The 144,179-nt window shown below is 35.3% G+C and overlaps 5 protein-coding genes across 8 annotated transcripts in view; 1 reads left to right on the forward strand and 4 right to left on the reverse strand.

Annotated features, from left to right (window-relative positions):
* The window catches only part of LOC110453299, a 7,359-nt gene extending 2,322 nt beyond the window's left edge, over positions 1–5,037 (reverse strand). Inside the window, exons 1-2 of the mRNA XM_021502186.1 lie at positions 4,949–5,037; positions 3,400–3,556 (exon numbers count right to left, since the gene is read on the reverse strand). Coding sequence (XP_021357861.1) covers positions 3,400–3,556; positions 4,949–4,981 — 190 coding nt within the window. The 5' untranslated portion in view covers positions 4,982–5,037. The remainder of the gene's footprint in view (positions 1–3,399; positions 3,557–4,948) is intronic.
* Positions 5,038–13,781: 8,744 nt separating this feature from the next.
* On the reverse strand, positions 13,782–38,070 carry LOC110453301. The gene is made up of 5 exons (XM_021502187.1): positions 37,935–38,070; positions 37,122–37,312; positions 18,730–18,889; positions 14,854–14,958; positions 13,782–14,202 (listed from the first exon to the last, which is right to left on the reverse strand). The coding sequence occupies exons 1-5, from the start codon at positions 38,068–38,070 to the stop codon at positions 13,934–13,936; spliced, it is 861 nt and encodes a 286-aa protein (XP_021357862.1). The 3' UTR covers positions 13,782–13,933.
* Positions 38,071–45,944: 7,874 nt separating this feature from the next.
* On the forward strand, positions 45,945–53,015 carry LOC110453284 (organic cation transporter protein-like). Its single transcript, XM_021502171.1, has 8 exons — positions 45,945–46,104; positions 46,423–46,645; positions 46,884–46,987; positions 47,365–47,519; positions 48,250–48,418; positions 48,985–49,203; positions 49,714–49,940; positions 52,798–53,015. The coding sequence occupies exons 1-8, from the start codon at positions 45,962–45,964 to the stop codon at positions 53,013–53,015; spliced, it is 1,458 nt and encodes a 485-aa protein (XP_021357846.1). The 5' UTR covers positions 45,945–45,961.
* Positions 53,016–58,093: 5,078 nt separating this feature from the next.
* Positions 58,094–91,765, reverse strand: LOC110453302. 4 transcript variants are annotated; one of them, XM_021502192.1, is made up of 4 exons: positions 91,620–91,765; positions 62,103–63,182; positions 60,302–60,411; positions 58,094–60,010 (listed from the first exon to the last, which is right to left on the reverse strand). In XM_021502192.1, exons 2-4 carry the CDS (start codon positions 63,180–63,182, stop codon positions 58,411–58,413), a joined length of 2,790 nt encoding a protein of 929 aa, XP_021357867.1. In that variant the 5' UTR covers positions 91,620–91,765; the 3' UTR covers positions 58,094–58,410. The 4 variants fall into 4 exon arrangements, with proteins under 4 accessions (XP_021357867.1, XP_021357866.1, XP_021357863.1 ...); XM_021502191.1 differs by lacking the exon at positions 91,620–91,765 and adding an exon at positions 65,159–65,327; XM_021502188.1 differs by lacking the exon at positions 91,620–91,765 and adding an exon at positions 65,146–65,327.
* A 9,585-nt stretch (positions 91,766–101,350) lies between these two features.
* LOC110453286 (cystatin-B-like) lies at positions 101,351–110,645 on the reverse strand. Its single transcript, XM_021502173.1, has 3 exons — positions 110,425–110,645; positions 109,118–109,219; positions 101,351–102,705 (listed from the first exon to the last, which is right to left on the reverse strand). The coding sequence occupies exons 1-3, from the start codon at positions 110,560–110,562 to the stop codon at positions 102,577–102,579; spliced, it is 369 nt and encodes a 122-aa protein (XP_021357848.1). The 5' UTR covers positions 110,563–110,645; the 3' UTR covers positions 101,351–102,576.
* Positions 110,646–144,179: the final 33,534 nt, after the last annotated feature.

The following is a 144,179-nucleotide window of genomic DNA, read 5'->3' on the forward strand; positions in this document are numbered from 1 at the left end:
ACATTAAACAGGAACATTGTCAACAACTTAAGGCCATTAATCATCCCAGGATACAAACAGGAAGCATACAAGAACTCCTTCTTCATCAAAACACCGTTGGAGTGGAACCAACTGGATGATACAGTAGTGTGCGCAGAAAGCGTAGAGGGATTAAGATCAGCCCTTTCAAAAAACACCCAAGTTAAGTAACATATTCTCTCTCTCCCGTCGTGTCATGCCATTATTGGTAACTACGACGTATACAATGTAAATGTAAAATGCAAATTTCGTTAGAAAATTGTGTTACACTTCAAACGCAGCCTTGTTTTAAAACTGATTGCGAAAAAGACTTGAAAGATGTATGAATAAACATTGGCTCCCAGAATAATGAAACTTCGCTCTTCAACTTCACTGTACAAATCTAGAATATACGAAGAATAGAAAAATGATAGTCGGATACATAGCTAAAAGACTATTCATTTTACGCCTCCATTTCACCATTTCCTTCAAAATTCAAATATTCTTCACTATTGCATACAGCGCCACCAGCATAACATACATAGTGACCTTTTGGTGTGATGTGCACTTTTAGATTACCAATGTCAAACTCAGATTTGGCCTACTTCACTTTCAAAGTAACTTCCTTTTAAACATATTTTGTAATACTGAGTGTAGACTAGTTAAAAGCATATAAAACGCACCACCCTATACACGCTCTGGACAAAACACCCTATGATTTGCAGTATATTATTTTAATTAAAAAAAGACTATGACACACTAGGACGTGGTGATATCTGATCTGTCACAACATATTTAATGATAATAAATGTAGGATTTGCTAGAAAAAACATTGAAAATAAATCAAGCTTTTCTGTAGGACTACAGGAGTGTAACATGTAGATGTGAATAAATTTTCCTATATAATAACAGAAGTGTAACATTTAGATGTTAATAAATTGTTTCTGTAGGATTTCAAGAGTAGAAAATTTAAAATTTGAGTTAACTTTAACGTAGGATTAAATGAGTGTTACATTACGATGCTAGGAAAAAAATATTCGCATGATCATAGGACCTAATAATTTGAAATTTAACGTTTGGATATATCTTTTGCAACATCAAATGAGCCATTTCATTAATTCATCCTGTAGGTCACTTCAGCACAAGGATATTTGTTTAATTCATTCATATCTCTTACTATGATAAAACAATCGCAAAGAAATGTCAGTACATTACATTAATGTTTGTATTTGCTGCTTGCCTTTACAACAGTTATAGAAATTAATCAATCAATATGAATGAAAACATGTGACTTGTTAACAGGTGATCAGAATTTACAACAGACGTTGCATGAAACGTTAATTAAAACTTCAAATCAAGCCTCACATATCCTGACAAAGAACAGAAGTCTTTCAAAACGTTGACACGGACCAATGCATGCAATATAATTGCAGTGTAGGAAGATCTGAGTTAGTCCTTCATCATACAATATATCCATATCAATAAGTATGAAGAGGTAGATGTTGTTGCTATGCTAACTACATGCTAAAGAGGTACACATGTTCAGGATGATTCACCTCAATCACTGTCATTGAAACCCGAGTTACAGGTACATATAAATGATATAATATACAACATTTGATATAGCGCCCTATCTAACCTAAGCCACTCTAAAACGCTCTACAGTGCATAGATATACAATGTATACAATCAATACATTTAGCATATACATAAGTCAATACAATACATATGGTATTGACACAGGCAGAGTTGCAACAGGTAAACCAGCACAACTAAGACCTGCTACAACCTCTTGTAACATACCAATTTCACATCAAATCAGGTGAAATGTCAACAGTTTCGTGCATTCGGTTGAAATATTTAAATATGTATAATACCATCATAATACAGTCTAGGTTACCTTCACCTAGCTACATGTCACATACCTGGTAATCCAATACTGTACAATGTTTACTGCCATGCACAAGTTATTAAAAGAATAAAGGCTCATGCGGGTTTAATCAGTCACCTGAGTCATACTATAGGTGTGTATGTTGATGCGATGTGATGTGGGATTGAATATATATACAAAGCATGATAGTATACATATTTTATAAATAATGCAAATTTGAATTAACAAGAAAATTATATTGCAGAGTGACTAGCATGCACAATACCATATAATAGTAGCTTGTACATTTCAAAAAGTAAATAAAAGTACAGACAATGTAGGTCTTCACATTATACCAGTTATAAAAAAAATCTATTATTATGGCATTAAATTATAGCCCTAATAGATAAGTTTTAATTCTTTTAATGGAGACTTGGTATTCAAACAAGAATTATTGAATTATTTTCTCTAAAAATCTAAACAAATTCTATCCAACAAAGCTACTTTGCTATACTACATCTTCTTATATGAAAATAAAAAGTAAAACGAAGTTGCAATTCCTGAACAACGGTCTCAATAACGTTTGTTTTTTTAACTATCATTTTTATCACCCCTAAGTGTGATCTGTACGTCATTAGGTATCCTCTTGAAAATGAAAAGTAAACTGTGACATACTTCGGGAATCATTCCATACCGCTATTAATTTATGAACCTGGTGTAATGAAAGCTGTTTATTAGTAAATTGCAATAGATCAGACATCAGCTGAAGTAGAAAACAAGGAAGTCAACAAGTCAATGGTTACATCAGACGGGTTAACGTGTTAGTAAACCTGTCGATAATGTCAGTCACCGTACATTACTGATGTCTGGTAAACGTGTTAATAAACCTGTCAATATTGTCAGCCGCCGTTCATTACTGATGTCTGGTAAACTTGTTAGTAAACCTGTCAATAATGTCAGTCACCATTCATTATTGATGTCTGGTAAACTTGTTAGTATACCTGTCAATAAGTCAGTCACCGTTCATTAGTGATTTCTGGTAAACTTGTTAGTATACCTGTCAATAATGTCAGCCGCCGTTCATTACTGATGTTTGGTAAACTTGTTAGTAAACCTGTCAATAATGTAAGCCGCCGTTCATTACTGATGTCGGGTAAACTTGTTAGTAAACCTGTCAATAAGTCAGTCACCGTTCATTAGTGATTTCTGGTAAACTTATTATTAAACCTTTCAATAATGTCAGCCGCCGTTCATTACTGATGTGTGGTAAACTTGTTAGTAAACCTTTCAATAATGTCAGTCGCCGTTCATTACTGATCTTTGTACTTTGTTTTAATTAATCACGGTCTTTAACATCTCCATCATTAAGCTCAGGTTGTGTTGACTTTCTATTTTCCAGATTGAACACTTAATACATTGTATATTTTAATTTCCTAAGTGTTCTCTTCTAACAAACATAAAATGTACGTTAAGTTGATGTTTAAATTTAACGAGATATTTATCATAAATCTTTTTTTTAACAACACACGTACTTGTCACACAGCTTGATCCACTTTGGTAATGAGTCGTGGTGTCACAGACACATGCTCCACCACTACATGTCTCCCCTGTAACTGTACACTCGTTGCCAACAGGACAGGCATCTCCCACTGCTGCCTGGCATCCTCCAATGTACAGGGACAGAACTGTCTGTTGACAATAATTTAAACAATTATAAGTAGTTGCACCCTTTAGCCAATTTAAAAAGAAACAATATCAAAGTCTAAACGCACAATAACATAACCTGACATTGCGGACAAACAACAAGAGAATACGTAATCGTCAACAAAACCATCATTCGAGCTTAACATCGATAACAATACGACAAAAATATTATCAAAGGAAAGATTTACAATGAATTCATTTGTAAGAGTACAAGGATAATAATGCCATGGTCTCCAGGAAGGAGACCCGCCATGTAAATCTAGGTCAAATCGAGGTAATATCACGTCCTTACATTGATAACTGGGATAGAGACAGTGCAAGGCATACTTATGAGTATACTAAAATAACCGACCGTCAGATCACGAGGGAAGCAGTATATAAGATGGCGACATTAAAACTTTGTTTCATCACCCTGCACCTTTGAAAACCCTGTGTTGTTTGTTTGTCTGTCAGCAGTAAGTCACGATCGGAAGTCGAAATATTCTCGCCTTATTGCACAGCTCAGTAATAAGCCGTCCATGTGTTTTATTGTAGGTAAAGATCAAGGAATGCGGCCGATATAGAAGAGTCTTTATTGTCTTAAAATCATTCATTACGAACAGATATCAACTGCAGCTGAAACTTGAAAAAAATGAAAGCTATCTTATCATATATCTGTTATATTACTAATGTAGTTTTGAACAGTTTTATTCAGACACTTTATAATACTCATCAATAATACAACGATAAAAACTAATAGTTCGTGTATAGATTCATGCTACATGTAACACGACCTGATTAGTAGATATTACTTATAATTCAGTTCCACGTTCTAATCTAAACAAACTGTAAATGCACAGATATCGAAATCGATCATAACATTAGTCTGTGTTGTAAACTAAAGATATTCTTTACAGATGTAATATATATGTAACCTAACGGGAACAATTGAATATCCTTGTCATATACCATATCGTCAATATAGAAGTATTCAAAGTATGATGTCGATTTTGCTCTCACGAATTATGCTTTACAAGATTTAAACTAATCGATCGATTCGTTTATTTCATACCGCTATGGAATAAAAATGATAAGCCACGCCCATCGAACGAACATGACATGATTAAGGTTATAATACACGATAAGTTAGCGTTGCACCTTTACAGATATTGACCCGTGTATCAACGTTAAATTCCAACCTACATATGCATGTGTATACATAAGTGGGAAAATGTTCAACACATTACGGTCTTAAAAGATAGCAGTAACCCTATTACCGTAACTGACACTTTGATTATTATCTTATCAGCAAACACAGCAAATATACAAGGAACACAATCCCTTACTATACGTATACATTCCATACAATTCAAATATACTGAGAACAAAATTCCTTACCATACATGTGCACATTGTCCATGACAAAGACATTTCGAAGACGATGATAATATTCCTCTGCTAAACTTCCTAAATCCAGCCGCGTATAATGAAACAAGGAAGTGAGGAGTGGTATGTTAGGTAGATCCACCTTTATGCATAGGACGCAAAGCCAAAAATAGATATTGTTAATGGTGTTTTAAGGTTCATTGTACACCTTTTTAATTAAATTCAAGTCACTACAATTTATATTGTTCACAACTGGAATGTTTTATCCAAGCAGGAACACTTTGTATTTAACGATAAGAAATGTATACCTTAGCCGCTGTGACAAGGAAGATGTGTATAGGGATGACATAACAAACCTATTGTACGTTTGATATCATCGTATATTTTAACTGCTTTAAATCAAATGATACACTCATAGCAGAGTGGTAATGCATACGCTTTATGACAGAAACTGTCTCGGTCAAGTACTCTTTCCCGGGTCTATATTACCAGAGGTTCCGAAATGAAATTGGCTATTTTTTTATATTTTATATGAAGCTGCGCAGGTTTAATATAATTAAAATCGGTAGAATATACGAAATCGTCAAGGGCAATTTTCTTGAATAATGCGTTGAGGCGTATCTGAATAACCTTGAAATCAATCGTTTACATAAAAGAAACCATTGTAATCTTCCACCTTCAAGTCAATGTCATTGCCAACCATCAAAATAAATAGTTTGTAGTTTCACTGTTGTCTGCCATCGGAGTAAATCATCCATCCAAACCGCCATCAGAATAAATTATGTCTGTTTGTCGTCTGTTTCTATTTCAATATCTGATATTTGCCGGAGGATGTTAAACAACAGCAAACAGCTTATTCCACTGCCATTCCAGCTGATGAGGGTTGCTTGTACTGCAGACTCGTACAGACGCCAGTTAATGTGAAACAGGAATTTGAGGTGCCCATTTCTATGGGGAACTACATGTATGTGAACTATACTCTCCATTCGGTCTGGGGGTTAATTGTCTCACTATGACACAACAAAATGCTTATTATTCTTGTATATTGTCAGTAGTTTTCAAATTAATCTTTCCTTTGTTCTGGCTTTGCTAGCATTTCATTTATGTATTGATAGAGAAATTAATACTTACATACTTTCAAAGTTAGCACCTATTATTAAAAAGGTCTCCATTCGTGGATCTGATGGATACAAGATCAACTATTGGAGGACCGAGTACCTATTAATTAAATGTGTTTGTTATAAACCATGTCACACAATAGATTGGTGTAGCCAATAAGGTTACGTCAAACCTCTGGGACTAGTTGGAATTATAAACTGTAAGACATACAGTAAACTTATGATTACAAAAGTCCCCTTACTATGGAAAATATTGTGCAAGGGGCTTTGAGCCAATGAATTGCAACACCTCCAATACTGTGTATGGTTTATTGAGTCTCTTTATAATAATATATATCATTGAGTGTTTAATGCTATAACTTACGAGTGTGTTAGATTATTAATATGCTAAGATATTTGGATTTTCGGCCACAAGATTCATCTTCCTTCTTACCAAGAATTTCATTGGTGTTCGTTATATAAAAATGATGTGCATTTTGGAATACGTTAGATATCCTCTGATTTATCTTCCTTTTGAGTTTTTACTGCGTCTTGGCCAAACACTAAAGACTAGTTACAACATACAAAAGTTTATGAACCCATATAATTGTGTGTTTTGATGAGAAAACACAAGAGAACTATAAAATAAATAATATAAACACAAAATAAAGAAAATGAATCAAGAAGACACGGATATAAGGATTGCTCTCCTGATCAAAGAGTCAAAGCCAATTTTCCATCACAGGTTGGTGGACGAAATTGTCTGAGTAAATTTCTGGTATTTATTAAGCCGAACCCTAATACTAATTAATATCTATAACAATTTTACTAGCATTTCTTATTCACAATTTTTCGTATATGATTTATTTTTACTACCTGGTCGAGTGGTAGTGACTCCGTCCACCATTTTGACGTGCAGTATTTACACCTTGCTTGCACGTAGATCATACAGCAACATTTATAGATTTATTTGCTTCTTGCAATTTCTTTCCACACCTATTAATTCACCTAAATCCGCAACCTTACGATTCTGACACAAGATGAATACTTTACTATAAGAAGCCTTCGGCAATCGGCCAGCCGTAGGTAAATGCGTTATCATCAGTACATTATTAAATCTGACAGTGCAAGTTAAAAAGCTTTTAATTGAGATTAAAAAACAAGTTTTGTTTTTTTCAAAATATTTTTTTTTCTGGTTTTGAGATCTTTTTAAACTCAATTGAAAGCTTTTTAACTTGCACTGTTAGCTTTACAGTAATACTCAGTTTTCTATTATGCATTTTGTGATGTAATATTGTTTCATGGTGACACTCTGTTATATGTTGTTTGTATTATGTAATTGGTCATCTTTCTGTCTTGATAAAGAGTGAATTGCCTCGAAAAGTTTGAAAATCCCTTTGTCTTCACTGTCGGTATTTCTTCTTTGCTTATATATCCGATATTCCTGAATAAAAGACAGCTTCCTGGACAAACATATCTGTATATAACCATTTCCACATTATGTTTAGAATGCATTAGTTTTTTCAGTTTGTTACGATAAAAAATTGAAATGTTTTTGTTTAACAATTCAACATTATGTATGTGTTTCTAAACAAATTTTCGGGTTGGTAAGTATGGATTATCAATATATCAACACCACAGCACAATGCCCTTCCTAGACACTATACTGGTAAAGAAAGAAGACGGAACCGTGAAGGTATTGGTATATACAAACAGACCCATACAGATCAATACCTAAACTTCAAATCTCAACATCCTTTACACCAGAAGTTAGGCGTCATACGCACATTGCTCTACAGATGTGATACAAAAGTCACAGAACAACAGGACAAAACACAAGAGCAAAATCACATCGCTACGACAATGAGAACATGTGCATATCCGGAATTGGCCCTTAAACGGGTAAAAAAAACAGTGTTAAAGTAAGGAGAAGAACAAGAAAAGACCAATCAATGATAAAAACAAAACTAAAGGTCAAGTGGTCATCCCGTATATAAAGGGTATATCCGAAACCATCCAGAGGATATATCGCGGTCATGGCATAGCAACAGCCACAGGACGCTTTACAATATCATAGTACACCCTAAGGATAAAACAAAGTTTTGCCCAGAAAGAGCAATCTGTTCAAGCGGCAGATGAAGGAAGCCATCTGGATACGCCGCAGCGGGCCAGTTCTAAATCGAGACGAGAGGGCTTAAAGACTCTCGCACATCTATGACCAAGTGTTAACAAATCGTAGCTGAATTGAGTCATTTCGGTACATATATAACAACTATTGTACTTATGTTTCCAGCGTAGCCGAAATCAACATAGATTTTATGGACAACTCGTACACATTTTACACCTTTGTGTGCATACACTTCACTGGTCATTTGTCTGATGAAGGTGACAGTGTACATATCGTACTAGTCATTGAAACGTCACATAGAAAATGTTATTGGTTGTGTAAAAAACATTTCATAATTATCTATGTGTGACTTACTATTGCTTTTGAATGACGCCATTTTATACGACATTCGAAGTCGCTGTTATACACGTGTTCTATGGTAGCTTTCATTCGTGTAAAGCGGAAATATGATTTAACTTTCCATTATTACAGTCAATTAACAACTATACTGCTCACTTAGAATGCATACATAGATGTGTACATATCTAATAAAAACATTATAAGTTAATATAAAATAAGAAAACAAGTATTTCGATTTTTTAAGACAGGTTACAATTGAAGTCACCGACAACATGTAGCATGATAAAACAGGTGAAACATTATATGATTTGGCAGGTCTGATATACAAAGTGGTATATCATTGCTTTCATGTTTCTCTAGAGTGACAACACTAACACAAAAAATGCCATTTGCCGTCCAGCTCGTCGTCGGTCTGACAGAGCGTGGTCGGTGTTTAATGACATTTTGTAAATACTAAACATAAAACAATTGTAGTAACTGCTGGCATTAAGAGAACAGAATGCTGTGCGTGAATTTAGTTCAAACAGATACCCTCATCATCGAGTTAGCCTGCGCGCTCAGGAAAAACCGGAGATAGTCCATGGAAACCTGCGTCCAAACGGCGGAAATAACATTTATCTCCCTGCAGGTCATCTCTCAGAGATAATACTGGACCAATGTCAAATTTAAAGCTATGGCAAAATGTCTACATATTACAGTTTTGCTGAATCTGGCAAAATACTATTAAGACAAAATATGCCTCTCGTAGCTTTATAACACACAATGGAACAGTAAATGTGACCACACGTCCCTAATGCATGACCAGAAATGATTAAAATGTGCAAAAAATACGAACAGTACATAGTTCATATGTATCTGACCAGCATGCACTGATGGACACGACGAATAATATTATCGCAATGGGGATTAGTCATCCATTCAGTGCTGAGATCAGTATGAAGCGATGTAGAATGCCTGTTGTGGTCGGTGTTGACATCCATTGTACAATAAACGACATAGTTCGAAGAATGAACAAATATGTGATCTTCGTTCAATTTTTTCTGCATCACTGATCACTCGAATATTAATTACAATTTCCACGGATTATGAGTTACTCATAATTTCTAGCTTTTTATAGCATTTGAGTCCAGGTTTACCACCGAGTTGAACAGCATCAAACCAAAACAATCTGAAAAAGCCGAATATGTGCAAATTTATAACAATGAAACCTATTATGTTAAAGTTGTTTCGATCCATATGGGAAATGAATCTGCATTTTCTGGTGTTCATGCAAGCATGAACCGGGAAAAAATTACTCACACACCATATGAGCGACCAAATGTAAATACTTGCATGAACACTGGAAAAATATAGATTCAATAATTCCAAATCACTATCAAAGGGAAGGAAAACGAAAAACATAATTTAAATTACGAACATTTTTCATTCATTCATAAATCTAGTGTCTAATATGACGTAACATCGCAACGTCATTTCGGGGATCTGGAAACCTATTCACGTGACAGATTTCCAACGGCCGCTTTATCAGGCTTGAGCGACCTTAATGAGAAAAACATTGAAGGAACAGTGGTTTAATTTGCAAATGAGCTATAATTTAACTTACGCTATATTACATAGAGAAAGTTGACAACAGTGTACATTAAAGTGGAGGAATGATGATTCTGGAGAACGGAAAAGCCGGGGTTGACACCCGATTTAAGGAAAGCGGTGTTTATTATGACGGGAATTGCATTAGCTAGACTCGTCACAGTTTTTGTTTCATTGATCATTCACGGATACAAAATATGAAAGAACTTTAATTTGCATGTCATTGGAGAAACATTATTATTCGTAATTCCAACCCCGCGTTCCTCGGGGTTCGGTTGTTTGTAGTCTCGGCCTCACTTTGTGGGGCGTATGTTGGCCTAAATGTTTACATGCCGTGTTCGTCATGTTCCTGGCAATTCATGGATAATACAGTATATGTGTAAGTAAATTCACCTCATTTGATACTTTCTTATATTGGAAACATACCGATTAATTTCTTATATTGTCACTATTTTGATCACTATGCAGACCCATTTGTGGCATCGAAATATTGTCAGTTTGACCTTTATCAGACTGACATCGTCGGTTCGTCAAACTATAGAACGTGCCACTGTTGTGCAAATCATGGTAAACTGTAGTTTTGTAGTTTACAAATATTCATTTTTAAAACTTCTAACACTTAAGAGAAACAATGAGACAAAGATACAATAATAATAATAAAAAAGAATAAACAGTAGATGTTGCATTTTTTTCACGGTAAGGTTTGTTTAGGCAATGGGAGAAAACTCGAACGACAATTAATTGTTTATGGAATAAAACAGCCGTTCATACTAATATTTACAGCTGTTTTTGGGTCACATGTACTACTTTTTACCAATCACAGAACCTGTAACCAAGCGCAAAATCAAATTTGGAATTATATTGATGTATACCAAACTACAAGTGAAATTCTCAAATTGTGATACAAATGTACGTATTAAAGCATATTTTGGAGAATATGTTTATTTCTATTCCTTTGATATTTAAAAAAAAGTCCTACATACTTTCTTCCAGGGTTTAATGAGTAGAAGATAAACAAACAACCTACCGTAACATATCCTCTCTTCAAGTGGTGCATTCTGAATCTCTAAAGAGGTGTAGAATATTTTCATTGACCTGTATAATTTCAATAAAGTAAAAAATACTATACATATAGAGAGAATAAATTACGGAACATGATTCAATACTCTTATATTCACCTAACATATGTAAAGAATGCTTTGTGAATTAAAAGAAAAAGCACAATTTAAGTATAGATATGGTTTAGTTCACACAAAAAATGTCTGCATTATTAGCCGATAGATGTCCACTTCACTTTCAAAAAAAGGAAAACATTAAAAGTCCAACCAAATAACCGTGTATCTACATTTTTCATGAATGTACTTAGAGATATATAAACATCTGTTAACAACATGAAACTTTAACTTCCGTGATATTTGTTAGATATACTTACCCTCTTTGCGTCCGCGGCTATGAGAGATAAACTCTAATAATTGATTTACCTTAGCAGTTGATTAACAAAACAACACACAATCCTATGAAGAAAGATGTTGAAACTGGATTAAAAGTTATCATATATGATAAAAAAACAATACATTGAAATATACACAAATATATGTACAGAATACTTAAACAGTATATATATTTAATGTACTCACCTTACATGTATATTCATTTGTTTGTACGTTACGACAAAATAAATGATATAAACGTGTTTGTAATGCCAATGTTCACTCATTCAGTGCTAGCGTACACATAACATTATACTTATAGCACTTGCACAGCATAGACGGTTGACGATACATCACATCACAGTATAAAAACCGTTAAGACGAAACATTGCAAAGTGCACCACATCACAGTATAAACATGAAAAGACGAAACATCGCAAAATATATCACATCAGAGTATAAAAATGACAAGACGAAACATTGCAAAATACATCACATCAGAGTTTAACATGACAAGACGAAACATTGCAAAATGCAGCACATCAGAGTATAAACATGACAAGACGAAACATTGCAAAATGCACATCAGAGTATAAAAATGAGAAGACGAAACATTGCAAAATGCAGCAAATTACAGTATAAAAATGACATGACGAAACATTGCAAAATGCACATCAGAGTATAAACATGACAAGACGAAACATAACAATTAAAGCATCACAAATACATGTTACTTAAACATTTATATTGATAAACATAACAATTACGCAGCATGACATATTTCATCGCATAACTTGAGGTTTTTGAAGTAAAACCAATGTTCATGATGTAATACTTACCTTAACTTTAGTATGATTGATTTATTATCTATAAATCCATGAAATTTTAAAAATCACAATTACTCGGTTTATTTGTAGGATACATTATATACATTATGTTGCTGATGCTAAGTAGAAGTTAAAGAAGTGCATAGTTAATTTTTTTTCGAAATAAGCTTATAGAACGAAGTAGCAACCCAAAAATTACATGATTATTTGCAGTTGGCCGGACTATTAATGATAATAAATAACGAATGTTGTCTGAGTGGTGCACACCTGCTTAGCAAAGACCTCCTAGGATCAATATTTTTCAAGACATGGTATAATAAAGGGGCCATATTTTCATGACACAATTCTACAAAAAGTCAGAAGAAAGTTTTACCATTTGCGAATCAGTGGTACAAAAGGGAAGTAATAGTTTAATCGGCCAGGTTGAATTTGCGCGGATTAAAAATGTCTCCCCACCAACTCTATCAATAGGTTAGAATAGCCTTATTTAATTTCAATACAGCTAACAGAGTAGGGTCATTAGTTATTTCCCAATCGTCGTATAACTTGTATTATATTAGTAAATCAAATAGCAATATATACCGGTACGTACGAGTCAAGTGTTTTTGAGATAATACAAACGAAATATCATAGGGATATTAAATTAATCAATATTTAAAAGAAACACGTCTGGAATAGCTAGATTTTAATGAATAACCATAATTAAAACCTTTTTAAACGAATTATCATTTCTATCTGATTTAGCTTAAAACGTGCCTTTGGTGTGTTGATGCAGATAATTATGAGTCTACGAATAAGTCAATAATCAACACAAGAAATTTGGTCAAGACTAAAAGAAACTGTTTGAAACGAAGTTTGGTGAAAATGCCTTTGGCCATTGTGCTTGCAAACATGTCATACCAAGGTACAGTGTATACGATCCTGCTGCCAGTCACTGTTACTGATCTGAAATTATGACAGCAAGGAACATTAAGCTAGATCTGCACATATGTTAGAATTATAGCTGAATATTCAAAGATACTTTGCATTACCTTCCTGGTCTGTCATGGCATACTGTATGTAGGGGTGACCGTCTCCTGCAGCATTAACAGCTACCACACTGGCTGTGTAGTTGATATATGGTAGAAGGGTCTTGACAGTGTAGGTGTAACTATCTAGATCTGTAGGTAGAATCGTCTTTGTTTGTTTGACTCCTTTTTGGCATATGAAGGAGATATGCATCCACTGGAAAATAAAACATTTTTTTTCATTTTCATCTTATTTATCTATGGTATGTTGATAGTGTTTTTGTCAGATGATGTTAAATCCCTAAAGGTTTCTGGTTATTTTGACAGTCTAGCTAGTTAACATCATGAAAAAAGTAAACCAATTCATTACACCATATAATACTGAAATCAGCATAAAGATATAAAGTATTTATGTTCACTTAAAGGAGTGGATACTGAAAATATTCAACAAGATTGTCCCATGTATTATCTTAAATGCAAAATGGCATAAAAGAATAAAAAGTATTGTAAAATATGTCTCAATTTTAATGTGTGCCCCGTATTTATGATTTTTTTTATACATGTACCTATATTATATATAATTTAGACGTAATAGACAAAGACATTAATATTGTTGTTGAACATTATTATTTGATCAATATTTTTTTTTATCGCACTACAAGAATGAAGCTTCATTACCCCTGTACATGAGGTACAGGTAAAAATGACCTCCTGGATCCACGTGCTCCAGTCCAACAATATGAGTATGTATCCCCACAGATCACCATTTGTAACGGTAGGCTTGGCCCAGTTCGGGGTAAACTGTCGACTCTGTTCCTGTGATACAACTAAGATGCTCGGCCCCAATGACACTGTAAAAGGAACATGTGGAGCAATTACAGATATCACAACATATGTTATTAAACATAAGTAATTGCTGTACTGAAATCACTTCCTGCCTCCTTGACTATTAGAATAATCACCTGATTCAAATAATATATTTATGCTGAATTTCACTATTTATTAACCAGATATCTTGACACTGAAGAGTATTTCTAATATTTGAACACATCTAGAACTTATCAGGAGTAAATAGCTTATTACAAATAAAGTTGATACCTGATAAATGCATACACAAACAACACTTTTAAAAATCTATCGCATGTATTTATATATCTGAGACCTTGAAATTGCACCTTGATAATCTCAATATGTCAAGGATAAATATGGAATACCTTTGGTCATGTACATATATGTATCAACCAGAATAAGTAAAGCCTTGACAGTAAGCATTGTTTTAAAAATTTCCCTATTACAAGTCACTGTCATAGAATCTAATCAATGTAGACTTAAAAAGTTGGAGGCGATGTTATTGGTCCAGTTAATATTTTGCTGAACCTTTTCAATAAGCTTCAAAGTAGAGACAAACCCTTTTTTGATACCTTGAAAAAAATAGTAAATTGTTATGCCTATGAAATATCATACTAGAATTTTGTCAAACTAGCTATAGATATCCTACTCACTGGCAGCTTTTGTTTGACATCCCACCTGTAAACTGTATTGACTTTGGTTGGAATGTGGCATCACTGCATCATTTCCTGTAGCTACACTGAATGTATAACTGGTTTCTAGAATGGAAACAGTAGATACTTTATGTTAACAATACATAATGATATATGTTGTTTTATGTTTTGTCCATTAACATTTACCATGACAAAACACAGTCTGGTCAACCAGAGTTAAGTACTTTTATCCATGGAAACTTTTCACCTGAATCAAGATAGCTTGGAAAGATCCAAAACAGGAGCTGCATTTGAAGCTCCTATACACTAAATTATATGATGTTGACGCTAGTATAATTCAAATGATATTTCACTTTCACTTATATGCGCTTTGTAATTGTAATAAAAATCTTCGTTCTTCAATAGTTGATCTATTGTGTTATCATAAGTATTTGTGTTAGATGCAGAAACAATATTCTCTGGCAATTTATTTTCAGGTACATGTAGGTTTGGACAGAGGACATAAGGTTATATAATTTCTCGTCAAGAATGTTAATGATCAACATAGAACTATTTTCTTCCATTTTCATTTTGTATAGTTTCATATAAACACAGGCCTTTCTATAGCAAATTCTGTGCAATGTCTTAAATATCTAAATCCACCCCAGTTGAATTCTTCTGTATGATATAGCTACTCAGGCTATTTCCTTTACCTTTCTGGATATTCTAGATATTTCATCCCCAGTAGCTGTTTAGAAGTGTGATGCCGTACACTTTCTATCTTCAGCTTGTAAGGTCCGTGACCAGAAGATTGCTCAAGCATTTTTCCAAATGTAAACATAAATGGACATGAATATTGTATGTTCTAAACATTGACAGGTTCTCCTTACGATGGCATGCACTGAGTTGGCTTTTGTTTTAACCTTTTCACTTAGGTGGTCCACAAAGTTGAATATGAATAAATAACTTCAATGTCTTTTTCCTTGACTGATTTTTTGAGAGGTATTTCCTTGAAATTTGTATGAGTAAGAGATATATTTTGGTATCTTTGTTCTGCTAATTTACATATTATTAACATATACATGTACCAACTAATACCACAGTGCATCTTGATTAGTCATTGTTTGCTTTACTTCTCCTTTACCTTCGAATCTTGTTGCAGCATGTGTGTCCAATAAAATTGTTTGACGTTTTTGACATATTAGACACCTGTGACCTTGAAAGTAGATAGGACGAGGTAATTTTTTTCTGCAATTTTTTTCCGGCTCAATAAATCCAAAGCAGCACATACCATGACTTTAAACTTTTCGTTCATCAGAAGAAGTTTTTGACATACGTATATAAATACTGTGACCTTGAAAGTAGGTCATAGACGTTTTTGGCAACCTTTGTTGGGATCCTTCTCAGGAAACTTACAGCCAAATAACATGATGACGCTTTTTTTTTTTTTTTTTGTGTGTGTGTGTGAAGTTTTGACATATTTTATCCCTGTGTAAAAGTGGAGATAATTCGGATACTTAACATTCGATATTTACAATTGACAGTTCACCACGTTTCGTCGTCCATCTTGTTGTTTTCACACTCGGAAACTAGTTACGTAACCGGAAGTGTTCCGAGTAGCTTTTGCGGGACTATTGCACGTGCAAAGTGCCGTGATTCTGTCTATATAAAGCGGTGGTTTTGCATAGTTCGTCAGTCAGAAGTAAAGTCTTTGTAAGACTGCCTGACTCTCTCTTTCTCTTCCTTTCTGGGACTCGTTAGGTAATAATGTAGGGCCAGCTGTATATTGTTTAGCGTTAGGGTTAGGAAGTAGTCTGTACACATGTCTCCTTAGAATGCCAATGTAGAGTCCGTCGTCTATGCTTATAGCAAGAAGTGTATGAGTATGCCTCGTAGCCAGTAGTTTTAATGAACGGTGTTGTATAGAGTGCGTGAGTGGGTGAGATATATGTTATCGTGTACTGTACTGCTATTACTTTACACTTGTGTTGAATAAAATATATTGAAGTTTAAATCCTTGAGTCTATGTTCATTTGCCATACTTCATGTTCATCAATTTATAAGACTCCAATGGGCCCAAGATCAACGAACCTGGGTTAGGTTTCTTAGATAGAAACCGCTCCTTTTACACCTGTAAAGAAAGTAGATAAAGGCCTTTTTACAAACTTTGTTCTGATCCTTTCTAGGAAGCCACCAGCCAAATATCATGACTCTAATTTGTTCTTCAAAATAAGTCGTTATAGATATATTTGACCTCTCTGACCTTGAAAATAAGTCAAGGTCATCTGGTTTTTGCACAATATATCAGGCTCCATCCGGCAAAGCTACTAGCTAAATATATAGCCCTTTCAGTTCTACAGAAGATGTTTTCTAAAGGATAAAGTGATGAATGACAGATGGACTAAAAATCAATAAATTTATTTGACTTTAACTAGTATATGATTCTAGATTTTTTTATGAAGTTTCTCTTGTCCTGACTTCAGGTAATAGTGTGGTGTTTTGGTTCTTTCCAGCAAGTATCCATATTTTTAATTAAAGTAATTTCCAATGAGGTTTCTAACAATTGTTTCCATGACCTTACAAATGACAGACTTACAGGCCCGTATTACCCCGGTACTTTTGTTGTTCTCTATTATTGTGTATGACACAGATACAATACGGACACTTGCTTTTTTCAACTGTCTGGTATATTTTCTAATGCATGGTTTTTTAATGATAAACCATTGTCGAAGAGCCCTCAAAACGCTGGATGCATACTGCCTTATACATTATGTCTAATATAGGACTTTTTACACTTAATATGTTTCTGAATAATTAAATCTGATAAATCTGTGATGAGTGTCTTGGTTATATTTTGTACCTCTTCATTATCTTTATTTACAAAGACTTTGAAGGAAAAGCTTTTAGTTTTATTGGCTTTGTTTCTATCGGTTACCGTTTGGTGATTTCGTGTCTCTTTGTGTAATATTAAGATCTCCAGGTTATCGTTCAGTTTTCTCTATTGACTTAACAGTTAATTTACTTCATCTTAATGTGGCTTCCCTATTGAAGACACACACCATTTCTTTTTTTACCTGTGATATATATAACGAACAAAGAATTAAGCTTTATCGTGAACTGAATGAATACATGCCTCTTAATTTAAATCTACTTCTATTTGGAGATACATCTCTTTCGGAACAGGAAAACATAACGATATTCATGCATACTCAGCAATACATTCGTGACTCTAACAGATTCTAGTATCCCCCCCCCTTGATCCCTCTCTCTCCCTCTCTCTCAATTGAACCATAATATCCACTCTCTCTAAGAGGAAGATACTATATGTCATACATTAATAATGATGAGGATATATGTATTATAATTACAGACTATTATCCCCCCTGTCTCTTCCCCTCCTCCCTTTTCTCTCTCTGTCTCTCTCTTATAATTTCAATTTATAAATTAAAGCATTTAAAAATGAAATAGTGTATATATCTAAATTAATTCTGCCATCTTGTTGTACTATTGTAAATATATGCTTGTAATTTGCTAGGAAAGGGCTTAATATAAGTTTGATAACTTGTGCCCAATCCATTTGCTTGGCAATAAAATATGTTTAAAGTAAACTTCCAGAGAATTTAAAATGTTATCATTATTTACTTTCACAGATTGGGCAAATGTCATTATGCCATTATCAACTTCCGCTCAAAATCTCAAAATAAGAAGGAATTTTGATCATTAACTGCAAAGAAAGTTAAATCAGCCTAAAAATTCTCCTGAAGTACATTAACTGTTAAGTCAATAGAGAAAATTGAACGATAATTATTTAAATAATTATTCAGCATATTTAAGCAGATAAAGAAGATAGCTTTTATGAAAAAATCAGAAATCATATTAAGTTCAGTAGGTACTTACCAGACATAAAAGCATTGCCCTTGGTCGAGACACGTCGAGAGCGGCCATCATAAGTTTCCCTTCGGTTTGCTTCCAAATCGCCTACAACAAGAAAGTAAGATGTGTGTAGCGTTACGGTGTTAGTCTTGTTCAGCGGTACTGTTAATGTTTCTTCCTTGTCCTACCAGGGTTACAAGTGTTTTTTTAGTAATATAATCACAGAACTGGTTACCTGTCGGCATTCCACTGTTCTGGCTTAAACTGCGGGAAATAAAAATAAAAAATAAATCATGAATTACAAATAAACACTGATTACAATAAATCCATGTTTTTTTTGTTTTAATTATTTAAGTTGTCGCTTGCTTTACAAATCTAAACCCACACCCTCCAATCCAATCTTACGGCACATTACTGCTTGTAAATTGATGTCACGGTCACTAATATAATTGTATTAATGTTTTATCAAATTTCACTGATAAAATGTATCATTTAATTAAATGTATTACTTTACTGAGACGAAGTTTTGGTCATTCGTCTACGAATTTTAATTAGGGATCGACAGGTATCCATGAATGAATCCATGAAGTACATGTACATGTAGCTTCCAATCTGGTTAATATACAGCCTCTACCGTTCTACTGTCATACGATAGTAAAACGGTAGCATAATGAGGAGCTATATTCTAATCAGATTGAAGTAGCTTCGCTCAATAGCGATTGAGAATTTGTAAGCAAGCACAAACTACAGATTGTAGTGATTGTTTCTATTTGTTATACCATTGTTAGTTAACGACATGTACATAGCTGTGATATTTCTAGTCATTTTACCTCTTGGTTGTATATAATGACCATACCTGTATATCGGGTGCACATAGTTTAGATTCGCGCGCACAATGCGTGTGTACTGTTTTAGCTTTACAAGATCAAGGTATATGAGCCTGTTAAATGTTATTTAACATAGTACTACCTATGAAGAATTCCCATTTAATTGCTCATTTTCTAATCTAATTGGCCATATATAAGACATTGAGATCAGGTGTACGACGCGTCACGGTTAAGTGGACCGCACGGGTAGAATTATATCTTCACATTGCTCCCGTTCATATCAATAAACCGGGAGCGATGTGGATATAAATTTTAATTAGATATTGCCCTAAACATTAAGGCGGCGTGTGCCATGCTTTTATATCTTTAAACATATAGACTTTGACTAGTAAATTGGTAGATATAGCGTATTGATATGTCTTACAGTTATACTGTCATTGTATATACACATAGGTAGTAACAATACTTTACGTTTATTTTACCTTTTAATGTCAGTGAGTATAGCTTTAGGTAGTAAGTCTATTGTACGTATATTGATTGTAGCTCCAACTATGGGCGATGATGGAAGCTGGACTTTTTCAATCCTGAGAGGGCTGCAACAACCACTAGCTGAGGTGGTAGCTATTTTGGTATGGTAACCGTCCTGTGTGAACTACATATTAAGGTTCGGTGCGAACCGAGTGCTGTGTGCTAATTATAGTAAACTGTACAGTACCTCTGATTAATTTGAATAGGTCCCTTTTTATTTTTTACGATTTCCCTTCACATACATACTGACGGCTTTACGGTTGCAGAGAAAGTTACAGCAGCATGTACTGTCTGCAATATGTCTTCTTCCTGCCGTTTACCGAGTAATGCCTTTATTATCAAAGCTTGAGAAACTGCAATTGTTCTGGCTTTGGATGAAATTAAAAAGAATAACAGCAAACAAAAAAGCAATACTTTCCTCTGTGCAATGTCCAATAGCGGCCGTCACGACCACTGCTTTAGTAATAAGACGTCATCTGTATTTAGAAGTAGGTAATTTCCATGGCAACTGCTTTAGTAAACAACACATGTCAGAAAAAAATGTCTCTGACAACTGTTTTACTAAAGCAGTTGTTTCGTCGCGTATTCGCATGGCATATGTATCAGCCAATTTAGCAAACGTCTGGCTTTTGAAACAATAACCATCCCATACCGAAAACGCGTGATATTTTGTTTGTTCCCATATCATGTTTCTGTGCCCAACTTTCTCCGTGAAAAGGTATATTATAAAACATAGTTTAGTTTGGTATGGTCTGGTGTGTTCTTATTTTTGTCTTTACATTGCTTGACATCGATAAGCAAATACAAGTTATATACATAGCTGATTTAATGTCGCGACACACAAATCCTCCATTAGACTTTTGACAAGGTGCCTCTTTCCCTTCTTGGTGCCTCTCCGTTGTTATGAGGGTTTGGTTGGCGAACATGCCCTGCTAAAATCTAATTGGCTCTTTCTTCATCTTTTAGCAAATCATTTTGTGGCGGCATCTTTGTGGAAATTTATGCAAAATATGGCTTATTGAAAAAGTGTTATTTTATTTTATTGCAAAATAATTTCTTAAAGTTGTCGTCCGAACTTTCGATCCGTGAAAATCCAGCGTTTGGATTGCCGTTGACCGTGGCCTGATTTGGAAGATACATATACTTTCAGGAGAGAGCATTCTGGGTATAACAATCGAGCAGTCGGAGGTCTTCCAATATGGCAGACATAAACGAACTCACGCTGTCGTTGCAGGATGGATCGCCATCCTCATCCCTGACCTGGATGGACGTGTAGGAAGCAATAGGTCCGACATCGATTATTATTTCTGCTATATGCGCAGCTGTGTATGTGTCTTATCCACTAAGATTTGCTAGCCCATCATGACTTGATATCAACATCCAATAAGTTCAACACAGTCATTATGATTGGTACATGTTTATAATATCTACGGAAATAATTTATTAAAACATGCTTCTAGAGACGGTTACTTTAAGAACTGTCTTACTATGTATTTTTCGGCCCGACGTGAGAAAGTTGCTTGTTACTTGCCGTCGGTCGGTGGTTTTAATCTGGTTTCTACCACTAATGCACTATTGCCAATGTTTATCAACTCTCAGAGCATTGATAAACAAGCTGTAGAGTTGGATAACACGCTCTACAGTTGGATAGCATGCGCTTGAGTGTAATAACACCTATCTCTGCAGTTAGGGCGTAAGAATTGTACCTGCTGCCCCATTGCATGATCGTTAGAGGCGACTAAATTTGAGATCCTATCTTTTTTTTCTTTCTTTACAACTTTCTTCTTCCTAATGTCTCCCTTGACAATGCCTCACTTTTGACCCTATAGTTGAGTGTTCGCCCCTGTGAGGAAGGCTTTGGGTTATGTCCCCTGGCCGAGACAAACCGAGTCTGTAAAAATGGTAGTTTCTACTCCTGCTTAACGCTCAGGAATTTAGGGAGTGGGACGACTGGTTCGCCCGTTGTCAGTATAATGTGACTGGGTGGGGGTCCTGCTGGGTGTCTTCGGCAGTATGTTTCAGTGAGGTAGCACTATAAAGTCGGCATCAGTTTCGCGCTATCGCAGCCTCCCAAAACACACACGCATACACTACACGCATGTATCTTGCACACAGGGGAGGCCGTCCTTAATTGACCATAGCTCTTGATAGGACATTAAACAATACAAAACAAAACAAAACAAAACCATTAATAATACCTTCCATCATTTTGATTGGCTGAATATGCACTACTTTTATATGTATACTTTTGGATTATATTCTTGTTTTGCTAAATGAAATAAATGTGTCACTACGACTTAAAATAAAGCTGCGTTTTCTTTTCAAATTATATCAGGGCGTTTTTCACAAATTATTTATTAGGCCTACTACACCTGTCACATGTTCCATTAAACAAATACGCCAGCCATCACTGCCGGAAAAGTAAATCTCCTATTCAGGCATGTTAATCAGACATAAAGCCTTCAACCACTACATTTTGTTTTGGTAACAGGCCAGAGATATTTTTTCTGACCAATGTCGCACTGAATTGATAGCATGATTGTGATTTTCTACTAATGTTTATATCTTCCAGAATCAGGAATGACAGATATAAGATCAACCAGTATGTTGAAAGCGTCATCGCGAACTATTTGCCTGATCACTTCAAGAGATTGTTTCGACTATCACGAGATACATTTGAATCTCTTCTTCGTCATTTGGTGGACATTCACGAACTTGCCAGGAGGGAAACTGGTAAATAATATTTACTTAAAATTAAATATCACATAGATTGAATCTGAAATTAAATTTTTGTGTATGCTATTTTGTATTTGAAGTCCTTCACTCAGTGATTCCTAAATGGTCCATGCCATCCATGTGTTTATGACATGAAAAATGATTAATCTCATTGTAAAATGTCATATCATAAAACAATTGTGGATCCGTAAATCAGGAATAGACCGAGACTGAAGTCCATAATTGTATAGTATAGAACGTCTACTCTAGACACTTATTAGTACTGCAAACGTCTTTGGAGAAAGATCTGTTGATGACACTTTGGAACCTGGGCTTTCAAGATACAGTCAAATCTATTTCGGACAGGTTTCATGTTCAGGAGTCAACATTTATTAGTCACAATCGAAGACTTATTGATGTGTTTTGCACCCGCCTATGTCGAAGATTTATTATTTGGCCGAATGATGTGAAGAAACAGCATATAATGTCTGCCTTTGAAAGTATTAAAGGTTTTCTAGGAGTACTGGGTGCTATAGTTGTTACACATTTATCTGTGACCGCGCCAGGATCCAACGAGGCAGATTATGTAAATCGTAAAGGCTACAACTCTGTAATTTTACAAGCAGTATGCATACACGACAGAGTACTCACTGACATTTACTACGGCTGGCCTGGAAGGGTGAACGATGCCCGAGTTCTCAGAAATTCCCAAATGTTTACAAATCAGGCACACTTTTGTGGTCAAAATCATCTGATTGGTGATGGAGCTTACCCAATATCAAGATTTTTGATGAAGCTGTATCGCGACACAGGACACGTGACCAATGCTGAGAAACTATTCAATAAATCTCTGTGCAGTACAAGAATCGTCATTGAGCATTCTTTTGGAATGTTTAAATGTTTAAACGATTGCGACCAAAAAGGGTTCCAATGGTGATACTGATATAAAGTATACGTAGTGGGGGTTTTCTGATCGTGTATCAGGGACAACAAAGCACAAAGATTTCAATTTTGAAAAAACTAAATTTTTAATCAACAAACAACAGTAATATATCTATGATAACTGTAACAATTTCAAAACGATTGGCATGTATAACAATGTGTAGAAACAAATACAGGCAATCGTTTAGGGGTACAAACCTACCCCATTATCACTAAATCATACTTTATCTTTACACATTTCTTTTGTCAGAAAAGGAATTGACTAGACATAAGACAAGGCTGTGAATTCGCCATAATATAAGCAAAATACTGTAATTGCAGTTATTTGATAATTTAACAAAGTCTCTACCATTAAAGGGCAATGGAACGCGTGGATAAACCCCTGCTTGATTATACAAGAAACAATCACAAAGATTTCATATTACGTGAAACACTAATTAATAACAAAACAAATGTTTATAATTTTAAATATACAATTATCACAAAGTGAAAGATAAAATTGATGTTCATTTACAAAAACCATGTTGTACAATCATTATATTTCAAATTACATGAACTTTTTTTTATTAATTGTTGTTTCACGTTAAAAGATATTGCTGTGATAAAACTAAGAATATGTTTTGCCACAAAAGAATTCTCAATCATTTCAATGGAGGTTTTCCAGTGTGATGGTTCCTTGCATTGATGTACTGCTAGTGCTGGATACACCACCAAACCACCCTAAAACATGTAAAAAGCTGTAGGAGATACATGTATGCATTGGATATCACAACCCTGGATTGAGGTCAGCGGTAAAAGGGTCATAGTGACCTTCGATCCTTTTGTTGTGAATCGCAAACAGACAGGTATGGACGAATTACACACAATGCATACTCCTCCCATGTCAGGGTAAAATACTGACTAAACCAACGATCAATTATCCACTTCTTGTGGTAACCAAATCAATTTAAATGGCACTTAAAATGGAAAGTTTACAAAGTCACGACGTGTCTGTAGACAGTTGGCTGAAATCATAATAGATAACAAATGCTTAGATTATTGTAGATCACTGGTTACAGATAATAACAAAAATATAAAGTCCCGTTATACAATGGTTCAAACCGGATATTTTGTATCACTGTTTTGAAAGATACGATCTTCAGCAAGTAGATTGGAAATTAAAATATTGATATAAGGTGAAGTGAAGTAGTATTCAACGTCCGATCAACACATGAAGGTAATTTACGAACAAATATTATTTAGCAACGAGAGTTGGATAAACATGATAACCAATGACCATGAGTTGGGGCTCCTTTTTCTCACATACCTGAATATCACAAATGTACGTTACAATCTATGTTAGAACTACATCTATTCTTTTTCCCGAATTTGAACAGTAACTCAATTCATTGGAAGGATATTCGAATACAGCTAGAATCCCTTGGTTGCTACCAATAAGTCCGAGAACTGTACGGAACCGATTGCGTAAACGAGCTATCCGTCCGCGACGTCCTGCAATCGGCCTAGTTCTTCTGCCACGTCATCGTGTAGCACGTCTGAACTGGTGCAGAAGGCATCTCCGATTTACTCATCGGGATTGGGCAGTCATTTTGTTTACGGACGAGTCGCGAGTTCACATGGATAGTAGTGATGGCCGTTCCAGAGTTCATCGTCGCGTTGGAGAATGTTTCCGTGACGCGTGTGTGGTACAACGACGTTCTTTCGGCGGAGGCAGCGTTATGTTTTGGGGCGGCATCCCAGCCAACGGGAGAACGCCTCTGGTGGTTATCAACGGGAATTTGAACGCGCTACGTTACCGTGACGAGATCCTCCGGACCCACGTCGTTCCATTCGTGCAAGGACAGCAACGTCACATTACGCTACAGCAGGACAACGCCAGGTCACACACAGCTCGTGTCGCTATGGACTTTCTGGCCCAGCATAACGTTGACGTCACTCCTGAGCGAAACTTATTGATTTCATAACGTGGAAAATGGAATGCAACTGTTAATAAATAACAAATAAATTGTCCCTGAAAATCTTGTTGTTCTACGTCGTACACATTTATTTTTAAACCACATTTTAGCCATGCACAGTTTCTTTTTTCCGCTAGTATATAATGTACATTGTATGTATCACATGAGTTGTGACTCAAGTATTTGGTGTTTTTTTAAAAATGTTCTTATCAGACTTTATATATATTTTCTTCATTCGATAACTGTTCAATTCCATTACTGCTTTGGTGGGGAAGTGACCAATAAGAATTCAATAAACTTTCTTTTGTTCACTTTGTGGCGTAACTCTGTCGACTCCCCACCCAAGGATGTAAATTGACAGTAAAAATCATTTTCATAGTTTGTGTAATGATGTCATTTATAATAAATTTTCATCTTATGATGGCCTTGTTCAAATTTATATTTGCGTTGAGTTTTATGTGGAGTAGGCATACATGTCAATTCGCCAGTGTGTAATTCCATTCAATAATTTATAAGGGGATCGATTACTTATAAATCTTGAAATGAATTTTTCTCGCGTTGTCTGAATCATTCATCTTAATCATGTGAATGACCCTAAAACATTGAAGAAGACAGATATACAGACAGACAGACGTCATGCATAGCGCGATTGTAAAAGTGTGTTTTTGCTAAAGGGGGATCCTTCGAATGTTTGTAATAGAAAGGTCAAACTTTTTTCATAATACATGTGATTCCTGACACTAGTGACATCATTTATTGAATGGCTCACATATCACCGATAACTGTACAGTTCGAGGGGAAATGTTTGTCTTCTCAAAAGGATATAACTAACCAAAGCCATTTTTGTTACTTTTATATTTATTTGATGTCCGTTCCTTCAACCTGTTTTTTCCTCCTTTTGTTGGCCGTTCTGTGTCGGCTATCGGAGATTCAATACTAACTGGTTTGGCGTTTTGTAGCAGTGTTGTCTGGTGATGTTACCCTTTTCCTTTCTAGAAGATATTGAAGTTCTTCAGAGATTGTTTTTTAATGTCAAAATTTATAAGAATATAGTTCGACAGGATTTAAATTTATTGACATTTACTTTCCCCCATCCTATTTTCTCTTCTGATACTAAATTCTTACTAATGTTATCTTCTGATGTACATATGTATACAACGAAGGGGGGAGGGGGGGGGGGAAAAGGAAAATGAGGAAGATTAGTTTGTTTTTGTTTAATTTTTTGTTAGATTCAAAAACTTTATGAAGATATATAAGTAATTGAGATAGTAACCAGGGATAGTTTAGTACACCAGGTTGTTAGGTTGGGGTTATGTTTTGGTTAAATATGAAGTGAATGTGTGACAACTTGACAGTAGTGAGGCTTTGCACTCGAACTATTGTATTGATAATCTGTAAATCAAAACTATATATGTCTTTCAACATTGCAACATGTCATTTTTAATATCGGAAAACCAATCAAATAGCTCACCTTGATTCTTGGATATTTTTAGACTAAGGGTACAGAAATACAGCACATCATATAGCATGGACAGAAACTTGACTATATCGTCATAGGAAGATTCACGAGGTTTGCAATAGAGCTCTTTACGCATTAAAACATATAGGTGTCATTCAGTCCTCAGATATGTGAGAAGTCGTAAACTACAGCCATAAACAACCACAACATGAAAGTATATCACAATTATAATCATAGACCTGATTTTTATCACTATATGATTAAACATGCTACAACAAAATGAGTTTTTATTATGTAAATGATGAGGAACATAAAAGGCCTTTATCTTTTAAAACATTTATAATGTCCTATCTTTCAGTTGCTTTACAGCTAATTCTTTTATTGCATATATATTTAAGTTTCGACTTTGTTTTTTAAACTGTTTTCCAAATGATAAGGAAATCCTCCCTTTCAGATAAGTTCTTAAGAGAGAAGCTTGAATTTTACATACGATATTTTGTTTATTTAGCTAACAACACACAATTTTAAGAAGATTAGGAAGAAATCATTAAAACATAATGAGACATTTAAGAGGTTATCGTGCAAACTAAATCGAGTGCCGCAGAGCACTTTCATAAATGTACGGAGAGGGCGTATACAATGTAGCTAGTCTCCTACTAATTTGAATAATTTTCAAAGAGTTTTTACATGTAGTTTATTCCCAGATAAGTAATTTGTCCAGTATAATGCTTCCTCTTTGTAACAGTATGTGTCACATCAAAACGTGCAGTTTCATCCTATGAACATTATAAACAAGCATGAATTGGTCTGAGGACAGGATTATATAGGATACAAGCCTGGGATTGATGACAGGGTTATATAGGGTACAAGCCTGGGATTGATGACAGGGTTATATAGGGTGCAAGCCTGGGATTGAGGACAGGGTTATATAGGATACAAGCCTGGGACTGAGGACGGGTTGTATAGGGTACAAGCCTGGGATTGATGACAGGGTTATATAGAGTACTAACATGGAGCTGAGGACAGAGTTATATAAGGTACTGACCTAGAACGGAGGGTAGGATTTTAAAGGGTGCTAACCAGGAGCTGAGGACAGGGTTGTATAGGTTACTGACCAGGAGCTGATAGCAGTGTTATATAGGGTACTGATCTTAAGCTAAGGACAGGGTTGTATAGGTTACTAATCAGGAGCTGAAGACATGATTATTAATGGCACTGACCTCGAGCTGGGGACAATGTAATATAGGGTACTGACATAAATCTGAGGACAAAGTTATAGGGTACTGACCTGGAGCTCAGGACAGGATTGTAAAGGGTACTGACCTGGGGCTGAGGACAGGATTATAAAGAGTACTGACCTGGAGCTTTGGACAGTGAGTTAAATAGGGCTTCCTAAGTACATGTATATCCGGCTCCTCTAAAATATTCTTTTTGCATGAAGCACATAGCCCGCGCATTCATATCGGGTTTGATCACCCGTGTAATATTACTATCATATTAGATTTTATCCAACCTGTTGTTAAACCAGTATGTACAGTAAACTTTATATTTATATAGTACGTTCGATATTCATGATTTGATAGCTAATACAAAAAGGAAATACCGCAAGTTGATCGACTAACCTACACTGTCCGTACCAGTGTAATTATTCGTTTGAATGTATTTTTGGACACTAACATATTTACCCGACCCTTAACCTAATGTTGTGTAGGTTATGAGTGTTAAACTGTTCTATGAGTCTTCTGAATTAGTGAAACAGGCATGTACGATTATGCAGTAGCGGGATGCAAAATGTATTCACCCGACTGATTCAACATCATCGAAGCCATTAAACTACAATGTAGCAATGTGAAGGACACATGGTTATACGCAATACTTCTCCAGCACACACGCATGCATACACAAATATTAGCCAGTTGACATAGGACTAGAAGTTAGCGCTTACTAAGGCAGCTCCTGCGAATTCCTCAAAATTTGTATTGATTAATGTTTATGCTAATTGTATATCTATGTGCTGTAAAGCGCTTTAGAGTGGCTTATGTTAGCTAGATAGGGCGCTATATCAAATGTTGTATATTTTTATAGTTCAGCTAACATGACGTACAAGTGTACCCACGTTATAAGGATATATATACACTAGCTACTAGTATCTTCTATATTTAAAGGTTTCGACCAGTTCATAAACCTAATTGCCGTGAAATCATAGCAGTTTGGAAGCTTTTTAGGTTTTAACAGATTACTGTATATAAATGTGGTCTACCTCCTGCTGTCGTATTTAGTCAACAAAATGAATTTTAATGTAACTTACTAGAGACCATTCTTATAGGCAAATCGAGTTGATTAAGTATTAAAACCAGATGAAGTGGATATTTGACGTACCTCAGTCAATGTGTGTCTCTATCTACACCAGCAACATATGTCCGTACATGTTGAAGAAATAGAAAGAAGTACGTTAGTATAAAATCCGAAATAGAAAAACATCTGGGACAAATCAGTTTTTTTGTACACGATACTTGAGAGAAATTTGAGTATTACACACAGAAAATCAAAACAAATGTCTAGTTCTTTATTAATTGTCGAATATGGTAAACGAGATCAGCTGTTCTTGTGAGCTTTTATTTCGACACATTTCGACATATTTCGACAAAACAAGTAAGATACGAAAAACAAAAAGGAGGATAACAGTAAAATATAAGAACATATCAGAACTGGAAATTACAATGCGGCACTACATCATAAGGACTGAAAAAAGTCAAACTCATTTACACTATATCCATTTATATCAGCACATTAGCTTTAACTGAAGATATAAACCTAAAATAAAACAAACATGCAGACCAATTTGAAAATTAATGCTGTAAGCTGAGTACAGGTAGGAAACATTGTCAAACAATTGCATGCTGATTATATAAAATGAATATAGATGGACAATAAAACAAAATAATATTATATTTCATACTTGTCAATTCCGGCATATTGTCGCCACACCCCTGATGTAAAGCTTCGTTGATGAGAGCGAGAGTGAAACTCCAGTATCCACAAAGAATGTCGCGTTAGTCTCTTGAATTAACACGTTTACTTACATGCCTGCTTCATCGGAAACTGAACTCACTCCAAACAAGTGTCTGGAGCTATTTCGTAGCTACCTTCGACGTTCCCGTCGCGTCCTTGATTGCTTTACTGCTGGTGCAGTTTGCATTTTTTTCTCAACAATATTTTCTTCTCATGAGTCCTTTTCTTTGCAATAATGCATGTGACGTCATAAGATCCACCGTTCGCTCCTGGTTTTCGCGACTGACCTTTACTTCTCTTTAGGTGTGCAATGTCCGTTTGGTTCTCGTCTAGCTTTCCTTGCATATATTTCATGATCTCATTCATTGCCTTTGTCAAATTTTACGACGTTGCTCAGCCTTATTGAAATTGCACTGCTCGAGAATGTATGGCGTCATTAAAACACACTGGTAGCGACTTTTATATTTGAATGCATATTTTAGAGTGAAATAAGACTTTGATAAATTGCTTTTGGGGACTTTTTCTTGCATTTCTTTAGAAAATATATTTTTCCAGAAGAGATGTTGACGCTTTTTGGCGTCTTTCCCGCGTCTGATGTCTATACAGTTCGGTTTGACTAGTTGGTGCAAATCTCTCCACTTAAGATAAAACTAGCACTGTATGATTCTCTCTAGTACCTCTGGTAGATTTGTAAGTCTCCCAGAGCCCCTTGTGCCTGTCCGCGTATATAGAACAGCACGGTACCTACTTTATTCTCCTATATTCCACTATTTTTATCAAAATGTGAATTAAAATATTTCCGAAACCGTCATATATGGTGGGTCTGAGGCAAACTCCGTGTCTATATACACTGTATGCTGGGAGTTTTGGCCAACCTCCAGTAAATTTCCACTGCGCTCCTGGCCTAGGAATATTTTACTTGATTGGCCGGATTGTTGCGCACTGGCAACACCATAGTCATACTGTCATCTGGGCGACTTTGGCGGTGAATGCCTTAAATCGTCCCCAATCTTGCCTCTTTCCTCTTTCAAAACCAACAGCTGTGTTTCAGATTGGATAATTTCTGCGTTTACATCCTCCTTTTTCTTTTTTAATTGAATGTATAAACAAAAACAAATGTTAACAATAGCCTAATGATTCAAATACTACCGTAAAATTTATGAAGGTCTAGCCCGTCTCAGGTTGCTTATTCGTGTAGCAACCTGACATATTACAACTAATTACCTGCACAGGGAATCTCGATCAACACAGTTTTAGAAATATTTACATATGAATCCCAATGTGTAAATCTTCAATACAACGATACATTAAATAATGAGAGAACCGATACAAACTTCTAAGGCTCTAACTACACACCGACACTTTTATAACCAACATAATGCGCTCATGTCACCTTCACACTTGCTAGTCTGTCCACCGTTCACAAACTGTATCTGGTCTGGGCACTTGTGTCTAGCCTGAGGTTACAATGAAATGTTTCCGGTTTCAGTACCCACGAATAAAGTTCCTTAGAAATATAGTTATTTTACTAAAAAAGATACTGTGCCTCTTTTTGTTTCAATTCTTTATATTGTGTATGCATTTTTCGGTGCAGAGTGCTGTGTGAAGATTCCTGTGTTTACCTATACACCTGACCCGGAAAATTATATTTGTTGTTGGTGACACACGCAGACAATTTTCTCTAGGAAAAGGGAAACATGCTTTGTTGAAATTTTATATTTTGCTCTTGACCATGCTAGGTCGAAAGTTGTCTATAAAATATTAGGAATTATTTATAAATTAAATGTACCTAGCCACTATACACTGTGCACTGTCCACTACTTATCCATTGCGCGCGCACCCTTAACTTCGCTACAGCCAAGACTGACTGATCTGCCGACACGACCAGCGGCCACTTGTTCAGTGGCTCTTACCAGTTCTACGATTTACAAAACGTATTCAGTCATTTCCCCCAAATACTATTTCAGACGTAATTTCTCTATATAGTTATCGCTAGTTATCTAGATGTGTCGCTCGTTGCAGCATTTTACGCCCAAAAGAGACGTACCACAATTTACATACTGTTTGCTCAGTCCATGCATGGTATAAGACATGTTATTCCATTTTCAATGGGCGTGGACTTCTTATTCTGATGAACGCTTAGTTCCTGTGGTCCGAAATTCGCATACACCAAAAAAGCAACAGGACAGTGATTTCACGATGTTTATGGACATGATTACGGGAAGTTGACAATACTGACAATGAAAACATACATCGATACCCATTTGTGTATTTAATACAAAGCAATATAACGTCACGACTTCTTATATTTCAAAATGTTGAAATGATAAAAGTTCTGTTGTTTATCACAAACATATGATTATTATACTAAAGATTTTGTTAACATATAGATAAGACGTCCTGAAAAAATGTTGTGCAAGGTTTAGACGATTAAAATAATACGTCTTAACTATATCTTGATATTACGTGGCACGAAAGCGTTCCACAGTACTTGGCCTCAAAGCTGTCTTTTACCCTATTTATATAGTATACAGACTGGTAAAAGCAGCTACACCCAAACCATAACAAGCAAAAGCAAAACAAGCAAACGTTGTCTGTGTAAATCATCAGGGTGTACCTACATGTACGTTTGCGTTGAGTGTGTTAACAACTTTACAGGACATAATGCATCATTGTATGATCATATAACACAATTTACATTCACGACCGTTTCTTTGCGAGAAATATTTTGATAATATTACTTTCACGCGTTTCGGAGAATAGCGGGAAATATTTGTCATGTATGCACAGAGTATACGAGGGCAGTTGTCTGTCTTGTGCAGAGGTTTTGACCAATCAGACATGTATGTTTATTCTAGCTACGCACCTCGCACGGCGTAGTACAATTTGGAATAAAATTTTAGCAGAATTTTATGTTTATGTAATAGGTATGTGTGGGCATCGTCATATTTAAGAAATCCCAGCATCAATTTTGTAAAAAAAACTTAGCATTGTCGGTCTGGTACACCTCCTGTCGCGCCTAATAAGGTTTTCAGGTTGGGTGGCGCTTTTTTTACATTTGTATGGCAATGAACCATGCGAGGGTATATGTGGGAGGATTGTTGGTGTGTACGGTAAATGAAGGCCGAGTAGTTATTTTGTTAATGCGTATTTATTATATTCATATTATATTTATGATTCTAACACGATTCGTTTGCAGCGCGTGTTTTGATTGGATACGGACCATGTTCTAATCTGCGATATAATCATGATCAATCGTGTTAAGCTCCTCCCATCGCACTTAAGCCACGCCCCGTTTCTAACTAAAACAATATGGCGACAAGCTCGCCTCTTAGCAAAATCCCGCTGATAAGGCTAGTAGGTAACAGAACAAAACGACCGATGAAATACATTTATTGAATGAATTAAAAGGTAAAAAGTACACATTCCTTGTTCTTAACTCCATTTATTACTGCAACGTTCGTTCCATCCGTGTGAAGGCATCCATTTAGATCCGAAATCAAATGAAACATTTCACATGTGTCGTATGCATTTATACAAAACACTTCACAAATCTATACAAATGATCACCGATTTTCCATTTTGTCGATAAGCACAGATTTGTATGCATACTGACATGGAAATATAAGAACTTGGTCAATATCAATCCAAATGTGTCGTAAAAACTTTCGTAACAGGGCGTTCACGAACAATCCAAATATTCCGCCTCGTCAACATGCAGATCGAGCTCTTGCAAGTATGGGCGGGGCCAAATGACCGACTTTTGAAAGCTTCTTTCCGATTGGTCAGTCCGCTGCAGAATGACACATCGCAAGTTCAGGTCACAAAGTATTTTATTACGTACTCTTGTACAAGGAAATACAATGTTTCTTAACATATTAGCGTAGTATATTTGTTAAGGCGTGTTAGAATGGGGATAGTACGTTGTTTTTGTGTCTATCCAGGCGATGAGAACATAAAACATGGTTTAAACTCTCGATCTATCGGTCTCGAGTTTAAACCCAAATTTCATGTTCTAATCGCCAGTATAGCCACTCAAAACAACGTTCTATCCCCTATATAAATGCCGACTCCGTCCGTGCTGTCGGTCGAGCAGCTTTTTGCTATTTAGGTGTATATATGTGTATACACTGACAGAGAGCCATGAGCACGTGCGCTTTATACAAACTGCGTATCTCGAATCACGCCATGAGCGCTTCCTTGTAGGAATATCATTAGAGCATATTATGAAATAGATACATTTAATGTGAAACCCCTTTTATCTCCGTTATCATTTGTCATGATCCCGCTTCCCTTTAATACCGTGATTTACAAAACAGTAACCATTGTTTAGTGTTATTTACCGATACATTAGTTTTGCTTCAAATGCAGAGGCATGATTGTAAAAGGTACTTAGCGAGATGAATTTGACAATCGGAATGCAGACTAAGATAACTGGAATAGAAGGTGTTTAACATAGACGTCGACAAGTTTATTTCATACAATTTGCCACACAAAATTTGGATATGACTTCTGAGTGAGTGCTCTGGATGTTACGATGACCTGAAAATTAGAATAAAATGCGATGATAAGTCCGGTGTTTTGGGCTATTTTGTGCAAAATTGTGATGAAATGAGATCGATAAGATCTATTGTGATTTGATTTTGTTATTCCTAATACTGAAGTAAGTCCCTATCTGCAACCAATTTTGACTAGAATCTAGCTTATTATTAATTATATGGTTTTGTAATTAATAGCTGTTAACTGGAAGCCTAGTATCTAGATAGATCTATCTGCATTATTTGATTCGGGGGTACTCCACTGTCATTCAACTTCTGTACTTGGTATTTTTTCGTGCACTGTGGTTTGTTAGTCTTTTTACCGGCGCAACAGTCAATCCAGATTTTGACCCCGTCAGACCTGAAAGTTAAATTCAATACAGACAACTGCCAACTTGTGCTTAAAATTCACTGAATCGCGGAATTTGAATTGATGTATTGACCAATTGTAACGCTTGTTAGGCCTACTTTTATATAAATTATGAGTTGAAGGCATGTCTTACTTTACAGTAGAATAATATATGCTTTATACCACTTTTGGGATTTAGACATGTTGGTGTTGGTCGATATATATATTAAATGGGCTCATTCCCCGAACACCAACTCTGGAGAGTTGAAAGGAAGGTGTTTAGATAGGAAATCCTTTGAAGTTTAGTTATAGCCTGTTTCAACTAAGAATGTCAACTAATATTGTAGATATATATGATACTTAAGTCAATAATAAAATGGATAGAAAGTTTTTATTTCCTACATATAATAACTGTAATACACATTTAATACAGCACTTAAAGTAATAGAAAAATAATCATTAAATATTGATATTTACATTATATGAAAGGGAAAAATAACATTAAATTACATGAACAATAAAATTCCCAAATTAAAGCCACATTGATACTAATGTCAGCAATAAAATACAGTTTCTATTCCTACATATAACAGTAATACACATTTAATACAGCACTAAAAGATAGCCATTATTAAACATAAATATTAACAGTAAACCTTTCTGGAGCTAAAGAAGATGAAGAATTTTGCATGAATCATGATGATTTTAGTTGGAATGGATTTTTGGAATTCGGAAGTTTTGCCAAAAAGTATAATATCTGCCTTTATTTCGAATGTTTGGTCAGTTTTTAAGTATATCCATGTACGTATGTCTAGCCAGACGTTATTTGTTATTTGACACTGTTAAAAATGATGTTCTATAGTTTCTTTGCTTTCTTGGCATAAATTACATAAATCACATTGTTTGATTCCAATTATTTTCAAATAATGATTAAGAGGAAGTATTCCTGAAAGAAGCCTGAAAGTGAACCATTGAATGCTAGTTTTAAGTCCATATATAAAAATTTCTAAATCAATCATTTTGAGTCCACCCTTACTATAGTCTTGAACAATTGTTGAGCGTCTTATTCCATCAGCTGGTAATTGCCAGACAAAATTGTATGTTTTTTTGTTCAATGATTGAATTATTTCTCTACTTGGAGTAGGGAGAGATATAAACAGGTGATTTATTTTTGCAATGATAAGAGATTTAAGAACAGTTATTCTCCCTATAGGTATTAAAATTCTTCCTGACCATTAATGTAACTTGCCATCTATAATACTAAAACAATTGTTGAAATTTACAGTAACCATGTCTTCTGACAGAGAAATCAATCCCAAGTAAGGTAAATTTGATTGTTCCCCATTTTAGTTTCCACCTTCGATGTTATACATGAGCACTAAAGTTTTTGCTACCTATCCAAATAGCATTTGTTTTTTCAGTATTTACTTTATCCCTAATATTTTAACATATTTATAATATTTTGTGCCATTTAAAATAAAGGATGTGTCATCAGCGAACTGTGAGAGCATGTGTTCTTTGTTATTTATGTTTTTGCCCTTAAAGTTTTTATTATTTTTTACGATGATAGCTAATATTTCAGCTATCGAAAGAAATAAGTAAGATGATACCGGATCCCCTTGTCTACAGCCCCTTTTTATGTCTACAAAGTTGGATAAAAAACATTCTGTATGATAGTCGAGGAAGTATTTGTATTAAAACATAACAGATAATAATATCAAACTGAAGTCACACAAGATAAACACAATTCATAGAAATCTGAAAATATGGACAAGTTTAACTAATATATGACAATATTTATAAGAGAATTCACACAAATCTGAAAATACAAGTTTAACTAATATCTCATAATAAATATATGACTGATTCTGAAAACTAATTTTTTTTTATTATTTTGCAATTATTAGCAGTTATTGATTATCTGATTACAGAAGTTGATTTACCTGTGCAATTTACCTGTACACCATTTCTGCAATAGACTATAACTCACTATCATCACCACTGGCCACCTATGTAAACATGTGATTTTAAGCAGAGGTGGTGTTCAGGGAAGACCCCATAAAATGGACTGTCGTTTAAGCAATATGTCACTGGCCGGTGTTGTTTGTACAGGTTGTAGGCGACCACAGGACAGCGGGAGGGGTTTTCGGGAGTAGACCATGCCCGTGGGGGTAGTGCCCTAACATTTCTCGGGTTGGAACCTGGTCTGGTTTTGGTCATTTCTCGATTCGTACACACAGCCACATCACCCCATTTCGTGATGTTCTGTAGTGCCTTGCATTCTGAAATGTATGCGTATAATTTGTTGATATCTTCATTAGAAATAGGATCAGCTTTATTTTCTAAAGTCTACCTCTCTCCCCATTTTCATTTGTTTGTTTGTTTTGTTTTGATGACTTCTGTCACTTTTTGAAATTCCTTACTTGTCGAAATTTGAATGCTGTAACCATTATATTTCAGATGCCTATCAACACTGTATGAAACTCCCCTAATAGTACTAGGTTCTAGATGTTTACCATCCTTTCCTTCCACACTTATGAAAAAGATGCAAAGCAGTTTGTATAGTTCCTGAGGTGGTATTTGTATGATTGACCGTGACTCCTTAAGGTTTTGGCAGAGAAATTCTGACAGCTTGTTCATGTCAGATTTGGTCTTTTCTGTGTGTTCCTGTTCTGTTATCTCTAATGAATTTATCTGTATCAATGTTGATGAGTTCGTCATCGGAATCTGGTAGATTGTTTGGAATTTTTGATGGGGGAATTGGCAGAATGCCGAGAAGAGGCGGAACCTAACATTATTGTGGCCTAAGGGAGGGTCTGCGAGGGTCTGGGGAGGGGCATTGACGGTGGGATGACCGCCCATGGATTATATCAAATCTGTACTTTGCCTCGGCGACCATCTTACCGCTGGACTCCAGTCTGATTTCAAAACTACGGAAACCCAGGTTATTTGAAATATCCAAATATTCACCCTTCTCTTCCCCACAAAGCTTCACCCGATCACCTATCTGTACCAGCGGCAGCATTGACAACTCGGCCATGTTGATGTTGACAGACGACAGTTCCGATTGAAAAGTAGTGCGAGGTCAAAGTGCATATTTTCAGCCAAACAAAATGCCGGAAGGTGTTAATCAACTGCACAGCGTATTAATCAACTGCACAGCTTGATAATCAACCGGAATTGCAGATAATCAATCGTCTGAGAGTTGATAAACACAGGCAATAGTGGTAGAAGTTTGTTTAACGTATATGAGGTAGGTATATTATTAGTTCGATGTTAAGGAAACCAATGACAATGCATGATTTATGAAATAATGTAAATCATGAAACTATACAAATAAGTTATTCTATATTTATAAGATATACTCTTCCATGCATGCGTTTTGTGATATAAACACGAAATAAGGTTTTTATATAGATTGGGAATCCAATACAATAGTCGTGTATCTGCATACTGTAATAAAACTGCATCATAGAAGAAATGATATTTAACTTAAACCATTGTCGTACATGTACTTCTCAGTTATCCATAAGACATATGAATGTAGAAAGGTATAGATTTCAAACATCGCCAATGCAATGATACACAGGGATGCAGTAACTAACTTGCTAAATACTGACACTCAATAGTCCCAATCACTAGCTCGTGGAGTGGGTGACAATTTTTGGTTAATGTTTCGGATTACTTTTGACCAAGAGTTTTATTCTATTGGCTGTTAGTACCACAGCTGAGCCTTGAGTTGGCGTTCTGACCATTTGTTCTTTGCATCGAACAACACATTATTTTAATTGCGTGTTTCCTTGCTTTGTTTTTCTTCGTGTTTTTACTTACTATAATGTGTCCATACTTAGTCCAAGTGCTGAAAAGGAGCCATTAATTTCGCAGAAACGAAGACAGACGAAGACAGGGACCCATAGGCAGATTGTGTCTTAGATGTAACGCTGAATATATTGAAAAAGTAGCTGCCCTTCACTTACTGACATAACATGTTGGATTTCATGCGGTAATCAATGTGTTAGACACTAACAACTAACTAGCAATGGCACACAGCTCAAGGTTTCGAGAGGTGCATGTTGATGAAGAATATTGGCAAATTTTATAGCCGTCAACATGATCTTATATAGAAAGGTTGTATTTCCTTTTTGATAAGAAGATGAATGTTTTGCTTATGCTCATGTTGTTTCTTTGTTTCACTAACCTGTCCATCACTGGACCTAGATTAACATGGCGGGTGTTGTCGATGAAGCAGAAAACGCTTTCTCTTTTGGAACACCTGGTCTAATTTACATTATAATTTTTCAATGAGTCTCATGTACATCTCTGTTTGTTCATATCATGTAGTAATTATATTTCAAATTCGAAATATGGGGGGGGGGGTATTTTATTTTTCATCTTTTTTGTTTTTCGAACATTAATTTATGTTAGCGAGATACAGTAGATAATAACCCTGTTACGTGGTGTTTTCGTCGGAAGGGGACTGGTGGTTAGGTGTTCTCTCATGTGACACACTACATTTTCCGTAGTGCATTATTTCTCCTTTTATTCAATCGATATAAAGGAATTTACTTTTTATAAATGTGATATTATTTTCCATATCAGTTCTTTTATAGAGACGTTTATATAACATTTCATAATAGAGGAAGCATTACAGCATTCTTCCTGAACTCTATTTCTGTCTTACTTTCCCTCTTTTATTCTCGCTCCGTCTCTTGTAGACAAATGTTTATCTATTTATATCGTGTTAAATTTGATTTAAGTACAATTTTGATATTGTAGATGGTTTGGTGTATTATCGAACTTCGCTTTTAAATAAAGCGTGGTGTGTTTTGCTTTCCACAAATACCATTCTGTAAAACTGTTATCAAATCCTTAGCAGTCTATGGTTTTGTGATATATTCATAAAAGTGTGTATGTATTGTTTAGTCCAAATGTTTTGTTATAAGCCTGATGAGTGTTGATGATATCTTTTTTTTTCAATAAATATATCGTTATTTTACTAATGTAGAAATAAGTGAAACCGTCAGATCTTCATGCAAAAACTCAGCATGGGCAAGCCACTAGAGTTATCGCCTTATAGATGTCAAGGCTATTTGGGTCACATTTGTTTTTGAATTTTGGTTGTATTGTTTTTGTTGTATTGTATTATGCCGGTACTGGGTATAATATTATAAAACTGACATCGTTATGGCATAAATGAAATAGTTAACACCCGTTCCGTCAATACAAATATCCTTTATTATTAGCAAGGTTGTTTTACAACCTCTTTAATTTCCTCTCAGAAAGCCTCTCCATTTATTTTGAATTTAGTACGGAATGTATCCATCAGGCGAAAGTCATCACGTTTTTAATGTCGATTGTTTTATTAAGCCGATATATTAATGTTAATTAATTCAAAGTTAATGCTGGCGGTTGTGAAGGGTGGCCGTTTGAATACTGAAGCTGCTGATGATGCTGACTGTGAACGGGTAGCCATGGTTACTGATAAGGTAGCTGGGAATACGGCAACAGTCGATGTCTATAGTTCTAATGAGGCTCAGGCGGATGTGGTTGCTTTAGTTGCTGCGGTTGCTGTGCTGATGTGGTTTCTGTGGTTGCTGTGGTTGTTGCGCTTGCTGCGAGTTACATTCCTGTCTTTTATGAATAGTCTGTCACCATTCAGTGAAGTGCTCCGGCGCGTCCTCTGTACCTGTTTGTAGGTAAGGAGGACCATTCTTAGGTGTCTCCGTTCGGACCATTTGTTTCGGTTATGTCGCCAATACATACACATATGATGTCCATTTGTTTAATCCTTTTTAAACTTAAACCAAGAAATCTGTTGATCTTAACACACATATAAACACGATAAGGCAACTTACTGTCCACACTGATACCTATATCACTGAACCTTATCAGTGGACAGTGTTCAGTTATCATACAAGTAAAGCCGATCGGGAGAGAGAGCATTGATACGTTAGGTTTTTACAAAAAAGGGGGAAAGGACGGACTTAAAAGTGTGGTGAGTATTATTCGTGATATATATACATAATACATGTAAACAAAAATGACCAAGAACTGTCAGTTAGTCAATGACAGATTTAAACACTGTAAATGCATCCTTTATTTTATAACAAACCTATATTTGTGATTTTAAAACGATATGTTAAGTAGCTGTAAATAAAGTACTTGATAAGTAAATAATATAAATAAGACTGAAATAAATTTTGAATCAATAAGCTCTACCCTTTTTATATATACGTGTAGCTCTGTGAAGTACACAATATGGACAAAATGTATCAAAGTATTAAATAATATTGATAAGTACGGGAAATACACAGCCTAGCAGAGGGACGTGAAAGAACATATTTTTTGTGTTAAGGACTGGCATGTTCATAAGATATAAAACCTTGTCAACATGATAATGTCCTGATCCTGACCTTTAATAGCGAAAGTAAGCCATCAGGGGGTGTCAAGTTCAGTAAGTCATGATAATGCACTTGAAAGAGTCCATCGTATTGACCACCTCATGATCAATCCGTTATTGGTGAAGCCATTCTTCAATGATAATTATAAGTGTAACTGTTATCTTATTGTGTATATCTACATGCATTATAATGAAAAGATAAATTCATCTTAATAATTAACAAAAGCTGAGTATCAAACGTTCATAAGATAAGTGATAAAACAACTGTCATTCTAAGTGCAAATATTTCCGCCTCCTTGTCGTCTTAACAGGCGAGAGTCAACAAAATATTCAAATAACGTGCATCTTGCTTGATTGGGGGAAATAGTTCATTTTGTTAAATCTAATATTAATTGATTTCCTTTTAACACGTTGTCATTGCATTTCTGTATTTATTTACATGATTAAGAAATGCAATGACCCTCTCATTTATTTACATGATTAAGAAATGCAATGACCCTCACATTGATTTCTGTATTTATTTACATGATTAAGAAATGCAATGACCCTCTCATTTATTTACATGATTAAGAAATGCAATGACCCTCACATTGATTTCTGTATTTATTTACATGATTAAGAAATGCAATGACCCTCTCATTTATTTACATGATTAAGAAATGCAATGACCCTCTCATTTATTTCTTTATCTAGTGCAGTGATTAGGCGTTGAGGGTCATTTCCGGCCTCACCGGGGATTACAAATTAATTGTAATATTCGTGGTCTGGAATAAAGGAAATACATAAATATGAAATTTCCAGTTTATTCGACAACTGGTTTAGGAGATAGGGCATTATAAACAGAGATATAAACCCGCATTTTCATAATAAAATGCGTGAATAACGTCTGTTTGGCTATTTGATTGAAAATTGGCCATTTTGCAGTATATTGACAAAACACTTTTCAATTTTTGAAAGCCTCTTCATGCAACAGACAAATAGATATTTGACATGCTTAAACATTGTCATACCAGTGTTCATTCGTAGAAAGGAATGTTTGTTTGTCACATGCGGAGGCTTTCATTTCTGTATGCTTACTGTCCAAAAACATCATAGTTTGGGTATTTCTGCATAACAACGCGATTTGTTGCTATGGAAGGGCATCTACGCATGCGCGTTTGAAAAATCTGCACCAGGAGAAATAGCCCTAATTAACCAAAATGATATTTTAAACAGAAATTAATCAATGAGTTCAAGTTGAAAGTTTTCTTTTTATGAGTCCAAAAATGACCAATAACGCCACAAGTCCTTACATTTTCCTCCCTTGATTACTTAATCTGAAAGAGATGTGTAATTGCTCCTCCCAACTGTATTTACTGAATATATATCTTACATTTTATTTTATTTACAATCATCAAATTTCCAGTTATCAACTTATGTGAAGTTCTCTTGTGGGCCCGGAAGGGTTTATTTCGGTGAACGGCGAGTTACCTAACCACTAACCCAATTAAACACCGGTACACTGAAATTGGCCCTACCTTTGTTGTTTTATCTGATAAAGAAACATTACAGCACTTCCCTTATTCACTTTTTCTGAAACTGAACTGAATTTGCTTTCATTGTCTGTTATGAAAATAAATAATTTGCATTTTTTACTAAATCTCGTATACATTGCTGTGCGAATGCATTTACAAACCTTACACTCTATTATAATGTTTTATCAAGTTATCAAGTTTTCAAAATATTTTCCAGAAAATAAAAAAATGTGCTTAAAATATTTGAGATAATAACCTTGATAATAATTTCTAATTTTCTTTTTCTTTATAATCTTTCATCCTTTGCAAGAATGAAACAATCGTCCGCGCGTGCGATACATTTATCCTTGGAAATCAAATCTTTTAATGTTGATAAAATGGCTGCTTATTGATCTGCCAAAAACGTATATATAATCTTCTCGAAAAAACGTTTTGTCGTTTTTTTATAACATAGTCCACGTCCCATTACACATTTTGAGAAAATATAAAAAAAAGTTAAGATAACCAACAACTTTGTTAACAAATACGCCAATGAAAAGTGTACCGATTACCAGCAGTTTGAAATCAAAATTAAGCAAGCCCGTCCAACACCAAACGACTAAGCTGACAACAAAATAACGTTATCGACTGTTTATCGTGAATTAAATTTCCTACAAACTTTGTCAATTTATTTCTCAAATTATCTTTATTAATACAATTGTTTTCATAAAGATTTTCTTAACGGATTGGTTTTCTTTTTACATCTAATTGGTATTTAAAAAGAGCAGTAGCAGATCATCTCTCATTAATACAGATACAATAGATAACAATAGATACAATAGATACAATAGATACAATAGATACAATAGATACAATAGATACAATAGATACAATAGATACAATAGATACAATAGATACAATAGATACAATAGATACAATAGATACAATAGATACAATAGATACAATAGATACAATAGATACAATAGATACAATAGATACAATAGATACAATAGATACAATAGATACAATAGATACAATAGATACAATAGATACAATAGATACAATAGATACAATAGATACAATAGATACAATAGATACAATAGATACAATAGATACAATAGATACAATAGATACAATAGATACAATAGATACAATAGATACAATAGATACAATAGATACAATAGATACAATAGATACAATAGATACAATAGATACAATAGATACAATAGATACAATAGATACAATAGATACAATAGATACAATAGATACAATAGATACAATAGATACAATAGATACAATAGATACAATAGATACAATAGATACAATAGATACAATAGATACAATAGATACAATAGATACAATAGATACAATAGATACAATAGATACAATAGATACAATAGATACAATAGATACAATAGATACAATAGATACAATAGATACAATAGATACAATAGATACAATAGATACAATAGATACAATAGATACAATAGATACAATAGATACAATAGATACAATAGATACAATAGATACAATAGATACAATAGATACAATAGATACAATAGATACAATAGATACAATAGATACAATAGATACAATAGATACAATAGATACAATAGATACAATAGATACAATAGATACAATAGATACAATAGATACAATAGATACAATAGATACAATAGATACAATAGATACAATAGATACAATAGATACAATAGATACAATAGATACAATAGATACAATAGATACAATAGATACAATAGATACAATAGATACAATAGATACAATAGATACAATAGATACAATAGATACAATAGATACAATAGATACAATAGATACAATAGATACAATAGATACAATAGATACAATAGATACAATAGATACAATAGATACAATAGATACAATAGATACAATAGATACAATAGATACAATAGATACAATAGATACAATAGATACAATAGATACAATAGATACAATAGATACAATAGATACAATAGATACAATAGATACAATAGATACAATAGATACAATAGATACAATAGATACAATAGATACAATAGATACAATAGATACAATAGATACAATAGATACAATAGATACAATAGATACAATAGATACAATAGATACAATAGATACAATAGATACAATAGATACAATAGATACAATAGATACAATAGATACAATAGATACAATAGATACAATAGATACAATAGATACAATAGATACAATAGATACAATAGATACAATAGATACAATAGATACAATAGATACAATAGATACAATAGATACAATAGATACAATAGATACAATAGATACAATAGATACAATAGATACAATAGATACAATAGATACAATAGATACAATAGATACAATAGATACAATAGATACAATAGATACAATAGATACAATAGATACAATAGATACAATAGATACAATAGATACAATAGATACAATAGATACAATAGATACAATAGATACAATAGATACAATAGATACAATAGATACAATAGATACAATAGATACAATAGATACAATAGATACAATAGATACAATAGATACAATAGATACAATAGATACAATAGATACAATAGATACAATAGATACAATAGATACAATAGATACAATAGATACAATAGATACAATAGATACAATAGATACAATAGATACAATAGATACAATAGATACAATAGATACAATAGATACAATAGATACAATAGATACAATAGATACAATAGATGGCCTAATTTCAGCTTGTTGCCCTGGCTTTGGCAACCATCATTAGGAACAACATGCGACATGTGTCAATGTCAGCAGTCACGTCAAGACTTTCCAGTAGCCGGACTTTTACCATGCCAAGAAATATATTGTAGGAGAGGAAGGTTGTTCCAAAAGGCCATTGTCAAATGTTGTATTATTAAACTCGTGATCTTAATTCAAAATTCATAAATTCACTTACCTTTCTTATCTACGACAAAAGACCTCTGTCTATCGTGTATTAATCATTTTGGGTTTTTTCAGAACACACGGCAAAAGTTAACAGTATGCAGTTTGACGCCATCTTGAAAGTTGTTGGAGAGTTTGGACCTTACCAAAAAAGAATATACTTTTTACTTTGCCTACCTGTCCTGTGTATTGCTATGTATGATGTTATAGGTGCCTATCTAATGTACACTCCCATACACAGGTGAGACCTTGTTCTTTTGTATATACAAATAATGTGTAATATGTAAGAACTGGTTTCATAGAATATACATTGATGACCTAAGTACTAAATATGTAGCGTCATTATATGGTGACGTTAATATCAGCGCTTATGTTTTATTTCAAAACCCTAAATTTTTAAATTAAACAACTTTGAATCGGTATTTATATATATATATGTGTGTGTGTGTGTGTGTGTGTGTGTGTGTGTGTGTGTGTGTGTGTGTGAAATCTTTGGTCCATTCTTAATAATTGTTTTATTAGCGATATGCTTCATATAGTTCGCTCTCTTTGATTTAAGATGTGCTGCAGTCAGTGCCCATAATAGCTCAGCATTTTTCGCGGTTAATGGCGATGATACAATTCGATCTCTCCCTAATATGTCTGCGGAATACCAATATGGAGAATGTCATATTAAAGTGTCCGACAATAGGTCAAAAGGAGAGGACAGGAATGTCACTTCACACCTTTGTTCTTCCTGGACATATGACAAGTCTGTCTTCACGTCTACGCTTGTGTCGGAGGTATGTTTTGTGTGATTGTGTTATATAGCAATGTAAACTCATTCTAGCGCGTTCATTTTCATTATATCAGCATAAATGGTGTTGAATTAGATCCTTCAATTTGAAAAAAAAGTTATATGCTAAGTGTTATATATTTTTACAAACATATAATTTCTTCAGACAGAATTGTCACTGTCATTGCAATGCACATAAATATATAAATATGTTAGTATAATTGAAAGTCCTATTTTGTTACCAGAATAATCTAGTGTGTGCCTTTACATCTACCTCGACCTATATGCAGGTCGCTATGCACTGTGGATCAATCGTCGGGTCGCTATTACAAGGATTAATTTCTGACAGGTAAAATTAAAAGTTCTATCAGCTGTAAAATGTTTTAGAGTGGAGCAGATATTAACATAAATTAAACTTAATTGAAAATGGCTTTGTCAATTACCTCAGATTTGACAGTATTATGTAGGTATATCACCCAACTCTATTTGGATTGCGCTTATTGTTTTTTAATTTTTAATTTTCAGCTTTTTTAAAACCAATGGAGTACCACAAGAAATATATTAAACGTGAAACGTTCGTGATGATTCCATCAAAGTAAATCGTCCCGGTGCACGCGAGATAGTTTGTATTATTAGTTCACGGCGTTCACGGATAAGAAGGTATGGATGTTAGTCTCAGGCATTAAAAAAATACACTGAAAAGTGTTAAACGTTCTTTCATTACAGATTCGGAAGGAAAATAACTTTTTGTGGAAGCACCACCTTGATGATGCTGGTTGGGGTTGGTTCTGCATTTACAACTAACATATACATCTTCACAATCCTAAGGTTCCTGCAAACCATCTGCTCCACATTCGTTTATATTACAGCATTCGTATTAGGTATGTAGTATGATCTCAAAAATATATTATTTTTTACGCAATGCAATGACATTTTCTAAAGATGGCATTGATCCGTATGTTTATAATGTTTTTAGCATGATTCTCTGAATTGTTAATAATATGTAGTACAACTATGATAAAAAATAAACAATGGAAATATTTACTCGGAGAGCAGTTATACATTGAACCTACGGCAAGGAGTTCCGGAAGGGTAAATGTTTTCTGCTTAATTTCGCACTCACGCTATATAAACAGGGGTCAGGACAAGCAATGTAATATTCATAAAAAGAAGAATGGGAAATTGATAACAAAATCTGAAGACACACTGACAAACATAATCAAAACGAAAATAAAGTTCTAGCATAGTAGGAAAACCAGTGTTGGAAAACATGCCAACGGACTCAACAAAGACAATGACGACAAGAATTAAATCGTACTCACAATTTCATCTTCAGTATAATTTAGCTTGGACTTCGTCCCGTTTTTATTTTGCATACATCTTCTCATCGTACAATCAGGAGTCACTCGAGCTCAAATAAGTTAACCAATTAGAGTTAAGGAATGATTTAACAAGACTCAGGTTGTCATCAAAACAATAGGGGGACATAATGTGTATTAACAAAGGGATAAATATAAAGAAGTGGATTGTTGATCCATACCCTTTCGTAGCTTACTGGTTAATAATATCGTATATGGAGTACAGAATTACGCATCATTCTATCTTTTACAGGTCTGGAAATTGTTGGACCCTCAAAGCGTCTCTGGGCCGGTATTTTGATTAATTACTTCTACACTGCCGGAATGATCCTATTAGCAGGGATTGGTTACGGGCTCCGTCATTGGAAATATATTCAAATAGCTTGTTCTGCGCCATCGGCAATATTTCTTGTATATTGGTGGTATGAATGTTCTTTTCATATTTAAAAGCTTATTAAGAGGTGAAAACGTATACAAATGGCAGCAGAGAAAATCAATAACGAAGCCCCAATTATATGTACTAAAATATGTTAACGTAAATTCCTTTACTACGATTGTTTTTGTTTTTTTCGTTGCTTTCTATCTCAAAAATACAAATTATTCTAAAAATGTCTTTGCTTTGTTGCGAGTAAGTCAACAGATTAACACATCCATACACAAAAAAAGGCGTCAAACTCGTCATGTGTAAAAACTAGAAACTTCGTTACGCTTATTGATGTCCAATGTCAATCTATAGTCTAAGTTCACATAACAACGTACGTCATAGTATGACTTGATACAAACAAAAAATATAATATCGGGTTTAAATCAACTTCACTTTGCGTTCAAACGTCTGTACAAGAATGCTCAATTCCAGGTGTCTTCTATAAAAAATGTGAAAAACATATAACTGTAGTAAAAGTCTTAAGCAGAAACAGTATGCATAATGTTCCCCGGTGTACATTGATATATACACAGAATCTCCATGAAGTTCTAATTTGCTGTGTAGGGTGATTCCCGAATCTCCGCGCTGGCTTATTAGTCAGGGAAAACAGGAAGAAGCAAGAGCTATAATCTTAACGATCGCCAAATCAAACCACCGCGACCACAGTTTGACCCTCAAACAACTGACCGATGACGAGGATGAACCCGTTAAACAATACAGAATCTGGCACCTTTTATCATCACGGTCCATGGTAATCAGATCCTTGATAATATGGGTCAATTGGTAAATATCAAACTCATCTAGTTTCCTCAAGATTGTTTCGAACCTGTAAAAATGTGCATCGCGGCTGATATTTGAAAAGGTTAAAGATTGTTTGGTCATCATTACGATCTTTGTTGTAATTGCAATTGTTTATCATATAATTGTGTGAAAGGATTTGTAACCAGAAAAAAACGAATAATCTCAATATCTGACTTAGTAAAGGGAGCTCGCGAAAACTCAACGTATGCAAATTATAACATGTTACATCTTATGTAAAGAGCATTTCTTAGAGCGTATATTATCAATTGGCACGTATATTATGATATGATTCGGAAAAAATGACAATTCTACCAATAGGGTGATAATATTACAAACAAAATTCTTTTTTCATAGAGTACAATGTGTTCAGGTCTACATTTTTCGTCTGTGTAAGTATTGGATGCATGCAATACTTTTCTGTCTTGTAGTTTGTACAACATATCTATCATTTATCTTTTGTTACATACATTTTATTATTTCCCTATCACACAGGTTTGTGGTATCCCTAACCTACTTCGGGTTTTACTTCAATGCGGGCAATCTAAGTGGCGATTTTTTCCTGAACCAGCTGATCTCCGGTTTGGTTGAAATACCTGCCACTCTCCTTTTATTGCCGCTGTTAGACACAATAGGCCGTATGAAGCTATACATCCTGGGAATGATGATGGGAGGTACATTCATGCTGCTGACTGGCATACTTGAAATCTTTATTTCCATTCGTAAGTATCAATTTAAATATGTGTTTATTGTATCAGTGTTGTGTATTCTCCGTACTAAAACAACGTCATATATACTGTTTTCATACAACAAAGCAAAAACAAACATTAGTTTTGAATGTCATAACGGAGCAAAATCTTTGTCCTTCCTTATACTTTCCTATATTTACATTTCCGCCGCACGGTGCTCTATCAGCTTTACCAACAGACATTGCGTTCAAAGAACACACCACTAACCGACAGTACTAACCTTAAACAAAGAATTGGGATGGGAAGCCTTAGCTGATAGCATTATAGGCGAATTGGTCGAGTTGTTAGCACTCCGGACTTCCACGCAGGCGGCCGGGGTTTGATCCCTGAAGTCGTCGTACGCATGGATATGCAAATAAAGGGTTTTCTCCTGCATACACAACTCAAACAACCCAGGTGGAGTATACAATGGTATTGGGTTGATGTTGCAGTATCTGTGCTGTAGCATTCAAGTAAGGTGGCACTATAAATGTTACCGTTAGACACAAGGTCCCACTACAAACAGAACACATTACATCTCCAGCACACACGCAGGCATACAAACATAGGGAGATATTAGCCAGATATTAGCCATAGGACTAGTAGTTAGCGCCTGATAAGGCAGCTCCTGCGAAGTCTTTAAAATTTGTATTGATTTATGTATATGCTAATTGTTTTAATTGTATATCTATGTACTGTAAAACGCTTTAAAGTGACTTATGTCAGCTAGATAGGGCGCTATATAGAATTCTGTATATAATTATAGTAATGATAATAATAATAATAAAAGTAAACTAATTTTAATGTTTAAAATATTGCATAATACACCAAAGTACATTAAAGATATAGTTGACCTTTTTTTAATGATTTAACAAATGTGATATATCAGCTAAGACTAAATAGTGCTTTTAACACCCCGTTATGTAGAACTGAGGGTTATTTTAATAGTTTCTTTCCCTTAACTTTTCGACTTTACAATCAATTAGACCCAGATATTTTAAATGCTCAATCTCTCTCCCAATTTAAGAAACTAATTAACCTAACTAATGATATACCAGCTAATGATACTCATACAGTGGTAAAAAAAAACACTAGTGAAAGAAAAATCAATACTATACTATGTCAAATTAGAAATAATGCTTGCAACTTAAATTTTGATATCTTTAATGACCATCTGGATATATAGATATCTTTAATGACCATCTGGATATATACAGGAAACAAGTCGTCAATACTTCCTTGACAGTGCCAGATACAACAATCACAGACACTTACTCTCGGCTTCTCTAGTCAATGATTATCACTCGCACTATACTCCACATACTTAACTAAATGGTTGTAAGATGAATGTAAATGAACAAGAATATCCTAGAGAGTGTTTCAACCTTTATCGTGAATTAAAAATATATATATAATTAGAATTACCTATTATCAACTTATAATATAATATACCAACATTATAAACATGAACATCAAACATGCGTAGTCGTCTGCTACTGGCTGTTATATGTATCAATACTATTAAACATTTACCATAAACACAACATAAATCAACATGGACTTGTATTTTGTATTTTGTACTAAGTAATTAATAACAAGTAGTTAAATAATTTTATTCTTAATATATTATAATGTGAATGTTAATATACCATACAATGTTGGCATAGCTTACTTATAATATTCAATGCATATAAGCGTAATATTTAACTATCTGCAAGTCACTCTGTGTGGATTTTTTACTCCCAGGGAGGATCTAGTGAAGGAAGATGGCAAATATTCACTCATTACCCCGGTGAGGTCAGGATGTAGAACAGTTTGACTTGTAATTTCCATAAGCAGTTTGAATTATCTCCCCTATACCGTATGACTTGTACATTGATATCTGTTTTGTATCTAAGTTGTGTCTTTTTTCAATTTTTCATTTCACTATAAATTATAATATATATATACATATATACATGCTGATTCATACAAGTGCATGCAGGAGAAAAGTGAAATAGGCATAGCCTGTTGTTCGATCCCATTCATATACCATCATGAATAAAATATGTTGAAATGAAATGAACGCAATTTGATCAGCGTCAATTTGAAGATCCTCTTCCCGCTTCGAATAACATTAGGCAACCCTAAGTAGAACTGAGGGCTATTTTGATAGTTTCTTTCCCTTAACTTTTCGACTTTACAATCAATTAGACCCAGATATTTTAAATGCTCAATCTCTCTCCCAATTTAAGAAACTAATTAACCTAACTAATGATATACCAGCTAATGATACTCATACAGTGGTAAAAAAAAACACTAGTGAAAGAAAAATCAATACTATACTATGTCAAATTAGAAATAATGCTTGCAACTTAAATTTTGATATCTTTAATGACCATCTGGATATATAGATATCTTTAATGACCATCTGGATATATACAGGAAACAAGTCGTCAATACTTCCTTGACAGTGCCAGATACAACAATCACAGACACTTACTCTCGGCTTCTCTAGTCAATGATTATCACTCGCACTATACTCCACATACTTAACTAAATGGTTGTAAGATGAATGTAAATGAACAAGAATATCCTAGAGAGTGTTTCAACCTTTATCGTGAATTAAAANTCGGACAAAAATGTCCAAAATCCATTGGTTTAGAGCTGTCACGTGGTGACCCTCTAATTTTCTATATAGGGTCAGTAGGATTCCATTATAGGGCAATATGGCCGCCCACTGCTCACCGCTTCAAAACTAAAACAACAGATACCGGGTACCTGAATATTCTGAAAATGATACAATGCTCACCGTAATTCCCATTCGCTACATTGTATCGTAAAATGATAGGAGTTGCTTCCCCTACGCCAGGCAAAATTAGTAAGACGCTGTCGCAAGCGACCGTCTTTTGTTTTAGCGTGGGTGCCGTCCCCTTATCTAAGCGTTTCGGTGACATTGAGAGACAACAGCACAACAACAACATGGAGAGATTTGGGCAGACGACAACGGAAGAAATAGACAAGAAGCGACTAAACAGTCAGTCTGCCCAAACGCAAAAGGGTCCTCGATGCGATAAATTCGTTATATAGTCAGTTACTGACCCTCTACAGAACCATAGAGGGTCAGTAACTGACTATATAACTAATAATATATCTAATACAATATGGTCACTGTTTTCTATTTAATTTTTAGATTTTATGCGAAAGATTCTTAATCCAAGAACATGATATGACAGGAGTCCGGCGTCCGCGGGAGAATCTCATTTAGATAGTTGAACTTTCTTCGCATCAATAATCTTATCAAGTAGAAATAGATATTGTGTTAATAAATGGATGCAATCCGCATAGATCCTGTGATTTGATTGCAAACCATCAGATACATCCATAGTGCTCTTCTGGTCACCTGACTATATATTACCAAAAGTATTATTACCGATAAATATTGTAAGATGTTTTGATAGATATATAATAATGTCCATCGTTTGTATTTATGCGGTGCAGACCTCCAATGTCCCGGTCTTAGGGAAAGCTCTTCCTCTGCTGTTATTTGGAGGGCTGGCGTTGGCTGCTTCCTTTCTTACTCTCCTTTTACCCGAGACGACGAACGAACGCCTTCCGGAAACTCTGCCAACTCGTAGTAAACCGGAAAGGTATGGACACCTACAGTCTCTTATTGATTCAATCATATTCGGCACTTTGATTGTTTTTTAGTTTTTTATAAGTTATTTTGTGCCTGTTTATAGGTGATAGGTGATGAATGTTTCATTTTTTAATAAAATTGCTAGTCAATCACCATGCTTTGCTATATCATTATCTATGTATCTATGTAACTATTTATCCTTTCTTTCTCGTATTGTTATTGACGGGTCATTGTCGTTGTAGTTTTGTTTCTCAGATTCTGTCTTAATATGTATTGAAAGATAAAAACAATATAACAGTAGCATAGCCGATTTAATTGCATTGACTTCAATTAATCCAAAACCAAAATACAAATGTATAATAAATTAGTTATCTTTTACGAAGACGAACGACAATGTTTTTCTAATGTTATAAATTTGACAAAAGCGAAACCAACTGTAATGTATGTGGCACCATGGTTACAGTGCTAATTTAATGGTTTTTTTTTATTTATTCCAGAATCGCAATGAAAACCGACGTCAGTAAACAGGCATTTCTTCCACAAACAAGTCTTAGGTCGGCATAACTTCTAAGAAGCAGGCAGTCCAGCACTATATTAGCGCAAGCATATCCTAAAAACAGAGCGTGTCTGTATGATGTACATGCATGTTTGTGCATGTTTATTGTGTACGTAGCAGATTTGTGTGTGGCATGTGAAATATTAACAAGAATAGCACTATAGTGCTAATGTTAATATGTAACATGTACATGCGACGTTAAATAAAGCTTCTTGAATCTTAAATGTTCAATATAGTTCCATAACTATGCACACTTGTTACTTACTTTATAACTGTAAACTTGTATTATGTCAAACAAATCGATGTTGTATTCTGTTCCAAAAACAAATTATTTGAAGAATATTATGGTTTGATCCGTTTATCATTAAAAATGCTGTTTTATTATCTGTTTCGTTTTCGTTGTTGTTATCATTATCATAATTATTTATTCCGCCGTGAACTTGCCTGAATTAAGTCTCAGATATTTGCTGCTCAACCGAACATAAGTAAGATGAGCAGGTTAAGATATGCAATAGGCCGTTTCTCAGACGCACCTTCTGATTGGCTGAGCATATCGAGCAATTATCTCGCTCTATTTTGTTGATTTTAGTTAAAGTGAAAGAGTGCTTACGGGAGGACAAAATTACAAAACCGACATTTTCGCAAGATGTCGCCTTGGACAGGCCTATGATTGGATGAGGCAATTGCAACTTGTCAAAACATAATGAAAATGAACATAAGTACACATTGTATTAATGGGGATACAGCTATTCTTATTTTACTGTTTATTAAACATTACCGCCGTTATATCTTACTGGCTGATACAGTGGTGACAGCAGTTGACAGATTATGCGTTTACATTCCGTTTCATTCCTTTTCATTCGCGTTTTCATTGCATTCTGTTCTCAAGATTCACTTCGTTCCGTTTCGCCGACTTTTATTTTATGGATATTAATACAATTTTACATGAGTATTAAATGGCATATGTCCCTTCAGATCAGACGTCATCCAAGGACGCTGCGGCTTCTGATTGACCAAGATTTACCCGGCCTATAACTTTTATAATTTTGGCCAGATTGTATTAAAAGCTGGAATATATAATCATGTAACGCTCTCTTAACCTGGAGATAAACACAACGTTTTTTGCAAGATAGCCATTATAGATTTTCCTGTGATAGGCAGAGATCATAACGGTTCCAGCGCGAACTCCAACGTTGGGCGCCAACGTTGTTGAGAGCCAACGTTGTTGAGAGCCCAACGTTGTTGAGAGCAATACACAGGTAGTATATTACATGTTAAACAATCAAATATACAGATGTAGATCAATTTATATTTAATGAGGTCATGTTATGTCAAATACCTCCGAACTCAAAATAATGCACAGAATGTTTTTGTTTTTCTATATGCAAATCAGTTCTGTCCTTACAGATACGAAAACTGTTCTACTGATGTAGCCGTGTAATGGTTTCTTATATTGTGTTCTCCTGGGAGTTTGTTGTGTGGCTGAAATAAATTTACAATGATGCTCATAGATCTTACAGTATTGTTACATTTCAAAAGATAAATAGAAATAGTCCAAATGGTTATGTCATTGATACGCAATTAAAAAATCGAACACTATTGTAATGATTTGAAAATAGCTAGTGTATGTAACCGTAGGTTCTTGTATTAGTTAACTTGGATCTTTCTGGTTTGGGTTCTCTTTTCTGTCTAACCCGAGTACAGGCAAACTTTCGCGCACGTGTTTACAATGTAGCTCTGCAATTATACGACGTAGTCGCACTCATAGGTATTGCATTATAAGTTTGACCTCATGTTGTTTCTATAACTGACCTTGAGAACAGCTATAAGGTTAGCTTCACATTCGGACCAGATGACATTATATTCCACTTTCCATAGAAATAGAAATATATATTTATTAAGGTCTTACCTTTCAATTAAATATAAAATACGATACCTAAAACTTAATAAAAATGGTTACAAGCCATTCTATGACGAGTGTTACATCTGTATCCGCACATATGTTGTTGTCGTAATACCAATACCGGAAGTACATTGAGCGGGGTTGTCGGTAGGTTGATTAACTGTTACCAAAACATTCACTTTATCATTCACTATTTACGTTCTACATATCTGTTCGGTGTGGATCTTACACCATAGTTACATCGAGTTATATTTCGTATTATGGCTTTCTTTCTTTGTTTTATCAATTTATTTATTTATTCATTCATTTATGTTATGTTATTTAACTAAAACTTTTATTACTAAGATTAAGATAATACTTAAACTCAATTAACTGGTCTTTCGTACAGCATCATAATATTGGCTTTGTCATCACGGATAAAAACAGTTTTGTTAACAATAGCAAGCTTCGAGACGTACACTCCAAAAGCTCGCAGATATCGGGAGGCATTATTCATTAACTGTAAAACAAATGTTAACACTTTTACTGCCATCGACAACGATAAAAAATGCATGAAAAGTGATGAAGTTCAGATTAAAAGTATTTAACAATGGGTTATTTTATTGATTGTTGATGAAGATTATGAAAAACATACAATAATATATCCATTTACATAAGGGCACTGCTGTTTATTGGTCTTTTTCGTAATGATGCTGATGGAATTCTAGAGAACATTGAATCGACATCATTGTCGAAAATCAATTCCTATTATGAGGTTTGTCTTCAACTCAGTGTGTCACCTTATAAAGAAGTTTATTTTAGAATTTAAACTTAACAACATCTCAAAAGTGTTTATATGACAGTCCGAATTTCTTAATTACAAAGCACAGACGAAAAAATATTGAAATCAGATGGTTTCTTGAAAGCCACACACAGGATGACCACATGAATTATGTTTTGGTAGATAATATTATTGTGAAATTGGTGGACTGCCACAGTATTACTATGAAAACATATGATCTTATATTAATGCATGTCAAGCTGAACTTAATACCAGGGTTAATAAAGTCAACATATCATGGACTTGCCAGTTCATTTAACTTGACATTTAAATATTCATGTACTGATAAGCTTTTGTCATTTAATACTGGAAAGTTCGAGGAATATTTGCATTTCATCTCTCCTTATTCCAAAGAGCTTCAATTAGTATAGTAAGTCTATTCTTTTTCAGCTTCATCCTACGGCAAAACATAGAGTACAGCTTTAATGTTTAATGACAAAAATGACACGAGTTGATCAACATATTATACCATTATACCAGAGTTTTAGCTTTTATAGGAAACACGTATCAAACCAGCCTCACTTGCATATTTGATTCGTAACTGTAATGGCAGAACGCCATCGGGTTTCGTCTGTTGTTGTGGTTGTGATAATCGAGTATAAGTACCTCAATACTGTCATTGTGATAAACGAGTACGGGTAACTCAAGTCTGTCATGGTGATATACGAGTAACGCCAGTCTGTCATTGTGATATACGAGTAACTAAAGTCTGCCATTGTCATATACGAGTGCAGGTAACTCGAGCGTGTCAGAGTATTTTATGAGAATAAGTAACTCAAACCTGTTTACGAGTATAAGTAACTCAAGTCTGTCATTGATATAGCCAAGTCAAGGTTACTCAAGTCTGTAATTGTGATACTCTAACCAGTTAAGGTAACAAAGTATGTAATCAAGAAGCTCAAGTCTAACGAACACAGGTAACAAATCCTGCCATTGTCATAGACGGGTACGGGTGTCCGGGGTGTATCATAGTCATATCTGGTTTTTAGAATCATTTAATTTTAAGTTACAAAACATTGATTTGATTGCATGACTGATAATTTGTTATATTACTAATGTGATTTTTATCATTGTTTAAACTGAAATTAACAGCTTTATCATATATATATAATTAGCTAAGATCATTAGGGGTGTAGGTATTTTCCTATATCACCACTTTATCTTTGGACAAAAAAAACGAAACATAGATGAAAATAAACAATGATATAATTCATGATATAACAATAAAACAAACAAATAACGACTGATACAGTTTACAAGTACTCCAGCTTATATTTCACAAGAGCGCCGCTCAATCTTTGTAGGTCAAGCATCTATGTTAAATTAGGTCTAATGATTTCTATTAATTGAAATATACATAATGTGTAAAAATTATTGTTTTACAAGAAATCAGCGTTCATAAGATAATTTGTAGGTTAATTTGAAAATTAAATAACATATGATATCTATATATCATACCTAATCAATCTTATCTTGTTATCCTCAGAATTCCTTCCATTGCCTAACACTGAAACTATGATACCAACAGGAATTGACAGGTCTGAGAATGATTTTGTAGGACAGGCATCAGTCGGTGTGGTCACAGTAAAACTGGATGAAGTAATAATCAGCTTTTAGTTCTGGAATATCAGTAAGACTTTGTATATTCCATGACATGCGCACTGCGTCTCCGTAATTTTTGCCGTACATCCAGGGTGTGCCTTTGGTGACCCTCAAGGCTCCGGAACAGCTGTGATAGCCCGGGCGTTTTGGGTCGCTACTTCGGCAGTAGGGTTTACAACGACGCCCACACGAGTCGTACGCCGTCAGTATTACCTCCGACATGTCGTCTTCCGGATCCTTCAGGGCGATGTAGGTCGACGATTCCGAGAACGCTTGGCGAAGATCTACGACAGTGTATTCCTCGTAGTTACCATGGTAATTCAGTCCATTGGACCTAACATGAACTCTTCCAACAGTCCTATCGGTGGCGCGTGAATTGCATATAGTCGATAATGGCATGACTTGCTCTGAAAAGTATGGACTTATTTCTGGGTAAGCTTCAGGGTCATATATGTCATAATCACGGGATGCTCTTCCGTCAAATATAGGGAAAGCTTGAAATTTCCTATGTTCCGGTGAACGCTTACTGATGATTTTTACCGGAATAAACACCCAGTTCCGGGTATCACTGACACCATCAACTTCGAAAGTATTCTGACTGGAAAACGATAGCCAGGTACCGGTACAGGTGTGGGTTCCTTTTTGAACAGCCATGTTCCTCGCATTTTCCCGCAATACTTTCTTGGCCTGAGCGATATTCTTCCTATCCGCTTGTCGCTTCCGGCGACCAAACATCGGCATTGGCGGTCCAAAGCCTCCTCCAATCCCCATCCCTGTATTTGGCGCTGGTCCAAACTGATTCGGCCCAGTGGCTCCAAATGGATTTTGGTCTCCAAAACCTGCTTGTGGTGGCTGCACTGGAGCGGCATTGCTTACTTCCGTCGCCGCTGGCATACACTGTGCGATACCTTGAGAAAGATCACAGCTTAGGTACAACGATCCACAGTTAGGGCTTGCTAAGGAGCATGATGGGTTTTGCTCATATGTGTAAATCTGTGTCGTGAACATATCACCAAGACCAAAGGAATTTTGTAAATCCCCAAAACCCATTCTGAAGAAAGGGGAATGAGTCTGCGATCCGAAATTCGCGGGATAGTCCCTGGTTGGGTCAATGCCCATGGCCCGCTGTCGCGTTCGGAAGATTTCCCAAACATAATCCACGAAACAGTGATGCATGTAGAACAGTGGATCAAAGGCGGACGTCTCCATGGGCTCCATTTCCCCACCCAGCCATGTGTGCACGTCACCATGGTAATTCTCCAAGTTGAACATATTATCTGCATCTGGTTCCTCTATCTCACGCAAGCGTGATCTTGAGAGAACAGCCATAATTTCTTGTCTCGAGAATAAACTACCACCACCTTGGCCAATATTTCGAATCAGGGGTCCAGATGGAGTTTGCCAGTAAGCAAACGGTCCAGTCGTTACAAGACCATTTCCGTTTCCAGCAAACCTCGGAGAAAAAAGAATAGACTGGGTTGGATCCATCATAGCCTCGTCTAAGGTTGAATCCCAGTATGGCAAGGACACGGTCGCTACCTTTTGTCGCAGTGCATTCTCGAATCTACAACAGTAAATGTAACAGCTGACAAAACGAAATGAAATGTCGTAACCGATTGTATGATTAAAATTCATGATAATGGCGATTACAATATTTTTTTTAGTTTTTAAATTATCAAATTTTATATACAGGCACTGGCGAGGTACATAACTTGGCCATGTGTAAAGGCTACCAAAACTTCTACTGGAAGGGTTGCTCAGTGATGAAGGACATTTGCAATGAACGGAGGCAAGGAGACGTACGTATACTAACATGATGACCACCCGTATCAGGCACGTCATTAGGCATACTTACATGGTTATGAAGACCCTATGCCAGGGAAGGAAACCACTGCCATGGTGAATGTTGTTAACGAGCCGGAAATGAACCAATGCCAGAGCGTCGTACCTGTTAGGGCTGATTGACTGTAGAAAATAAAAGGCAGCTCAATTTTCACAAATCGCTCAATACGAAATTTGCAAAAGTCTATCAACAACACCACAGCATTCAAAAAATGTCATAAAATACTAACAAAGAGGCCATGAGGATATTCGAGGAAGATTAAGATTAGTAAAAAGAAACTTACATATATCTAGAGGGACAACACCTTCTTCTTATAAAACATTTGCTTCTGTGTTCCCAACATAACCCCCTTTCTGAATAGCACTTTTTTGTTTGTCTCTTACGTCAAGAAAGTGTTGGTTTTGTTGTTATTAAAGAATTTCAGCCTTCCCCACGTACTCAGGGACTAATTTCGTTTGGCGGAAAAATATAGGTAGTTTTTAGTTGGATTGCAATCATTTAAAAATGTGACCACAGGACGAAATCCCGGCAAGGAATCGGATCCAAGGAGAACCTGTTTGCATAAATGTATTTGCCTCACGATGTCCAATATATGTATACATGGTTTTATCAGATTACTGACCCACGTTACTATATCATATGGCCATGTCATAAAACCCAAAGGTGCTTCGATTGCTCAACACCATTGTAACATATTCGTGTGCTACTCCTTCTCCTGCGTTTTATTTACGAAGCCACATGATATATTTACTACTATTTTAATCAAAATTTATTTTATCATTATTATATTCATTGCATTTCAAACTGTTCATCATTAAAAACATGTCTGGAACTAATTTGTACTGCGCGAAACGACAATACTATAATCGGAGTACTTGGCCAATAAAGAGTCAGCTGACAACATTATATGTATTTGAATGTTTTTTCAGGTGATGATGTTTTGTGATAATTAGAACCTCAACTGATTCAAAAAACATGACCAACATTAACTATTTGTCATGTGAACGGGAGGAGAGGGTGTATGGTCTGACCAAAATATAGGGTGTATAGTCAGACCAAAATATAGGGTGTATGGTCAGACCAAAATATAGGGTGTATGGTCAGACCAAAATATAGTTTCAAGTGTTTTCCTGAAAATTACCGTCATAAATTCCCCAGAATATGGATGTACGAGTTCCCCTGAATATATAGGGTTTCAACGGCGATTTTTAATTCCATGCCGGTATGAACGCAAATCGGTTACGTCTATATTGCATGAACCACGTTAGGGCTTCATTTTTAATATGGATGTAACCGATTTGCGTTAATACCGGCAAGAAAATTAAAAAAAAAACGCCGTTCAATCCATATGTTTTCATTTTTACTATGGAACAATTGTTTAAGCTTATGTACTTGTTCTTTAAAAAAAAAAAATGCGTTTGGATATGCGTCGTCATTTAAACGACAGTCCTATTTGAATAAAATTGGCGCCAATAAGTAACCGTAGTCATTTAAGCGTTTGGCGCAGGGGCATTCTCCATCCTATCCGAAGCGACGCGACAAGACTCTCATTAAGCAAGGTTAATGTATGACTTACAAATAAACCACGTATAACGTCACGAGAGGTTTTGCTTTCCTCTTCAAATGAAATGTATTTTTGCTGGTAATGTTCAAATAGTGGGTTGCAGCTCAAATGTAAATATTACTACATGAATTGTCCTGAACATGGCATTACAACCCCATTACAGCTAAATGAGTCCTGCTGGAAACATTGCTCTACGAGCTTATTATTTATTTTACTATGTGTTAAATAAAGCAGAATCCAAGCACTTACAGTGTCTGCCTTAAGCATCTGTACAGCCCGATGAAAGTCGTTCCTCTCCTGTTCTGTTAGTCTGCGATACTCCTTTCGTATGCGCAGTGTTGGTCTAACAACGGGGGGAGCCCGGGCCGGTAGTGGCTGTGCCTGGGACGGGAAGGTTTGTGTTGCCGTCGCTTGTTGTTGCTGCTGCTGTTGCTGCTGCTGCTGTTGTTGTTGCTGCTGTTGTTGTTGCTGTTGTTGTTGTTGTTGTTGTTGTTGCTGCTGCTGCTGCGGCGGCGGCGGCGGCGGCGGTGGCTGCTGCTGCTGCATCTGATGTTGCTGAACAGATACCTGTTGCTGCTGTGTTGAACTTGAGCCTGTTGGAACGTTTTGTTGATAGACAATGTGAGCTACCGAACCTTGAGTGACAGGTTTGCCCGCCTGGGAAGTTTGAACATTCTGTTGAGATAAACTTTGAGCAGGAATGTTTTGTGGCTGAAAATCTTGCGCGGGAACGTTTTGTTGCTGGACAGATTGGACAGGATTATTTTGTTGCTGGATGGTTTGGTCAAGAGGATTGATTTGCTGTTGTTGCAATGCTATCGGATCACCCCGTGGAGTTTGCTGTTGCGGAATAGTCTGAAAAGTGCCCTGTGATATAGATTGGAACCCCTGTGGGATGCTTTGCTGTTGATTGAACTGTCCTACCGGTATATTTTGTCCTGTAATAGGTTGTTGCTGAATATTTTGGAATGTCGTTTGGACCCCTGCTCGAAAGTTTGGAACCCCAATCGCTTGACGCTTGTTCCTAATCATTGCCTGATCATGTTCATACGTTTCCACTGATGACATGCGAAGAAGTTCGTCAATCCAACTGGTCATGTCCTTGGAAACGTTCGCTTGCGTTAAATATGGTCTGGCCAAGTTCATCCGATGCCGGTTTATGCAGAAGTTGTCAATGGATTCGGATGTTGTGGCACTGGCATTGCTTTTAGCAGTATGTCGTTCAATACATTCCGAAAACTCATCCGGAAGTCGGATTTCTTCTATCAGAGTAACCCCTAACGACAAGAAGGTTGAGAAGATGAGAAGCACACATCGTCTGGACCACATCTGCAAAAGATATATATTGTTACATATTTTATAAAATCCTTGTAGATCCAGTATTTACAAGTCAAACGTAACAACTAGTTTGATTACCGTGACATTTATAATCATTGATAACAGGTTTTTTTTTAAATATATATTTTAAACGTATACGGTCTATAAACACAAGAATATTACACAGGGAAAACAGCTAACGTTAACAAAATCTCACAAAACAAACTAGAGCGTTAATTACAGACAGTGAAACAAAGCAATCAGGTAAAACCAGAACCTTAACGGTTTGTTCACAATCATTATGATACAATCAATTGTACGTATTGTTTTAACATCCCCGGGGCTTGCCCTGTCATCAATTAAAACCATGGAAACAATGACCGTTAGATATACATGTTGTAGACGAATTACTTGAAACGGCAAATGAATAAAGATAGGTTTAAAAACGTTTATGTTTAGGAGTAATATGCCAACGAATAGGTTTGCAAACCTCTTGGTTTTTTCGGGAAGACATCAAAGCGGTTCCTTGTGGTAGAAATAACTGAATAGCCATATATATATATATCAAGTGACCCCATATTCAAAGCGACGGCCTTTTCTCATTCGATGAAAGGATTTTTTTCTTTTAGCGAATGCCCTTTCCTTATGTATTTTACCTATTATCCCTCAGATTTTGAGATAAAGGAGTTATCGCCCTTCTAGCTAATAATATTCCTTTTCGTTTCACAAAGCGTTTGCATTTTATTTGACTATTTGTTCGGTTAGAAACTACTTAAAGTAATCTTTTAAAACGTTTGTAATGTGCGATTTTAAACAAATATCGTTTTTATTTTTATTTTTACATTTTCGAGATAATGTACTCATTCCCATGTTTACTGATAAATATTTAGAGGTTCTGATATGACATGTTTTCACATCAAACCACACACTGGCCTAAGCTACTGAAAACATACATTAATGTGCTTAATATTAGCCGTTATATGAAAACGAATTTGGACAAATAGTTTGTCCGACTCTTTTCTTTTATTCTGTTCGACAAAAACTATATTAAGAACAGTCCAGTTAAGTAATACTTGTACATAAGCTCGAAATAAACCCCTTGTGAAGAACTATACAAGAAAAGAAAAAAAATACAATCATTAAAATATTAAACAATTCACGAAACTGTACTTATATACAGGTATACTGATAATATGCATGATAGGAAAAGAGATTTTACATGAACTAGAATCAAGATAAACTGGAAACCAGAACTGAAGTGTTATATCCTGATACACATAAATCACCCTTAACGTACACTTTGATATGTCTACCTGTGAATATCACCTGGTTTATCGGAAGGTACATATGTAACCGTGATATAACACCTATGGGCGATGACGTCATGTCTAAGTTAACAAATCAATCTCTGCCAGGGTTCACCTTGCATGACCCCCCGTTCAAACTTCCGGAAATCATTTTCTCGCACAAAGTCACGACGCCATGACACTGCAAAGAAATCCACGTAACACTACCAGTATGCTCTATAAATACACCTGTAGTTATGTGATAAACAACACAAATACACCGATGTTTGATTTTGTTATGGCTTCTCCCTCTTACGTCCACATGTGAACTGAACAGCAACCCAATGAATACATTCTACGTAACGTTATCTGGTAAACGTTTATTAACCACGTAAAACGTCAATAACTTGTTAACATCGCCAGATTAGCTCTAATTTGTGAACTTTCTGTTTTATGACTTGCAGTATGTATGACAAATAATTCGCTTAAAAGCCTATTAATGGCTAGGTAAATTGTTAGTAAGGAAACCATAATATTTATCTAATCACCTTTATTATATTTAGGTACATTTTGTTTTGGAAAAAAAGCGTTTAAAACTTTGTTAAACTCATGCTTAATGGTTTTTCTGTATGTATAATAATACAATATGTTTAAATCAAATCAATTTGAGTAAAGACTCTAAAACTCACCTTATATACACACCTCGAAAATAAAATCACTCTAAGTATCAAATCCTTTTCACTCGTTTCATTCCGAAATCACGTGGTCATTAAATCCACGAGAGTCATAATTTATGATGTCCGGCTCAACATGTCACTCTGTAAATCCCAAAGTGTGAACAAGAAGGCAGCGTTTTCTTTAGGGTTGAGACTAATATACAGTATGTCAGTCGATGCCTCGTTCTGATTCGCCCCGAGGCATGTAGGGATGGATAGATAACTGACAGCCGGGTAGATATGTACTAATTCCCGACCGTAGATCCCGGGGTAATGTGTATTTAGCATGAGCAACTGACAACGACTGACCACTGTCAGGTTATGTTGTATGGGCAATATATTTCGATGTCTGGGGGTCGCTACATTGTATGTGGTTACTAGAATACTTGTCCATATTTTGGCTGTAAAACAATTTTTTTGATGGTTTTAATCAATAAATGTCATGTCTCGCTCCACTCCGCTTATTCAATTTGCAGCTAGCTCGCCGTGAGGACGTACTAAGGTGGGCGTTTAATCAGACATTAAACAATAAGATAGCATATACATATATCAAGCAATGGTCATTTATAGCATAAACACTTGCACGTCACAAACTTTTCTGTAACTTTTATTTCCCTGCAGGATATCTCTCAAGTATGACACCCGGAAACCAATGTCATACTCTGTACGTTATTTCCAAACAAAATATTTATATACCCCAAATACAAGCATGAAAAACACCTAAAATGTTAAAACCCCACAAACTCCCCGCATTTACTACATGCGACCTTCAAAACATATACATTGGACTTGAAACAAATATATATACACCCTGTGCTAACATCCCCCTACAAAGTTTGGTGTGCACCGCGCATCCCGAGTAAGGGACTAGAAATGACCCTATACTATAGACCCCGCGCTCACCTGTCCCGTGGACACGTGACAGCACTCGCCGCTCGTGCTCCAACTAGGAAACTAGACAAATAATCCCCGCTATTACTCTGAACCGCGGGGATATTTGAGTATCTTATCAAGTAGATCAGATACCCTTAGCTTACACATTCCTATGTCGGACAATTACGAGCAATTGAGTTATAAACATCGATCATGGAAAAAAGATTTCAATACTTAAGCTATGGCGCTTCTGTACGGTTGTGTCTAATTTAATTTCGTGAAGTCAGGCCATCGTGATCACATAGTGACGTCCCGCACGTGAAATCCCTTTAAACCCTGGACGGTTCTGCAACATGTTCACAGGACTGAGAGAAAAAAAATGTATTAAAATTGTCTTTTTTTTTTAAGTTTGTACAAAAGCAAGATGAATAAACATGTACATTATTAACAGTACGGATAAAAGTACGAAATTTTATAAGTTGGATAACTTGTGCCGAAATAAAACTTTAATTTTAATCATATCAAGCCAGAAAAAAACATTCAATAAAATAACAGACTTCCAGCCACATATTTTAACTAATTTGTCCCCATCTTGATTATTTTGTTAAGGTACTGGGCTTTTTGGTGTTTCAAGTGGGACAAATCTCGACAAAAGAGTAATTCAACTCGATGACATGATGCTAACAAACGTTATGTACAGTGAAGGTCTGCAGGGTTCTCTTCTCCTTTTTTACAGCCTTGATCGACAGGTTTTGTAATCATTCTAATATCACTAACATATGAATGGTATATATTCTCTCTTTCTCCCTAAAATGTTAATACAATATTTTAATGAAAAAAAATCTTTTATCGGACCCCTCAAGGTCATAACAACCGGAGGGTCTATTTATTCTAGTTAACCTTCGAATGTATTCATAATAGAGAAAAACAATACGGTATATTTATTGTCCGAGGAATCTTCAACGTACAAAAATAACGGCGTTTTTATTACCCGGGAAAGCTTCGACGTACAAAAATAATGGAGTTTTTATTACCGGCAAAGCTTCAACGTACAAAAACAACGGAGATTTTATTCTCCGTTATTTTTGTACGTTGAAGCTTTCCCGGACAATAAAATCTCCGTTGTTTTTGTACGTTGAAGCTTTCTCTGATAATAAAAACTCCGTTAGCGCGCATTATGTTGTTTGCTTGCAAAGCTGTGTCATTCAAATAGATCATAAGTACCATACAAAAACAGTTCAATGTTTAAAGATACAGATATTGACGCTGTCCGCGTGCTTTTCACTAACTCCAAATTCCAAACAAGTTTGATGTCAACCATCGATCCACGCAACGAAATTTGTGAAATTCGCAATTATAATAATCCTCAGGTGTCTGTCTCCAAGGTTCTGTTGAATCTTCTTTTATTTGACCATTTTATTTCATTGGAGGCATGCCATATATACCCTAGTAAGGTTAGGTACTCTCATACTCTATAGATAAAGCTGTTAACAAATAATAACAAAATCATACGTTTTTGTTTTGTTTTTATACACTGCTCTTTGATAACTCTCTATGAAAACAAAATAGTTCGATGTCAACCATCGATCGATGCAGATGTTTGGGTGTTTTTTTTATGTATTTATATTTCTTTAAACGTCATCTGATGTGGCGTCATGTTTTAATTATCTTTATTATGACGCAAGCAAATATCAATCAATAACCCTGTTGTAAGAAACATGCTATACGACACGTTATGATACACCTATGTATAGCACGGGAAGTTAGGTGTGGGAGTTCAATCTTGATCATCGCCACAAAAACTGTTATTCCTACACGACGTATCGGTCTGAACTGACTCACCTGTGGTGTACGTGAGGTGCGTGTAGGTGTTACATTACACGCTCTCGGTGTGTGGTCAGGTGTTTCGTTCAAATGAGTGTACAATGAATAATATGTAAATGCAGCACCCGTGTGCCAGGATTATGTCATTCACGTTCATCCGATGTCTTAACAGTCCGACGTCTGTAGTGGTCAACTGATCTTAAGTTTGCTGTCTTAGCAGACATAGATAGATGACAAAGGTTTTAACAGGTAGATCATGTGATTACCAACCTCAGTCTTTATTTATTGTGTGTCAAATGTTCAGAAAGTATTATATATTTATTTTTATTTAATAATGCCTGGTCTAGCGAAAATATTGAACATGTTTGTTTTTGATTGGCGATGTGAACGATGCAAATACTTAAAGAGGAATCCCCTTACTAAGTTGCTTTGGTAAGCTCTTGGCGTCACTCCTTAATAGCAGATTAGCTGAACTTGATAATAAATAAAATGAAATTACTGATGCTCTGTTTGGCTTTAGAAATATGTGTTTTACAGTCGTTGACAAGTCGTACAATGAAGAAGAATAAAATAGTGTACTGTTGTTTTACAGATAATAAAAAAAACATTTGATTTTTTTAAATCGCAAGACTTTAAAGTATAAACTCAGAAAAGAAGGAACTGACGGGAGCGTGCTAAAACACTGTACGATCATTGTAGCAATATGTAAAATATTATGTGATATATAACGATAAGTTGAAAAACTTCTTCACTTGTGAAAATTGTTGACTGCGAGTTGTAATGTTCAAAGGGCGATAGTATTTTTTTGTAGTATTACGTCTTAAACAAAAAAAAAATGTATCTTTTGAAAAGGGGGTATAATGAGAGAAAATGCATTCGACACATTGACTTTAAAAGGAAAAATAATAGAGGTTTTCGATGAATACAGCTACATGTATCTAGGCGTTTTATCAATATATAACGGAACATTTTAAAACATACAGCAAAATGACGCTGAGCAAGGTAGAAAGGCGGCTCTTTGCTATTACTTATGTTTGTCGGAAGTACAGTTTTAATGTTGAAACATAGCTTTCTGTTTTAGATAGTTTGTAAACAATATACTAAGGTATGGTTAGGAGACGTCGGGCTTCCGTTTAAAGCCCCCGATATTGAGACACTATACCTACGAGCTTCTGTAAACACTTACGTGGAAACAAACTGTATCGTATATTAAGAACTTGGACGATTCCCATTCCATTGTAGCTGTTGTAAGGAAATTTATGATATTTAAAAAATGGTTGAAATTGAGAGGTCAGAAAACTACATAGTACATACCTGCTACACGGATATGATAAAAACAATAAGGACAAATGGTTGATTAATGTGAAAGAAGAGTTATATAGATTAGGTTTACGATTTGTGTACGAATTGCGAACGGTTTTGTATATGAAAGTAATAATTAGAGAGTTGTTGATATTTTTATGCAAGAATGCGAAGAAAAAATAAGAACATCTTCGAGAGGTACCCTCTACCAGTATCTATCTATAGAATAAGGAAATTGAAAAAAATAATCGCCTGTCATTACATCACCTAAAATTGAAACAGGCAGGTATTTAAATATTGATCATAGTCACAGGTTATGTACTTAACACTTTGTGTCAATAAGAAGATATAGAAGATGAATTCCATTTTGTATGAAGTGTCATTTTTTGTTGTAAACTTTATCAATTTCTGAATACTCACATGTACATGAAACAGAATCTGAAAAAAAGCTTGTGAAGCTGATATACACTACGAGAAAATAGATGGATAGCATATCATAAAGGAACATATAATTTAACATGGAACAGGTTTATTTTGCTAATTAGATAACAGACAGATTTTTCTTAAAACACATAGATACATAACCATGCTGATTTAGTGATAGCATGTGTAACAATTACAGCTCACCAGTATATAGAGGTCTTAGAGTTAAGGTAATAAGTTAGAGCGCTGTATTTCATCCTGAGCCTCAATCTGATTGAAATCATCTGTTACATGACTCCGCCTGAGCATCTGAATGTGCCGCGGTCAGGGTCACGTTCAAATGACCTTTAGATGAACCAATCAGAGGCGGCGAATCGGAATATCATGGTCGATAGATAAATAGGTATCGAACAGATAAGTTTTCCAAAACAAATATGGCGGCGGGAACTGGCGTTTCTACGACGGCAAGGAAAACATACCCATTGGGTAATAATTGCGTAGGCAACACCGCCATACGGTCTTTCTTCTCTAATAAAGCTTCGAATATCTTTTTCTGTTCGGGTTTCAGACGATCAATCTCAAATAACTTCAGAACTTTCGTATCATTTTCATCAATGTCCGCCATATTTGTTACAACTCCGAGCGCCCTTTTGAAAGAGGGTCTCTGATTGGTCAAAATTTGATGAGTATTTTTAAATATAAAGGTCACCTGAACGTGACCCTGACCGCGGCACACTCAGATGTTCAGACGTCGTACGAAGTTAACGAAGTCATGTAACATATGATTTTAATCAGATTGCCTGAGCCTAGCGTTTTGAATCTGACGGAAGTTATTTAGATTTCTAACAACTAGGTTATGCATATCGGTGTTTCAATTTTGGAGGAGATATTAATGGCACCAAGCCATCCAGTATTTCATGAAATCGAACATTTTTATGAATTTGACGTCTCTGTGCAAGAATTTGCCACCCAGTTTCGTTATATAAATTAAATCTTCTAGTAAGTTTCGTTTTCCCTGCTACAATCCGAGAAGCCTCTTTTTTACGGACTTGAGAAAGAAATATATCCCAAATTCTCATATTCGAGGCCCAAGTATGTTTACGTCAACAGCAATATTGTTGTCAAATAAAAAATATAGTCTCGGAAAAAAATTGAAAATGTGCTAATTAGAAAAGGACATATGCTCTGCAGTGATGTGTATGGATCCCTTCACACGGATTGTAGTTCCGTCATTAATTGATATGTCCTGTTTGCCTGCACACACTTTGTACTGGATTTCATACTGATAAGCTGTAAAGGTGATAAAGAACCTGGACTCAAATCTTCATCATTAGTTTGTGTTTGTTATTCATATTCATTGTTTATTACTCGTATTGTAAAAAGTGTTACTGCTGTCATTCATACGAAATAAATGACAAGATACATTTACATTTACAATAAGAACAATGAATCAAGCTGAAACATTTTAACAGGTACAAAATATAAAATAGCAAGTTTTACAGTAGGAAGTACAAAACACGGAATAACAAACATACACTGTATAAATAAATTGACAAATAGAGCAACGGATGGCACGCTGTACCTGAGATGTTATATGGTACCATTTACAGTCTGTTTTAATACCAACTGAAAGCATTTCCTTCCTTTCATTGAAATGGAACGGAATATCTGCGAGGTTTTTTTTGCATCAAAAGAAACCCCGTAAATACCCGATTTCAATCGCTTAGTTGTTATCGAATGTTCGTGTAGACATAGCACAGGAGCATAGGTAATGTATAACGTTGGAATAGAATATCAGTCTCTTTCACATGCGAAGGTTCCTGTGCAAAATCGACCTGTCATTTGTAGAACCACGAATTTGTTCCGAAATAACCCGAAAAAAACATCGTTTAACGGTGTGATATATATATAAATAGTATTCTACTAATAAATAAGTAATCAAATCTTACTAATTTTCATTATATAGAGAATAAAACATGCATTTTTCCATATCACACCCAGTATCAACCCGAGACTGCAATATCAGCCCGAGGGCCGAAGAACGAAAATAATCCAAAAGGGGGTGTGATACAGGTTTTGCGGGCTGATACAGGTTTTGGGGTGTGATACGGAGGGGGCTGATACGGCTTTTGGGGTGTGATATGGCGAGGGCTGATATGGGTTAGAGTAATCATGTCGTATCGCATATACAAAAACCCCGTATGTATTAGTAAGTATGTAATAAAAGCTAAAACGTTCGAAGAAGTATCAGGTTAACGTGTCAATTTTTACCCAGAGTTGTCGTTATTTACATCACCAGTGTCAACGACTAAATACCAAGATTCGCTGTAAACTTTTGCTTTTCTTTGTTCTTTTTGTCTTATAAAATATACAAAACATGAATTCGTCTTTAATTTGATTAAATGAATATTCGGATTATTGTTTAGAAACAATCCCGCATTCTAAAGTTTATATATATATTTATATTCCAGTTTTGTGATATCACTAATTCGAATAGATAATATCACTTATCCGAAGTAGTGATATCAATTATTGAAAACCAATGGGTGAATATTAACAGCTTAACACTAAAGAAGGCATGCTACGTATACTCTGCCAGAAAGTGTGTAGGCCTATAACATAACATCCTCGTCACTCAAGGGTTTGCACTCCTGGAAAATGTCATGTTGGAACATCATACAGGTGGCATGACAGGTGAGCAAATATTCCTTGACTCTTGAAATTTTCAAATAAACTACTGAAATTAGCGTATATATTAAATATCATTTGTACAGTATGGATATAAGATTAAATTGAATAGGGTCATTTCTCAATCTGATTAAAATCATCTGTTACATGGCTTCGCCTGAACATTGTGGTCAGGGTCACATTCATGAACCAATCAGAGGCGCGCTGGCAAAAGTTTGCCAGCGAATCGGAATATCATGGTTGATAGATAAATAGCGAGGGGTATCGAACAGATTAGTTTTCCAAAACAAATATGGCGGCGGGAACCGACGTTTCTACGACGGCAAGGAAAACGTACCGATTGGGTAATAATTGCGTAGGCAACACCGCCATACAATCTTTCTTCTCTGATAAAGCTTCGAATATCTTTTTCTGTTCAGGTTTCAGACGATCAATCTCAAATAACTTAAGAACGTTCGCATTATTCTCATCAATGTCCGCCATATTTGTTACAACTCCGAGCGCCCTTTTGAAACACTCAGATGTTCAGGCGTAGTACGAAGCTAACGAAGCCATGAAACATATGATTTTTAATCAGATTGGTAATTTCTGGCCTTGCGATTAGGGACGACAGGGGTATGTTTGCGATATAATATTAATGCCGCGAGGATCGACTCTGTCACATTTCGAAGTTTGGTGGAGGTGAAACGAATCTTTAAACACTATAGGTAACTACTTGGTTCTACATCTATGTAGGTCAAACAACATACCAGCAGCCGTCAGACCCTGTGGACCAGTGAATGGCACGACCAGCATTGAGGACGCCTTTGAGCCTGACAGTTTGATAGCATGTGCTCCAAGCCTTACTCTGATGGGACCGGATTATAGGGATTACACAGTGAACATTTGTTCTGTATTTGTGTTGATGTATGCTGATAGAAATATGTGAACAATATTGCTGTCGGATTGTTATAGTAATATGTTTAGTCTAAACTTTATTTTATTATCGGTATAGTATTCATGTAATACACACATGATATACATATAGGATTCGAAAAAAAGTAAAAAGTACTTATGTTGGTCCGTCTCCTTATTTTGTAAAAGGCGACTGGACGGCACTGACAGATATTATGTATATAAGTATAAGGAAGAGAAAGGATGGGGGAGGAAGAAGGCAAAGAGATGCAAAAGAGTTTTAAAGAAAGTGTTTTGGGGCGTGCAAAACATATGCATTATGGGAGGAAAACTGATTGGAGTATATTTTGCATATGGACACATGTCGAGGACTGTATATGTCACTGAGGTATTCAACACATAATAAATCAATTGCATACAATGAAAACTTTCCATGCCGACCCCTGAGTATTCCAATATCCAGTGATGAACAGTAACCTGGTGTAATTTAAAATATTAAAAGTATTATCAAACAAGACTATGACGGTTTGTACATATATATATATATATGTGTGTGTGTGTAAAAAGATGGGCGAAAGCGCTAGCCGATTATACCAGTCTTCGTGTTTTGTTTTATTTATATTTTTACCGTCACATGGACATTTAAAACTATTTATCGCTATTTAACATATGTGATACGGGACGAAGACTTAGAACATGGAAATGGAAAAAGAAGAAATGATTACTGTAATCAGAGCGAAGCTATTGGATGTTAGTTCCGCTATAAAGGACATTTTCCACATTTTGGAAAACGTCATCATCCGAAGAAGACAGCAGTTAAGGAGAAGAAAAAGAACATAATAGAACATCATGATTCTCCAAACTGGCCCATATCATCACATATGACTCTGAGACCGCGGAAGGATACAAGTTTTTCGATTCGAAGAAACACTGAAACACTATTGGTAAAAACGTTTTTTTGGGACAGCGAGGACACATAAACAAAGGCGGTTCAAAGGACCAGATTCACCAAAAAACTCGTGCATACGTAACAAAACAGTAAGTGGTAAACATGTTAAAATTCAACCTAAAGTCATCAATTTATCAAGTAAAATATTAACTGAGGATGAAATTGAGTTTTTGAAAAAAAGGTTTGAATTTTTGCCCAACACCAAAATATAATGACCAAGACCTTAAAAGAGATATATTACATTTTTGCAGGAAACTGCGCTTAGAAGAAAAACATTGTGGTGAAGAGGATTCTCCTGATAATGAAGGTTTAGTGAGAAAAAAATCTAAATGGAATCCGCCAAAAAGTAGTGATTCGTACTTAGAATCCACTATTGAAGCTCAGAAAATAATCCTTTGTCAGGTAACAAGGTTAAAAATAATCTTTCCTTCAAACAACGTAAAGCAATCGAAAGTTTGATAAATGATAAGTCTATTGAAGCTAAAGAGGCGGAGATAGTGAGTATTATCGTGATGACATATTAGAAATGCTGTCTGATGAGGAGTTCTATCAAATCACATCTGAAAATGTTAATTCTGTTACAATGAAACTTATCAAGAATGTCGTAGATCGTTGGAGTGAAGGTCTAATGGAGGAAGAGATTGATTACCTCACATAACTTTTATGGACTACCTAGAATACATAAGAGTAAAATAATTTCTAATGCTATTACGGAGCAGAATTCAGAATACGTTTCAATATTTTGTCCATATGATTTAAGATTTAGGCCTATTGTTGGCGGTTCCGAAAGTGTTACTGAACGTCTAAGTAATTTTTCTGGATATACTCTTAAAACCACTATCTCCAACTGTTCACAGTTTCATTCAGGACGATTTTGACTTTTTATCTCGCTTACCTAAGACAGTGACAATTGGTTCCAAATTGGTCTCTTTTGATGTAGTTGGCCTTTATACTAACATACCACATGATTTAGGCATAAAGGCTGTTAAATATTGGTTACAGAGATATCCGGACTATGTAGACGGAAGATTTAGTAAAGAATTTATGACAAGCGCTCTCAAAATTGTTCTAGAAAGAAACACGTTTTATTTCAATGGTAACCATTATCAGCAATGTAAGGGTACGGCAATGGGTACTAAAGTTGCCCCTACTTATGCTACTTTAGTGTTAGGATATTTGGAAGAGATACTTTATGACAAAATAGAACAGAGTTCAGATAAAGAATTTTCCGATTGTTTGAAAAACAGTTTTTTGAGATTTTTATATGATGGTTTTATCATCTGTCCCCCGGACAAGAATGTCTCTGATTTTCATTTAGAGTTAAATTCTTTACACTCGGATATGCAGTTTACTATGGAAGTTAGTGATGATAAACTTTTTTTTTCAAGATGTTTTGGTAGAATTAACGAACGGACACATATCTACAGATTTGTATTGCAAACCAACTGATTCCCAGAACTGTCTTTGTTTTCATTCCAGTCACACCAAACATACAAAAGTTAACATACCATTTTGTTTGGCATCTAGATAAGTTACCATAGTCAGTGATAAATATAAGTTAGAGGAGCGATCAAATAATTTAGTAGGTAATCTTAGAAAATAATGCTATCCAAGTTAACATACATTTAACGGTATTCAAAGAGCTTAGGAGAAGGGTCCGATTTCAGTTAACGACCCAAATAGTGCCAAATACAAGTCAAAAGGATATTATACCGTTTGTTACAACATTCAACCCTAACAATTTTAACATGTTTCCAATTATGAAAGTCCACAAAGAAATTTTAAAGAATAACAAAAACATGAAACGTGTCTTGGAGAAGAAGAAAATAATTAATTGCAAAAGACAACCAAGGAATCTGAAACGTTTATTGTGAAACTCAAAATTTGATGAGAAAATAAATGTAAGTTACAGCGTGACAAAGTGTATGCAACCGAGATGTGGAACATGTAGTATGATTGTTGAGTGTAACTCGTTTGTTTTTAAGAATGGCAAAACATTTGAAATGAGATGTAATACGAATTGTAAATCAAGAAATGTAATATATGCTGTAATTTGTAAGAGATGCTCTGAATTTTACATAGGTCAAACTGGAAATGAACTACGTCAAAGAATGGCAGTCCATCGTCAACAAACCAAAACTGATAGTTTACGAAATTTATTAGTTAACAAACATTTTCATCAGTGTTCAAATGATCAGTTTTTAGTTTTACCAATTTACCAAATGAACACATCACATACTATTGCAAGAGAGTTAAAAGAAAACATGTTTATAAAAACTCTAAAACCGGGCTTGAACGCGGGAAATTTCGAACACCTCATATAAATTTTAAATTCACAAATTCCATATGTTTAATATGTTCGGATGAACTAAGTATTGAGCTTTGAAATTCATTTTTACTATCAGATGTTTTTAACTTTTACTATTGAACAATGGATTTATTTGAGCATTTGTAATATGCTTTGTTTCTTTTTTCATATATTTCATTGACGTATTTAATGCAAGTACATTCATGTAATCTTTTCAATGATCAGAGATGCGAAGCAAAAGTACCTTAGCAAATTACAAAATTCTCTTATTGACAAAAAAATCCCGCCATGTAAATGGTTGAGAATTGCCAAATCTGTTTTTACCTCTAAAAAGAAAAATGGTACTGATTATCCTTTGGAAATTAATGGTGAATTGAAAGTGCATCCCGTAGATAAGGCGGAATCATTTAACCATTTTTTCACATCTATTTCTACATCAGATAAAACTATTGAAGACATCCCTCCAAATCCTCCTCCTTTCCCTCATCAACTATCTAATATCAATATTACTGAGCAAGATGTTTATGACCAACTTCAGCTCATTAATCCAAAAAAGCCTGCAGGTCCTGATGCAAATCATCCTAGGTTTATCAAAGGTGCATCTGAATCTCCTGTAAAGCCATTACATATTCTTTTTAATAAATCAGTGGAATCCGGTCAATTACCTATAGTCTGGGAAAATGCCAATGTCACAAATGTATATAAGGGCAAAGATGAGAGAAGTGACCCATCAAACTACAGACCTATTTCTATCACTCCTCTGTTTAGTAAAATGCTTGAAAGAATTATGGTCAAATATTTGTTTAACTATCTTTCAATAAATCATATGATTTTTAAGAACCAATCTGGATTCCTCCCCAATGATTCTACAGTTAACCATCTATTAGCAATATATGATTCAATTCTTAAGCAACCTGATAGAAAAAAAGAGGCCAGAATTGTGTTTTTGTGATATTAGTAAGGCCTTTGATAGGGTCTGACATGATGGACTTGTGTACAAATTGAAACAATATGGTATTGAAGATGCATATATTTAGGTCACTCAAACACAAACTTCATAGGAAATCTCTCGAACTGATATACAAGTCATATATTCGTCCAAATCTTGAGTATGCTAGTGTTGAATGGAATAACTGTAATCAAACTGAATCAGATCTTCTTGAATCTATCCAGCTAGATGCTGCTAGAATATTTACTGGTCTCCGAAGAGGTATTAGTCATGAAATCATCTATAATGAAATTGGATGGGATACTCTTAAGAAACGTAGAAAGGATCAGCAGCATATATTGTTTTTTTAAATAATTAACCATGTTAGTCCTTATTATTTTTTTGAAATTTTTGAACCTTATATAGTCAGCTATGAAGCTATGACCCATCATGTCCGACATCAACGTATATTTGAATATTTCAACAGTTTCTTTCCTAGCATAATGTCTTGGTGGAATAGACCTGAATGTAACTATTATAATTTGAGATCTATTAGTGAAATCAAAAAACAACTTGTTCATCATGCCATACCCCAAAATAATGAAGATATATGTACTAAGATTTTTAAATATGAAGGGACTAGATCTTTTAACATAATAGTATGTCAACTTCGAAATCGTGCAAGTCAGTTGAACTCTGATCTCTTTTGAGACCATCATAATGATAATCCCTCCTGCATATGTGGTTATAATAATTGCCCAATTCCCATTAAATCTGATTGATTTAATAAAAAGTTTTGAAATGAAATGTAATCTTTTAAGACGTCGCAATTTCTAGACGTCCGCATTATGTGTACTTTGTTTATGACGTCATTATGTTTGACGTCTTAAGTATGTGTACTCCATTTATTACGTCACATTTTTTTAAAATCGGCTGAAGAGCCCCAAGATGGGCGAAAACGCTAGCCTATGATACTAGTTTTCGTGTTTTGTTTTATTTATATTTTTACCGTCACATGGAAATTTAAAAATATTTATCGCTATATATATAATTATATATAAAATGGGCAAAGAAGTCATAACGACAGGAACATGAAAATTTATATATCACAACATAAAATAGAGAAAAACAGTCACCATTAACCCCTGGAATACCACAGAGCCTATTTATAGGCTCTATGCTACTACCGTTGAGTGTCAGAGAACCGATTTGAAGGCTCTCCGAAATCCGGCAATTCAATAATAGCAATGACGTCAAACAGACTAATGCTTCGTGGTATACATTACTTAATAGGGAAATCCAAACGTTTTACTTTTACAAGATCTAGAAAGCCATTATATTGACAAAAACTGTAATTTTCTATCAAAACAGTTGAACATGGTTGTGAATTTATTTGATTATGTAATAAATATATATTTTCATTTTTTTATTTTGTGCTTCTCTACACAATGCCTTACTTATACTTTTGATAAATGTACATATCGGGTTAAATCTGTAGATTAAATAGATACATATAAATAAATTAATACACAGTTTAGGTGGTGATGACCTGTGCAGTACTTGCACATGGACTTTTGGTCTATCTACCTAACTGTATCGAATGTTAAATAGTAATTCATGTGTACACGTGTAATTATGATAATTAATAACTATATTTATGTTTTGTGTGTGTGTGTGTATGTGTGTGTGTCGGTGTGTGTATGTCCTATATTGTATTGTAAGGTATCAAAAGTGAGTTACCTCCCTTTAATTATTTTATTGTTTCCATTTATGTACTTTCATTTCGAAATATCTATAAAATATATTTAGCTATTGTTCTCTAATATTCTTGTAATACTCTAGCCACCTAGGAAAATAATTTATATAGGCTTTCCTGTTATTCGATCCATTTGACCATAACACCATGTCTATAAAATCTTTTGAAATGAAATGAACTATTAAATAACGTCATAGACGGCGTTTCCCTGTTCCGGCAGATTAGCTCGACGGAAAAATAGCGGCTCGATTGTTTGCTCCGTGGTTTCGACCTTATCCTCCTGAGAATTATGACTTCATACAACCATGTTTGGAACCTCCGGGACCAACCAATATGCCTCAAGGAATCCGCCTCCAATTTCAAATTTCTTGCTCTTCTTTTCCGATAATTTATTACTGAAATGCGTTTTTTGCAAGTATAGCACAAAAACAAAACGTAAGATTAAATAATGTAAAATGTCAATCGTTTTACAGACACAAAAAAAATATTAGGATATCAAATCATTTCTTCAAAAAACCTCCCACAAAAACAGAATAATAAAAATTAGATTTAGATAATTTTATTGTTCGAGGAAGGCCGTAACATTGAAGCTGGAATTATTAAAAAGAAGAAAGAATCTGCTGTTGCCAAAAGTTGTTATTTAGTTATGTTATAAAGCGTTTAGGCAATTCCCCCCTTCTGTGTATTTCTGCATACGTTTCGGATAGGAACACTTTATACATGTTTTTTTTTACTCTTTCGACCGTTATTGCATCCTTTTAACAAATGATATCATTAACAAGTCCTAAACGAACGACCTTTCTACATGGTTAACTAAATGTTTACTTTGACTTTCTGCATTGACAAACAAAAATTACGATAAGGTGTACCTATTTCGTATTTCAAGTGATAATTTAATAGAATGTACAGAACGTCAATATCACTCACTACTGCACTGTCCTCGATCTAGTGTTATATTCCCTGTGACTTTTTACTTCAATGACAGCTAAAAATGGCAGCTTAAAGACGATCGGGTTCAATTCATAGTCCCATTAAACAAGTAATTATACTAAGTTAATGAAAGTTGTTTTATAATTGTTCTGAACTGAATGAAGTTTATATTTTTGACTTCAAAAAATATATTATCGTTAAAACAGATGGAACCACTGGACATTATTCATTGACTAAAGGTACGGAATCATGTGAAACCACCGGATATTGTCAATCTTGGTGAGGTGACAATAACCAGATCACCGGATATCGTCAAGGTTATTGTCTGGAACTGCTGGTACCTTTCTGCCCAAATCTCATCGTCCGATAAAGCTTGACATATTCAGTCTTTTACCTTTTTAGATTTGTATATGTATGTTTTCTACAAAATAGTGCAACACACAGATAAGTTCTATAAATTCTTGTGATGAATACACCAGTTATGGACAGGTTAGGTAGCTATTTCTGGCAACCTCGCCCCAGGCTGTTGACCATGACGAATGATCTTGTACGGCCACAAACAGCGTGTATGACCTATCGTTCTTCCATTGACCATAATTTTACCTACAAATGACCGCCTAATGTGGTCAAGGAAACTGCATGCGGATATGGTTTGGCCAGAACGGAAAACCACTAGTTCCCAATTGTGTTGACTTAAGCCAGAGATGTTCATGTCTATAGAATCCACGTGCAATGTGGTCTGCAAAGTCCAGATCTAGTTTAGCAGGTCTAGTGACTTTCCAGTGTATCACGGTGTTACTGCCTTGAGTTAATTTACTCGTGGTCCCACAGAGGATCCAAGATAAATAAAATATGATGACATTACACGTCGAAAAAATAAAGGATATGTACCAAGTTGGGCTTTCTGTCCGTTTTATTTATTTTATATACATACTTTGGTGGTTCGACATCATTATATGACATGAAAGAAACGTCAATGTGGAGACCATTCCCAGATATGAGAGGGTAAAATGGTGCACCAGTATCACAAATAGCCTTTTGACAAAATTACGTGTTATTTTTTGGAAATATTTCTTCATGATGTTGATGCATTAAGTAACACTAAAGCTGCAAATAACTGAAATAACAAAAATAATAAAAATAATAAAAAAATAATAAAAATAATAAAAACAATAAAAACGTAGCACGTAGTTGGTCAGAAGGTCACTGTGACCCTATAATGTATCGAATTAATTATATCAACAATTCTTCTTATTTTGTGCCTTAATACACATTTGAACCATACAATAATCTTCCAAGATAGTATTTATAAGTATCTTAACCAAATCTCAAGATATGGTGGTCGTAGTGAGTGGATTATTTATCTATGATAATTTTGGTGAGGTCAATATTGTGTTTATTTGTTTAGACATGCATATATAGGAATATTAACTTTTTTATATAAGTCGGATACGTGTCTTAATAAATAATAACTGCTCATTTACAGAGTGCCTTTTGTGCCACAAAACATTGTAATTATGAATAAATGTGTTTAAAAAGGCATGAAGAAAGAAACTCCCCCTCCCCAATCCCAACTTCGTTGTGATCAGGAAAACAATGAGTATTGTTATTGTTATAGCAAAACCAACTTACAAAGCAGATCTGCCAAAAGTTTAATCGCAATCTTTGAATTGGAAAAAAGGTTGTTTGTTTTACGTCCTTATAAAAGCTATAGTCATTTAAGGACGTGTCAGGTTTTTGTGGTGGAGGAAAGCCGAAGTTCCGGAAGAAAAAACACCGACCTACGGCCAGTACCTGACGACTGCCCCACGTAGGCCTCGAATCCACGACCCCGTGATGGAGGGCTAGTGGTAGCAGAGTGTCAGACGCCTTAAGCATTTGGCTTCCGCGGCCCCTTAGAAATAGTTGAAGGTAGCCGGGCATGGTTAACAATTAACAATTGATAGGAAACAAAGACAGGAGTATACTTATATCAACACAAATGTACCCGTTAATTTACACATACAAGGATGGTAAATATACGAGGAATACTTGTATGACATTGATGGATGAACTTGACCCCGGGCAAGCGGGTTTGACGCCAATCGTCTGAAATCCTGCACATGTATAAAAAAAAATGTATTTACCTGAACGTGTTAGCAGCCTGAAGTGCTTGTCTACACTATGAATTGGTAACAGTGTGTAGTTGGTATAGTGCTTGATGTTGACTCTAGGAATAATAAACAGCATGTAGCTAGTATACTGGTTAATGTCTACACTAGGAATGGGTAACAACGTGTAGTTGGTATACTGATTAGTGTCTACACTAGGAATGGGTAACACCGTGTAGTTGGTATACTGATTAATCTCTACACTAGGAAAGGGTAACAGCGTGTAGTTGGTATATTGTTGGATGTCTACACTAGGAATGGGTAACACCGTGTAGTTGGTATACTGATTAATGTCTACACTGGGAACTATACTGATTAATGTCTTCACTAGGAATGGGTAACAACGTGTAGTTGGTATTCTGACTAATTTCTACACTAGGAATGGGTAACAAGGTGTAGTTGGTATACTGATTAATGTCTACACTAGGAATGGGTAACAAGGTGTAGTTGGTATACTGATTAATGCCTACACTAGCAATGGGTAACAACGTGTAGTTGGTATACTGATTAATGTCTTCACTAGGAATGGATAACAACATGTAGTTGGTATACTGTTGAATGCCTACACTAGCAATGGGTAACAACATGCAGTTGCTATACTGATTAATGTCTTCACTAGGAATGGGTAACAACGTGTAGTTGCTATACTGATTAATGTCTTCACTAGGAATGGGTTACAACGTGTAGTTGGTATATTGTTGATTGCCTACACTAGCAATGGATAACAACGTGTTGTTGGTATACTGTGGAATGCCTACACTAGCAATAGGTAACAACGTGTAGTTGCTATACTGATTCATGTCTACACTAGGAATGGAAAACAACGTGTAGTTGGTATACTGATTAATGTCTTCACTAGGAATGGGTTTCAACGTGTAGTTGGTATATTGTTGATTGCCTACACTAGGAATGGATAACAACGTGTTGTTGGTATACTGTGGAATGCCTACACTAGCAATAGGTAACAACGTGTAGTTGCTATACTGATTCATGTCTACACTAGGAATGGAAAACAACGTGTAGTTGGTATACTGATTAATGTCTCCACTAGGAATGATAACAACGTGTAGTTGGTATACTGAGTAATGTCTACACTAGGAATGATAACAACGTGTAGTTGGTATACTGTTCAATGCCTACACTAGCAATGGGTAACAACGTGTAGTTGCTATACTGATTAATGTCTTCACTAGGAATGGGTAACAACGTGTAGTTGCTATACTGATTCATGTCTACACTAGGAATGGAAAACAACGTGTAGTTGGTATACTGATTAATGTCTTCACTAGGAAAGGGTAACAACGAGTAGTTGGTATAGTGCTTGATGTTGACTCTAGGAATGGGTAACAGCATGTAGCTAGTATACTGTTGAATGCCTACACTAGCAATGGGTAACAACGTGTAGTTGGTATACTGTTGAATGCCTACGCTAGCAATGGGTAACAACGTGTAGTTGGTATACTGATTAATGTCTACACTAGGAATGATAACAACGTGTAGTTGGTATACTGATTAATGTCTACACTAGGAATGATAACAACGTGTAGTTGGTATACTGATTAATGTCTACACTAGGAATGATAACAACGTGTAGTTGGTATACTGATTAATGTCTACACTAGGAATGATAACAACGTGTAGTTGGTATACTGATTAATGTCTACACTAGGAATGATAACAACGTGTAGTTGGTATACTGTTCAATGCCTACACTAGCAATGGGTAACAACGTGTAGTTGCTATACTGATTAATGTCTACACTAGGAATGGATAACAACGTGTTGTTGGTATACTGTGGAATGCCTACACTAGCAATGGGTAACAACGTGTAGTTGCTATACTGATTCATGTCTACACTAGGAATGGAAAACAACGTGTAGTTGGTATACTGATTAATGTCTTCACTAGGAATGGGTAACAACGTGTAGTTGGTATAGTGCTTGATGTTGACTCTAGGAATGGGTAACAGCATGTAGCTAGTATACTGTTGAATGCCTACACTAGCAATGGGTAACAACGTGTAGTTGGTATACTGTTGAATGCCTACGCTAGCAATGGGTAACAACGTGTAGTTGGTATACTGATTAATGTCTACACTAGGAATGATAACAACGTGTAGTTGGTATACTGATTAATGTCTACACTAGGAATGATAACAACGTGTAGTTGGTATACTGATTAATGTCTACACTAGGAATGATAACAACGTGTAGTTGGTATACTGATTAATGTCTACACTAGGAATGATAACAACGTGTAGTTGGTATACTGATTAATGTCTACACTAGGAATGATAACAACGTGTAGTTGGTATACTGTTCAATGCCTACACTAGCAATGGGTAACAACGTGTAGTTGCTATACTGATTAATGTCTACACTAGGAATGGATAACAACGTGTTGTTGGTATACTGTGGAATGCCTACACTAGCAATGGGTAACAACGTGTAGTTGCTATACTGATTCATGTCTACACTAGGAATGGAAAACAACGTGTCGTTGGTATACTGATTAATGGCTTCACTAGGAATGGGTAACAACGTGTAGTTGGTATAGTGCTTGATGTCTACACTAGGAATGGAAAACAACGTGTAGTTGGTATACTGATTAATGTCTTCACTAGGAATGGGTAACAGCATGTAGCTAGTATACTGTGGAATGCCTACACTAGCAATGGGTAACAACGTGTAGTTGGTATACTGTTGAATGCCTACACTAGGAATGGGTAAGAGCGTGTAGGTGGTATATTGTTTGATGTCTACACTAGGTATGGGTGACAGCATTTAGGTGGTATATTGTTTGATGTCTACACTAGGAATGGGTAACAACGTGTAGTTGGTTAAGTGCTTGATGTCTACACTAGGAATGAGTTACAACGTTTAGGTGGTATACTGTTAAATGCCTACACTAGCAATGGGTAACAACGTGTAGTTGTTATACTGATTAATGTCTACACTAGCAAGGGGTAACAACGTGTAGTTGGTATACTGTTGAATGCCTACACTAGGAATGGGTAAGAGCGTGTAGGTGGTATATTGTTTGATGTCTACACTAGGTATGGGTGACAGCATTTAGGTGGTATATTGTTTGATGTCTACACTAGGAATGGGTAACAACGTGTAGTTGGTTAAGTGCTTGATGTCTACACTAGGAATGAGTTACAACGTTTAGGTGGTATACTGTTAAATGCCTACACTAGCAATGGGTAACAACATGTAGTTGGTATACTGTTTGATGTCTACACTAGGTATGGGTTACAACGTTTATGTGGTATACTGTTGAATGCCTACACTAGCAATGGGTAACAACGTGTAGTTGTTATACTGATTAATGTCTACACTAGCAATGGGTAACAACGTGTAGTTGGTATACTGTTGAATGCCTACACTAGCAATGGGTAACAACGTGTAGTTGCTATACTGATTAATGTCTACACTAGAAATGGATAACAACATTTAGTTGGTATACTGATTAATGTCTTCACTAGGAATGGGTAACAGTGTGTAGTTGGTATACTAATTAATGTCTACACTAGGAATGGGTAACAACGTGAAGTTGGTATACTGAATAATGTCTACACTAGGAATAGGAAACAGCATGTAGCTAGTATACTGGTTAATGTCTACACTAGGAATGGGTAACAACCTGTAGTTGGTATACTGATTAATGTCTACACTAGGAATGGGTAATAGCGTGTAGTTGGTATAATGATTAATGTCTACACTAGGAATGGGTAACAACGTGAAGTTGGTTTACTGATCAATGTTTACACTAGGGATGGGTAACAGTGTGTAGTTGGTATACTGATTAATGTCTACTCTAGGAATGGGTAACAACGTGTAGTTGGTATACTGTGGAATGCCTACACTAAGAATGGATAACAACGTTTAGTTGGTATACTGATTAATGCCTACACTAGGAATGGATAACAACGTGCAGTTGGTATACTGATTAATGTCTACACTAGGAATGGGTAACAGTGTGTAGTTGGTATACTGAATAATGTCTACACTAGGAATGGGTAACAGCGTTTAGTTGGTATACTGATTAATGTCTACACTAGGAAAGGGTAACAGCGTGTAGTTGGTATATTGTTCGATGTCTACACTAGGGATGGGTAACAACGTGTAGTTGGTATACTGATTAATGTCTACACTAGGAATGGGTGACAGCGTTTAGTTGGTATACTAGTTAATGTCTACACTAGAAATGGGTAACAGCGTGTAGTTGGTATACTGATTAATGTCTACACAAGGGAAGGGTAACAGCGTGTAGTTGGTATATTGTTCGATGTCTACACTAGGAATGGGTAACAACGTGTCGTTGGCATACTGATTAATGTCTACACTAGGAATGGGTGACAGCGTTTAGTTGGTATACTGATTAATGTCTACACTAGGAAAGGGTAACAGCGTGTAGTTGGTATATTGTTCGATGTCTACACTAGGGATGGGTAACAACGTGTAGTTGGTATACTGATTAATGTCTACATTAGGAATGGATAACAGCGTGTAGTTGGTATACTGATTAATGTCTACACTAGGGATGGGTAACAACGTGTAGTTGGTATACTGTTGAATGTCTACACTAGGAATGGGTAACAGCGTGTAGTTGGTATACTGATTAATGTCTACACTGGGAATGGATAACAGCGTGTAGTTGGTATACTTTGCGATTTCTAAATAAGAAATGACAGACTGTAGAAAACGTTCAGTCTTTGGTTTTGATTTGGCGCGAAATAAATAATTGTTCCAATTATAATTTCTGGTACCTTTTAAATAACTCTTTCTGCTCCTTTTTCTCCTCTTGTAATTGATTATCAAACTGTTCAACATCCTGTTGATGAAGCTTAGATCCTTAATAATCACTTCACTAGAATCTCCACATCTTAACCTGACCATCAACTACCTCAGGCTGCACAACCTGCCATTCCTGATTCATTATCTAATATTAATTTCCTGGTTCATTATCTAATATTAATATTCCTGCAAGATATAGCTGACCAAATTAATAATTTTGATATAAATAAGCCCCCTGGACCTGATGGAATTATTCCAAAAATTATTAATAGATTGAATTACTCTCTCGAATAACTCTAGAAACAGGTGTGGTTCCGAATAGCTGGAAACAAGCAAATATAGATGCAGTTTATAAAGATTATTGATCATCTAATGATGTAGACAACCTATTTCAGTAATTTCATGCTTTATTAAAATTATGGGGAAAATTGTGCTTAGATATCTTTATAACTACCTGTTGGAGAACTTTATAATCACTTAGCATCCATCTGGATTTACACCTGGTGATTCAACAGTTAATCAACTCTTGTTTAAATATAATGAAATTGTTAATAATATGGACCAGAGTAGGGAGCTTAGATTCATTTTCTGTGATATTTACAAAGCGTTTGATAGGATTTGGCATAAAGGTATCGTTCATAAACGTAGGACATATGGTATTGGTGGTAATTTGCTACTCTGGTTTGAAAATCCTTTAACAAACAGAATGACGAGAGTAAGCACTGAAGGATATCACTCTCAGTTAAGGACTATAAATGCATGAGTACCTCAGGGATCTATTCTAGGACCACTTCTATTTCTTCTTTATATCAATGATATTACTGACAATGTGTCTACTTATATTAAACTGTTTGCAGATGACACTTCTCTGTAAGTAATCATAGACAAAAATACAGTTTATGCAGCCAAAAAACTCTCGAATCACCTTGCCAACATTAATGAATGGAATTTACATGGGATATACATTTCAACGCAACTAAAAGTAAGTAAGTTGTGTTTCTAGAAAACATAACCACGTACAACCCCCAATATATTTCCTAAACAGTCAAATAGCTGATTCAAAATCACATAAACATGCAGGACTAACCTTCACAGACGACGCATCATGGAAACACCACATACAGATTATGTATGAAAAAGCATACAAAAGATTAAATATTCTTCGTTATATCAAATCTAAGGTAGGTCGTAAATCACGTTTTAAAATGAATATAATTTATAAAACCAATTTTGAAGTATGCAGATATAGTACGGGATAATTGTACCTTATAATCTATTGAACTTGAATCTGGACAATTAGAAGCTGCTAAGACTTTTACTGGTCTTCGTTCAAGGCCATCACACTATAAACTCTACAATGAACCATATTGGGAAACTCTGCCTGTAAGAAGGTAAAAACCTAAACAAATAATGATGTATAAGATAATGCATGGGCTCGTACCGCATTACTTACAAGATGTCACAAATCATTTTATTAACAATCAGAATAACAGTCCCTACTCTCTAAGACAAACCAGACACTTAAACCCACCTACGTGTAGAACTAATAACTATTTTGACAGTTTCCCTTTTATGTGCCGCTATTTCAACACTATGAAAACTGATATGTTGAACTCTTCATCTCTTTCTCTGTTTCAAAAAATATATAAAACAAAATTAATGACAGTGAAGTGGCTACAATTTTTAGAACTGAGGGTGAAAGAAGGGTAAATATTGTTCTTTGCCAACTAAGAAATTCCGGTTGTAATTTAAATTTTAATTTATATCACTTTATAGATAGTCCAACATATGTTTGTTCTTTTGATTACGAAACAGACTCTCATTATTTTTATATTTGTCCACTGTATATTGAATAACGAAATATTCTGTTTACTGCATTGAATAATATTAGAAATCATAACCATGTTGATTTAAATATATTTTTCAATGTTGTCCTGCATGTGATTTGAATATAATGCTACACAGATGCTAGGTCACATTCGGCTATTTATTGGAAAAAACAGGCGGTTTGATTTTTATGTGACGTACAATGTAGAAAATAATGATGCTTTACATTGATGGTTATTCAATCAATTATGTCTTATCAAATCGGAATTTTAAATCGGAATATAAAAGTATAAACGTTTTTGACACATAATGATAAATGAGATTGCAGTTGAGCAGGATTGTTATTTTTGTTTATTTTCTGTCCAGTATAATAAACATAATAACATATTTTCAATTTCTGTCACATTATTCAAATTTGTACTAATTTACTATATATAAACAGTATTAGTAGCAATGACCTGTGCACATACATGCACATAGACTTTTGGTCAAAGTCTACTCGTACTAAACATATGATCTACTGAGTGTGACTATGCTTCAGTTGATAAGAGAATAACTGTATGTGTGATGGATGTATGGTTGTAAGTTGTTTGTGTGTTGTTTATGTGATGTCCTATGAGTTCAGCCCCAATATGTTTACCATGTCGGAGAACCTCTCTGATCCTTAACTGAGTATTACATTTACATTACATTTCATTTCAAAATATCCTTAAATTAATAAAACATTATTGTTACTATATTTTATATGTATTCAATCAAATTTAGAGCACTCGTGAAAATAATTTAAATAGGCTTGCCTGTTGTTCAATATTTGACTATTACATCTGTCAATGAAATTTGGTGAAATAAAAATCACCCCTTTTATGTATGTGGTGAGAAAGTCTACCCCTATATACATTGTATTATAATGGTGAGAAAGTCTACCGCTATATACATTGTATTATTATGGTGAGAAAGTCTATCCCTACATACATTGTATTATTATGGTGAGAAAGTCTACTCCTATATACATTGTATTATTAAGGTGAGAAAGTCTATTCCTATATACATTGTAATATTATGGTGAAAAAGTCTACCCCTATATACATTGTATTATTATGGTGAGAAAGTCTTCCCCTATATACATTGTATTATAATATTTAACTGATACAATTCGAGAGCTGAAAAGAGTGTAAATATATAATGGGAAAATCTGACGTAACTCATCACGTCCCATGAGGTAAAAGCTATTATATACACGGTAAAAGTTTTAATATATTGAAATATGCATGTGTTAGGTGATAGATGTAAATGAAAGCGACGCTGACGCTGTGTCGAAAGTTGTTTTTTTTGGGGGGGCGACACTGACGGAGAGCTGACAATTCGATGCTACAAAAGATTACGCTGACGCTTTGTGCCGAAAGTTCAAATTACTCGGGTCGCCGCTGACAGAGTGCCGACAGTTGGATGTTACCGGGGATGTCACTTACGCTGTGCCGACAGTTAGGTGTTACCGGGGATGTCACTTACTCTGTGTCGACAATTAGATGTTATCTTGGATGTCACTTGCGGTGTGTCGACAATTAGATGTTACCGGGGATGTCACTTACGCTGTGCCGACAGTTAGGTGTTACCGGGGATGCCACTTACGCTGTGCCGACAGTTAGGTGTTACCGGGGATGTCACTTACGCTGTGTCGACAATTAAATGTTATCTGGGATGTCACTAACGCTGTACCGACAGTTAGGTGTTACCGGAGATATCACTTACGCTGTGTCGACAATAATAAGTTATCTGGGATGTCACTTACGCTGTGTCGACAGTTAGATGTTATCTTGGATGTCACTAACGCTGTGCCGACAGTTCAAATTACTCGGGTCGCCGCTGACAGAGTGCCGACAGTTAGGAGTTACCGGGGATGTCACTTACGTTGTGCCGACAGTAAGGTGTTATCTGGGATGTCACTTACGCTGTGTCGACAGTAAGATGTCACCGGGGATGTCACTAACGCTGTGTCGACAGTAAGATGTCACCGGGGATGTCACTATAGCTGTGACGACAGTAAGATGTGACCGGGGATGTCACTTACGCTGTGTCGACAATTAGATGTTACCGGAGATGACACTAACGCTGTGTCGACAGTTAGATGTTACCGGGGATGCCTCTATAGCTGTGTCGACGGTAAGATGTAATCGGGGATGTCACTTATGCTATGCCGACAGTTAGGTGTTACCAGGGATGTCAATTACGTTGTGTAGACAGTTAGATATTACCGGGGATGTCACTAACGCTGTGTCGACAGTAAGATATTACCGGGGATGTCACTAACGCTGTGTCGACAGTAAGATGCCACTGGGGATGTCACTAACGCTGTGTCGACAGTTAGATGTTACCGGGGATGTCACCTACGCTCTGCCGATAGTTAGATGTTATAGGGGGATGTCAATTACGCTATGCCGACAGTGAGACATTAATGGAGACGGTGCTTACGCTGTGAAGACTGAGGTACATTTATATGGAGATGACGGTTATGCTTTGCCGCTTTGCCGCTATTGCTCCAGGTATTTGTGTGTCGTGTAGATAATTATGACAAGACCTTCAAATGACGTCAGTTGTAGTCAGGGTCAGCGTGTGGTCAAATGTGATCATTTGCCAGTGAATGGCAGACGCGATCCACAGGTAAGTCCTACTATAACTGTAGCAATGAAACATCCAACTACGTTAAATGTAGTCTAGCATAAGTAAACACATTCCCAACACCATATTTGCACACCTGTGGCTTGTTTTATCAAACTTTGGAGTAAAGCATGTCCTTACCTTGCCCCGGGAAATTTAATCCAGCCCGGTAAATAGTCCTCAGGATGCGGATGGTCTGTGCTAACAGCGGTCAACAGACTGGCCGCACCAGGGTTACAAACGTTTACACACGACTGTGTAATCGACCCATATCATAGATCGCGTTACTTTCGATGACCGTCTTCAACCGAATAAAATATTTCCACCCGAGGCAAGTTTACAGAAGTGTCACTTCCGGCAAGAAAATGATTGGCTGTTTCAGTAACCTGGCTTACTCGCTTATTAGTGATGTTTGAAAATAAGACCGCTTTGCTCCGTAGCAGGTTCCGTTAGGGATAAGCAATATGATTTCTATTCATCCTTTGAAATTTGAACGAACTTGACTTTACCAAGCTTATTTGTATACGTATTGCGTTTAGGAAATCATATTTATGTCCAACAAACTAAGAGGGTCTTCCTCATATTCGATGAGTACTAGTTGTACTTAATCACGTGGGATTATTACTTAGATGTCTTTTAGTGATATCCACCCAATTCGCAATGCATTTCTTTTGATTTATTAGGTCAGACACTTTATATGTATATGTATGCAATAACAAACCAAATTACTATGCAACCAACATTCTTATGGTGTCGTCAATATAATTTGAGCAATGATAAGAATCAAACACTAGCTGTGTTTTCCTAACTTCCATTCTATGTGAAAAGAGAGGTTGTGCAATGTAACGAATACCCGCATGCATTACGTTATCATATTCAGGGGTTTTCCAAGAAGTACACGTCATCACATAAAATGGTGACATATACATAAACAGTAGTATGTTGAATGTCAAAATAAAACTCATAAGTGTTATAAATAAAGCAACTGTTTCTATAATAAATCAAGATAACAGGCTTTTTTATACAGTTTAATAGTCTTCATTTGAACATTTTTTGTGAGAAGAATTTAGATGATAAATAAGGCGCCGTTAACTTACAATTGATGTAGATATCCTACCGATAAATTCTGCTTTCGATGACTAAACATGTCAAATTGTCACATACATGGATAGGCCTATCTTGCTATCGTATACATGTGTTTTGTACTGTATGAAATAATAATTTACCCACACAAATAAGGTTACAGTATGTACCAAATTGTGAATGTCAGTTTAAAAAATTATATCATATAGCCTCCTGAAAAATTGGTTTATCATATATATAAGAGAAAGGGGAATGCTGGTGACAATGAGAAATGTTTGATATAAAAATGAAGCGAAACAAAAAATAATAATTTCAATAAACCGAGTGAAACGGCCGAAAAATTCATTTCCTTATACAAAATACCTTATTTGCTTCCACATCATACTTTTAACACTTTCCGAGTCAGTGTTGTATAGGAAGTAGTCGATAGGCCAAAAGCCTAGTAAGTTGTATTCCTCGATCCCGAAATATTCCTTACTCACATTACCTGTATGATGATGGAATTGAAGTCCCTCATCTCATTGTTGATGTTCCTTACTGCCAAGGCTCTCATCAGTTGTACTCACGCTGAATGTACACCACTCCACATTCTCTTATATCCATTTAAGGTGTTTTGGTACCCAGATGTTGAGCTCCTGGGGTAGTAAGTAAAACTGTGCGTTTTAGTATTCGTCTGGATGGTATCCTATAAGAACAGCGGCACGAGTAGAATATATGTAGATACTTGCATTGGGTCATTGGCAGGAAACAGTAGGCTGTCATCTTACCAAATTTCTATGTCCCCTCCTCGTGTATTGCCAATCTAGCTGTTAATGTTGCTAGTTAGAAGGAATACACTCTCTGGTACCAGGATAGTACATATCTGTGATCTGGACCTTCAATAGCATCGAACAACTAACGAATGTGTACCAACTCATCAGCGTCATGTAATACAAATATCAAATAATCATGAATAATTTATCAAATATATATTAAAATAAAAACTACTTTATATAGATTGTTGATAATTTGGTAGCCAAAAACCTAGTATTATACATAATTGCTTCATATCTACTGTCTGCAGGAACTGTTCAGAGGCCATTTTCATAATTAACCAACATGTATCTGTGGTTATTTGTATGAGAGATTCTTTTCATTTCTTTTTCGTTTGCCTAAGCAATTCTTAATCATAAGCATATCTTAATAACATATTATATATTGTGCCAGTATTTTTTAAACAAAACTCAAGATTCACTTCTAACTATGTAAGTTGATAAGTTAAATAGAAATAGTTTAAATCACTATCAACAAAACTTTTAGGTTTTATCGATTATGAGCTCCCTATCTCTCCGTCTCTCTCCCCCTCTCTCCGTACATGTTCCTTTTATATTATGCCACGATTAATATATTAGTGAACGGCTTATTAAACATGATTAACTGATATCGGAGAACATGGAGAAAATATGACGAACTGATTCTAGAGGATGTGGTATGCAGTCTGAAGGTACTTTTCTATTTTGACAGGTCAAGCTTAAATAAACAATTCATAGAATGTGTTACTCAAATCTATCCATTTATTTTTAAAATACAAGTGAACTCTTTACATTTCCTTTCATGCCTTCGTTTCCTCCCTCTTATTTACTTCTGTAATGTTTAAAATCAATGCCGTACCTTGTAGAACAAGAATAGTGCTTTATAATAAGTACATGTAGCTGAACTTTTCCTTAACCTCGTTTCTTCATACAATTTGATAATTAACTAACTCCTGTTAGATCAACATGATAACCATCAATCACCCATTGGGGGCACCTCTTTTTATTGATAAAATACTGTTTATAATGGGATAAACACTATTTATGATAAAACACTAGCTATAATTAGATAAACCCTATTTATGAACAAACACTGTTTATAATTCAATAAACAATATTTAAACGATACACTGTCCATGATAAAACACTGTTAATGATGATTATATCTCCATTTGTGCCAAGGCACTGTGTCATGACCTTTTATTTTGACATATCATGATTGCTGTTACGTTTAACTTAATGTACAGTGAATACATGTAACATTTGCCTATTGATAGTTAACAAAATACTCCGTGCAAAAAAACAAAACAAACATTGATAAACTGTTCTTATTAACTTGTAACAATATATTGATGTATTGTATTTCATACGAAACGGGCTGTGTTTTTTTTCAGAAATGGCGGTCCTCGTATCACTTAATTGTTATTCGTATATGATTACCAGATGAACCGAGTAGTGTCGTTTTGGAACATTGACATGCGGAAAGAAAATGCGATGTAAATAAAGCTTCCCCAACGAGTGGTGGTTGGTTTATCATGTTCATCTATTTCGAGTTAGTTTTCAAAACGTATAAAGACACGTGGTTAACTGAGTGTCTTAAGCTTTTACCATTTGAAAATTAACTAACGAGAGTGAGAAAACCTAATAATCAATAAACACGAGTTTGGAAACCTATTTCTCAAACAAAGAAACAATCGTCAACTCGTCACTTATCGATATTGATTTACACATGTATTGCAATTGTTTCGGTTCATCTCATCAATATATAATGTGGGAAATGGTAAGGATCCTTCGTTTATATTTTAATGTTTGCATGTAAGAGATAAGTAAAATTAGTTTTAATTATTCACTCAATCATCATAGCATGTGTGTGTCGACGTTTCAGCTGTGGTTGGTGTGACCCAGATTTATGTAAGTAGATACTTAAATGTCAGCCGGTATGTACATGTAGCTGGACCAGGTATGATGTATTGGGTGTCGTGATGACACGATATAGGCGTGATTTTAACACCATGTCAAGTTCATCACCCCAACATTTACATCTAGTCTTCCAGAACACAAAATCAAGTTCAACCATCATTAATTGTTCTACCAAAGTTTTTTTCATTACAACAAAGTCAAGTTTAACCACCCCTAACCTCTCTACATCTATAATTTAATAACACCAAGCAAGGTTTCACAACCCCTAGTTGGTCTTCCCCAGTCGTCAATAAACTGAGTCTCGTTTGACTATCCCAAGCCTCTCTACAATAAAATAAGTCTCGTTTGACTATCCCAAGCCTCTCTACAATAAACTAAGTCTCGTTTGACTATCCCAAGCCTCTCTACAATAAACTAAGTCTCGTTTGACTATCTCAAGCCTCTCTACAATAAACTAAGTCTCATTTGACTATCCCAAGCCTCTCTACAATAAACTAAGTCTCGTCTGACTATCCCAAGCCTCTCTACAATAAACTAAGTCTCGTTTGACTATCCCAAGCCTCTCTACAATAAACTAAGTCTCGTTTGACTATCCCAAGCCTCTCTACCCAAGTCTTCATTAAAACCCAAGTCACATTTACCAACTCCTAACCTCTCTATCCAATACTTCAATAAAATAAAATCCCTTTAACCACCCCAGGCCCCACTACCCCAATATTCAATAAAACAGTCACATTAGCCACCCCAAACCTCTTCTCCCCCCGTCTTCAATAAAACCAAGTCACATTCACCCACTTCAAATCTCTCATCCTCAGTCTTCAATAAAACCAAGTTACATTTAATAACCCAAAACCTAACTACCAAAGTTTTAAATAAAACAAAGTCACATTCAACCGCGCAAAACCTTTCTACTCCAGTTTCAATAGTCACATTTAAACAAAATCTCAATTAACCGCCCAAAACCTCTATCCCGGCCTTCACTTAAACAGTCACATTTAACCATTCCAAACCGCGCTACCTAAGCCATCAATAAAATAAAGTCAAATTTAACCACCCCAAACCTCGAACTCCCTACCCAAGCCTTCAATTAAACAGTCACATTTAACCACCCCAAACCTCGAGCTCCCTACCCCAGCCTTCAATTAAACAGTCACATGTAACCACCCCGAACCTCGAGCTCCCTCCCCCAGCCTTCAATTAAACAAAGTCACATTTAACCACCCCAAACCTCGAATTCCCTATCCCAGCCTTCAATTAAACAAAATCACATCTAACCACCCCAAACCTCGAGCTCCCTACCCCAGCCTTTAATTAAACAGTCAAATGTAACCACCCCAAACCTCGAACTCCCTACCCCAGCCTTCAATTAAACAAAGTCACATTTAACCACCCCAAACCTCGAGCTCCCTACCCCAGCCTTCAATTAAACAAAGTCACATGTAACCACCCCAAACCTCGAACTCCCTACCCCAGCCTTCAATTAAACAAAGTCACATTTAACCACCCCAAACCTCAAGCTCCCTACCCCAGCTTTCAATTAAACAAAGTCACATCTAACCACCCCAAACCTCGAATTCCCTACCCCAGCCTTCAATTAAACAAAGTCACATCTAACCACCCCAAACCTCGAACTCCGTACCCCAGCCTTCAATTAAACAAAGTCACATGTAACAACCCCAAACCTCGAACTCCCTACCCCAGCCTTTAATTAAACAGTCACATGTAACCACCCCAAACCTCGAACTGCCTACCCCAGCCTTCAATTAAACAAAGTCACATCTAACCACCCCAAACCTCGAACTCCGTACCCCAGCCTTCAATTAAACAAAGTCACATGTAACCACCCCAAACCTCGAACTCACTACCCCAGCCTTCAATTAAACAAAGTCACATGTAACCACCCCAAACCTCGAACTCCCTGCCCCAGCCTTCAATTAAACAAAGTCACATTTAACCACACCAAACCTCAAGCTCCCTACCCCAGCTTTCAATTAAACAAAGTCACATCTAACCCCCCCAAACCTCGAATTCCCTACCCCAGCCTTCAACTAAACAGTCACATGTAACCACCCCAAACCTCGAACTCACTACCCCAGCCTTCAATTAAACAAAGTCACATGTAACAACCCCAAACCTCGAACTCCCTACCCCAGTCTTCAATTAAACAGTCACATGTAACCACCCCAATCCTCGAACTCCCTACCCCAGCCTTCAATTAAACAAAATCACATCTAACCACCCCAAACCTCGAACTCCGTACCCCAGCCTTCAATTAAACAAAGTCACATCTAACCACCCCAAACCTCGAACTCCGTACCCCAGCCTTCAATTAAACAAAGTCACATGTAACCACCCCAAACCTCGAACTCCCTACACCAGCCTTCAATTAAACAAAGTCACATTTAACCACCCAAAACCTCGAATTCCCTACCCCAGCCTTCAATTAAACAGGCACATGTTACCACCCGAAACCTCGAACTCCCTACCACAGCCTTCAATTAAACAGTCACATGTAACCACCACAAACCTCGAACTCCCTACCCCAGCCTTCAATTAGACAAAGTCACATTTAACCACCCCAAACCTCGAGCTCCCTACCCCAGCCTTCAATTAAACAAAATCACATCTAACCACCCCAAACCTCGAACTCCGTACCCCAACCTTCAATTAAACAAAGTCACATTTAACCACACCAAACCTCAAGCTCCCTACCCCAGCTTTCAATTAAACAAAGTCACATCTAACCACCCCAAACCCCGAATTCCCTACCCCAGCCTTCAATTAAACAGGCACATGTTACCACCCGAAACCTCGAACTCCCTACCACAGCCTTCAATTAAACAGTCACATGTAACCACCCGAAACCTCGAACTCCCTACCACAGCCTTCAATTAAACAGTCACATGTAACCACCACAAACCTCGAACTCCCTACCCCAGCCTTCAATTAAACAACCCCAGCCTTCAATTAAACAAAGTCACATTGAACCACCCCAAACCTCGAATTCCCTACCCCAGCCTTCAACTAAACAGTCACATGTAACCACCCCAAACCTCGAACTCCCTTCCCCAGCCTTCAATTAAACAAAGTCACATTTAACCACACCAAACCTCAAGCTCCCTACCCCAGCTTTCAATTAAACAAAGTCACATCTAACCTCCCCAAACCTCGAATTCCCTACCCCAGCCTTCAACTAAACAGTCACATGTAACCACCCCAAACCTCGAACTCCCTCCCCCAGCCTTCAATTAAACAAAGTCACATTTAACCACACCAAACCTCAAGCTCCCTACCCCAGCTTTCAATTAAACAAAGTCACATCTAACCCCCCCAAACCTCGAATTCCCTCCCCCAGCCTTCAATTAAACAGTCACATGTAACCACCACAAACCTCGAACTCCCTACCCCAGCCTTCAATTAAACAACCCCAGCCTTCAATTAAACAAAGTCACATTGAACCACCCCAAACCTCGAATTCCCTACCCCAGCCTTCAATTAAACAAGAAGCCCATAGGGCCTGTATCGCTCACCTGGATATCTAAGCAATCATGGCAGAATATTCTCCAAATGAGATCCATGGGAATATGCCAGACCCCAAGGCCAATCCTTGTAGCATATACATCTGTATTCAATTTTTCATGCCCAGCAATTTATGTATTAACAACCCCAAACCTCGAACTCCCTCCCCCAGCCTTCAATTAGATAAAGTCACATTTAACCACCAAAAAATTCTCTTCCCCATTCTTCAATAAAACCAAGTATCACCCCAGCCTTCAATTAAACAAGAAGCCCATAGGGCCTGTATCGCTCACCTGGATATCTAAGCCAGCCTTTAATTAAACAGTCACATGTAACCACCCGAAACCTCGAACTCCCTAACAGAGCCTTCCATTAGACAAAGTAACATTTTACCACCCCAAACCTCGAATTCCCTACCCCAGCCCTCACTTAAACAATCACAAATAAACACACCAAACCTCGAACTCCCTCCCCCAGCCTTCAATTAGCCAAAGTCACATTTAACCAAGCCTTCAATTAAACAAGAAGCCGATAGGGCCTGTATCGCTCACCTGGATATCTAAGCAATCATGGCAAAATATTCTCCAAATGAGATCCAAGGGAATATGCCAGACCCTAAGGCCAATCCTTGTAGCATATATATCTGTATTCAATTTTTCATGCCCAGCAATTTGTGTATGGTTATGGGGTGGGGCTCTCAACTGTTTCCAAGTTGTGACTCAGAACCTAGGTCCCTACGGTTGTGGCCAGACCCCAGGATCAATTCAAATATCATGACTGCATTTGTCTCTTTTTACCCAGCATTTGTATATATAGTTTTGGGGTGGGGATCTTAACCATTTCGAAGTTATGACCCAGGGGTTAAGTCTCCAAGGGTGGAGCAGTCCCCAAGGCCATCCTGGAAGCATATGTGCATTCATCTCTTTATACTCAGCAATTGTATATGTGGTTATATGGTGGGGATCTCAACCATTTCCAGGCAATACACTTTTTTTGGCCCCACCCCTTAGCCTGGGGGGTCAGCCCCACCATTTGTGCAATTTTGAATCCCCACCACCTAGGGATGCTTCCAGTCTAATATGGTTGATATCCATCACTTGGTTCCAGAGAAGAAGTCGCTTAAAGCAATATAGCCAAATAACCCTTTTTGGCCCCGCCCCTCAGCCCCCTGGGAGGCCAGCCCCACCATTTGTACAATTTTGAATCCCCACCACCTAGGGATGCTTCCAGTCAAATTTAGTTAAATTCCAATCAGTGGTTAAGAAGAAGAAGTCGCTTAAAGCAGTTTAGCCAAAGTGCCCCCTTTTGGCCCCGACCCTCAGCCCCCTGGGGGGTCAGCCCCACCATTTGTGCAATTTTGAATCCCCACCACCTAGGGATGCTTCCAGTCAAATTTAGTTAAATTCCAATCAGTGGTTAAGAAGAAGAAGTCGTTAAAAGAAATTGTTGACGGACGGACGACGGGCGGACGGACGACGGACGCCACGGTTTGGCATAAGCTCACCTTGGTCCTTTGGACCAGGTGAGCTAACAAAGTCACATTTAACCACCAAAAAATTCTCTTCCCCATTCTTCAATAAAACCAAGTATCATTTACCCATCCCAAACCTCTCAGCCACGCGAACACATTTTACATTGTCTTCAATATAATTAAAATTACCGAATCAGCTACTGATTTTGTTCAATTTACCTACATGGGCGAAGGATAATACAGCAACAATTTGGTCGAATTCTGTTCAGTACGTTGAGGAAGAAATGTCGTCAGGCAATTTGACCCCTTTTGCATCCGCTCATCCAACCCCTTAGTAGGAAGAACTTCTATATTTGCACACCCTTCGATCACAATAAGCTAAAGATGTATTAAGACAATCTGGTTGAAATCTGCTCTGTCACTTGTGAAAAAGGTGTCGTTTAAAGCAAATCAATCATTTTAATTCCACCCTTAGCTAATAATATTGGATAGTCAGTCATTTTATTTGTACAGTCTTGATCCATATGGGCAAAGGATGCTAATACTGACATTAGGTTGGAATATACATGTTGTTTTGAAGGTGTCATTGAATGAAAATGTTAACAGATGAAAAGAGACAATGACAGACAAATGAAGTTCAGGTGAGCTCACACTATTTTAACACTTCATCAAATTGAACGTGGCAAAACAAAAACTACTGCTTTTGAAAACATATTTATTTTCAACTTTTAGATTTATAACAGAGAAAATATATATGTTATATACATGTATAATTGGTCATTTTATCATCCTCTCAGAAATTACCCAAGAATATTTCAATATAAACCTATGAACTACAACCAAAATACAAACCNCCCCCCACCCCCAAGAATCTATTTTAATCACAGCTCATTTAGACACCTCAAAAATTCTCATAACTGCAAAGGACTGTTAAGATAGACACAGTACTCGCATCAACCAGTATATAGCCACTGTATAATACACGTATGGGAAAACAGGTACTCATTTTCATTGACACTCCTTTTTTACTTGGTAAAATCAGTAACTATTTCATCTGTGACATTATGCAAAATCACTATAATTTAGTACTCTAGCACCTTAAATATAGTGTTTATAGATAGGTCATTGGATTCACATATGAATTACTGCAGCTTCTTCTGTGGTGGAAAGTCCCATACCTTCTCATACAATATACAAGCCTTGAGAGTTACTTTTATCTTAAATATTTATCATTTCATCTAAATTCGTTCAAAGACAATTGTATATTTGTTGGTTGCAGGCCTCTCCGGACAGTTACAATATTTTCAAATCATTCTGAAGTGATATTGCAAAAAATTATTAATATAACAAATATCATGACCAAAAATGCAGTAAATAAGCTCTACAATGTATGATCAACAGGTTCACAGAGGATTTTTTTAAGTAAATAACAATGAATATATTTCTTTCATATATAGTTTTGCTATAGTATATAAGTAAGCAAATTCAAGGCATAAAAAAGCAGCACAAATTGGAATTTTTCATTGTAGTAGAGCACTGGGACTTTCTATCTGAATCTATTGCAATAACAGTGTTCCCTCAAAACCCGACCAACACCGGGGTACCACCACCATCACTGTGGTTATTTATCTTTCTATTGTATGGCAAAGTGACATGAATTTAACTTGTGTGTAGACAAACATATTATCTAAGAAGGTCCCATAGACATGCTATTATTGCTTTAATAGTTCAAATTTATTACTGTATATGTGTTGTAATCTGGTAAATTAAAACATGTGCATCCCATATAAGTGATCAGCTTGCTCCCAGAAATTCTGAGTGGAACAACAAAGTTGGACAAAACCATGTCAGCCATAACAAAACATGTTGTACGTGCGGTATTATTGCTCCTACATTATTATTGCACAGTATGGAATGTTGAACTTGAAAGCTTGCTTGTGAGATTAGTTTCCTGAAGTTTATGGAGGAAACATAACTATGTATACACACATATCTACTTTTGCATGTGTGGTGGATGGTGTTACTTTTAAACTGTAATACAATCAAGTTGTTGTCGTTCAGTAACCCTGCCTCCCTTACTAAAAAATATTATGTACAGCTACATGGCAATTAATAAGACACTAGTGTTGAAAATATGCTAAAACTTTTTTTTTTTTAAAGTCAAAAGAGCTAGTATCAAATTTCACATAACAACCATATTAGATCATGAACACTTTTTTGTAATTTTATATTTTTAGAAAAAATTGCATGTTCCTGGAAATATATAATTTGGACCCAGGATAATTCCAGGTTAACAGTGTCTTATTTCAGTTTATCAGAAGTAGCTGATGGGGTCATCCTGTGTCTTCTCTTCTTGAAAACTAATAAGAGATGGTTCCTCTCCTGTGTGAGGTAATGGCTTGAACACTCTGATATGGATGTACTTGTCGTCTTCCACGGCAATCTGTCAAAATGATAAAAATAAATCTGTCAAAATACAACATAAATTAATATTATAAGCCAGTATGGATATAAAAACCATCACTTCACAAATGTTACATGACAAAAAAAAATGTGTGATGGTATGAGCGATTAAAAGTGTTAAAATCAAGCTGTGCTAGCAATTTGACTGTCAGGGTCAAACTGTGATCAATCTCAACAGGTAATAGACATTGTAGAATTGGCTATCAGGCTGGGTGACTTCACCTTTTAGTTTTTAAATTGTTTGCATTGGGAGTTGAACACCTTTTGGAGGTAGTTCACTGCCTAAGCTTTGTTCATGCTGATGCAAGAGCTACCTTCCATTTGTAATTCTAGTTAAAAGGATAAAAAAAAATGGCCAATAAGCACTTTTTCCTTGCCAAAAATATTTTCATTTTTCGTATTCATATTTGCAATAGATTATTTTAATTAAAGGTTCATTGATTTGAGTTCCAATTGAAATTTCAATAGAAATATTTAACAATAATATGCTTATACATGTAGCTGTCATTGATATCCCTGTTGTACACAAACCATGATTACATGGATACCAAAGTTACTATGAAGTATATATAATATAAAATAATGAATGGTCCAGGTATAGAGTATTCATATTGCTTTACTCCTTTAGGAATTGTTCAAACTAAATATATAAAGCAATCATTCAATCAGGAATAAGTATTATACCAGAAGTTAAATTTTGAATATTTATTTTAATAAATATAATTTGTGTAGCAATTATTCTAACCAAGATATTAACTTTTTTTAACAGTATATGTAGATTTGACCATTTCTTCTCAACCAAGTCACTGAAACTATGTGTCCATCAATCCGATGCTCCATCAGTAAACATGCACTGGTCACTGAAACTATGTGTCCATCAATCCGATGCTCCGTCAGTAAACATGCACTGAATAATGCAACCCTAGCAGCATTATTGATGCAAGTGTTATCCACATAGCACTTACAGGTTAATATTGAAAGAAAGATTTTTAAAGTTACAGTCACTGAAATGAAAAATGTAGGTCAAATTCAGCATATTCCCACCCTTGCTGCAACATTGGTGCCATTTTTATTCATGAAGCACTTTTTTGTGTTTTGCCTTACCTGCATCATATACACAGGTATTCATGGAGCACTTATACTTTAACTCTGAAATATGTTCTCAATGTGCAAAAACTGATGGACAAACTCTGTTTCTAAATACTTTATATTCCTCAACAAGCCATTCAAATTGATTGTCTCGCCTGTGCCCCGCTTTGACTATCAATGCACATATTAGAGAAACTAACTTAAACACAAAAACTTAATGTTGATGGAGATGCTGACAAAGTCAATGCACCATGAAAGGTAAGCCGCATCCACCATTTGATGCGTGGGTGGAGATGTATCTATGGTCAGAGTTTGGTTGGTCTACTTATACTTTAAGTGAAACAATGTTATACATTGTACGCAAAAATTTAATGTTGTTGAGAGGAGGATTATTAGTAGGTTTATTCAATTTTTCTGATCTTATATCTCAGTATAAGACAAGAATTACGCAAAATTATATGTCTCGCCGTTACGGGCGCTTTGTATTTTCACACACAGTTTATTCTTATAGCATTTTAAAATATATTCCATCAGAGAGGAGAATCTTTATAACAATGCGGTAAGCTGCGAATATAGGTTTTACCACTGGACTTGATGAGTAAGACAGCATTTTCTGGAAAAAAAATAAAGTGGTACCGGTACATATATTCCGCTTTTTTTCACATGCATACATGAAAACTGTGATAGATGCATTCATGGGGCATTCATGGGTGTAGCTATTATGCACTGGTAAATATATGCAATGTAATGTTTCTGAAAGAAAACATGTTTCATTACTGTAAATACTTGAGGTGTGTATAAAAATCAAACTAAATCTGACCATTACTAAATAAATTACATTGCATGTCCAATTGACCAATTCTAAAAATTAACCAAAATTCTAAGTTTTCTACCCAAGAATGGAGCTAAGCATTTCAAATCTCTGTTTCTGACCTGCAATGAGTTGTACACCGCATTACCTACTGAGCTAAAAACAAAAATTTAACATTAGCTGGCCAAAAACACAAAAATTCCCCCAAAAATTGATATGGTCATTTGAGCAAGAAACCTGTATTACATATTGAAGTACTGTGTATACTGAAGGTTTGTATAAAATTGGAAGTAAATCTGACAATTATTAAAGAAGTTATGTTCAATTCTTAAATTCACCAAATATTCTGTTTTCTGCCAAAACAAATGTTGTGGTCATCTCAGCAAATACCCGTATTATATTAAAGTACTGTGTATACTGAAAGTGTGTATGAAATTGGAAGCAAATCTGACAATTTTTAAAGAAGTTATGTCCAATTCTCAAAATCACCCAAAATTCTTTATTTTTGGTCCAAAATATGTAAAAAAAAAAAGAAAAAAAAAGAAAAAAAAAAAACACTTTGACTTCATAGTATATGAAAGGTAGACTCCAAAAGAACCTTCATGCAAAACTTCAACAACACAATGCCATTATTAACTGATTAAGAAGCATATAACGAAAACTTAACGTTGAGCTAAACGCAATGTTAGACCCTGTCGTCGCCGGAAAAGCAACACCTTAGTCTCACTTTCGCTCCTCCGTCACGGCGAGACAAGTATATATGAGAGTTACCCCCCTTCTTATTGAAGAGATCCACTTGTTATACCCGATTAGAAAAAGGCATTGCTGTGTGCTACTCAATTACAGGCAAACTTTCCTCCAATAAATTATCTTTTGTCCTTGTACAGTATCAATGTTATCCAAGCTTTAAGCTTCATCATAATCAAAACATTATTGCACAAAAACTTTTGATCAATCAAAAAGGAAAATGCTAATGAGTTATAACCATGGACTTAACTTTTAACACGTTTGAAACTTATTACATGAAAACAAAAATTGGGTGGAAGGATACGTGAACAGACAATCAAAAACAAACTAATAACTATCTCTGGAACAAATATACTCTAGATCTAAAATCTTTTTTTTTTTTCAAATTTTTACATTAGTATACAGTACAGTTACAATATATACAAAACATGAAATAAAACAAACATACATAAAGACACACGTCACACTCATTCATTATCATACAATTGCAAATACCAATACAATTATCAGAAAGGAAGGGCAGGATTGTTGAAAATTTGTATTACATTTTGAATTTCTCTGTAAGCTAGCTGTCAGTGTAAGCGTAATCAATATTTACATTTACTCAATTCAACAGTTATATGAATAAATTGATAAGTTACTTATGGTAAATCAGTCGTAATTTCAAGTTTGGGTGTTTCAAAAAAAAGTTTTGCCATTTGGCCCATTCTCTTTGAAACTGGTCTTAGTAGCTTTCTCCCTTACTTCTAGCAATGTATTTTTGAGTTGTATATGTATCTTTTAGTGTAATTTTCAGGGCAATAATGCAGAGTTCATTCTTGGGGCACCTTGATCTATAGGTATATAGTTTTATTGTAAAGATGATCATATTATCCACTTTTCTGTTTATTCCATTCGGACGATATGTACCAAAAAAGAAAAGATTTCTTATTATTTTATTTTTTTACTAAGCACATTATAAAAATCTTTTGTACCTTTCTGTTTTTTAACAAATATTTGTAATTTTCTTGGAATAAAAGGATAGTCTATTTTTGGATGGGTCAAGCTCCACCGACTGCAAAGCTCCTTTAATTTATAGCTGTAACAATTCCATGATATTTTAAGAAATTTGCTCTAACACCATATATTTCTCTTAATTCAAAAAAACTGAAGAAGTTGTTGTTATCCTTTTTTAAGTCATTAACTAGAACACTGACAGGTCAGTAAGGGCCCTGTCTTGTGGCAATATAACCCCCATAATCATCAAGAAGCAATCTGCCCATATAGCTGAGCTTGACACTTCAAAAAGAATCGCAAGGAAGCAAAATATACATTTTACATGTACTATGATGTGAGTCTTGTTTCCTTCCACCTCCATATTTGCTGGGCTAACAGAAATGTAAATACCGGCACAATACTCATTTGTTAGCTTTGATTTGTTTTATTTCACCTTATATACCTCCTCCATCAGGAGCCAGGGTCAAAGTCAGAGATCCACTTTGTCATTGACCTTTGGACCCAAATGACCTCGATCATTAACCCAGTGATCCTGATCTTTGGTCAGTTGACTTATTCTTTAATTCCGACCAACTTTGCTTCTTAATATCATAACAAAATGTTTATCAGTGAAAAATACAAAAATTGACCTTGACCCTTTGGACCCCGTAACCTGGACCTTAGGTCAGTTGACTCTGTGTTAAGTTCTGAACAACATTGCTTCATAATGTCCTAACAAAATGTTCATCAGGGAAAAGGTACAAAATTTAACCTTCACCTTTGGTGACCTTGACCATTGGTCAATTGACTCCTTGTTTAATTCTGAGCAGCATTGCTTCAAAGTATCACAGTGAAATGTTCACCAGTGAAAAAAAGTTTTTAAAAAACTTGACCTTTGACCCAATGACCCTGACCTTTGGTCAGTTGACTCCTTGTTTTATTCTGATCAGCATTGCTTCATCATCTCATAACAAAATATTCATCAGTGAAAAGATGCAAAATTTGACCTTGACCCCTGACCCGATTATATTGACCTTTCGTCAGTTGACACCTTGTTCAATTATGATCAACTTTGCTTCATAAAGTCATAAAAAAATGTTTATCAGTGAAAAGATGTAAAATTTGTCCTTGACCTTTGAACCTGATTACCTTGACCTTTGACTTTTTATCACAATGTGTATTTTTGTGGACTGAACATCTTGACCAAGTTTCATGTACATCGGTAAATAAATACCAAAGGTATCAGCCAAGAACAAAATTTGTGGATGGGGAGACAGACAGAAAGACAGACAGACAGAGTGATTACTATAGGGCACCTGTATCTCCGATACGGGGCCCTTACTACTACATTACTCCCTTCCTATACCAATTTTTATATGAAACACTATTATTATCTATTTGGATTTTTTCGTTAAACCATATAGGCATGTCAGAGATCTAGATCTGTTTTGTATCTGTATATTTTTCATCAAGAACAGTAAGATTTTTCCATGTAAGAAAGATATCTTTCCAGAAAAGATTTTTACAGTTATTATGACAAAAGGAAATGTAGTCTGATCCACAATTTACAAGAAGGTTTTAGATCTAAAATCTTGATAACAAATCCTGATTTTAAAATAGGCCAGCTATGTACAAGAATTCCACAGGAGTGGATGTGTCGCCTTCTCAGTGCTTTTAGTGAGAAAAGTGTTTTGGCTTGAGTTATTGCGTATTTACAAGCACAACATGAGGCCCTGAGGGGCCTTAATAGCCCACCGGGTATTTTATTTTCAATTCAAAACCTGTTAAGTTCCATACAGGTTTATCAAAGGAGTACAAGAAAGAAGAACTACATGTAAATCTGTTTTGGTGGGTAAAACACCAAGAAAATGAGTTTCCAACATGTATTTCAAGTCATAACTCAACTAAATATATAATTTGCTATTCATTTGAATGAGGTAAGTCCTTTTTGTTTGTTGACAGTGTTTCAAAAAATGAAAATGACTGGTATAAATATGCATACTGTGTTTTGTTTTCTTTGAAGTACCTGTTTACCTCAGACTAAACATGTGTACATAATAGCACACAACAATCCAATGTATACAGGAAATGTTCACCTCTTACACAAGGTTTCAAAGTAATGTGTAGTGATGTAATCACTTGTAAACATATAAAAAAAATGTATAATTAGACAGCTGCTAGGACTGTTATTATGATCGCAGTGAAAAGGGTTCCACAATGACTTTGGTTAATGTCATTGTCAAAGAGGTATACGTAACAACTAACAATTTGTGTCAACATTCTGGTGGCTATAGTTCAAATTCAATATCCAGTCTTTGAATCAATAATGTTGTGCTTTATATTGCTTATTTACAAGTACAAGCAAACTTAACATTTTCCCACCACTAAGAGTATATTATTTCAAAGATGGAGGACCTTGCAATCGACAATCACTTTGAAAATATAAACAACCTTAAAAATAAGTTGTACAAATATCACAGTCAAAACTGCTTTGAAATTCATGAGATTCCATAATAAAACTCAAAAACAGCCACAGCTTATTTTTGAGAATGTATATGTATGGCATTTGTTTTTTGTCTGTTTTGCTTATACCTACATCGTGTTGTTTTGTAAAACTACATGGTTCAGTCAAAAACTATTCACCTTTTACACAAACCTTTCAAAGCATTGTAAAGTTAAGTAATCACTGATACATCAAGCTGTTTTTTCATGCGCTTATTAAAATGTGTTCTGTTTTATATAACTTATGTGGGATATATAAACCACCAACCTTCATAAAGTAGTTGACTCCGGCTACCATCTGAGTTTTGTACTGAACCACTTTAAACTGGGGAAAAACCTTCCCAATTTTTGTCTGGACCTCTCCTCTAATCTAAAAAACAAATAAAACATTTCATATACTAACAATCTTACACAAATTACAATAATTAATTCAGAATTCAAACTGTACCTTCAAATGCCATCTTTCATCTTTCCTAACAAAAATAAATACATGAAATTCAAATATTTCAGTCAAGATGCAGACGCCACATCCAGTGAAGTCTATATATCATAGTAGTGTTCATGGTGGCACATCTATGCTACAGTTTGGGATTGCACAATGCACCAAAGTAACAGTGTATTCAGCACATCAATATTGTGCATACATCGTGTGCATACTGTCCACACATTGTGCGCACATAGTTCGCACAACTGTCCAATTAAACAAATGATTGTTCTGTTGTGCGATAAAACACACACATTTATATGTGTGATATGAGAGAGCAGTCGATCAATGTTACGGAATGAAAAAAAGTCTGGCTAAAACATGGCAACATACTTAAATGAGGAAAGATATAAGCTTAAATATATCTACCAAGCTATACAATCACAGTTTTTCATCAGGTACACACCATGTGCACATATAACGACTAACGTTGTGAGATCCCACAACTGTATAGCCTTTTGTTTGGTCTATTTCATAGGACTTTATATAATAATTTAAATCAAGCTGAGTATATGAGTGTCTAATCGCGGCGCCATTGCAGCAGTTATTACATTTTACATATTAATAGGATTCAAGTCAAAATACATTAATAAAACGCAACTAATAATGCCTAATGCAGTTGTCCACTTCATTAGTTTATTAGTGTATACGTATCTATCGATAAAATGTATCAACTAGCTGCTGGTGAGTTTAAGAATGGTGTAAAAGAGACAGCATTGATCGAATGCACGATCAAAATCAAAAGGGCATTTTTCTGGGTGATTGTGATGACGTCACAAATGTTGCTGTGTGACGTCATTCAGGTTTGTTTACAATAATGTTTATAGACATTTCAGCCAAATCGTCTTCTCCAGTGGTGCTCGTCGGTATTTTGATACATGTGTATTTTGACAAATTGTTACTGAAACCCTTACTAATGTGACGAATTGCAAATTGCCTGCACTAACGTTAAGTCTACTTGTAATAAAAGCTCTACATTTGTGTAGCTTCTAATCTGAATATTGGAATGTGGGGCTATTAACTTAATACTGACTCGGGAACACATCACGAGTTCAACGTCCCGCATATCATTAGGCCTATCATAAGCTTACCTGATCGGCGATGTTTTGAGTTTCCTCATCAGCGCTTTTAACCTCGCTTTGGCCTCCGACCATCATATTCTCGGCTACACAGAAACAAATTATAACAAAAAAACAAAAGAGAACAGAAATCGTGTGTGTGGCCTGCATATGAAGCACATACACATGTAAAGGACAGAAACAATCCGTCTGATGCGTCAAAAACCTGTGACTTAAAACCGGAAATAAATAAACCGTTAAGGGGCATAACCCCGGTGGCGGTGCAAAGAATCGTCGAAACGGGACCGAAATGAAATGTATACGGTTATTCCAAGCGAATTAAATACATAAAATACAGGTTTTTCAGAATAAACAAGTTCAAATGGCGGCTTTGATGTGTGAGGGTTATTTCTATCATGACAAATTAAAACACGAACTCCGTTTTTTTTTCTTTGGACAATTTCAAAAAAGTTTTCAGAAATTAATTAGATTATTTGATAATATTTCTAACCAGGAAATTAAATTGAGGTTGTTACAAAACTTGCAAAGTTTCATAATTTAGCTCTGAAAGTACAGGTTAAAATGGCGGCTTTGACGTGTGAGGATTTTTTTCTTTCTTAGCACATTAAAACACGAACTCCTTTCTAATTCATTATTTAATTTCAAAAACATCTTCAGATATTTATTCAAAACATAATATTTCTAGCCAGCTTTTTCAAATGAGGTTTTTACAACACTTTCAAACTCGCGTGATTTACCCCCAAATACCCCTCGGTTTCACGTGAGTTGCCAATCTCTGTATTATACGTCTCTGTTAAACTATACAATAACTTCAAACATTTCTTTCTAAATGTGAGAGTTACAAAAATGTTTTTTTAATCATCTGATAATTCAGAAATCGGCGATAATGTTCAAGGGGTAAAACTTGTATGCCGCAGTCAATCGTGAAAATAACCATTTTTTACAAATTATCCGAAATACAGAGTCTAATGGCATATTAATTTCAGTTCCACATAACAATCAAAGTACTGAAAGCCTCCAGACACATGCTTTCTTGATGTTGCAATATTTCCATAGTTATATGCATATATAACATTTTCGGAAAAACGAACATAATACAGTCAGTCTTATCTAATGTCTGTGTTGGCAATACATGTAGTCTGAAATGTATTTTCCCTCGGAGGACCAACAACAAGTACTGCTAATGGGGGATAATGTATTCCCAGTGTATCTAAAAAAGAATTGACATGTGATAAAATGGCTTTGATGGACACTTTTGAATCCATATTGGGCCACAACTGCACATCATGTATACCATGCAGTCCATTAAATGATCACATGTTAAATCTTTATTGTAGATAATAATATCTTCAGTTTCAATCCAGTTGTTTTTGATAATTGCAGCCTCTTTGGATTTATTCACATCTTCCAAATCTCCCTTTGCTACCTGAAATACAAGAAAGAATACATCATTTAAGTTTTGGTTGTTTTATTTGTTACAAAGGTTATTAATTTATATAATATTTAACAGTCATTTTTTGTAAGTCATGCTTTATCCATGGTCAACAGTTTTTATTATATTTTCTTTAGAACTGACCAGGGGCGGATCCAGATATTTTTCGGACAGTTGTTACTGTTCCAGTTTATTTTGCTACGCATGTAATCTGAACCATTATTATTCTCTTTATTTCCTACGAATCGAAGATTCACAAACAGAACAATACATATATGCATTCATTGAAGATTGACAAAGTTACGTGCATGTTATATGACAATATACAAACGGAAATTCAAAAGATAAACTGTATTGTAAAGTAAGGGTTACGCCGGAGTTAACTCCCCTTTGCGCCTCTACGCTCCTTAACTTATCTAAGTTACTTAAGAGAGATGACCATCATACGAAATACAGAAAACGGAAAATTGTTACAATTGACACATAATAAAGTTTAGGTTAAGATATCATTTGTAGTTAAGTTTGCACATTCTGAATATACAAGTTACTGATTTTATGCGAAAGTCATCTAACTCCGATGAATTCAACTCATGCTCTACATTTCCTCCAATGGGGATATGAATCAGATCATAATAAAGCATGGAATGTAATTACACACTAAACATTATGTCTTTTATATTTGTAATATCACACCATAAACTATCTCTTAACTCTCCTGCATAATCACACTGTAGAACTATATTTTAAAGTAAAATGCCAGAGTGAATATATTACTATTTTTTTAACCTACCTGTTTATCCATCATACAAGAAAAAGATTCTCGGATTAAAAACTTTGAATTTAACACTTATACCCTGTTACTACTACGGACCACTGACCTTACATGTACAAACGTCTCTATCATGGTTCTCTGACCAATTCAATTGATGCTGGGGAAGTGTCAACAGTTCCAACACCTAGTTTATAAACATGTTAGAGGGGAGGGGACAGATATTGCACGGGCAGTGCAAACAGTCACAGAATCATTACTCAAGAAATGAAAATATCAAAATCAGATAAGCTTGATACGCTCGCAATGAACCCAAAACATAATATATTGACTTCAACATCAAGGTGACAGTGCGTCAGAGACGTGGACTATATATTGGCTTTATACAAGCTTGGGGCTGATACATAATATCATTCTGGAGTTTCATTTACTAAAGTATATTGCACACTGATTATGTCAGAACAAATTAACACAGTATTTACTGATTCAGAGTACGTACCTTGCCACGCAATCTTTACAAACGCATTCAGTTCAAAAGTCAAGATACTCGATGAGTCAGTCGGCATAGTACCGTAATATGAGTGTCAATCGACCATCGATAGGATGAGTGCTCAGGGATTTCAAGCACCCGACAATTCAATAAACTTTTCCCCAAAATATTTCCTTTGTTAAAAAAATATTGTTACCTGACCACATGCAACATTTGAAATGTATTTGGCAAGTGCAATGTCCTGCATTGCACCACAGGAGTCCGAAATTATGTCAGAAATAAATAATAACAGCACAGTGGAACCCGCTTATTATGATATTCTATTTGCCAGAGAAAAATAATATAATAAAACGATACATTAATAAAAACGATTAAACTGTTTTAGGTTGCCTGAACCGGAAGTGAGATGCCCAATAATCATCAGACATAGATTAATGTGGAAACCTGACGAGATATTAATACAAATTGATGAAGTAATACTTGAAATTATTTGTTAATTGTCATTAATATCAGCTTGTTGAAAAAACATTTTATTTTGTAATGATCAGTATGTAAGTTCTACTTTCACTTTTAAATAATTTCGAGCAAGAACTAAGAACTATCGTTATACTCCATCCTAGCTAGCGATATCATAATGCAACAGTCAATAAGATGAAAGAAGTGATATAAATAGTCATGATTTATCTATTTTGCACAGAGAAGTTGCGTTACATTTTTGCCCATCTATGTAAATTACGATCATGTGACAATCACATGGCATGTCGTGCGGTGAAATCAAATTGCATAGAAACAATTACAACTAAAAACACAAAATATTTCTTTTTTTAACAATAATCAAATATTGTAAATAAAGCAGTCGTCGTCAGTTGTTTACGACATTAACGTTTACTTGGATCGATTTCCGGCACCATGCTGTCGGGACGGCATGCTCCGATTTTCACACTTTTCAACGTAGACAAGGGGAAAGCAACTTGTAGTGCAATAGAGAATAGGGAAACCATTGCTTAAATGATTAAAAACACACGGCTTCCTTCTGAATAATATTTTCATTGAATCGGCATGATTTTCTCACATGACGTGTCAAGGCAACCGTTAATATTAATGGAAGGCATGGTCGTTTTCTTATCATCAGAATTTGTGTTAGAAAATGTCGGTAGCTTAAGATATCGATAACAGCCATGGTCACACAGCATCAGATTGCGAATTCATATTTTTTCTTAGTTTTGAGGAATCAGATTTTGCTGAAGATAACATTATGAAGATGGTATCCAGTGATATAAAATTTTCAAGAATTTCCAGACAGTGAGTTCAATTGAAACCACACTGACGACTCTGAATAGGGTAACATAGACTGGTAGCGATTGCACGTCCTGGTTCTGAGCACTGATGAGACTTTTTTCTCGAATGAACGAGTTTGAGGGATATTAAACAAAAATAGTCTGAATGTTGTCGATCAAAGATATTTCTTAATTTTAGCTGGAAAGACAGTTTGCAATAAGTTTCTTTACTCTACACAGAGACGCATATGTCTCTGCTCTACAGTGAGAACTTATCCAATCATATCGTCATTGGACAGCACTACTTTGTGACCAGTTTCTGTGCCGGAATATTTATCTTGCAAAGTTATATACTGTGGTACCTCTACTGTCCAAAAATGCGGAAATATATCAATGAAAAATGTTTTCAAAATAACTGAAACGTTGGTGTCTGCTGTTTTTAAGTGTCAATATTCTTATAATATATAGTAATGTAAATCGACGACATTGTGTCTTAATTCCTTAGGTCGATAATTCAAATAAACAGCAAAATACCGACCGCTACACATTTAATTGTCTACAATACAGTACCTATGTATGCGATGCTAAATAATATCACTGAGCAATGACAGTAATATCATCTAATTTCGTGATTGCGTTTATCTCGAAAATATAATTGAGTTATGAGATTCAAACATTTTTGTTTCTCCCTATACATGTATCATACACAAGTTATAATTTAACACCTTGGTTAAATAATGAAAATCATCTCGATCCACTCCCTTAGCATATACCTATGCGTGAAATTTGTGTACAGGTAAATAACACCAAACGCCTGTGTCCAGTGCTGACAGCAGGAGGCGCAAGACAAACATATAATGGCATCAAAGGGATGTCAGCAGGTGGGCAAAGGGGTAACTGAAGTTATTATGAAAATTGCATTTTGTGTAGATTATGTGTCTTCCAATTGTCAATTAACAACAATGTCCTTAGGCGATATAATGGGGAAATGTATAAGCAGAGACGTATACATATTGGCTTTATACGTCTCTGGTCTCTGGTATAAGGATCAACTTTAAATAAGAAGAAAAAAAATAAATGTAAAAGTTCTGTCACAGAGTCACATTATTTGCGAACAACAATCAGAACAACTGCATCACTCGACAGATGGAAGTCAGAAACGAGGCAAATAATGCTGGACATTATATATCTGTTAAGGTGGTTCATTGATAAATTACCATCTTTGCGAGACTTGAACGGACAGGTTCTCCCTCTGTAATATTCTTAGATATTTACCATATGCTAAATTCCTTGGATAACATACAGAATAAAAACGTTTCAGGTGTTATGACTTGGAGTAAACAAACACGGGTTGCTGCTCATTTTGAGCCTAAATTATTGTACCGATGCATTTTTTTGTCAATTCCAATCATATATCTACATATTGTTAAGAAACTTTAATTTGACTCAATTATATGTGTTCATCAAGTTTTCTAAAGATCAGCTTAATAATAAAAAGTATATTATTTACAGTCACTAGATTAACCAACTAAAAAAAAAATTATTTTCATTTAGATAGCATCCAACACACCGTTTGCCTCTAAACAGAGTCTTAACGAGGAACTAATTTTTTCATTAAAATTGTCAAAAAAATCATTTATATGTATGAACGTTTGCACTTTCTTAGCCTTTTATTTATCATATGAAGTATTTTCATAGCTTGATATAGCAAAACATTCCGGGTACACTTTAAACAAATCACCCGTGATCACAACAAAGTCATAATTTCATGTGAAAGATGTCGTTTATTTCAACAAAACTTACATAATTATAAACAGTAAGGTATTTTTGTTTTATATATCTGAAAACAATATGTTCTTTGTCTCTATTTTTCTAATGACATGTGAAAATCGTAATTTTCACGGTTGAGTGCGGCGTACAAGTTTTACAAGCGAAAGTGAGTGTAACCCCTGGATATCGAGGATGATAATAGGTGAATTTAACATACCTATATTTTTACTATTCGTAGAGAAAAGAAGTTTTACCTTATTTCACTGCTCAGGAGGGCGTTTCAGCTTATGGCCCCAAAGTAATTTGTCCCCTTATACAGAGACATGTAAGGTCAGTCGTATATACTACAGAGAGAAGAAACTGCCTCTTTCTCATACCAAAGCGCATCCGTGCCGGGTAGTCTATTTGGATGACATCGATTTCATTGCTACGGCCTACGATATCGTTAGAGGATTTCCGAAACGCATTGCGTACAATAATATTACCAAAATGAGAAAACTTGTATGTTAAATTTAGTTTTTTCCTAGAAGGCCTTTTTCAACATAATTTGATAATTTATATTTTTTATATTTTGGTTCTTATTTAGCGTCATGAAAAAATTACAATTACAGTGAATTATATTCTACAATATGTTTTTATGTTGTGCTCCCTTAGTTTCAGCTTCGGGAAATAACTACAACACAGCTAAATTCATCTGAGAAGGTATCTTGATTTCAGAATGAGAAGTCATCACTGGCAGCCATTACATTATAATACAGATTACAAATAGGCGAGGCTGTTGTTTAAACTCCTTTTTTCTAGACGGTCACTTTTAAATCTGTTTGGTGATTTATATTCTACAATATTTTTTTGTTATGCTTCTTTGGTTTCAGCTTCGTGAAATAATTACAAAATTGTTAAATTCATCTGAGAATATACCGTGATTTCAGAATGAGAAGTCATCACTGGCAGCCATTAGGCCTACATTATAATACAGAAAAAAATAGGCAAGAGTGTTGTTTTAACTCCATTTTTTCTAGACGGTCAATTTTAAATCTGTTCAGTGATTTAAACTCTACAGCATTTTTTTTCTTTTTCTGATATATCGAGTTCATAACATTTTTGAACATCCCATAAAAAAGTTTTAAGAGAAAAGGACGTTTTCACGATATAGTCTTAATTATAAGAGCATCGAAATGAGCATTTTATTCACTTTACACCTATTTGTTAGTTGTGTTTGGACACTCGTACCTGACCCAAGTAAACCCGGTACCTTTGAGGAGATCTTATGGGAGCCAAACGAAAGGAGGCAGGTATAAAAAGCCTTAGGGGATCGGTACTGGTAATTGTAATCTTACTCCTCTATTCAGTTCAATTCAACTTTATTCTGTTTCACAATACAACGTATATAGAAACATATTTATAATATAATATATAGTAATTGTAGTGTTCGTAGTCGGTAGTACACAATACTGTTTCATAATAAATTTTTGTATTAGTAGTATTCATTAATTCACAGAACTTAATTACATTCGGTCTCGTCCAAAAATATTTATCTATATATAAAATTCGATACCCTGACAGTGACAGACACTCAAGCAAGTAATGGAATTCGTCACCAGTTTGCTTACTGTTACAGTGTGGACATCTTCTTTCATTATAATCTATATCATGCCATCTGCCGGTTTCAACAAAAAAAAATGTGATTGGTAGTCTTAAATTTACAAAATGTTATTCTATCTGTATCCCCTAAAATATCTAAGTAATTTTCAAAATAACAATTATTTTAAAAAATCCTATAACATGTAGCTTTTGATGAAGTGTGTACATCACTCTGCCATTTCTGTAAATACTGATCGTGCACTATTTGTTTAATAACATGCTTTAGCCATATGTTATTACATTTTGAAGTATATTGGACATTCCATAGATAACTCATACCACATTCATTTAAAATACGTTTAATAAAGCTTATATATGGAACCAGTTTATCATCAACATTATGTTGATGGCAAAGAAGTTTATACAATAAACTATTAATTTTATTTACTTTAGAATGAGTCAATTGTGACCAATATGTTATTATTCTTGTTTTTACTGTTATTTCATGTGGGCTAGTACCTAGTTCTCCGTATACCATATAATTAGGGGTGCTACTTTTTAACCCTAGTAATAATTTACAAAACTTTAAATGTACACGTTCAATTACCTTCAGGTCAGTAAGACCCCAAACTTCACAACCATACAACAGTATGGGTTTTACAATCTTGTCAAATAAATCATATATATAATGAACTGATAAGTTATGTAGTCTACCTTTCTTTATAACGTCATACATTGCTATAGTAACCTTTTTAATATTGTACTTTTTCGTTTCAATGAATGAACCAGTACGACAAAATGACATACTCAAATAGGTAAAATTGTCCACTAACTCTATCACCTCATTATTAAACAAAAATACATTTCTATTGTTTTTAACATTTTCCCATTAATTCCACTCATTAACATCTTGTTCCACAAGCCATTGCGCCATACTTTATCGAAGGCTTTTTCAAAGTAAAAATATACACAATATAATTTACTTTTCATCATCTGAGTCAAATTTATCAAAGAGTAAAGTACAAACATGTTATCAATAGTTGAATATTTTTTACGAATCCCTGTCTGATTTTCACATATCAAGCTGACATCCTATGAGTATTTCTGTAGCCTTTCATTTAATATACTAGTGAACTAACAACTAACAATCGTAATTGGTCTATAATTTTTAGGTTCTATAGGTGTACCATTATTTTTTTAAATAGGAACAATAGTACCGGTCAGCCATTTTGTTGGGAATTTCCCACTATTGAAAATAATATTAAACACTTTGACATACAAATCAGTCATTTTCGTAACAGAATGTTTGATATATTCATTCATAATATTGTCACCAGAGCACGTTTTGTTATTTTTCAACGACCTAATAGCTCTTTTAACCTCATCCTTTGTTATCTCACAGTTTAAAAACTCATTCATGGGATTAACAATATCCACAAGTACATCAGTACCATTTTCATCATCATCATCATCACATGTATTAAGTTCTTTGTAAAAAATAAAAATTACGTCTATAGGTATTGTTCCTTTCGGTTTTCTTTCTCCGCCAGATTTCAATAGCTTCCATAATCCTTGGATTATTACTTTTCATTGCCTTCAATGTTTTTCTGATATCATATCTGAACGTTTTAATACGTTTATCCATTATGCTTTTATAAACTTTTTCAGATTCTTTATATTTATTGTAAAAATACTCGTTTCTATTCCGTCTCTACTGTCCTTTACATAGGCAGTATTCTAGCATTTTGACAATTAAGATAAAACCAATGTTTCTTGGGAGCGACTGACTTCTCACGCTTACTAACAAGTATAGGGTTTTGTGCCAAGTGTTTTCTTAGCAGCATGTAATAAAATATTTCTACAATTATCAACAAGTTCGTCAAAATTCAATTCATATGGATCTATGCAATTGTCAATCGTATCAGTAATATCTTTTACTAAATCATCATCAATATTATTAATGTAATCACGCGTTTTCTCTGTTTTCCATTGGTTAATTCTTTCTCCAGATTCTGGGGTTTGGTTATTTGTTAAACAGGTATTTAAAATGTTATAAAATTGTAGAGTTAATGAAATTGGACAATGTACATCAGATAATAAGGTATTAAAGTCTAAAATACCAAATTCATGTACATTACCTCTGGCTAATTGACAAGTTTCAAGTTTTATTCAAACTTTAGGTCATTGGCCCATCAGTTTACAATACATATTATACACAAATCATGGACAATGTACAGAGGATGAAAGCAATCATATTCCATTATAATACCCTTAATTTGTTTGCCTCATATATGAATTTTCCTAGTATACACAATTCTTTAATATTATGGTCACTCAATAACTGGACGACTTTAAACACAGATGGGTTTTTTCCAATAATAGATTTTGATAAAACGAGATCTGAGATTTTGGAATTAAGAATAGACCAATAAACAATGAAATTCGTCCTCTACTTCAGAGGGGAAGTTACACTTTTTACAATATCTACGTTCTCTAGGTATAATTGTTATACCTTCCAACTTCTATAGCTAAAGAATGGGTAGATGTGCGTATTCGAGTTAAACAAATGCGATATTTCTTTGGTATATATTTTGTGTGGTAAAATTATAATGTTTCTCCAAAATCTATTATATGTTTATACAATAAACATTTTGAAGAGTTTTCACTGTGGCTCTTAGGGATTGTATGCCTTGATCAAAAATTCTTTGTTTTATCAATGGTAATGGTAATACATATTCATAACAAATTTTGCTGAGAGATACATGGATTTAACCAAACATCACTAAGACCTAGATTATTTAATTCATCTCTTACTGCTATAGCCTAGTTGAAATCACTTCTACTACAACACTGTAATAAAAACCTATGGGAAGTTGATATAATACAATTTTCAGATTTTAATATCTTAAACCAATATTTTATCATTCTAATTTTCTCATCCAAACTAGAGGTAACCGTCCCAATTCAAGATATACCATGTTGTTATTGGCCGATTTCTTCACTTTTAGTAGTTTCTTCCAAAAATGTAAATGTACATGTTCTATCTCTGGAGCTTTGTGCATGCACCAAAGTTCACTTACATATGTATCGAAAAGGTGGAGCATGGTTTTTACATTTAAGTTTAATGATGAACACTTTGAAAATAATGCAAACATAGCTTTTCGTCCTTGGCTAGCTAATTGTTTTTGGATAGAAGTGCATTTATTGTTGTAATTTAAAATAACACCTAGGTAAGGAAATTGATCCACACATTCAACTTTACTTCCTTTGTAATACCATTTTTCATCCTTATGCAATCTTCCACCTTTTCTAAAAACTACAATTTTTGTTTTTTCAGCATTTACAGTTAACATATTGCAAGCACATTTTCCCTTGCACAGGTAACCCTGTCTTGAATGTAAAAACATAAAATCAAATATGCTTAGAAATCAATCTGATTAAAATCATATGTTACATGGCTTTGTTAACTTCGTACTACAACTGAACATCGATCTGAGTGTGCCGCGGTCAGAGTCACGTTCAGGTGACCTTTATATTTATAAATACTCATTAAATTTTGACCAATCAGAGACCCTATTCAAAAGGGCGCGCGGAGTTGTAACAAATATGGCGGACATTGATGAGAATGATGCGAAAGTTCTGAAGTTATTTGAGATTGATCGTCTGAAACCCGAACAGAAAAAGATATTCGAAGCTTTATTAGAGAAGAAAGACTGTATGGCGGTGTTGCCTACGCAATTGTTACCGAATGGGTACGTTTTCCTTGGCGCCATAGAAACGTCAGTTCCCGCCGCCATATTTGTTTTGGAAAACTAATCTGTTCGATACTCCGCGCTATTTATCCATCAACCATGATATTCCGATTTGCTGGCAAACTTTTGCCAGTGCGCCTCTGATTGGTTCATCTAAAGGTCACTTGAACGTGACCCTGACCGCGGCACATTCAGATGTTCAGACGGAGCGATGTAACAGATGATTTTAATCAGAGTGGCTTAGAAACAGGCATGCCTATAAGCTACTGATTGCATCGAATGGTTATTTTATATTTATTTTTCAAAAATCGAAACCACAGTGTCACAGACGCTACTTATACTTATTCTACACGTGTCAAATTGATACATTTTCCAGTACCAATTTATCTCGTGCCGATTTAAAATTGTCGCACGGAAATCTCATATGTGCACTAATTACCAAATTCTACATCTCTTTACCTTCTCAAGTTCTAACATGTATGTCTTCTTACTTAAGGTAATAGGATTGTGTCACTATTTCTCAGTAGATTTTCTTCAAATTTTGTAGTTATATTGCTTTGAAGTAAAGAAAATTTTCTGCCACAAAAAAAATATAGGTTGTCAGAATTTTAAGGATTTTAAATAAATATTTATGTAAAAAGGAGTGAATTTTGAAAAAAAAAATGAAAGACACAATTTTTTGCAAAATAATGTCGATAAAAATGATACTTCCATAGATTAGTATTGCATTAATGTATATCAATTTAATAAATGCTGAAATTGTGTAAAATAAGTTATCTATAAACGAACAAAAATTGACGCTTTATAGTAAAACCATGTACACATAGTAATTGCATGGAAGAGTTATCATTCTTGAAAAACTTCACAGTAGTGAAAAAGGTAACCGGTTTCAAGAAGTACAGAAAAATGGACACATTTGACTCATTGATAAAAATAACTGAATTAATGCCTGGATTGCTTTGAAATACTTTAATATTGAGAGAACACACTGTTCTGTCAATAATAAACATACAAAATTCATCAGTTTATTATTAAACATTAGAATATGCGGAAATTGTTATACTGTCTCCCTACATTGGATTTTCAACTAGGGGTGTACTTCCTACTTCCGTTTATTAATACACTCCTATGACCTTAACTTCTGTCATCGATTCCTATCCTCTTTTTCACTTATTTTCTCTGAATATTTGCTTTACGAACCTGTGTGTATTATGCAAACAACCTACTTCAATCTTGTGTCATATACCATGAATATTATGCTGTGTACTGCTGCAACCTCAGCTATGATAATGACCACTATCCGTGCGCGAGGAATTACACCGATTAGTAGTCGGCCTTATATCTCTCAGGTGATATCGAAACAAATCCTGGCCCGCTCTCATCTTCCGACTCTGATATCTCTTCGTTAACATCCAATGACCTAAGTTCATTTTTTGACAAATCTAAGTACTCTTTTATGCATCTAAATGTTCAAAGCTTGAAACCAAAGGTCGATATCTTAATTGCTGAGTTACATCGTCATAGTATATTGTCCTTTACTGAAACTTTGTTATGTTCGGATGATTTTAAATGATGATTTGAATTTTCCGGGCTTCTTTGCACCTTTTTGCTACTGTAGGCAGGATAAGTCAGGTGGAGGTATAGCTGTGTACGTTAACGATAATATATCGGTTAAAAGGAGAGTGGACTTAGAAATACCCACTATTGAATGTGTATGGATAGAAATTTTCATAGCAAACAAATCTGTTTTGTACGGTATATTTTATAGACCCCCGAACTCACCCGTTTCTACATGGGATCATATACTGAGTATATCATTCCATAGATCTTGCATATAGTACTGGGGTCTATGATATCAGTCAAACACATTTTAATGCCATAAGTTTAATCGGGAAGTAATTATGACCGAGCGTAAGCTGCTCATTTAGAACGATGTTTACCGTAGCACTGCGTCAAATACGTATCAAATAATTAAAGAATATATGATAGACTTGTGAATCTTAAGAAACCTCGAGGTAGGAGATATTTTTATGTAGGATTTACGTTGTTGGGACCGATGTTTCACTTCGGGATATCCGAGTTTTTCGAGTTTTCAGAGTTCAGAGTTTTTATTACTAAGATTAAGAAGAGTTTTGGCCGGGACCGATTAAATACTTCGAGTTAAACGGGGTCTTCGAGTTATAAGAGTTCGAGATAACGAGGTTCGACTGAATAGGCTATTCCAGAATAATTTAATCTTTAATGTTATTAGCCCATAACGTAAAAAAAATGACGTCGCCGTTTGTAACGTCGCTTTTGATTGGCTGATACAGCAGCGCAATAATTTCTAAGAGAAAAGAGTCCATCAATAAAAGTGTATTTCCACAGGGATTGTGTATAGTAGATTAAATTATAAGGATTAACTTGAATATATTTTTCATGTTATGGAGCTATCTCACAAAAAAAACGGAGTGTACTCTCATCATAAACCGCTTCGCGGTTTATTTAGAGTACACTCCGGGTTTTTTGTGTTAAATCTCTATAACATGAAAAATATGTTCAAGTAAATCCTTAAATATTACGGAACAAACTTGTTATACAGAATCGTCATCTTTTCTACTTGATATCATATGCATTAGTAATACGGACATTGTTGAAAATTCTTTTGTTGGTGAAAGTTTCCTTGATCAACCGATTCGTTATCATTGTCCGGTCTATGGTTGTCTTAATATTATTAAACCAAAACATTCGTCCTTCTCGAGACACATACGGCTATTTGCACATGGAAACTATGCACTTTACCGTGAGAAACTTTCAGAAGTTAACTGGGATGACATCATCAATATTAACGACGTATATGAATCGGTCAGGAAATTTAATACAGTCTTAATAGAAATAGCTAGCAAATATATTCCCCATTAGTTGATTACAATAAAGCGAAAATCCCCCCCTTGGATGGCAAACACTATTAGAAAACTTATACGTAAAAGAAAATATCACCATCGTAAAGCTAAGCAGACAGGTACTGTCAGTCAATGGTCAAAATTTAGAAAAACCCATAATAAATGTGCGAAAGCTATCCGTCAGGCTAAGACCAAATATTTCAATAACCTATGTGAAAATTTGAGAAACTCTTCAGCGAGTGGGAAATGTTGGTGGAAAACAGATTTTTGTCGAATTCTGAAAAGAAAAGTTGTATACCTTTAGTTATTGTCGATGGTGAAATTTTGACTGATGATACTATGAAAGCTAACGCTTTTAATGAATATTTTTGTTAGCAATCTAATAATGACGAAACCGCAACTGAATTACCTACCATTCCAAATGTCACTGAATATAACTTGAACAATATTTTAATCACACTGGAAGAAATTGTGGATAACATTCACTGTCTAAATGACCTATATCTCTTTTATCTATACTTGGTAAGTTAATGGAAAGATGCGTATACAAACATATCTATAATTTATTCTTTCGTCATCGATTGTTATTTTCTAGTCAGTCCGGGTCCAGACCTGGAGACTCTCCTATAAATCAACTTCTAAATATATCCAATGACATAGACAATGCATTAGACAACGAAAAAGAAATAAGATTGGTCTTTTGCGACATTAGTAAGGCGTTTGACCGTGTTTGGCACCGTGGTCTCTTAACCAAATTACGCAGTTTTGGCATTACTGGTAAATTGTTGTCATGGTTTTCAAACTATTTTTCGGATCGTAAGCAGCGAGTTGCCATCAATAATAAGTATTCGTCTTGGCAAAAAGTCGATGCAGGTGTCCCACAAGGCTCTATATTAGGATCACTACAATTTCTAGTTTTTATTAATGATATAGCCGACAATATTCAATCATTTATTAAGTTATTTGCCGACGATACATCTGTATATGCTACAGTTGATTTACCCATAGATAGTGCTGCTGTCTTGAATAGGGACTTGGGGAAAATATTTGATTGGTCCACAAAATGGCTTGTTAATTTTAACCCTTTAAAAACAGAAACTTTCATTGTTAGGAAAAAAGCAAACAAACCAGTCCATCCTCCTTTGACGTGAATGCACATAAACACTCATCACATGTATTTTTCTCATGTGATGATGGGTGGCAATGCCATATTGAATATATTGTTAAAAAGGCATCTGCTAAATTGAATTTACTCAGAAAACTAAAATATACTCTCGATCGCCAAACACTACAACGTATGTATTTTACCTTTATAAGATCATTATTAGAGTATGGATAAATTGTTTGGGACAATATGACCAATACACTCACAAAAGATAGAAAATATACAACTTGAAGCTGCACGCATCATTACAGGAGGCATGAAGCTCACTAGTTATGCGAACCTTTACAAAGAAATAGGATGGCAAACACTTTCTTGTAGGCGGAAACACCACAAATCATACAATTTCACAAAATAGTACACAACATTACCCCACAATATCTTAGAAACATTCTCCCAGAACGACATTCGCACATCCACCAACATAACACTAGAGACGCAAATAGATTTAGACCTGTACGTTGTAGAACAAACTTATATCAAAAAAGTATCCTTTCCGCTTCTGTCAATCTATGGAATGAACTCCCTGAAGACATACGGAATGACGCATTCATAAAAACCTAAAGCTACATCTTACCAGAAACTTACTACAAAAAGAATCATATTACTTCTGTCGTACTAGAATAGGACAAATATACCATGCCAGGCTCAGAATGAAATGTAGTTTACTAAACGGCCATATTTTTCATAAACATTTAGTAGGGAGTCCACTCTGTTCCTGCCGTGAAGCAAACGAAACAAACGATCATTATTTATTATCTTGTCGTAAATATGAACACATTAGACAAATATGTTTCAGGCCAATACAAAATCATGNGATCCATTCAAAAGATCATGAAGGGTCAGCAACGGCAGGATATGGGACGGGGAGTCGTCTTCTTCCTCTATTTCCTGGTTCTGCTCGGGTTCAGGTTCAGGCTGATTTTTGTTCCGAAGATACTTCATGTAGCACTTCTGGCAAATAAGTGCTTGTTCCTTTGCTGACATCAATCCTTGTTGCACCAGCGTATCTAGGAGCCATTTATATTGTGGACTATTTACATTGCGTGCACTTCTGTTCTTATTGCCACTACGTTTCTTGAAGTATACTTGACACCCTTCTCCAACACATTTACCCTCCATCTTGAAACAATAACGATTGGTTTATGAAGCGTCGATAAAGTAACAAAATAGCAAGCCACCGATGATTGCTGTAAACAGCTAATACTTAGTAGTTTGGTACAATTATGCGAAAATGTGTGATAAATAACGAACAACTAATTACACAAAATAACAAGACAATATAATAAATCACATTCAATACCTCCAAGAAGCGCAGAATTGATTGATTACTTAGAACAAAATAAAGTATTTCATATGGATAATCTATCTATTCGATGTGGCGTGGTCGGCAGGCACAAAGAAAGTGAGACAAGTCAGGGTCCCAACCCTGACAGAGCCACAACGCTTTGGAGATGGGACAATAAAACAAGGAAAGTGAGACAAGAATAGCTAGCGTCGAGTCAATGATTCCGTAAACGTATAGACAAAGACAAGAAGATACGGATAAATGTACAAGGCCACACGATCAGAAAATTCAGAAGAGGACAACTTGAGATAGAACAGTATTCATGTATCAGGGTGTCCTCAGTGTAAATCTTTATATCGATACTGTTTATTTAGTCGTTACACATCATAAAACTGTCATGAAAATATCCGCTCTGATATTCAATATAAAAGTTTGTATATAATAAGCTATATAATAGGGTTTCAGACAAGGTTGTTACTCATTTCCCCTTTTCTTTCAATTTACAACCACATTCAGGCGGCGATATGAGAACGTTCCACCACATGGAATTAGCTGATTTTTGGTACACATATGAAACAAGTAAAGCTCTATCCGATTTTCTGATGGAAATTTGCATCCAAAACTATATAACGGGAGAAAATTGCAATTTTATGGCATTTTTCTTCATAATTGTGTCACTGCAAGTGCATTTTCATCCGATAATTGTTTTATGTTTTATGAATAAACACGATGTTTTGGAATTATTTATCAAAAGAAATTTATACTATGTTGCGAATTACAATTTCGAGATAACCTTCTTTTATTTACGAACTTATGTCTTTGATGCTGAAATTGACAACTTTATAAAAATACATTTTCACTGAAATTATGAAATCTGGGTGTCGGAAAGGTGTAAAATTATTCTTCGGAAAAGAAAAAAACAGTAGTAGAGCTAGATAAGAAATTATACGGGGGCAGGCTCCTATGGAGAATTAACATTACTGGAAACAGGCCCTTTGGTCATTGTGATGGATGCTGAAATCTGTCAGTAGGATGGGCATAAAGATATGGAGACATCTTGAACCATGACACATGATCCCCCGGAAGTTATTTCTAAATACAGTTTTCAACCCGATCTCTGTTTACAAACTACTTTGATTACCATGTATATAATAAAAAACGTGGATATAAAAGTTAACAAAAATAGGTCATGAGGTGAGTAAGCCATGTTCCTAAAACAATGCTTTTGGGCTTTGTAACAAAATAGTCCTTGTTATGCGAGACAGCTATGTGCGAAAGAATATCTAACAACTGGGTTGCATGCTTTGACGTGTTGTTAATGGGTACGGGAAATGAAATTATCAGATAAAGAGTAAAAGGAAGCTTGAAAGTAGAGAGTGGAATCCTTAAAGTAATATAGAAGGTTGAATTTAGTTCAATAGACAAAGCTAGATTGTGAGTAGTAGAAATTAGAATCTGTTTGAGATTTCATGTGTATCTCCTACCTTTATATGTCTGCGTTAGTAAAGTATGAACGAAATGAAAGGTGGAAAGCAGTGTGGAATGAGGAATTAATAAGGGAGACAACCTTCCTTGAACTAGGGAAACTATACCCAACTTAAACTAAATTCGAAATCTTCGGCCATTTTGTAATTGATTCACTAAATATGAAGGTAGTAAATCTATTGAATTTTCTAGAGACGTGATGTCTGATTTTAAAGCCTTGCTTATATATTAATAATAGCTCTATGGTTGTCTTGCACACCGTTACTTAAATGGTCTATTCTTCAGGTAACTGATTAAGTAAAAGATGATTGGTGTTTACCATGCTGTGGCAAAACACGTGTGACCCTATTTATGTTGCTTGTTAATGCATTGACGTGCTGAGCTAGAATTTTTACATCGTCCATTGTTGCGGTACCAAATATTGTCTAAGATAAATCCCCTATAAATCCTAATTGCGCTCGCTTTGTTCTACTACTCTCAGCATGTAACTGACTTTGTGGTAGCAAGGATTTTATGTAATCTAAAGTAGTTTCAAGTCTCGTTTGACATTTGGTTTTCATAATATTTAGTTCTTTATATATATGAGAAAACTTATGGAAAGAATTATGTCTCGCGCAATCCTCAATATGTGGGAGTTGCAATTTGTCAGGCAGTTGGATTGCAAAAGTATGTAGCCACACAACGTTTGAAAATTGGACCTTAGTCTCGGGTTTGAAAATGATACCATAGTTTTTCCTAGATTTTGCTTCACTGCCGAGAATCGTAGGAGATACACACACGAACACTAGCAGTAACACCAAGCTCACGTTTCCATGTACCATCCTGACAATTAGTTGCTGGGCCTGAAATAAATATAAAAATTAAGGTGTCTAAGGGGTTTGTTTTGGAACACCAACAGTTATATACCAAACGTCGGCACTGAAAATGGGGTAAATAAATCACTGATGATATATATAAGGTAGTAGTATATAGATGTTATATAGTTTATCATAACAGTATTTTCAGTGTTTGTCGTTCGAACAATTTTCTCATCGCTCGCACGTAGATACAATCTCGAATCAACCTGAGTTGGCCTCTCGATTTTATCCAAATGCGAGCGATGAGAAAATTGTTCTCACGACGAACCCTGAAAATAAAGTATGATAATCTATAATCACAAGTACGCCCGCTTAAGATCTACATATATATTTAACCTTAATTGTATACTTATTTGGTATATCAGTTTCATTGGGTGTTTAATTTCTGTATTGGGTAGTATTGGGTTTTATTGGGTAAATCAATGTTTGTATTGGGTAAATCGGCGCTTGTATTGGGTTGTATTGAGTAGTATTGGGTTGTATTGGGTAAATCGACAGACCCGTCCAGTGTACATGTGGGCACCATATAATCTAAGTAATAAACATATCGACAAGAGGGAGTTTAACGAAGAGCAACAACGTGCCTGTCAGATATGGGAAACCCAAGCTACTGTGAAAGTCTGGAAAAACTCAAACTACCAACTTTAGCCTTTAATACTTTTCAATAAAAACTGTACCAATATGGAATAAACTACCTAAAAATGTTATATCGGCACCAAATATTAACTCTTTTAAAGATGAATTGGATAATCATTGGAAAAATCAAAAGTTTTTTTACAAGTACAGAGCTACCATCAAATATTAAGCGAACTCTGCATATATGTACCAGACTCATTTTCATATACGACAAAAACGTGTCTTCTTAAAAGGGTTCTTTCCTAGGGTTTTTCGTCTTAATTTATTTTTAAATTTATGCGCTAATATGATTATTAATCTTTAGATATATAAACCTATTGATAATTTTCTACATTGGTGTTAGGTAGGTGTTTCATGTAGAAAAATACGTAACAGTGTGAGTGCAGAGTCAGCTTTTCACAGCTGCCGTTTATGCCACTCGTTTAAAACAACACAAACATATTTGTTTTATAAAATTGATTTTAATGATATGGAAGACTAAGCTTAAAACTACTACAAAAATTAATAGAAACTACCAAACAATGTTTCGCCCACTTTTTAAAATAATATGGGGAGAAGAATGTTGTTAGAAGCATTATCGTCTGTTTCTGAGTAGTATTGGCAGTATATACATGTATTTACCTGTGTTTTTATCTGTAGTTAACCCTTTTATCTAAGGTGGTGTTCTATCTAAGCTGGAGGCTGATCATATTTAATTTAATAATACCTAACATCAGATTTTCAGATTTCTATTAAAAAGTGTTAAATTTTAAAATACTTTAATATTAGTTATAAATATATATTCAATATTAAATATATCCATTTTATAATCATTGTGCTGCTGATATGACATATGATAAGATGAAATGTGTTATTTTATTTTGTAATAATTTTGTTCTTTAAACATATTATAGAAATATTTATATAGTTATGAAATGAAAAATTTCTTTATTGTTGAAATAATTAATAAGATGAACTAAATACCTAGAAAGAATGCTATGTGTGACTAAGAGTGAGGTGTTAAACAGATGATAGTTAAACTTTCAAAAAAGAAATTCATCTAAATTCCTAGATGTTAGAAGTATATTATAACTATCATGAAAATAATTTAATATCTATGATAATCCAAGCTGTCATTTCCATCCTCGTGAGCTAGAAGTGATCGCGACCTATGCTAATTAGTGAGATAACTATAAGTTTTACCATTATCTAAGCACACTTTGAGAACTGGGAAATACAATCTGTTTTATCCCAAGAAACACCTGTCGCAGTTTTGAAAAACTAGATCAACCATGTTTTTCATTATTTTGAGCACTTTCCCAAACAGCCAAAGTAGGACCACTTTCCCGACATACGGTTTATGTTTGCATATTACATCACGTAATCAAAAAATGTATTCAAAAGTTTTCCTCGGATGGGAAAATAATGAAAATATTTTTTAAGTCCGGGAAATCCCGTCACTTTAATAGATAAAGTAAATATGGCTATCTCATTCTTCATTTAAAAACCATGGAATCTGCAATCAAAAGCGGCAGTCGAGCCAGAGTGAGTAGGTAACGGCCCAAAAACCTTGTTGCGTTACACTATTGTTAATGGAATTTGGATATCGCCCAAGAGGAAGCATTCAATCAATTGAAAATTCTTTGACAACACCGCCAATCCTTGGATACCTCGACCGAACCAAACCTTTCCAGGTTCACATTGACGGTAGTGGACGAGATCTTGGCGCAATCCTTTATCGGGAGCAGGATAGACTTAAGCGTGTGAACAGTTATGCCAGTATAGGTCTTAGCAAAGCTAAAAGAAACTACCCAGCTCGATCGTCTAGGAACAGGGAAGAAACATATACCCCCATTGGTGCATGTCTAACCAATGAACAGACTGGCTACACACCATTCACGCTCATGTTTGGACGACAACCTAGGCTACCAGTGGACCTAGCATTTGGGATACCGAGATGGGATAAACATCAGGTTGAGTGCCATTCAAAGTATGTGGACAACCTGAGGGCTAGACTGAAGTCGGCCTACGTGCTTGCCTGCCAGACGATAGTAAAAGTGAAAGACCGACAAAAACATCATTACGACAGAGGGGTTAGGGGAGCACTTTAGAAACAGGAGACCGGGCCCTGGTACGGAAGCTTGTACATTATTGAAGGCATAAATCAGCGGACAAGTGGGCGGACACAATGTATGTTGTCAAAGAGAAACACAACCCTGATGTTTTAGTGTTTATTATTAAAACTGAGATGGGAGTTGGACGAACTAGGACTCTGCATCGTAATTGGCTATTACTTGTTGGAGACCTAGGATTAACAGAGTCCAGTTCTGAGCCACAACGGATATCGAAGACAAACAAACCGGTGGAGGACAACTCCATCGAAAAGGAGGAGGAGGATGATAGCGATGATAGTTATGATGACTTCATGATTGTAGTGGCAAGTCCAACAGGGGAGGTATCCAGTACTCAACAAAGTGGAGATGTAGATGTTGACCCTGATATGGATACAGAAGCTCCCCAGCCGGAGCGTGAAGACAAAACGACTGCGGAAGCTGGAGGAGGAGAGTGTGGTGATGACGATCAGACATCCATGGAGCCATATGACCCTAACCTTCCTCAGGGAGACGTCTTAGCTCTGCATGAAGCTGATGATGAGCGTCTCGAGCCTAAGAGAATTCCGGTCCCTGTCCCTAGACGATCGACACGTCAAAGAAGTAAACCCGCTTGGCATAATTCAGGTGAGTATGCCATGAGTCTGCATGCGAGGTAGCTTAAACCAGATTGGCTGGTGAGAACAGAGGAGTCGTGCTCAATATGCCTGAGAGGGTGGTCGATTCTAAGTGATGAATAAAATACTTGTATAATACTATTCATCCAGTTTTGACCTGATTTTATATATTTTGTATACATGAATGTAGTAATGACATGGAAGTCATTTTTTTTAAAGGCGGGGAGTATGTTTCAGGGTATAATTTATAAAATAGTATATATTACTTGGTTATAAAGGAATATATCACCATTATATAAAATTAATATAAATGTAATTGTTACAAATTCTATAAGATTTTTTGAGTCAAGTCACCTTAATGTACATACACGTCGTATTTTTGTGTGTTGTGTGTTGTGTGCTACGTATTAGTAATTAAGTTTGCATGTTATGACACATGACTGTAGACTGACCAATGACTAGTCTTAGGATAAGACCTTTGACATTTCCAACCTGGGTACCTGGCATTTTTACCTGGGCACTTCTACCCGTGAATTTGAGAAAGATACACCTGCTGCTGCAAAATGGTTTTTACATTACCTGTACCCATATATTGGGAACCTCTACATCAAAGCTGTAGGGTAAGTGCTAATACTCTAGCTTATTTCTAAATATGTAGTTACTGTTTCAAATACACTTTATATATATATATATGTGTATGTATTTAACTATGCATTTATTTCTGAAAGTCTGAACACATTTATATCAAAAGGAACTAGTTTGATGTATTCTAGTTAGATAAAGTTATCTAGAAATGTCATTTGTATAGAAAGTAAAATAACATTAATTGTACTTTTTCTAAGTTATGTAATTTGCACTATATCCTAAATTATCATAGAAGTATTGTAAGAGTTATTTACCTTTATTCATTTATATGTACAGGGGTTTTCTTTATACCATAATGTGCTCCGAATAAAACGTCGAGATAACCTACCCAGCGCTTGTGTTATCTATTTGAATGATGAAATACATTCACAGATACTTTTACAAACAAAAGACATACTTTGAGCACACAGATAAAAGATACATTATAAGAAAATATACATTACACAAATACTAAGGTTTATCAATGTATGATAACACCAGTTTAGTTAAAGCGAAAATCTTGAATGAGTTGAGGTAATTTGCCATTTTGGTCTTGTGCAAGTCTTTCCTCTTCGGTCAACATCAGCTAGACGCTTTATTTACTAATTTTGCGCTTATGAATTTCTCTGACCTGGATGTGGCTGCTCGAAGCCTGTTTAACAATTTAGCATCAATTTAGAACTGATTTTAAAATCAACAATCATCCTTCATCTCCACTGGGTATGCCACCCAAGAGAAAAATGAAACCTTCAAGGAAGGCACAGGAGACGGATGGGGGAAAAACGCAGCGTCGGCAGCCGTCTGTTCCGTATCATGTCGAGTTGGGCCTACCTGATTATGCCGGCGCAGACAACCATGCGGCGAACCTCGTGGAGGACAGGGGCGACCAAACAATATTCCCGGAAAAATTCAACAGTGTGTGTCCGCACTGGGCTTGAACAACCCAGGGAATCAGCTTTGTCTACTGGTGGTAAGGCGGGGGAATTGAACTCTGGCTCAAGTGTCGGAGTGAGTGGTGGGGTCATTCAAATACAGCCATATCCGGTTGAAGTGGTCAGTAGTTTTGACTCATTTTCTGGTCACGTGCCACACAAAATTAAGGAAAAAATATGGAACGGTGAATACATTGATTGAAAAACCGGGGATGAATTGGTACAGCACGCGTCTGATTTTTATGGCGATTTGGTGGTAAAAGATGGTTGTTTAACCGTTGTCAAACAAAAAGGCAAACTCATAACTAATATTCATGTCTGGACAAAAGCCTTTATGTTCTTTATGAGCATTGTGCTAGAAAAATGGCCAGATAAAGCTCAAGAACTTATCAAGTACATGCATGATGTCTGTCTTGCCGCTTAACGGGGTTCTGGTCTCGGGTGGGCAAAGTATGACGAGCAATACAGACTCCGGAAAGTTAGGCACCCTCACACATCTTGGGGGGTCTTGGATCATGAACTTTGGCTAATGTTTGTGGCCGCAAGTCAGAATCAGTCATATAATCAAAGTCAAGGGTCCAATGGCCAGTATTATAAAAGTCAAAGGGGGGTAATTCCCACCAACAAGGATCAAAATTTTCAAAAAGGGGATAAACCAGTCTGCTGGGCCTTTGACAAGGGTGAGAAATGTCGATTCGGCTCCATGTGCCGCTTTAGTCACACCTGTTCAAAATGTGACAGTACCCATCCGGGTGCAAAGTGTACAAAATAGATCAAAATCTGAGGGCGATTTACATGTATTGTCTTCTTTATTAATTTTGTCCAAAACACCCATTAAATTGAACATGGTGGAACATTCTCTGAGAAATTATCCTTTACAAGACATAGCACAGGAGGTAGTCAGGGGATTTGAATTAGGGTTCAAACTCCAGTATAGTGGCCCACGGGTCCCATTTTTTCTAACAATCTTAAAAGTGTCAAGGTGGCCCCGGAAGTGCTGAGAGGGAAACTTCAAAAAGAATTATCTCTGGGGCGTATAACTGGGCCATTTCACTCCCCAACATTCCCAACATTTCGTATTTCTCCCTTGGGTCTGGTTCCTTAAAAGGACAATGAGTTTAGGGTCATTCATCACCTGTCACATCCTGCTGGAAGGTCGGTGAACGACTTTATTGATAGTGAACTTTGTTCCGTGCATTACAGCACGATAGATGATGCGGTCGGCATGATACAGAGACTGGGGCGGGGTGCTTTATTAGCCAAGTCAGATATCAAGTCTGCCTTTAGGCTACTACCCATTTGGCCGGCGGATTTTGACCAGTTAGGTTTTTGTTTGGAGGATAATTTCTACTTTGACAAATGTCTCCCCATGGGAGCCTCAATTAGTTGTGCTTTATTTGAGAAATTTGCCACAGCCCTTCATTAGTTTAGTACTTCAAGGAGTCATGATTCCAACCTTTTGCATTACTTAGATGACTTCTTAATGGGTGGGGAAAACAATTCAGAACAGTGTGCTCATTCTTTGAAAACATTTCAAGACTCTTGTGCCTTATGGGGTGTTCCCTTGGCACAGGAGAAAACTGTGTGGCCTACACAGGTACTCACATTTTTGGGTATTGATTTTGATACTATTCTATTGCAAATGCGGCTCCCTGCTGATAATTAAATCAGTTAAGGTCTGATTTGGTAATGGGTAAGGTGAAAGTTACCTTAAGGGACTTGCAGTCTTCAATCGGATCATTTAATTTTGCTTGCCAAGTGGTGGCCCCTGGCAGACCTTTTTCCCGCAGACTAATTGACGCAACAATTTCGGTTAAAAAAAACTCATCACAAGATTAGGGTTACCCGAGAGATGCGTGAGGACCTTTGTTTGTGGTATGTATTCCTGTCAGATTATAATGGGGTTACCTTGATGCTTGATCGTTTCTGCATACCGATAGCCCAGATAATGGGACATTCATCATATTTTCAGTATTTTAACTGATATTTCATTCCTGGAATTATTCCCAGTTGTTGTTGCACTCAACTTATGGGGTCATTTTCTCAGAAATAAGAAAATTTTATTTCATGTAGACAATCAGGCTGTTGTCGTTATTATAAACAAAAAAATCATCAAAATCTCCTCGTGTTATGGTTCTAGTAAGGAAATTGGTCTTACTGTCTCTTAAACTCAATATTTTAATGAAAGCTGAGCACATTCCTGGTAGAGATAATGTAATCGCTGACTCTCTTTCCCGTTGTGATTGGCAGCGCTTCAGGAGAGTGGCTCCCACAGCGGACCAGCATCAAACACCAACACCAGACCATCTATGGGTGATCTAGAGAGTAGAGCTTCATCGTTATCGAAAAGCATATATTGTTGGTTTCCGTTATCTGATATTTTTACTATATTTTCTTTATTTTAACAATATTTGTTGGCATCGCTACGCTCGTCTACTTTGAATCTTGACCCTAAAGTGTGTTTTTTATTTTACCACCTCCGCAAAACCCCAAGTTGCAACTTGCAACGCTCGGCGGAAATATACTAGCATAAGTTGCATAATTGTATCATTGACCGATCGTTATAGATGATCTGAAAATTAATACTTTTTATTGTAACCTTCCTAACCGCCCGGGCGATATTAATCATATCATTATACAAGAACGATAAAGGTTTTTTTCGGCTGACATTATTATGTATAATCGACTAAACATATCCATTCAATTATTTTGGTATTATATATATTGTTGGAACTGTTTAACTATCTTGTATGTACAGCATAATATCTCATTGTGGTACTTATAGCTTTCACCAGGTTGCCCCTATAACAATACCATCTGACTTCTAAAACACGCTGTTGATAGAGAATTTGAACCGAAACTTTAAATTTCTTTCCAGTACACAAAAAAGGTCTTTGGGCCATACTTAAAATATGTTTTTTTCTTCTTGTTAATTAAACATAAAAACAATCCTCAGAACACGGGAAATCGCTTCTGAGACGTTCTAGAAAACACAATTTTTTGGGGGGATATCCCCCAAACCCCCCTTACGGGAGGGGAAAGACCCCCTCCTGTACCTTCCCCCTACTCGCGCTACGCGCTCGGGGTGCTGCCTTCGGCAGCACACCGTTGACTGTTGAGAAAAAAAATTCTCGGCCCCCCCCTTTTAGGAAATCCTGGATCCGCCCCTGATTTATGCCACCTGTGATTTTAAAACCTGTAAAGTAACTGCATTATTACAGTGTTTATAAAGTAAAACACTAGGAGAATTTCATGTTTGGTATTTTATCTGAAAAATAGGGTGGTGTTCATTGTGTAAACATGGCCATATCCAATGTGATTTTGACAGTATATCACCTGTTCTAGCTTAATTATATATAAGCATCAGTGATCTTTACCTTGACATTTTGATTTTTAAAACCTCTAATATATATCTGTATCACAATGTATAACCATCTCAAATTTCAGAAAAAAACTTGTTCTGAATATAAAGTGGGACGATATATACTTCACCGTGATGTCGCTTTAAATTTATTTCTCGTTAAAATGCTACCAACGGACTGCAAATTTGAGACGATAATTCTGCATTCAATCACGTATGTAAACACTTTGACGTTAAGCATATAACAAGCGACACAATCATATCCCCCTAACACTGCAGACCTCGTTTGTTCATTCTATTAGCACCGTTCTCAATAAATACCATTCAACTAGACAAATAGACAGATTTATTTTTAGACTCACCCCAAACCTAATGGGTCAGAAAGGTGAAATAATCCGACCAAGCTGTAATTCTGAAAAAGACTTGCCAAACAAGTTCAGTGATAACTTTCTGAATACAATCAGCTCGATCAGGAAAAAATATTGGTGCTTTGGGAGGCTGTCGGCCACGTTGTGGAATAGCTTTCCATCTGCTATTAGAAAGTGATGATTATCTTCTTGCTTAATGTATAATGTTGATTATAAGCCTTCTTGATTAACACTTATATAATTAATACTATCATCCATATGTTGTAAAGCGCTTTAGAGTAATTTTACAAATTATATAAATGTTGTATATTTTTGTATCTTATAAATAAATATTAAAATGGTTGCATGGATAAACAAAAAGAATTGGTGTGTGAACTAAGGTTTATTTGAACCAAAAATTGAATGGTAAATTCTCCTGTAGAAAAATTCCAGATCACCTCTTTTTGTTGATTAGTCACTTTTCACAAACAGCCGCCGTAAATTTGATTAGCAAACGTTTATTCCTGCCTGCTATATATAACATAATGGTTAAATTTAACATAGAGTCATTTATCATTGACTTAGTTCTAAATATATTCGTACCACCGATGTTATGCTGGAAACGTTTCATTAATAGATTTTTATATTATTTTTATTACATAAGGTGGAAAGATAAACAAATTACACGTGATGAACTTAAGAGATAGGCTGCTGTCCATAGTGATCCGGGAATAAATCCAATATTGCAATGAAACACTAAACAAATTTCTCAACAACATGTATGGGATCTAGTAGAATTATCTAAATACTTAATATCTTGTGAGAATGAACTCGAAATATGTAAGATATGTGAGAAAACAAGCGAAGATATTGTGTTGCATTTTATATTAGAATGTCAGGGTTTATACTTAAGCCGTGATACAATGAAAGTATTGTCATATGTACAGTTTTCAGAATTAAGCATTGAAGACCAATGTAGCGTTGTACTTGGTGATCATTCACATGTATTTTTGACTGATGTATTTGGGAAACACTAATGATAAATATGGCTGGAAATATCAAAGGAATGGTATGTGAGATGGAGAGTTTGTTGTAATTAACCTATAAATGTATATATAAGTGTAGACGTATATATGTGAATATGAGGAATAGATATTGTAGTAAACATTTTTTATTATGAATTATATAATGCAGTTATTTGAATGTCAAATGCGTCATTATTTAATACATACTTCTCAAAACTTTGTTTATATATATAAATTAAGATACATTTTGAAAAACTGTTTTGACATATGAAATCTCCTAAATGAGGAAATAAAGAATGTCTGTCTGTCTGTCTGTCTGTCTGTCTGTCTGTCTGTCTGTCTGTCTGTTTGTCTGTCTGTCTGTCTGTTTGCCTGTCTCTCTCTCTCTATGTCTGACTGTCTGTCTGTCTGTATGTCTGTCTCTCTGTCTCTCTGTATTCTTAAAAATGGACGCCGCGAAGGATTTGATGAGCAGACGTCCAGGTAAAATGTGGAATTTCTCCAAAAGTAAGAATGTTCTATTAGTCTCATGCTGTTTTTTCACTATTAAAGTTGTTCTTCATTCGATACAGTTGGAATTTTGAAGATATTTCGTTTGTTATTTTTTTTTAATAATAAGGGCTTTTCACAAAAGTGAAAAGATCTATTGTTTTTTGTTCGGCTGCTTTTTCTCGGTATAATTATTCTTCTGCCATATTTTGTAGACCACTTAATCGTTTGAATGGTAGCAGATATATTCAAAGTATATTATAGGTCTTGATTTGAAGGAAAACATCTTTTAGCAGTTGATGGGAAATGTCATCCCGATGAATTTTATGTCTTTACTTTTTCTGTAATGTTTACCGCTAACATGCTACGCCATTTTTGATATTTCCTAAGATCTTTTCACAGTGTCAACAATAATGAAAATCTACTTTTTTCCCAAAGTCTCTGATGGACATTTCAATTTAAAAAAAAAACAACGGTATAAAGTTTTCCCCAGGTATTCTACCAAAGTTGGTAACGTATTTGACTTCATTGAAAAAAACAAAAACAAAAAAAAACACCATGCATCATATCTATTTTTACTTTAATTGCAATAACTCATTCATGGCTGAAGCTATTAAGCTCATCTATGTTTCGGAGACCAACAATAGAAAACAATTATTAGGAAATATTTTGGTGCCAAAAATCAACTTTCGGTTTCTGGTAGGGGTCAATGTTCAGAAACGCTATTACGGGCAAATCTTTAAAAAAAACTATCAAGGTCACAAAGGTCAAATGCTAAAAAATCGTTGAGAACATATCAGGATATAAATCAAAACTCATTCATGAAGCATTGTGTCATTTTTTTCATCATTTTGTCAACATAAAACATATTTTTATTAACAAAAGTCATAAACCATTTTCTTGGGTGAATAATACTTCTTTGTTGAAGTCATTTGTTCCTGGTTTTGTATATCTTTGAATTTCTATGGTCAGTGAACAAGACAGCTGACCTATCTCAGCTAGCTGACCAGTAAATGTCACTTAGGCCAAGTATACAGTAAACAAGATCAGGAACTGCGATTTACCTGGCCTTTAACCTGAACCTGGTGAAATCATTGTGAAACTGAATCACCAAGACGTTGTTCGACAAATCATTTTATTGAACCCTTTTTTATAAAAAAAAAAAATGGAATTTGATGACCAATCGTATGAACTCTTCTTGATTCAAATGAAATTAGAAATGATGATCAACAACACCACTGAATCTGGTACAAAATGTAAATTTTGATTTACATCCTACGTGTTGACATGTTTCGGCCAAAGGGAGGCCGTCTTCAGAGCACAGTTACATGGTAAGTGCATGGTAATTGCAACTAAGGTACAATGACAATAAAGGTCATGTGACTAGAACAATAAAGAGTAACTGAGACGTCATCCAGTTACTAAGAGTTACATCCTAAAAGGGTGAAAAGGTTTAGCCATTTTTGATTGGTGCGTAATAGGATTAGTGCTAAAAAAATCAGCATGATGCACTAAAAGATTATATAAAAGTATCATAGTAAATGTGAATGTACAATGTAAGAGATGATTAAAGGAACAGAAATAAGGGATAGTAAACATAAAATTAAATGTATCAAAAGTGCTCAAACAAGCAAAACTTTAAGGTTATTGTCCTGCCCCTAAAGGAATGGAAATTGTAATAGATAGAATATAAAGCATGATTGAATTGTCAGAACTGTTGTAAATAGTGTTTAAGTCAATAAGCTTGTGAGCAGTTCTAAAATGTTATTTAAGGATAAGAAGAAAAGGTCCTCGCATCAGAGAGTTGTGTAGGTTAAGCCTGTGGCATCAGCGATAAGAATAATAAGTTGTATAGAGGGTTGGAACAGTATAGTACGAGCAAGTTGTGTTCTGAGGCTGGCAACAATATGTTGTGTGACGTCCATACTACAAAGTGTTGAATACATTCTCAATGTTTATAATCATTAGTCTGTTAGGTTCACATCTGCTGAAACTTCTTTTACGGGTCATGTACATTGTAATTCATAATACTATCATTTAACAATAACAAACCAATTATCACAGAAAATATATAATAAGGAAGGACACACCTATCTTGTATTGCATTTTGCATTCAATTGATAACATATAATAGCCACATCTTTCATTGACAATCCTTGATTATGAACTATTGTAATTAACATTTTTTTTATGTATTTATGATACATGAAGCTTTATTTTTTATTATTCTTTTTTAATCTGTAATCTGTATCATATCTTATTTCACATGCAAACATTTAATGAATTGTAATTAATGTTGACATTTTTTATCTAGGGTGGGGGTATTTAAAGCTAGAGACCTGTCACCTCTTTTGAAAAATCCATGATCTTTGCCTCCATAGTTAAGGGAAGTTATAAGGTATGAAATTAGAAAATTTAAGTATGAAAGTAAGATAACAATTTCCTTAGCTGAAAAGGAAATCTAGTTAGTCTATTGGAGTTGCATGTTGATTGCATGTTGACTTACCTGATGGGATCTCACCTGTCACCACATTACTCTTGCTATGATTAATTAATTATATCTAATCTTTAGTTTTTCTGCAAAAGGATAGACCATTAAACAAGGTATTGTTATTTATTAGTCTATACTTGTTATATATTCTTATTTGTTAAAAAAGACCTATAGGAGTGGGGAAGACATTGAAAATGTCTTCCCCACTCCTATCTGTTAACCTCACATTGGCTTTTTATGATATGTACTACAGAGTTACAAGACCAATTAATCAAAATATTAAAACCAAGTCTAAACAGGCCACAGTAAAATGTTGCGCTAGTTTGTCCAGCAATCGTGTTTACTTCGTGACGTTACGTTATTATTGTAGTGTGATGACGTGTTATTCTGACGTCACGAAGTTGTTCTTTTGAAATAAATCTGATGAGACCAGTGAAGGGTGAAAGCAGCTAGTTTTTTTGCCAGTTGCCTGATCTTATTTTTTCTATATTTACTAACTTCACATGGACTTGTGTACAAGACACTGTACAATTTGTGGATATAATAGTAGGACTTATTCTTTCAGAAAGTGACGAGTAAATACACATTTTTCACAATATGACGGTCTCATTCTGTCCAGCAAATACGGGCAAAGCTTCGAGTTAAACTTACTATTGTGAAGATCGTAATATACGTAAATGTCATATAATTAGCATGCAACAGTAATTGATTATCTAAACATGTCATGCTTCATTAATTTGCTTTTATGAATAAGCATAAGGTTGAGTCTTTCTACAAAGTAACAGAAGCATGTGCAGTGAACCTTAAATCCGGGGTATCAACAGTCGGTGCTAGCTTTACAACCACACTTACACCGGATACTTAAACTTATTCGTTCGAAGGTTCATAAATAGAACATTGTCTCTCTTTATTGGACTTCTGATTACAAAAAAAAAGCTTGAATACTCTATGTAATTCCCATTGGACAATCTTTAAAACTAAATCATATTAACCAAATAAATTATAACCGAATTCCATATGCAAATGAGCAAACGGCGTGAACGTGTATTTTTTTATTCATTCATTAATAAACGCAAGTTGAATTGATTAACAATTAACAATTGGTTTGTATGTTTATTGGAATTTTAACCAAGACAATAATTTCCTAGATGGAATTCAAAGATACTGATTCAACAACTGATACAAAATCTATCAAAAGTAGCATTTCAGGAATGTTATTTTCTTCAATAGAATAATTATTTAGATATTTCATCCTCGCTTTATCTGCGATAGTCTGTCTATTAACTTGAAGCCCTGGAGGTTTTGTAGGCCTGCCCTTTCTTACTACAGGCACTGGTAGAGTGTGACCATTGAAGGACCGTTGCAGAACCAAGTTTTGTTTTGTGTCCTCTACTAATTGGACAGTGAAGAAACCTAAATGGATCTGCTGTTTCTACATTGTAATGTTTGTCCTATTCTTCCTTTCCGATGCTGTCTCGTTCTTCATAATTATGATCATAGCTGTTTTGATGGTGTTAAACCCCAAACAAACCCATTAAAACCTAGGCCTTTTTCCATCTCTTTTTTTTGAAGCTAATTATTGTACAGTTATACATTCTTAACAGTTACTTTCTATCTCTTTAGGTTTTCACTTTTTTAAGCGTATTTCTTCCTTAACATCATTATCAAAATACAGTTTTTCCTAGTATGTTTATTTTTCTCTATTCTCTGCCTTTTCAGATGGACCTTAATATGCTACCTTAGTTATAAATATTAAACATATTGCATTTTAAATACATGTAATGATAAATTCAACGATAGAATAAATGTGATTTGATGTCAAGCCGAACTCGGCATTGAAGACACTTTCTCGACATTGCATATTCCGTTATGTACATCATTTAAAATTATTTAACTTAAATTATCGCTTTAAATCGAAAACAGAGAAAACAAATTATAAAAATGTGTTTATATACAACAATCCTAGATCATATCGTCGTATATCATAAATCACGCCATGCTTTATAAGGTAAATATGAAAAAACTACTTATGGTAAATAACGTGTACAGTTTAATTGCAGATAAGCAGTTTTGAATAGTCAATCCTGCCTTTTCGCTAACAAGTTAAAAAAATGACCTATTGAATTTTAGATAATAATATCGACTTGTGGCCATAGTTCAGTTTTAAATTTGCTTTTGTTTGGGCAGTCACAACACCCTGAATTACACCTGAAAGGACAATTTATCTTGGTCGCTGGGATATCATAAAATAGACCTGCCTCTATCATAATAGGTTGGCATCTGATTCTTAGAGTAGATACTGGACAGCGCGGGTAACGAGGAATTCGATATGTGACGTAATGTAAGGGCGTTTATTCATGCGCACTTTATTACAATAACTAGGGCTGTCTATCTATTATTAAATAAACCA

Source organism: Mizuhopecten yessoensis, unplaced genomic scaffold (genome assembly GCF_002113885.1).
Source record: "Mizuhopecten yessoensis strain PY_sf001 unplaced genomic scaffold, ASM211388v2 scaffold7251, whole genome shotgun sequence".
NCBI lineage: Eukaryota > Metazoa > Mollusca > Bivalvia > Pectinida > Pectinidae > Mizuhopecten > Mizuhopecten yessoensis.

Bases quoted from the DNA above. Each gene is read 5' to 3' on its own strand.
- LOC110453284 (XM_021502171.1), top strand. From the start codon at position 45,962: ATGCAGTTTGACGCCATCTTGAAAGTTGTTGGAGAGTTTGGACCTTAC. The intron at 46,105-46,422 runs GTGAGACCTTGT...CTTTGATTTAAG, and splicing joins ATGTACACTCCCATACACAG to ATGTGCTGCAGTCAGTGCCC. The intron at 49,204-49,713 runs GTAAATATCAAA...CCTATCACACAG, and splicing joins TTGATAATATGGGTCAATTG to GTTTGTGGTATCCCTAACCT.
- LOC110453286 (XM_021502173.1), bottom strand. From the start codon at position 110,562: ATGCAGGCCACACACACGATTTCTGTTCTCTTTTGTTTTTTTGTTATA. The intron at 109,220-110,424 runs GTAAGCTTATGA...TTTGTTTTTTAG, and splicing joins CTCAAAACATCGCCGATCAG to ATTAGAGGAGAGGTCCAGAC. The intron at 102,706-109,117 runs GTTGGTGGTTTA...TCATTTTGACAG, and splicing joins GAGTCAACTACTTTATGAAG to ATTGCCGTGGAAGACGACAA.
- LOC110453302 (XM_021502192.1), bottom strand. From the start codon at position 63,182: ATGTGGTCCAGACGATGTGTGCTTCTCATCTTCTCAACCTTCTTGTCG. The intron at 60,412-62,102 runs GTAAGTGCTTGG...TATTTTCTACAG, and splicing joins AGATGCTTAAGGCAGACACT to TCAATCAGCCCTAACAGGTA. The intron at 60,011-60,301 runs GTAAGTATGCCT...TTACTGTTGTAG, and splicing joins CATAGGGTCTTCATAACCAT to ATTCGAGAATGCACTGCGAC.
- LOC110453301 (XM_021502187.1), bottom strand. From the start codon at position 38,070: ATGGCCGAGTTGTCAATGCTGCCGCTGGTACAGATAGGTGATCGGGTG. The intron at 37,313-37,934 runs GTAAGATGGTCG...CATACATTTCAG, and splicing joins AATCAGACTGGAGTCCAGCG to AATGCAAGGCACTACAGAAC. The intron at 18,890-37,121 runs GTGACATATTGC...TAACCCTGGTAG, and splicing joins TGTACAAACAACACCGGCCA to GACAAGGAAGAAACATTAAC.